This window comes from Carettochelys insculpta, chromosome 15, assembly GCF_033958435.1.
Source record: "Carettochelys insculpta isolate YL-2023 chromosome 15, ASM3395843v1, whole genome shotgun sequence".
NCBI classification, from domain to species: domain Eukaryota; kingdom Metazoa; phylum Chordata; order Testudines; family Carettochelyidae; genus Carettochelys; species Carettochelys insculpta.
Window position 1 is genome coordinate 22,256,648 of NC_134151.1, and position 109,233 is coordinate 22,365,880.

The 109,233-nt window shown below is 42.4% G+C and overlaps 2 protein-coding genes across 4 annotated transcripts; one reads left to right on the forward strand and one right to left on the reverse strand.

Annotated features, from left to right (window-relative positions):
* Positions 1 to 2,710: 2,710 nt before the first annotated feature.
* On the reverse strand, positions 2,711 to 44,699 carry HSPA4 (heat shock protein family A (Hsp70) member 4). The gene is made up of 19 exons (XM_075009773.1): positions 44,427 to 44,699; positions 34,887 to 34,944; positions 32,702 to 32,842; positions 30,870 to 30,992; positions 30,232 to 30,331; positions 29,751 to 29,884; positions 27,498 to 27,742; positions 26,155 to 26,231; positions 25,552 to 25,703; positions 24,268 to 24,374; positions 23,763 to 23,896; positions 23,014 to 23,195; positions 18,897 to 18,986; positions 16,971 to 17,123; positions 7,732 to 7,857; positions 5,627 to 5,734; positions 4,364 to 4,483; positions 3,238 to 3,399; positions 2,711 to 2,968 (listed from the first exon to the last, which is right to left on the reverse strand). The coding sequence occupies exons 1-19, from the start codon at positions 44,531 to 44,533 to the stop codon at positions 2,762 to 2,764; spliced, it is 2,526 nt and encodes an 841-aa protein (XP_074865874.1). The 5' UTR covers positions 44,534 to 44,699; the 3' UTR covers positions 2,711 to 2,761.
* Positions 44,700 to 44,860: 161 nt separating this feature from the next.
* ZCCHC10 (zinc finger CCHC-type containing 10) lies at positions 44,861 to 101,563 on the forward strand. 3 transcript variants are annotated; one of them, XM_075009775.1, is made up of 4 exons: positions 44,861 to 44,904; positions 87,502 to 87,663; positions 94,815 to 94,856; positions 99,674 to 101,563. In XM_075009775.1, the coding sequence occupies exons 1-4, from the start codon at positions 44,891 to 44,893 to the stop codon at positions 99,942 to 99,944; spliced, it is 489 nt and encodes a 162-aa protein (XP_074865876.1). In that variant the 5' UTR covers positions 44,861 to 44,890; the 3' UTR covers positions 99,945 to 101,563. The 3 variants fall into 3 exon arrangements, with proteins under 3 accessions (XP_074865876.1, XP_074865875.1, XP_074865877.1); XM_075009774.1 differs by lacking the exon at positions 44,861 to 44,904 and adding an exon at positions 81,739 to 81,779; XM_075009776.1 differs by lacking the exons at positions 44,861 to 44,904; positions 94,815 to 94,856 and adding an exon at positions 81,739 to 81,779.
* The last annotated feature ends 7,670 nt before the right edge of the window (positions 101,564 to 109,233 follow it).

Genomic DNA, 109,233 nt, shown 5'->3' on the forward strand with positions numbered 1-109,233 from the left:
TTGTCTAGTCTTGTTCTAATCTCACAGCCCCTGTAACAATACTTTCAGGGTCCCGTCTTCTGTACTCGATCTTGCGGATGTGGGAAGTGGGGCATGTAAAAAAAGTAGATAAAATAAGTGATTAGCTGCTTATTAATATTACAAAATAAAGCTGTTACAAAAATGGGGCTGTGTGAATTTACATAGTAAGGTACCAAACTAATTACCCCCATTCAAACATGTGCTGGTGCTGTGAGGTAAACATGCAACAGCAATGAACCAGATACTCCAGGAGTCCCACCCACTCTTGCCTGTTAAGAGTTCTGGAGGCACCTTGTCAGTCCAACAACTTGTATGCAGCTGATGAAGTGAGTTTTGCCCACAAAAACACATGACCCAGTAAATGTTAGCTTAAAGGGCACCAGGACTCCTTGGTTTAGCACAAAACAGCTTAGCTCAGGCACCCTTTAGAAACTTGGCACAGGAGCTTGAAGTACTTACTACACCTCACCCCCTTTGTCAATTATCTTGAAACGCCAAGCTGCTTAAAATTCTTCATAAAGTATAACTGCTTGAACATTAAACTGAAAAAAACCCCCTCAATTACTTTAACCTATTAAAACATACAGCTCCATATTTACTAAGACCATGTTCAGGGCCTGTGGTGTAGAATTTTCAAATGAAGTTGACTTCGCTCTATTGAAATGGGTGTTGTAAATACTGTAAACTCTTAAAAGCCATTGTACTGGAAATATTGCACAAGTGGTGCTATCATTTAACATGTTCATTAACCACAACCATTTAAGATATTAAGATGTATACTATTTCCAATGTCCCATAAAATGCATTTAAGTGAGCATTGTAGAAGTGCACAAAGTTCTATTTTTTTTCTTTTTTTTTATTAAAGGAACACTTAAACTCTTGCATTTGTCTGGAAAGAGCAAATGGAGCAGCCTGTACACACAGCAACTTCTTGTTCCTTCAAACACGTCCCTGTGGCAAATAAAATTGCTGCTGTTACTTACAGCTTCATCCCCAACCCAAGTTGTAACTGTTCCCTTGACCATTATAAAGTAATTTATTACAATCCAGTGCTTTTATTTTTTGTAACGTGTGGATGTTTCAACTTGTTTTAGCACTTGTACAAATTAATGTTTTCATGTTTATAGGACAATTATGAATACAAAAGCATGGGTATAGGAGCTCATGAAAAAAAGGCAATTTTTTCCTCTTCCTGGAAGATTGATTAAACCAAGCATTTCAAATTTAGATATCATGGAAGCAAGTACATCAAAAGACCCTCTATCTGTCATATGGGACAATGAGAGGTGCTGAAAATGCCAGTTAAACAACAGAGGGATTTGGAGTGAGCCATAGGTATGAGTCCTAGAAGTGAGTGCTGGAAGGGGCTGGGGTATGGAGGGATTTGGGGTGTCCACCTCTGGTGGCTGCCACAAGCAGTTCCCCATAGCCGCTGCTCCTGAAAGAGCCACAGTCTAGTGAGTCTGCTGCAAGCAGGCACACTGCCTCTATCAACAGGCAGCAACCCCTGCAGTTCCTGGCCAATGGGCTGGGAGTTGCAGAGCTTATGCTTAGGGAGGACGGATGGAGACAGCATTCCTGTAGAGCAGTGGGACCACTTCCCTGCTTGCACCAGTAAGGATAGGGAGCCACCACAGGTGAGTGCTCCCCAAATCTAATGCTCCAGAACCTCATGTCCCAAACCCCTCCCAGACACTAATTCCCTCTCAAAGCATGCTCTATAAGCCCTCCCCCATACTCCAGTCACCCCTGCACCACCATACAATAAACTGGACTTTCTAGGCAGATCAGAAGTGCCAGTTTGAGCTTGCAGGTTGCTGAAGCATCTAACAAAAGGGCTTTTACTGTATCTTTCAGTGGTTGTCAACTATCAATCATTCATCAGTGCAAGCAGCCAGGAGCATAAATCCTCATTCTCTCTATGAGCAGCTAATCTAACTAGGGAGAAATTTTACACAGTATTTAGATGGCTGGGGACAATTTACCATGAATATATCATACATATTGCATATGCTTGCAAGTTCAGACAGTCTGAAATATAGATGTATACAGTTGCTACTCTGCATGTCAGATTTGATTTTATACTCCGTATTAATACTTTACCTTAATGGAAAACGGACACCAGCTCTGGAAAAATATAATACTACAAAGTATACATATCACCTCCCATCCAGGGCTCCATATACCTTTCATAATTATCAACTGCACAAATGCAAACATGAAATTAGTGGGATCTACACAGACTAGAACATGTTGGACGCTTCTGTTAATGAAAAAGAACTAAATTCAAATCGTATTTCATTTATCTTATAAGTTCCTCTGATCCGAAGAGAGCTGAAAACTTCACTGCCATCTCCACATAATCTTTGAAATATTGATGGACACAAAACATAGTTGCTGAAAACTACAAGAGAAACTTAGCTGTAAAATTAATTTCAATTTCTGTCATCTTACTTCTTTAAAAAGAAGAGTCTGCATGAACATAATTAAACAGGATCTGCTAATGGCTGTTTCAGTAAATCTATTACTAGGGAGTTCTAAATACAATCTTAATGGCAAGAGATACTTAAATGAGTAAGTAACTACCTAAGTATTTTGACTCTCAATACATTGACTAATTCTCACCAAAGATTGCTGTGATAAAGTTGCAGTATTCAGTTGCTCCAATTTATATTCAGAACATACAAAGTTGACAATTTAAAGCTTTATTGTAGTTTGTAATATAAACAAGTGCTGACATTCAGTCAATGTCCATTTCTGGAAGTTTCTTTTCTGTAGCTGTTGGAGCAGTTGTATCAGTGCTCTGTTCAGGAGGCTGGGACCCTATGTTGGCATCTCCTTGGCCTTCTACTGGTCCATTCTGTTCAGCTGGATTTTGCTCCTCTTTAGGGACTTCTGCCTTGGGTTTTGGTTTTGTCACTATAGGATTGCAAATACTGGTCAATTCCTAAAATAAGAGTGGAGAGAATTTATGTTAGAGCATATATGAAGGCTTCTACCTGCTGTCACTGCCTAAAGTAGCTTACAATGACACCGTGAATATTCCCAGTTGAAGGCACTAGAGTTTGGGAGGTTTTGTTGAAAACAATATTCTATTTCCCACGTTCTCTCTATGCTCAGAGAGGCTCTGAGTAAAACACACTGGTAACAAGGATACCACTTATACAAAAGGAAACTGATTTTGAATTTGGAAAGAAATATGAAACAAGATCTTACTTTAGTTTTAGCTTGTATGTCCTTAGTCTTTATAACTGGGTCCAAAGTAAGACTTCTCTTGTTCTGAAGATTAATCTTATTGTTCATCCATTCCATAGCTTCACTTACACTCTTCTCCACTTTTACCATATCTGCTGCATCTAAATGGTCATACTGGTCATCCTGAAGGATGAAGAAAATTACACATTTATACATTGTATTTAATTTGCACAGTGATGCTAGTATTTTAAACCACTGGGCAACATACCTGTTTTGTTTCTTAGCCTCCAATTTCAGTATGGACTGCCAGTTGGAATTTGCCCAAAGGGAAACTATTTTACATTAGCAGGGCAGACCATAGCTGAGTAACCCACTTTACCATTCTGAGTATGGTCAAATGGAAGCAGCAAAACTTCACATGCCTTGATTTCTCTTAGGCTGTGTTTACACTATCTCCCAACTTTGAAGGGGGAATGGTAAGTAGGGTGTCAGCAGATTACTAATCAAGTGCTGGGGTGCATAGGCAGCACTTCATTAAGCTAGTTCTCCGCCGTGGCAACTCTGAAGTGGCGAACTTCCAAGTGCTTGCTTGCATGTAGCTGCAGCTAACCTGCTGGTACTTCAAAGTAACCAGGCTACTTCCAAGTCCTTTACTCTTTGAGGGACCCTTGAGTAAAGGGACTTCGAAGTGCTGGCGGGTTAGCCACGGCTACACACAAGCTGGCATTTGTAAGTTTGCCACTTCCATGTTTCTGCGGGGGGGGGAGAATTAGCATAATGAATTAACTTAATGAAGTGCTGCATATGCACCACAGCACTTCATTAGCAATCTCCCGACGCCCTACTTACCATGCTGCCTTCTAAATTGGGAGCCATGCGAAGTTGGGAGCTAATGTAGACACAGCCTTAGTGGCAGGATCTAGTCTGGGAGAAAGATAGCTTACAAGTATCACTGGCAGTCATTCCAATTATGTGACCATACAAGAATCTTAGTTTTATTCACAGTAAAGTCAGTCAATACTGAGTACTGGGACATTAAGTCCTGCCACTAGTCTCTAAACCAGAAAACTGCATTGTTTGTTGGCCACTGCCAGCATATCTTACACTGAAAAAAAAGATGGAAATATATTTAATAAACTGAAGATACCTTTGCTTTAAATGCATGAATAACTTTCATATACTGTTGTATTTGCTTCCCCAGATCCTCAAATGCTTTTGGTCTTTCCTCAGATTCTTGAAACCGTACCTGAATGGGCTGACCCAGAGCCTGAAATTAAGAACAGGTTACTAACATTTATTGGTCCTACAGTGATTACTTTCAAAATCAGGGAAATAGTGCTGTGCTTTTAAAGCTGAGCCCCCTCCTCACTTTTTAGGAAAAAAAATTAAGTCTCACATCCTCTTCCCACCCTGACACATGCTGTACAAGCTCTTCATAATATGCTTCCCTCCCTTTTTCCCCACAATCTGATGGGAAGTGAAAGTTCACTGTTGACATCAGATTATCACTTACATTCTAGCTAGTACAAACTGAGTGTAGAGGCAGTTCATGTCTCCAAACTACTGTTTCATGATCTCTGTCAGCTAAGGGCTTGTGTGCGTGAAACAGCAAAGAGCACTAAAGGAGTGCAATTTCTAAAGCATACTAATCTGTGGTAGAGTATTTGATCTGCATAGACGCTGCTGGTGTGCACTCAAAGTTCCCAACTCAGAGGGCATGTCCCACATTTGTCAAATACTGGTATTCCGTGGATTTCATCATTATTGCTGAGTGAAAGTATGGAGCTCCACTTATTCACATCTTCAATATTTTATAATCAAACAAAAGCCACTGTGGAAAAGCTTTGTCAAGACCAATTAGAAGGTCCTTATTAAAAAAAACTTAATAGTTCATTATTCCTTCTCAGTTGGAATACATTACAGCATCCTCTCCCTTGCTGTCAATACAAAATATAGCTATCCTTTCACTTCCATTTTACTTTAGCTAAAAGGTTCAAGAGATTCAGAACAACTAACTTCAGGATTAAATCACTGACAAGGTAGTTTTCTTCTTCTAGCTTGTAACTTCAAGATTCATGTTTCTAAAAAGATATTTTCCTGTTCTAGGTCACCTATGCTGCCTTTTCACAAGTAATAGTTCTCTCATCTAGCTTTTCTTCCCCCTCTAAAGAGATTCAGGAGAAAGAAAAGCCCACACAATGCAACACTCACATTACTAACATTTCCTTTCACTTTAGGCTCAATTAAAAGCTTCTTCTGCCTATGCTCTAGTTATTTTCTCCATGCTTGCAAGCTACATCACCTCCCAACTTAAGTAATTTAGGACCTACTAAACCTAATTTACAGCTGAAGTGGAATAAATTCAATTGAGATTTGAAGATGACAGTTACAGTGCTGAAGTGCTACTTACCTTGAGTTCTGTTAGTTTATCAATGTAAACTTGTTTGGGTTGGTCTTCACCGTCTTCATACAGCCAATTTTCAGTGTCTTCCAATTTCAAAGTGAAACTATTTCTATCCTGAGACCAAAAAACCAATATGAATTAAGTACTGAATTCAGAAGTTCTCTCCCATAAGTCAAAAGTGACCAACATTTGGTGTCATTTGTGTATCGTTTCCTAAAAAATGTCAGACAGGTTGTCTGTTCAGTATTTTCTTCTTAAAAAAAAGCATGAAGTGGTGTACAGCAGAAATGTGGTACTGAATTATAAAATGATAAAAATCCCATGGTGATATACTCAAGAGCTCAACTGATTCTGTTTAACACAGAAAAGGTTAAGGGCAGACCAACAGTTAGGGACGTTAACTTTCAGTCTATTCTATTTAATTTCCTGCAAATTTATCCGTGGCCATCAGTACAACAAAAAAAACAGGTTAAAATTGTGCAGCCCTCTACCCCCAAATTTTCTAGGTAAATTCTGTGGTTTATTTTGGTAGGCAGAAGAATGGATGGAAATTCCTCAGGGGATTAATGCTTTGATGAATGGAATTTGATGTGGTTAGCTGCACAACTAAAATGAAACTCAGAACCTAATGCCACCTCTGAGTTTAAGCAAGCAGTATCTCTAATTCTCAAAAAAAACCTATTCATTTGAATAAAAAAGTTACCGTAGCAAACTCAGAACAATTAGCTTTACATTTAGAACAGGGCCACACCACTTGCAGCGTATTCTCTCAATATCATCCTTTTCTTTTGTATTTATTTTAAATCTTTGAATGCCTGTGTTCTAAAACATTCTGATCCATTTCCATTTTCTTCCCTTTTTAACAGAAACGTTGTAAATCATGATCTGCTAACAGCTTGAAATATTTATGTGGTGAGCATGAGATTTAGTATTATGTTCTGATGGGCAGGCACTGCAGGCTTGTATGCCAGCTCTGTTTGTTCCTTATGTGTATCTTCCATACCAGGGGTGGGCAAATACTGTTCTGCAGGCTAGATCAGCGCCACCCGAGTTAGTTGCTAGTGGGCCCACAACTCTATTTGCCTGCACCTCCACACATACTGGACATTTGCAGCTCTTGTTGGCTACAGATTGCCATTCATGGCCAATGGCAGCACCGGAAAGTGATGTCCCGCTCCACACTGCTTCCCTATCACTTCCATTGGCTCTGAACAGTGATCTGTGGCCAGCAAGAGCTGTAACTGCCCCACACCTGCAAAGGCAGAAGTATACTGCCTTTTTTCCGGCCCCCAAATGCTCAGCCCTGTTCTAAACCCATACATAATTTTACTTTGACAGCTTTGCATATACACAGACTAATTATCATCGTAAGGCAATCATCATGATACATAAGCTTCAAGATGTTTTCCTTAAAAAGTTGTAAAATACTTGAATTGCGCAAAAGGATGAAAAATAAGGTTGTTTTATTCAAAAAAAAAAAAAAAAAAAATCCAGGATTTTCCCCAGTAATAACTGGTTTAAAACAAAAATGAAGGGGCATAATCACAGTTAATGTCTACATCAAGAATATTTAACAATATCTTGAATCTATTAGAAAAAATAAGCAGATCCAATGGTTGAAAGCTGAAGATGGGCAAGTTGAGACTGGAAATGAGGTGCAAGTTTTTAATCGTGAATAATTAACCATTAGAACAGTTTACCAAAGGTCACGGTGGAGTCTCCATCACTGAATATTTTCTAAAAGATATTGTCTAGCAATTATTTTGGGAAAATTCTAAGATTACTGCAAGTGTCCTTTCTGGCCTTGGAATCTGAATTCACAGAACGCAGGAGATTTGCATCGAGAACAAGGGGTCTGGTAATTTGCAAATCATCAATTTGTGCTTGTTTCCTCATGTAGAATGTTTATCCTCATAACCATGAGGACTAGAAAGTTACTTTTCTTAAAAAATACAAGCGTCATTTCTGATTATACCAAGCAGGGACACCCCCCACCCCCACATACAACACCAAGGTATTTGACATCCCAGGTTTGGAGACTGGTCATGGAAGAAGAGCTGAAATATCTGACCACTAAAGAACAAAAAGGTATTAGTCAAACTGATACTTACATCTTCACTAACAAATTTCTCATACAAGCTACAAAGTTTGTCTCTCATATCATACACATACTCCTCTACTGCATTCTTGGCATCATTCCGCTCTTTCTCCAGTTTATCCTGCATGATCATTTTACCCTGCAGAAAGAAAATTAGTTCAATCTTACTCAAGAATTAGAGCTCAATTAAAATTTTATTTGGAAATAGCATGAGACAACATACTGAGGAGCAGGTAGAAGCAAATGCATGGATGCATCTTGACACAAGATAAGCCATCAAGACAGAGCAAATTTCAATTGAGTGTCTTTGTGGGGAAATGCATTTTTAAGCTCATCTGCCCATGGTACAATCACTGAGAAGCAGACAGATGGATTATACCCCAAAGGTTGACAAAGCTTAAATTTCATTTGATGAACAAAACATTCTCCTTCCCATTGGTTCCTTGAGATGAAGCCTGCTTTCCATTAGGATTTCTGTATTTCTATTTAGGGATGCCTTTGTAAACGCAACCAAGGGTTTAGGAACCAAATCCAATTCCAAAGCTCCCAATTAGGCTTCTATGCTTTACTCTGGCACTTCCACTCTGCTTCAGTCTCTCCACTGAGAAAGATCTGGTTTGGAAAGGAAATACTTCTTGGTGATCAAAGTATCATCAATCTGCTCTGAGAGGCAGAGTTCCAAGTGTAAGTAGAACCAACTGCATAAATGAAATCAATTTATCTGTGATTGACTTTCACATCTGTCCACATGATGGAAGGTTGCCAGAAGCATTTCTCTCTGTGACTGTCCTTACGCCTCACCTCTCGTGAGGAGTATGGGGTCAATCAATCCCTGGGAGCGTCATTGCGTGCACGCGCAAGATGAAACTCAAGAAGATGGACCCTGATCAGGCTGATCTTCTGCTGTAATACAGCTCTAGCCTCACAGGGAGAAAGGAAACCATTTCAAGGGGCTGAGACTAACCCCTCCAGCAGCCACTGAAGACCAGAAATTCCCATTCTCCAACCATTTGCACAGTCAATACTTCCTGAGCAAATGAAAAAACTAGCAGAGCAACACTTGCATTTACCCTTCTAGCATCCAATGCAATTGGTAACTCATCAGCAAACTGAAGCTCGTAAATCATGAGACGTAACTCTGGCGCACAGAACATTTTTCTGCCAACAAATTGCTTATTTCAGTCACTCAGCCTCAAGATCACAGGCAAGTCAGGCAGAGGCATGAAGAAGCAGCTACATCAGAAACATTGCCAAATGGACTAGTATTTCAAGTTTCACAACTCTGAAAAACGGAAGTGGTTGGTGAACAAACTCCCAAAATGGAGGAGATCTCACCAGAAGATAGTGACACTGATAGGCTAGCCTATATTTATAGCACAGTGGACTGAAGAGTCCAATCAGAAGTGGCGACTCTGTTGGTTGCTGTAGTGACAATCCCTGGATTGAAAAAATGTACAGTCTCAGAGAACTGGTCTCCTACTCACCTACTGAATAGCCAATTAATTCTTTTAAACCAGGCTAAGCAGCATAATGATCAAACTCAAAACATGGTATACCTGAGTTTTCCACTTATAAGAGTGACCACTGACATAATGAAGAATTCCAGGTCTAATGCAATCTGAGTTGTGCAGGTAGCTAAAAGTACAAATGCTCTGGCTGTGGCCCTAGATATGCATGATTTAGGAGCACACACCAGATGGATTGGCTGATCGGAGCAGGTGACAGTGCTTTAGAGCAACTGTTAAGTCTATAAAGCAATGCAGGACTAGTGAAATAAAGAACAATGCAAGTTAGAAAAACGTAGGTGCTATAAACAGTGTGAAAGGGATTTTTTTTGTCAGACTGAATTCTTTACACTATTTTGAAAAAAGTTAGTTTACTTCACAATGTAGCGTTGTCACCATTTAAGGTTTCAAAAAAATCTTGTGCTTTAAGGCAAGCAGCCTCCATTAACTGACATAGTAACAGCTTCCCCCAAATGCCACACGACCCAAGGATCTGCAGTTTCTGGGGGCAAAGAACTACAGCTAGCGTCTCATTTGGAGCTTGTATTTAATTAATTTGTCCCCCTCCTACCTACATTACATGCTTTAATGCCTTTAATAATTTTCACAAGTCACAGAGAGGTTCTGTGGTAGTTTGTATCTTCACAAAACAAAAAAAGCGGTCCTGTAGCACTTTAAAGACTAACAAAATAATTTATTAGCTGATGAACTTCCATGGGACAGACCCACCGCTTCAGATCTGGAAAATCCTCATAAATGGTAACTTGAGATGGAGAATTTACCAGAAAGATGGGGAAAAAAATAAAATAAAAACTGATGAATCAGCTCCCCCACAGAGCAGGAAGGGGTGGTGGAAAAGAAGTCACTCACCTTCATGCAGTAACAAACAGTTCTTTGAGATATGTCCCCCTGCAGGTGCTCCACAGAGGTGTCAGCACATCCCTGCACTGTAGATCAGAAGCTCTGCAGAGCAGTTCCCCCTCAACCCTCCCACCCCCACATGTGTAGGAGCTGTCAGGGGATGTCACCATACTGAGGAGAGAGAGAGCGCACACACATGGCACAGCTCTCCTCTGTTCATTTTCTACCTGAAGTTGAAACTCTCAAACTCCAAGAAGAGGAGAGGAAGGAAGTGGTGTGGAGCACCCGCAGAGAACTACTGTTACCGCACGAAGATGAGTAACAACAACTCCTTCGAATGCTCCCTGAAGGTGCTCCACATAGGTGACTCCATTCAGTATCCAATTTGCTGGAGGGTAGATATTTGAGTCTTTAAGTAGAATAATGTAAAACAGCATCTGCCAAGGCAGTGGCAGGTATCAGTCCTTTCTGTAGCACATAATGCTTTGAAAATGTATGGTGTGAGGACCAGGTGCCTGCTCTACATGTCTACCAGAGTGATATTACTAACTAAAGCAATTGTTGCAGCCATCACTCCTGTCAGAGTGGGCTCTAAGACTGTGGTGGCTGCTTGCATCTAAATTAGTATGCAGCGCAAATGGAATCTGCAATCCACTCAGATAGGCATTGTGTGGAAAGAGCTTTTCCTGCATGTGGCCCCAACCATGGTACAAAAAGTTGGTCAGATTTCATATTTAGTTTGCTTCTATTGAGGTAGAAAGCAAGTGCACATCTAAACACTTCGTATATGCAATACAGCCTCCCTAGGAGTGAAACTTAGAAAAATGAGTATATAGGTTCATTTACATGAAAATCAGATATGACTCTTGGGGAGACACTTTGTATGGAGGCTGTTTGCCTCCGTGTTGGCATGGAGCGTGTATGTAACCTGCAAACCACTTGGGACAGGTGATGTGCTGAAAGAGCTGTTCCTGCATAAGGCCCTGACCATGCCACAAAGAATGGCAAATTTTCTGATTGATCTAATTCTCAAGATGAATGGAACTGCTTTCCTTTCATCAAGGGTGAGTAATAAAACCCTGAGGAGAGGGTTTGGATGGGGCATAAGTATCACTTCATCTCTGGTGAAAGGAGGGTCCACCCTGAGGGCTGCAATTTCTCCTACGCTTCTTGCTGATGTTACTGCCACTGTGAAAGCCACCTCCATAGACTGGTTTTGTAGTGACCTAGTGAATAGCAGTTCAAAGGATGGTGTATCTACGAAAGTTTTACTTTTCTTTGCTACCCCTTTACTTTGCAAACTGTTGCGTGTGTTTTGCAGGGAGTCCTCTTATTAGGCAGTCATTCTGATATGAGGAGATGCAACTTTCTGCTTGCGCAAATGAACTGCCACTACTGCCAGTACCTTGGAGAATAGCCTCAGTGAAACAGAGGGGCCAAACGGAAGTACCAAGTACTGGAAGTGTTGTCAGCCAACCAGATATCTGAGGTTTTTCCTGCATATAGACATCTGGAAGATCAAGAGTCATCAGCCAGTTGTAGTACTGCAGCTGTCAACCCTTTACCTTGCCATGTGGCACGATAGGCAGACATGCTAATGGGGTAAAGCCTGGGGCTTTGTTAGATCCAGTATTTTGCTAGTAGCAAGGCACAGTGTTTGTGACAGCAACATGACTCCGATTTTGAGCCACATTAGTCTTAGGCTTGTCCAGACGTTTGGATATTGAAGCCCGGTCTTGCAACTTCTGAGGCGCATTAGATGATGGCAGCCCCAGCAAGCTCTTGTGTGGAGCCCTCATGAGGAACAGAGCAGGCTTGGCGGGGGAATTCCGCATTAGCATCTACATTTACATTCTTAAATTGTTACAGAGCTCGCAGCTGGACCAGCAGCAGCTGCATTATCTAATGTCACCATATGTATGGTATAAGCAGGATGGGATTCTTATTTTGTTTGATTCACACAGGAACCTGAATACTCAGCGTGCGAAGGGTGGCTGTGGAGTTTTTCAGGGAGTGCAAGGAAATGTCTAAACTCTTGCAAGGTCTTGGATCTTCAAAGGGGAGATCTTCCACTCTTGCCTGATCCACCTTTGGGAAACCAAAAGAAATGGAGCCATGAGACTGTCAGCAGAGGGGCTGGACTCGACCTCCTGAGGTCCCTTCCAGCCCTATGATTCTATGATAATCACTCAGGAATGTGCAGCAGTGTCAGCAGACTCAATGAAGGCTTGTAGATCTGTCCTCACTATGAGGAAGCCCTCACTAGTATTGTCTGTAAATTGCTCTTTTATGATCTGGAATATATTCAAATAAGGGTAGGCATTTGTTCATGTGTGTGCATATATTTTGCCAGCAATGCTGTATAATTTGATATATGTAGCTGGAGGAAAGCAGAGAAGGCCTTTCTACCCACGCATTCAAGTCACTTCCACTCCTCATCAGGAGGAGCACATTTAGTTAAAAACTATTTATCCCTCTGGTTGGCACCAGCAATCATGAGGGAATTAGTAGGAGTGTGTGAAAGAGGAACTCCACAGCCTGCAAGGCAACATATGTTCTGTCACCCTTGTTGCTCTCTGGCAAAATGGTGGCTGGTGTTTGCCACATGTTTAGCTGGATCCAGAAGGACACCACCAGTTTTACTGACAGCATGGCATGGAGTATGCTGATGAGTTTATGTTGGGTATTGGGCTATGACAGTGGAATCTCTAGCATGTTAGCCACCCTTCTAAAGAGATACAGGAACAATTTGAAGTCATCAGCTGTAGAGGGAGGCAGTGGCATCAGCATATCCTCAGAGGAGAGCTGCAATTGTGTGTGTGATAAATCATAGGAGTCATCACCAAGGAACTCGTCTGACTCAGTTTGATCCTCAGACACATCCAAAGAGAGTTTGAAGTATGTCTCAAAGGGCTGAGCAGCATGTTGACATTATTGTTGCTATTGGTATGTTGTTAGAGGCACCTAGAGATCCCAGTAGGGCCAGGTGAGACACATGGACCTAACAGGTAGTTGCCACTGGCCAGGGAGCCACTAAGTCATCATTGATCGTGGCCGATTCGGCCCTTTGAGATGGGAGGGACGCTTAGGTGAGACAACGTTTGACGGACACTGCTTGCTCTTCGCTGTACAGGGAGTAGGGAGGGACTGTCACGTTTGACTGATACAGTCTGGCCAGTGATGGACAGGCATCAGTACCAAAATAAAGCGGAAGGCACTGTGGTTGCCCTCAACTGGTCCCAGAAAGTGAAAGGGTCCAAGTGTGAAACAGGCAGCAAGCAATACTGCAGCTTCAGACACCTACCTGGTCATGCAGCAGGACAAGTGCATATGCTGATGGGGTCAAGCATGAGATTCTGTTTGACTTGCTAGTTTTCCCAGTAGCACAATGCAGTGTTTGTGCCAGCAAAGCCATGGCTTCAAATTTGAGCCACATTTGGCTTGGGCTTGCCTGCTTGTTTGGGTCTTACAACCAGGTCTTGCAACTCTCAGGGTGCAGTAGGAAATGGCAGCCCAGGTAATCTCTTGTCCAGAGCCCCACAAGGGAACAGAGCCAGCTTGGTATCATCCTCACTGGGTGAGGGGAATTCCCGGTTAGCATCTGCATTCACTCTTTGGTGGTTTAGAGGATGTAAAGGGCACAGCTGGAGTAGCAGCAGCTACTTATCTGACATTGCTGTAAGAATAAGGTAAACAGGGTGTTGAGAAGCAGAAGTAGTGAAGTGCTGCAGCAAAATAAATGCTGTGCTGTGTAAACACAAGCAAGATAAGGCTCACTCAAGAACACCCTGTATTCTCAGCAACACCCTCCCCGCCCTTTCAGGCAAATAAGACTTGAGCCTGGTAAAAATAAGACGACAAGAGCAGTAAAATATATGCAAGAAGCCTGAAGTAAACAGGGGGGATAAGGATTGAGGGAACTGGTCTGAGGTTGTCTCCTCAGGTGAAAATAAGAAAACAGAAAACAAAATGAAAATACTTGAAATAAATACCGCACTGCTCAGTGTTGAAGAAGCAGGCAGTGGTTTAACAGCCCTGATGGTCAGCTGTTGTAGATGTGGGCTTTCCAGAATGCTTAGGCATGCTCGCCAGGTCCTAAGACCCTCAGAGAGGTGGCAAAGGTTGCCCCAGTTAGCACTTATCCAGAGTCCCTTCAAGTTAATAAAAAGGCTCTAGCCTGGTAAAGTAGGCAGGCAAAAACTGCAAAATATGTGCAGCAGGAGCTGCTACAAGCCTGAGGTAAACAGAGAGCAGGAGGGGAAGGGTGTGAAGCAGTCTTCCAAGGTAAAAAAGAAAAAAATGGTGCCCGTTCTGCCATAGATGCAGAGCTGCTAGGAGCTGCCGGTGGAAGTATATGCAGCTTTCCCGAAGTTCATGCCTCAGCAGTGCCAACTGACATGGCTCACTTGATCTCTGCCTCAGTTCTTCTGGTAAGTCCACTTCAGCATTTCCTCACAGCACCAGATATTGATGGCACTGGGAAATGCAGCACTGGTGGAGGCATATGTTGCTTCTCAGGAGCAAAAGCCGTAGAGGCACCCATTGGTGTGGATTCCCTGATTTCTCCCTCAGATCTCCTTGCCAAGGAGGACCTGCAGCTCTCTACAGTACCTGACATGGGAGGCACCAGAGAATGCAAGGCAACTCAGATGGAGTGCAAACCAATGAAACTGTCACAGCCTGAAAGTCTCTGCAGGGCAATGTAGCTACCCTATCTCAGATCTTTTGCTGCAACCACGTTTGGTGTGTCCCTGACTGAGAAGGACTTTTGCCAAAGTAATGACTTTAAATGTGCTTCATGTTCCTTACATGCTCTTGGTGGCACACCCTGGCAATGTGGGCACTTAGAAATGCTGTGGGATTTACCCAAACACTCAAGGTATGAAACGTGCCCATCAGACATGGGCATAGCGCCTCCACAGGTATCGCAGTTCTCCACAGAGGCACAGGCTGTCTTTGAGAGAAAACTGTTGAAAGAAAAAAAGCTGCTGCCGTGCCTGCACAGCAGCCACTGCCTTTCTCTACCCCCCCCCCACCCACTGAGATAAATATAGTTTAAAAACAAACAACTATTAGAATTATTATGGAAAGGCATGAGGCAAAGTCAAAATTGAGCACCTCCCCAAAGTCAGGAAAAGAGCTACTCTGCACCCATCCACAGCTGAGGATAGGAGAAAAAAAACTGAGGAGACCTGTGCTGCACACCTCTCCTCAGGGCAGTGATGTCACCTGCTGGCTCTTATGTACATGCAGCACATGCACAGGGGACTAGGGGGAGATGACACTTCTGCAAATCATCTGATCACAGCACAGAGACACAGCAACACCTACATGAAGAACCTGCAGGAGTACTAGAAGGAGAACATTACTTACTGCAAGTTACTGTTAAGTGGGCTGCCTGGGATCACTAAAAATAAAGGTGGGGAAACTGTCCTTGTAACGCACACAGTAAGTGATGTCTTGAGTCTGAGGCGTTATCCAAGGTGAACTCCACTTCAGATGCCTCCCTCTGTCATCTGGTGTTAAAGTCTGTTTTAGAATGCAGGATTTCAAGTCTTGAATGCTATAGCCTGCTCATTTGGAATGCTCAATGACAGGTTTATGTATATTCATATTCCTAATGTCTGATTTGAGTACATTCATTCTTTGGCAAAGTGATTGTCCCCTTTGTCCAATACACAGAGGGGCACTGCTGGCACACGATGGCATATCTCGCATTGGTAGAAGTACAGGAATATGAGCTCCACTGTGCTTTGGTCCAGTGATGGTGTCTCCAGTGTAAATATGTGGACAGTGTTGGCAGTGGAGTTTGTTGCAAGGAAAAGTTCCAGGACTAGTATTGCTGTGGTGTGGCATGTGGCTGCAAGTGAGAATTCTCCTGAGGTTAGGTGGCTGTCTGTAGGAAAGGACAGGTCTGTCACCCAGGGCCTGAGAGAATGTAGCATCATGTTCCAGTATAGGTTGTAGGTTTTCAATGATATGGTGGAGGAGTTTCAGTTGGGAGCTATACGTCATGACAAGTGGTGCTGTGGTTATTAGCCTTCTTGGGCCTGTGTAGAAGTAGCTGGTTTCTAGGTATTCATCTGGCCGTGTCTTTTTTTAAAAAAAAAAAAACTTCTGGTGGGTAATTAAGTTTTACCAACACCTGATACAGATCTTGAAGTTTTTGGTCTCTGTCAGTAGGACTGGAGCAGATGCAGTTGTATTTAAGGGCTTGATTACAAACGCTGGACTCCATGATGCGTCCTGGATGAAGCTGGAGGCATGTAGGTAACAATGCAGTCAGTGAGATCCCAGTCGAGAGTGGTACCGATTTGGCCATCAGTGACTTGTACTGTGGTGCCCAAGAAATGGATCTCTTGTGTAGAATGGTTAAGGCTTAGATTGATAGCGGGATGCCGGGTGTTTACATCTCTATGGAATTCTTCAAGAGTCTCTACCATGGATCTAAGTGATAAAAGATACCTCTTTCCACTGAAAGCACTAACTTGCAAAGGATTAGATAGGGGTGGTCTCAAACTAATGTGATGAATACAGTAATAATCAGTTAAGTTATGGGTTCTGAAATTTTTCAAAGCCTGTTCAAAGCCCTTTACTTGACCCCCGGAAAGTATCTGTAGTCCCTATTTCCAATTACAAAACATCCCTGCAGCAAGCTACAGCAGCTGCTCATCACAAGGTGTTGATTTTTAACAATTACTGTAGTAGTTTTGCCCTTGTTACAGAAAAAAAGTTAGTTATGCAAACTCCTCATTCTCTCTGCTGCGTTTCCCCAGCAAGAGATGAGAAGAGTCAGCACCTTCTGACCAGCAGTGTCTATGCACACCACAATATTTTAGAATATGGCCTAGAAGACAAAGGTAAAAGTACCATTTGGTTAATTTACCTCATTCTCAATGAATAAGTTCAACATATCCTTCCCTATCTGCCACAACAAGTGATTCTCAATGGGAAGATCCACTGTAGTAGTCTTTACTTTAGCCTTCTTGGCTTGAGGAGGTTGATCCATTTTCTTATCTTTTGAGCCAGCCTGAGATGTCTGGATTTAAACAAACAAACAAAAAAAAAAAAAAAAAAAAAAAACACACACACCATGCACTTTCAGGATACAATAGTCACTAAAGGGCCCTCAATTCAATTTGCACTTGTTAAACATCATAACAGAACTGAGACATTTTAATACACTAGAGCTAACTGTCAGTGCTGTCTAACTGCTTGTGATTGGAGTTCTTGGATGCCTTGAAATTCTGTAACAGTCTATAGATTTTGCAGCCCTATTTTGGCATTAAGAAAATTAGGCTGCAGCTTCACTTATATGAAAAGAGAAATTTCAATAAATGAATTTAAATACTGAGCTGCATGTGATCAATAATCATGTGCTACTTATTTTAAAATTAAATTTAGTTTTATGCTGCTCCAAGTTTTGTTTTAACTATGACACATATTTCTGAATTGAAAGCTAAACTACAATGCTCCCATTGTTCAGGGGAAATTCGTAGTTTTGGCAGCTGAGTAGCAGACAGTGGGACCATTTGGTACCAGTAATACTGTTAGAGATTGGGCTAAGCACTTTTTTGTTTAAAGCACTAGTTAGAGAAGGGGTGGGGAACCTTTTTTGGGTCAGGGCCCACTCACCCACAGGAAAAAAACCCAGAAAACCAAAAGCCCTTCATTGATGTGGCACCTAACTGAAAATGTAATATTGTAAGAAAGGTCATAATGGATCAGACCAAAGGTACATCTAGCCCAGTATCCTGTCTTCCAACAGAGGCCAATGCTAGATGGCCCAGTGGGAGTGAACAGAACAGATAATCATGAAAGCAATCCCTCTGTCATCCATTTTCAGCCTCTTGACAAAGGCTAGGGACACCATTCCTACCCACCCAAGATAGCAACCACTGATGGACCTAACCTACATGAATTTATCTAGTTCTTGAACCCTGTTAAACTCCTGGCCTTACCACATCCGCTGGCAAGAAATTCCACAGGCATATGGTGTGCTGCCTGAAAAAAACAGACTTCCTTTTGTTTTAAACCTCCTACCCATTAATTTCACTTGATGGCCCCCTAGTTCTTATGTTACCGGAACAAATAGCTTTCCCTTATTTACTTTTTCCATACCTGTCGTGATTTTCTAGATCTATCATATCCTCCCTTACTTTCCACTCTAAGCTGAAGAGTCCCAGTCTTTTAAATCTTTTTTCATATGGTACCCATTCCAAAAGCATGTTTGTTGTCCTTTTCTGAACTCTTTCCAATGCCAATACATCTTTGAGATGAGGTGACCACATCTGTACACAGCATTCAAGATGAGAGCATACTATAGGCTTATATGGAGGCAATAAGATATTCTGCATTATTCTCTATCTTTTTTAATGATTCACAACACTGCATCCATTTATGCTCTGTTCATAATTTTAAGGTACTAATCACAAACAAGAGAGCTACAAATACAGCAAGGTCCCCACACTTGTGAACTTAAGGTTTGGAAATTCAGTTATTCATTCATGAGCACCAACAGCCACCACTTCCCTGGGGAGGGGAGTGCCTTCTGTATTCACGAAAATTAACATTCACGAGGTTTCTGAACACCAAACCCTCTGTACGTTTGCAACCCCACTGTATGCTTAAGTGAAACCAAACCCTCTGTTGCAACCCTACTGTACGTTTAAGTGAAAGCTCAAGTTTCTACAGCTTGGTTCTGTGGCTAGGAGTGGAGAATAGGTCCTGATTATATTACAGGGCAAACATCCCAGAACACAAAATTCTACAATCAGATAAGCTAAACAAATGAGACAAAGACATTTAGTACCTCCATTTCTTCAGACTCTGCCTTATTGTCAGCTTGTGCTTGCTGCTGCTCTTCATTCTTTTGTTGCTCTTCCTGATCTACTTGCATCTTCTGAAATTAGAGAAAAACACAAGTAGAGCTAAGTCTTAAATATTTAGTTTAATACGACTGTATACCCACCCAATTTAACTTCTGGACTGGTCTCTGTGCTTGTATACAGAGTGTTCTTCAAGTTTACCTGGAGAAGGAGTTGGAGTCATCAAGCTGCTGCCTAAATAACTGCTCTATCAAATGCTGCATCATCCTTTGCCTGTTATGGTATAGTGCAGACGTAAGGAATCTACAGCTCACAGTAAGCCTTGGCACGAACATGCGCACATGTGTCCCCAAGCCCAGGGTGCTGTAGCATGAGGGCTTTTCCCCTTGTCACTGATGTCTGCCCTCCAACCAAGAAAAAAAAGGTTCCCCACCCTTTGCCTAGTAGGATGAGAAAGTATGAACAGATGGCCATGTCACTGCCCTGCAAGTGTCCTGAACTGAGATTTGCAAGAGAAATGCCAAATGATACTTGTGCTCTTGTGGGATCTAGCTGGAGCTGGGACCTCAGTCATGTCATAGCAGGCCCTGATGCAGGATGTGATCTATGAGACGTGTTGAGACAAGATGAGGAGTCCTTTCATTCTTTCCAACTGTTTCAATAAAGAGCTGTGGTCACTTACAAAACGACTTTGTGCATTCAGTATACAAGGCTAGGGTGCAACTGACATCCAGTGACTGGAAAGCCCACTCTTCTGAGATTTGGGGAAGAAAACCAGTAGATGATGTCCTGGTTTACAAGGATGTGGGAAAGCACCTTGGGCAGCAACCCCAGATGCATTTTTGTCACTGTAAACATGAGCGTGTGGTGGCTTGGAGATAAGGGTCCAGAGCCACTTGGAACGCCACCTTCCAGGATGGGGTGCAAAATCACTAGGGTCTTTAAGGGTGGATCCACGAGTCTGTAGGGCAGGGTGTCTGACCTAGATATTTCCAAACTTTTGAAGAATCTCCCCACCATGGGGTGACAAACAGTTCATTCCCCATCACTAGGTGGAAGGCACATGGCTGCTAAGTGGACCTTAATGGACAACAGCACCAGTCACTGATATTTCAGGTATAAAATGTAGTCAGGTGCTAATGGGATATCTAGCAGAAGGGTAGCCATGTTAGGCTGTATCCACAAAACCAAGAAGTCCTATGGCACCTTGTAGACCAAGAAACTTTGGAGCATAAACTTTCGTGGGCAAAGACCCACTTCACCAATGCATCTAATGAAGTGAGTCTTTGCCTATGAGAGCTTATGCTCCAAAAATTTTGTCCATAGGGTGCCACAGGACTTCTTGTGGTTTTTAATAGGATAGCTGTTTCTTGTGAGCTAATGCCCTTCAGATGCCATTTTGGTAGGTATCCCACCTGAATGGAAGGTTTCCTTATGCCCAAAAGGGATCTTTTTCATAGGGATGTTAACATTGAACTGGCATGCCTCACCCTAAACAGGAGGCGGCCTACCAGTTATGGCTAAACAGAGGCGGCTGGAGCAAAGATAAAGGAACAAAAGACTATAAAAAATTAGCCTGCTGTGGGCAGGGGGACACTCTGGGCCTGCCAGAGCATCCTCCTTTTCCCCAGCTGTGCCACAGCCACTCCCTTCCTCCACATTTAATTGATTAGCTTAATTACATGGGATTTTACATCCACCCTTGCTAACAGTCTGAGCACTGCAGTTCTAGTTGGTTCAGCCAGGCAGTTTCCACACCACGAAGTCAAGCGACTCCAAGATTGGGGTGCTGCAACTGTCTGTGGTCCTGAGTGATGAGATCACGATAGGGAGGCTGGGGTATTGGCTTGTCTTCCAAGTGCTTCATCACACGCTGAGCCTATGCTGCTGAAGCCATGCACATTCTATCATGATGAGCTCTGTCTTGTCTTGCTGGCTCTTGAGGACTGTGTACTAAAAGGAAGGGCAGAAATGCCTACTGCGGGTGACTGGACCACATTATCTGAACTCATGTATCATGGAACTACAACTGTGGTTCTGGAAGGAGCCAAACTGGTGGCACTTCCTGTTGCCTCTTGTCCCAAACAGGTCCACATGGGGCTGGGCCCCACCTCTAGAAGATGGAGGGAGCAATATCTGCCCTGAGCAAACACTTGTCTATGTTGAAGGAGCAGCTGAGGTGATTGGCTCTGTTGTTCTGTGCAGCTGGCAGGTAACAGGCCTCCATATGGATGTGGTGAGCTATATAAAAGAGTTCCACAGATGAAGGTTTTCCAGGTAAAGGGGAGAGTAGTGAACACCACGTTCTCCGTTTACATACAACATTCTTAAAGCATTGTCTGTCAGCAACGAGACACTTGCCCTGTAGCTGGGAAAAGAATGATCTGGCAAGCAAGGCCAACTGCCCTGAACTCTGACATGATGTTCAGCAGTCGTTCTGTGACCAGAGTCCCCAGTCCCCAGCAAGTCTCCTATACATCTGTGAGCAGAAAGTGGGTTGGAGACTGGTGAAGAGCACTCCTGAGGTTGAAACCACCAGTTAAGATTCAAGAACTGAGATGGGGACGGCAACTCGACTGTCCAGAGAGTCCCTGTTGGGCTTGTACATGTGGGTAAACCAGGCCTGTAGAACGTGAAGGCACAACCTAACCTGCTGTACCATGTGTCTGAGCCTCATGCTGTTCCTTGCTATGGTAGTGCGGAACTTTTAGAGACTGCCTGCGAGATCTATGATCATGTGAAAGCAGGACTCTGGCAGGTAGCCTCTCATCCTGCAATGAAGTTTATTTTTCGCCCTTATCGGGACCACTGTGGATTTGGGTATATTCAGAATGAGTCCATTTGATTAAGGTGGCTCACATCTGTGCCACATGGTCTAGAACGGTGTCCAGTGTGATGGCGAGATCTAGGTCCTCCTCCAGCAACCCTGAAAAGCAGAGAGTCCGCTGAACCTGGGATGTAATGGCCCTTAAAGACAGCTGGCAGTGCTGGAATGGCTACACTTTCTGTGCTGTCCTGACAAGGGATGCAGCATGCTGAGGGGGTTACTGGCCTTCTTGGCTGGTGAGCTGCCTCAAGTCCACTTTTTTATCCCCTTTGTGCAGCACTGGAGATTGCCAGTGGTGCCACACTGAGCAGCTAGTTCCCTGTGCCAGAGCATGGTGTCCATGCTGCTCCCTATGGTCCTCTTTTCTGTGTGCTGGCACAAGTAGTGCCAAGGCAGGTGTGCGTGTATCAAAGTAGGCACATTAACTCTATAAAGGCAGGAGTTACAAACCCTGGTGTCTCTGCTTATATAGTTTGAAGCCCTAAAGATGCTGAGTTTATCTGGTAAATGTCCCTTGACTAAGCGCTTTAGGCAAACAGCAAGTGGGTCCCCTTTGAGCACAGGCTTGCTGCAGGAGTCACAATGCTTTAACCCCTGAAGTTGCTGCATGTCCCAGGAGAACTTAGGAAAAAAGGGGGGAGGAACCACCCAAAGAAAACTCAATATCTGCACTAACTATATTCTAAGTAACAAAGGTGAACAATATAAGATAGCTAGGGATAACTTGCAAAATAAGGCAACGAATGCTTCAACAACAGCCAGTGGCAGTAAGAAGAAACAGAATGAGTGAGGATTCAACAGAGCCCTGTATACTACACCATGAAGGTGCCTCTCCAGGGGCCTCCACAGCAAACCTGACGACTACCTTTCAGGAAAAGAGCCATGTATTATCATCCCTATATATTTGACAGTGTTCTTAAATGTGCTGTGTCATCAACCCAGTCCTCAAGTCATAAGCCTTCCTTAGACAGAGACCACCCACTTGTGACTTGCCCATAATTTAGTCCATGTTTTAGGAAAAGGCAGGACTAATACATTACATTTGAATACTTACATCATAATTTAAGTGAATTAATCAACATTTGCATGCTGGGTTCAAATCTACCTGACACAATCAGCAATGTGGATGGAAGGTTACAATTGTTACTTAATCTGGTTTAGAGGGTTAGTATGCTAGTCCTGGCTCTTTTCTGAAACTGACGCCAAACTGAATTGTCAGTTTGTTCTCAGTCTCAAGTTCTTTCCTAGAAACGCTCCATAGCAATATGCATTACCTCTTCCTCTTTCGCCTGCTGATCTGTTTCCATGGGCTCTTCATTCTCATCAGATTTATGAACCTCTACTAAAGATGCACTGGAAACACTAAAAATCCCATGGATATTTACTCTGACTTTGACTTTCACCTTTGAACTGGATCCATCTGTTTGTGGTGTGACCTTCTGAACCAAAAATTGAGCTAAACATTTCAAGAGAGAAGAGATATATTTAAGGTAAATAATCAAAAGTGAACATTTAGCAGATTCTGACTATTACTGGTAACAGACTGCAATTAAACCTAGTTGTGGAAGTTGTTTGCCAAGTTTATTTTCTTCAATTAATCACAATGACACACTTTACTTTGTAGTTAGTCCCTTATTTCCTGGGCACACTTCAAGTATAGAAATATGGCATGTGGAAAAGTGGCTGTGGGTATTTTTAGGAAACCTTCAACTTTGGCCAAACACTCAACAACATTATTTTTCCATTTGGAATAAAATGTCTCCTCCAAGTAATGCAGTTTGGGAATTTAGGATTTTTTTCCCCTCCATTAATGCAGCTTTAAAACCCTACCTGAGTCATAGAAAGACTGTCCAAAGATACTTGTGTACTAACACACCCTCAGTATCATAATCATCACAGTGGGATGGCAAAGTACGACCTAAAACATCAGACAAGAAATAACAGTCCTCTACCCACGCACCAAACCCATGTCCTTTTCCAACCATATGGAATTAGTTATTTTTCCCTTTCCCTATTTCTTTACCTATAGTAGGGTCCGGGTAAGGCAACTCCTTGGGAGAAGTATAGTAAGCCTCAAGAGTGAAAGGCTCCTTTCTGAAGAATGAGAGGACCTTGGAGAATGGAGCTGCATGATTCTTGGGGAAAACTTCACAGTTACTGTGGAAGGGAAAGATGTAAGAAAGTAAGGAGGTGTAATAGCTAGAAGGAAATACACATTAACACTTAGCAGAACCACCAAATGCCTGATCAAGATGGATAAAGAGGTGATAAGTTTACTGAACAAAATATGTGTTTACCTTAACCACCATTCTACCAAAGGCTCATTAGCTTTTTCAATAAACCAGTTCTTCATATTCTGCTGGAGTATTTAACATGACAAAAGTTAAAATGAGCACATTTTACTCTTACTATCTCTGGCACGTACATTTTCAAGAATTTTTTCAGTAAGCCAGTTACCTGGAAGTTTCAGCAGCTTTTGTTCTGATATTTCATAGGCATACCCAAGTTTGATAGTGTTAAATTCTTACCTTAACCCTTCCTCTGCTGGAGAATTCCATCTTAAAGAAATAGGGTATGGTACTACATCTGTGATAGAAAATTCTCTCACTTTGAAAGCCGGGGACAATATAGCACACTGTAAGAAACAGCAGAAGGGTTGAGTCCAATTGTTGCAGAATGAAAACAAAGGTCCGGCATTACTGCCTGCCCACCTATAAATTTGTTTAATTACCATTACAAATATATTTTAAACTCCAAGTTAGACATTTACATTTTTCATGTTTTTTTCCTCTTGTAATAGAGTAATGTACTTTTACTACTACTGAGTGCAGAGTTACAAGACACCTTTAGACACCGTCATGCTTTGTTAGTATTCCTTCTAAAAGGACAGAATTTCTCCTCCAGTTGTTCATTCAAGACCATCTTGTAGCAAGTTTTCTAGTTCTGAATACTTTAATAGCTCCAGTAAAATGGTTTTAGTACTAACATATGACACAAATCCCTGCTAAATTAGGGTTTTTTACTATAAGAGACATATTACTATGGCATTCAACCAATAATTAAAGGACAGACCATTTCCTCAAAGGCTAGAACAAGAAACAGATACACTACAATGGCTGAAAAGGCATTAGTTGTCAAAAGTGACAATTATTGCTTAAAGAGCTCACTACATAGTGTTTGCTTTTACTTTAAAACGATACACAAACATTACCAGACCTTTGACCTTGTCACTCTAACACTTGTGTTATTTCAGCACAGCTCCCAAGTTGACATAGCAAGTGTCACAACAATGTAGTTTCCAGTTGTAAGAATTTAAATCAAGTTAGATCTTATTCCTTACTTGAACTATGGTTCATAGGCATAAAAATATATAAAGTACATTTAAACTAAGCAATAATATAACGCAATCTTACTTTACCCAATTTCATGATCACATTTATGGTCCTCCCATTTTTAGTGTTAGCTAAATTCTTCTGTAAAACCATCTGCCAGATAAATTATTTTTCCCCCCACTACAAGATTTTGGCATGCTTATCTAGCATTCACTGTTTTCACTCACAACTGGGTATGTACTTTAGATGACCATGCCAAGTTTTTGGTTGTGCTGGCTACCCAGCCAGACGTTTCAGCTGATCAGCTAAGTCCACACAGTGAGACTATCAAATCACTTCTACAACACATATGCATATCAAGAAGTGAAATAGGTTGCTCAGTCCCTGATAATGAAGCACATCATGCCTTTGGGCTTAAATGCTTATTGACGTCAACAGCAGACTCAAGAAACCCTTAGTACACAGGCAGTTGCTTCTTACCTGCAATGCACAGCCCCGTGCAACAGCCTCATCTGCATTCAAAGTTGTACTGACTTCCTTACCAAAAAATTTACTGATCCTCTCCTTTACAGCAGGGATTCTTGTAGCACCACCAACTATTTCTACTGCATAAATATCCTCCTTCTTTAATTCTGAAAAGAGACATACACATTAGCAACTTTCCAATTCAAAAATTCTTACAGAAAGTTAGCAATTAGATCCTCTTTACAAGAAAAAAATATACTGCAGATCTGAGGAAGTGGGTCTCTCCCACAAAAGCTCATCACCTAATATCGTTAGTCTTTAAGGTGCTACAGGACTGCTTTTTTGTTTTACACTGAACTTGATTATAAATACAATCTCTAGAAATGTTATTTAATGTTATTCTAGCCACCATTACAGTTTTGTATTCTCAGATATGAAAAGTTTTTACACAGGAATTCTTAAGAGAATTTTTGGGCAACCTGCATTTCAACTGCTATATAAAATTGAGTAAAATTTAACTTAAGATCTGGCAAAAGTCCAACAAATCTAAAAAACAGACGTGTTTTAATCCTGGGTATGTACTATGAAGCAATATAAAGAGAATGCATGTACACTTACTAGCCTGTTCCAGAACACTGCGAAGAGGTGGTTCTACTCTAGCTAAGAGACCATCACACATCTCTAAAAACTTGCCCCTGTGGGAAGAAGCCATATGTCAAGTTAGACTCCCATGAACAAGCATTTAAATGGCAAAATGAATATGTATACAGCTGAAATTAGATAATGCAATTTTAAATTTCTTCACCCAGATGCCTATAATAGTTATAAGCTTTATGTTTCACTGAAGCAATTTCTTGTATAAGACAATGAAGCTGAATATTACACAAATGTGTGATATACAACATCTCTGGCTCCACACCAGAAGCAAAATCCAAGACTAAGATATTTTGGTATATATTTTTGGAGACAGATGCCTGTACAAATGATAGTTATTCTGCCATGGTCCCTACAACTCCAGCCACCTCTTATAAATAAGATAGTGACCAAAGACTCCTAATCAGGATTGGTGTCCCATACCTCAAGGTACAGTTTACCATTCTGAAAAGCTTACATAATATCAATTAATGCATGGTCACATGCATTAATTACAAACAAAAAAATAAGAATAAAAGGGTAAACTGATTTCTTTGCACTTGAAGGTCCCTGGGATTTGGGTTCTGACATGCAACCAAGCAGCATGAAGTCTGAAAATAAGTGCCCTGTTAATGGTGATAAAAGGATTCCAAGTTTAGATTCTACCATAAGCGCTACTAAGCTGTTAGCTTCTGCTGCAAATATAGGGCAAGAGACGGCAAAATATTAATGCAAAAGCAGCAACCACCTCTATGAAATAGTGTATACTACTAGTCAATTCACCTCTTCTCCTGATCATTCTCACTATTGCTATTTATGAGCTATTCTGCTATACACCTGCTCATTGTTCCTTAAGAGAAAGCCTGTTTCCTATTACTGTTAAATGCCAACATGAAACCTTCTAACGAACTTCAGTTAGCTAAGAAGTGCCACAGACAGCTTAGTAAGTCAAATCCCCTTGTCATCACATGTACATTTATCCCATTGTGAATTTTGCAGGAGCCATCACTTGTACTAGTTCTAAATTAATACTAGAACACAGGTAAACATGACACCTGTAAGGACAAGATGTTTCAACTGTCATTCCCATTCATACTGTGATCTATGGCCAGACTGACAACTGTCTTTTGATTTGGACACTAAAATTCAGACAGCCTTCTTGATTTGTGTAGGCTCCTAAAGAGTCACTGGTGAGTATTCCACTAACAACTCAAGTTAGAGCCAGAAACCAAAGTGTGCTAAAGATGTTTGTACTTACACAAATTAGGTCCTTATTTTTGCAGTTTTTAAAATCAATGCAGACTTTATGCTAAGCAACCTGAACATACCTGTTCATAGTTCCAGAAACATCAATATCATTCATGAAACATTCTATGTTCATTGGGAGATCAGATGCATTGGCACTCATCAGCTTCTTCAGTTTCTCACACTCCTGAAATAGTCTCAGCAATGCACGGATCTTGGATTTGATGTCCAATTTATATTTTTTCCCAAACTCTTCACAAAAATAGTTGACTAACATTTCATCAAACTTCCTGCCACCAAGCGTAGTGTCAAATGCTGTAGCAAGAACCTAAAAATGAGACAAGGATTGATTATCACTAAAATCAGTTAGTGACCAGTACACATTAAGCAACTTTTCTACCAGAACAGCTTGTTTCAGTAACTTGTATTTGCATTCTGATTCTGTTTAAAAGGAGAACACATGGCTCATCCAACACAGATCTTCCTTTGTGACAGTGTCAGGAGCAAAACCAGAAAGAATCCAATATATTGCTCAGCTTCATTCTCACACTGCTTCCATGAGAAGGTAAATGCTTTGTGCTGGAACAGCCTAACAGCTCGAGTTCCCCACATGTTTACTCTCAAAAGCAGTATTGTTACCTTGGAAAAGTTAGTTCAACTTTTTATTCTCACACTACACCAAAAAGTGACCGAGGAAAGCAAGCTGAACAACAACAGAGGTAACCGTGTCAGTCTGTACTCTAACAAAACAGCAGAAATGTAGCCCTTCAAAGACTAACAAAATGATTCAGTGATCTTTCATGGGACAGACCCACTTCATCAGCTTAATCTCATTTCCAATACAGACTAACATTCAGAAGTAGAGAGGGCCAAGAAGTTAATAAAAACCAACAAATCAAATACATATGAGGGGGATAAGGGATGGGGAGGATGTCAATTGTCCTGCCTGAGATAATTACAAGCATCAAAGGAAGGGAAGCAGTCTTTGTAATGGACTGCTACACTTACCTACATGCCTCCAGCTTCCATCCAGCACACAATGTGTTACTTTATAGTCAAGCCCTTAGATACAATCACATCTGCTCTGATCCTACTGACAGAGACCAAAAGCTACAAGACCTCTACCAAGTATTCATAAAACTTAATTACCCACCTGGAGAACTTAAAAAAAAAATAACATCAAATTGACAGGGCCAGACAAATACCCAGAAACCAGCTACTTCAAAACAGGCCCCAGAAGACCAACAGAACAGCACTCATCACCGATAGTCCCCAACTCAAACCCCTGCAATGCATCACTAAACCTACAACCTATTCTGGATCATGATGCTACACTCCAGAAGGCCCTAGGTGACAAGCCTGTCCTTTCCTATAGGCAACCTCCTAACATAAGAAAAAGATTGTCACCAGCAATCACAGGCTACACCACAGTAATACTAATTCTGCAACTTTTCCTTGCAACAAACCCCGCTGCCAACTTTGTCCACATTTGTTCTGGGGATACCATCATTGGACCTAACCATGTTAGTTACAAGATCAAAAGGTACATTCTCATGCACTTCCAGCAACATTATATTTGCCATTATGCACCAACAACGCCCTGCCACTAGGTACATTGGGCACACTGGGCAAAACCTTTGCCAAAGAATAAATGGATACAGAGCAGACATCAAGAACCTCAAGACACACAAGCTGGTCAGTGAACACTTCCATGGAGTGGGCCATTCTGTTAAAGACCAGGGAATGTGTGTCCTGGAGCAAAAAATTTAAAAACAGATGAGCGCGACAAATTTGTGAGTTGGAATTCATATACATATGTGACACATTAACATGTGGTATGAACAGAGACATCAATTACCTCACACATTACGAGACTGCTTCCCTTCCTTTGATGCTCCTAATTATCTCAGACAGGAGAATTAACATCCCTCCACCCTCATCCCCCTCCTATGTATCTGATTTGTCAGTTTTATTGCAATTTTTTTTGGTCCTCTGTACTTATAAATGTAAGTCTGTATTGGAAATGAGATTGAATTGATGAAGTGGGTCTGTCCCACGGAAACTCATCACTGAATAAATCATGTTGTTAGTCTTTAAAGTGCTATATTTCTGTTTTGTTTTGAAAAAAGCAAGCATATTCAACAAGCATAGCAATAAAAACTTAAGAACATCTTCCCAAATTCTCCAACATACGACAAGCATGAACCTTTAGAAAGTGCAAGTTGCACTGCTTGCATACACTAAGTTAGGAAGTCAACCAAACATATTGTAGTCCATAAATATAATGCGATTGTTTTTACCCATAATTAAAAATGGATATGCATAAGATTGTTTACTTTCAATTTTCCTTTGTTGAATGCGCATACTGCAACTTGATATCCAGAATGTCCCATATCAACAAAAACAACATTTCTTGGCTTCTCTTCTAGGGCAGGCAGGTCTTGTTTATAGATTCCATATGCAAGAGCAACTGAAGAAAAAAAGTCAATATTGAAAACATGACAATCTTTCAATTCCATTTTTAGAGTTGCTTTCCTAAACAGTGATAGCTAAAGAATGACTGTGCTGCCAAGACTTAAAGGTACTTGGTTTCTCCCATGTCTTGTATTTACGTCCTGGATATGTATTTCTAAGTGAACAACAAAATCTGGAGCTGAACTACCACAGAAATAACTCCAAGTCTGGGAACCCTGAAGGGAAACCAATGTCAGTTTGATGTAAAGAACAGGTAATTCTAGATAGAAGGGTGTTGTGAAACACATAGGGAAAAGACTTACAGTTCCAATCCTACATACATTTTAAAGAGAATAAGAATACCTGAAGTAGTTTCATTTATTAGCCGCAAGCAGTTGAGGCCAGCAATTTGTGTAGCATCCATCACAGATCTCCTCTCTGCATCTGTATAGAAACAAGGAACCTGCAAGAAACGCACAGCACTGAAACATTTAGAAGAGCAACCCTCTACACCAAGCCACCAGAAAAATATCCTTCACAGGCTGATACAAAAGCCAAAGAATGGCTCCCCTTTACTTATGAAGTATTTCCTCCAAGTTTAAGATTTTATTTTTAGTGCTGCAAACAAGTGCATAGCTACCTGGGGGGAAAAACTGTTCAATCATTTAAATTGTCTCAGGCCTTTCCACTTAATCTCATCTTTAAAATCATTAATTTTAGTGAACATTACACAAAAACAGATACAAATTGGACTATGCTATGGATTAAAGCTCTAAAATATAATGTTACAGTCAGTGTGACAAGCTCAAGATCAGTTTTCAGGAAGAAGAGTAAAAATATCAAAAGGTTTACTGAAAAACAGGGATACTGGTTTATGAGAGTCTTGTTTATAAAACTGATCTATAAAACTGCAGTACATCACCACCACCACCATAAATCTTAAATTTATGCAGACACTACATAGCCAAGTTAATGTATTCAGTTTACCACTGACTACTTACAGAAACAACACAGTCAACGACAGGCTTTTTAAGTGCATTTTCAGCTGTTTCTTTTAGTTTGGTCAGGAGCATTCCTGTCACTTGTTCAATGGTGAAGTTTCGTTCTTCTTCCATATATGTAACCTTTAGTGAAAAGCTTGTATAAGTAATCAATTACAAGAAAACTGTTCAAGTAATAAGGACTGACAAAAAGAGCCTACAATAATTTAAGTGGTCTTTAACACAAAAAGACAACCTCGGACCTGCCACGTACTTCTATATTTGCCCCTCGCTCACTTCACTGTGTAAGCCATGCAGCAGAGTACCACAGAGTAAGTTGGAAGGTTCTGATTTTATGCATATTTACACTTGAGAATTTAAGAGACTAAGAGGCAAGTTGAAAGGGACATTTATACAAGCTCAAGTTTCTTGGATTCTGAAAGCATGCAGCTGATGCTTCACCAGGCCTTTAACAACCTGTTCTACTAGACAGCACCAGACTTTTTAAGTAAAGAAAAATTCTTCTATTGTTGAGGTTTTGTGATTAATATAAATATATTCATTGAAACTTGGTCTGAAACAGTGTTATTCTCCTCTAGCCAGTGTATCTGTAGCATTTAGTACTGAGCACCAGTGTGCCTTGTAATTTTTCCCTTCACAACTGGATAAATTTGGTATGTGCACCAATGCATGGGTGGACATGCACTATCAGCAGAAACATGCTAGCAGCTGTGGGGGCTCTGCTAATCAGCTGAGCAGCTCCTGAAGTCTTCCTGAGCAGCCACCCACACCCCCAGATTACAAAAAACACCGCTGAGTGCTTTTCTGATACTTCTGCCATCTCCCAAACTCACCATGGAATGCAAAAGACTGTTGAATAGCAAAGAGGCTTTTTAATTTAAAGCTGACCTTGATAAACAATGGAGTTCTAATAACAGAGTTCAAATCCTGAATTAACTAAACCGCCAGTGAAGAGGAATTGTTCTTAATCCTTACTTGTGCACATCCATGGCCACTGTTGGTTGCAATTGTGAATATTTACTCAAGACTCAAAAGGGTACTGCTAGTCAGAATGGAGCAGTATAAAAAGCCTGCCCAGATCCTTTCCACACTGTGCAATTCTAGTCCATTAGGTTACTTTATCATTATGAAATCACTTAGTTTATTTTAAGAAATGGTCGAGGTAGTCTGTTTCACAAAGCAGTTTTAAGTCTGCTTCAGAAAAGTTGATTTTACTAATCCTCTATTCTAGTTTACAACTAAAGGCCTGTTGCAGCTCTGCTTGCAAGTGGAAACTGGGCTGGAACAAAGTTCTAGACAGAAACATTGTAATATGCATACAAAGTGCATGGGCTAGGCCCCACACTGGCTAAGAAAGGGGCTGGCACAGTGCAGGGGAGCTGGGCTGGGCCCTGCATTAGGTGCAGGAGGGGCTGGCACAGTGCAGGGGAGGCTCTGTCAAGAGGTGGGCTGGGCTCCACGCTGGCCAAGGGAAGGGCTCCATTAGGGGCTGTGCCAGGCCCCATGCTGACCAGGGAAGAGGCTGGGATTGGCCCAGCAAGGGTTCTCCATAGAGGAAGTAGGTGGGCCAGGTTCCACACTGGCCAAGGGGAGGGGCTGGCAGAGAAGATATGACATGGCAGAACCTTGCCCAGGCAGACAGATGGATGAACACAGCAAAAGATATATGATAAACATCTGCCTACATTTAGTAATCCAGCAGTAACTATTTTCAAATGCAAAGTGCAATTGCAAAGATTGAGGCCACAGCATAGAACAGTTCAAATCTAAACTGACTGATGAATTGTCATTGAGTTTCTCCTATGGTTCTCTCCCAAGTGTGTCTGACTTACCTTGATGCCAGCTGAGCCTGTTGGCAGCTGGACAAGTTCATATGCTAGATTGACTTTTTCAGCTTCAACAAATGGATCTGAGAATGCACGGCCATGAAATCTTTTAAAACCTTGTACAGTATTCTTTGCATTTGAAATAACCTAGAAAGAAAAACCACAGGGATATGAAATGGCAGGGGACAAAATTCATCATGAACCCATCTAAACGTTGAATGTGGCCCTAAAAGGAAAGAAGTCCACCTGAGGGAATGAAAATAAAATTGTCGATCTACTCTCACTATAATTAACATGGATTAAAAGGAAAATATCTGCTTTTAATTTCTTTATGTTGCATGACCCCACTTTATGCACAACCTTTTTTGTATCTCAGTCTCCATTATATTTACATGATTCTTTCATCAGCAATAGGGGAACAGAAAACAAGGAAAGTCTAAGGGAGGGTGAAGGTAAAATTAAGGTATTCAATCCTGCAACTACAGTCAACTTAACTACATTTCTCAGCGATATGGGTTTTTCACACCTCTGATCAATGTAGTTAAACTGACAATTTTGTGACCTAGACTAGGCCTTCACCAAAAATTGGTAGGGGCATTCAAGGGCATGTGTAGTATCAGACGTTCTTTATTTAAAAAAAAATCCAGTAACATTTTTTGTATTGACTGTTCCTTTAAAAAACATCTTGACCTTAGAACCTCCCAAAATTCAGTTACCATCCAAACCTCATACAACTACACCCCTATGCCAGCGTGTGCGTATCTGCAAGCTGCAAACAGCTAAGAGCAACATAGGATCAAGGACATATAGGGAGTTGTTTTGCAATTTGACACAATGTTTGGACTTAATTTTACCAAAAGAAGAGAACACACCAATTACAATATGCCAGCAAAACTTTGTGCATTTTGAGGGATTACTGAACAATTTCAAGTTGCGCTTAACTCGTGCTAATGTGAGTTAAGCACAACTCAAAAGCCCACTCCCCCGGCCCTGGCTCAACCCCTCTGCCCCTCAAAGCCCCAGTTCAAAACCCTCTCCATGGCCCTGGTACAAACACCACTACCTCCCCCACTCCCATGCCCGGCTCCGGCTCAATTCCACCCTCTGCAGCCCTAACAACTGCCAGGCTTAAACTCTCTGCCCACTTCCCATAGCTCCAACTCAACTCCAGGCTTAACCCTTCCCAACTGTCCCCCCTCAAATGCAGCCCTTTACCTTTCAAAAGAAGATGCAGGTGCTCCTGCTGCTTCCCTGGCTGCAGAACATGCATTCCACTGGGGGGAGGGGGAGAAAAAAAATCGCCCTACCCCACCTAACTTACACAAAATTTCGGTTATGCGAGGGTGCACAGGAACGCAACCCTCACATAACTCAAGGGACCTTGTATATGTAAAAGCATCTCAGAGATTCTGGAAATTACTTCCTGATATCTAGTGATGCTGCCCTTAAGAAAAGTTGACTGTGATCGAAGAGTCACTTTCTGCAAGTGACTAACACTATATCGGACAAATCTTCAAGAAATAATTGATGATAATCTGACTGCTAGATACAGAAGGTCATAAATCTGTTAAATCTCGCCGTAACCACTTACACTATGGAGCGCAAAATACATTAAATTACATATAAAAACTATTAACGGACCACTATTTAGGTTGTAGAGTGAGGCACTCCGACATTAGAACAGACATTTATGGTTCTTTGTGTAACCTTAAATCTGCCCCTTTTGCCTCCAACTTGCGCAATGTCTGGTGGAAAGAACAGTATGCAATGCTGTAATGAGATTATCCTAATGCATATACACAAAGTGGATGAACTAACACTTTGAGAAAATATTTTGAATGCTTGGTTATGTAATCCAAACAACATTAACCAGCTTTTTGGAATGTTATTTTTCAGGTTTCTTGGGAGAGGAAAAAAGGAGGGTGGGAGGAGAATCTACGTACAAGTAGCACACTCTTACATAGCCTGTAAGTCCCAGTCAAGAACAGTGACAAAAATAAGTGTTACAAACTGAACAGTTTAAAAACGCTAGCCTTAAAATGTTTAATACAGAAGCAAGTAACTACTGTTGAATATTTGTGATCTCTTTCTACAATGAGTAATTACTGAACAAAACCACTTATTTTACTATTACTGTGTTAGTAGTTTCAATTTGGCTTACAAATAGTCCTTGAATGTATATAATCCTCACCTGGCTTTTAGCTGCAGCACCAATGGAACGATTCTTCGGTCCAAAGGCTATACATGACCTATGAAAAGAAATATTTCTGATTCAATTCAAATTTAAATATATTTCCAACAAGAAGCCACTGAGTGATTTAAAACACCTATATTTAAAGATTAAGCATATCACTACATAAAACTGTCTGTTGTACAGAACACTACCATAATAATGTTTATTTTACAACTGCTATTTTCCTCCAACCTCTTACCACTGTTCACCACTACCAATGTAGAGCTTACTCTGCCATTATGGCTCTAGAACATGGGTGTCCAACCTTTCGGCTTGCCTGGGCTGCTTTGAGTTAAGAGGAATTGTCTTGGGCCGCATATAAAATATATCAATATAGTTAATGTATATAAATCACATAATAATGTTAAAAAAGTTTACCATTTTGTGGGGCCGCATTACTAGCTGTCCAGGGCTGCATGCAGCCCACGGGCTGGACACGCCTGCTCTAGAATATATGAAGAGCTTAACACTCATTATGGAGATTTTTCTAAAAAATAGTAATTTATAAACAGTGAAACCTGTTAGCATTCAAAGAGATTCTTTAATGTAATTAAAATTCCCCAATAGAGTCTCAATAGAGTTTCCACCAATTTCTATGGTAGAAGAAAAGCAAACTGGAGTTACACACTCCTGTGTTTCCAAAGCAAATGACCATTTGTCTACCTGTAATTTGCAATTTTTAAATTTACACATTCTTCACTTTAGGAGACACTTCATAATTTAAAACAACTTCCACTTCAAGCCACATTTGAAGTTCTGTTGGCAAAGAAATTTATACTGCTGCATAGAAATCTGACAGGAAGATGGTTGTTCACTACAAGATAACAAAATTAGCTCTCCTGATACTAATATTAATTTATCTATTAGTGCAGATAATCATGGATACCCAACTCTAACATTTTTAAAATGAATTTTCACAAGTTACAATTAGTCAATTATTAGTTCCTTTTTTCAAATTTATAGTTAATGCTACAGTCCCAACAAGGAAGGCTAAACAGAATAAGCCCCAGGCAAAAAAAACTCACAGCCACCAAAGTAATCATTAAGGTTTGAATCACTGAAAGCCAAAACAGTCACACTATTGAAAAGAATTACACACACATGCACACTAATGAGCAGCCTCGAAATTGTAAATGGCTGCTCCTTAGCATGGTCCCACAGCTCATTAGCATAATTCCACGAGAGCTCTGTCTCCGTCTCGGCAGACGGGGGGTGCTGGCAGTAAAGAGGTCGTGTGTGTCCCTGCCAGCAAAAAGCCTCTCTATTGCATAAGGAGCTGGCATAAGGGGACGGCACAACAGGACTTTCTGCCGGCATGGGCACATCCACACGGCTTCTTTATTGCTAGCACCGAGGTCTCGCACAGCTATGCTAATGAGCTGCAGGACCATGCTAATGAGTAGCCACTTAAAATGTCAAGGTTAGCATGGACCTGCTGGAAAAGCTATGCCATGTAGACCCAGCCTAAGAAATAGAATAAGTCTTCATGTTTTTAGAGGATTAGAGTTACTACTGCTGGTCAAGCCTCCTTTAGTTAAACACTTATCTTAAAGTGTAGGATTCTTTACAAAATTTGAACACACAAATATAAAAAGTCTCATTACTCATATGGTTCCTCTAAGCCACATTATCTACAATGCTGCTTGCTGATAGTGATTATTTCAATGAGTTCTTTACTACTAATGAGCACATTTTAATAAGCATAATTATTACACTGATCCCAGAGCAGCAGACAAGGGAGTTACATTACAGAACTGGTGATCCCATGGGAAAAAAACAAAATAGGCTTCTGGAATATCCTGCTCTGTTGAATTAGTTTAAAATATTCAAAAGACACCACCAGCATTGAAATTTGCCATAGTATGATTGCGCTGAATGTTTTTATACCTGCCATCATCATTATCAACCATGGACTCAGCACCTGTTGGTCATCTGATGCCTCTGTCACTATTTCCTTCCATCTTTCCCCATCTGGTGCGGAGTGGCTTAGTTTCAGACAAGCTCCATACCAATCTCCTATATCTACCCATTCTCTGTGGGGTCTGCCTCTTCTATTTGAGCTGTCCATTATGCCGAATACCAGGGTCTTCATTTTTCATTTGTTGTTCATTCTGCAAATATGTCTGAATAGCTGTAACATTTTATAACTAGGTCCCAACCAAATTCATGATCCATTTTAGTCAATTTCATGGTCACAGAATTTTAAAAGTCAAAGTTTACGATTTCTCATTCTTTAAAAGTGAATTTTCATAGTATTGTAACTGTAGGGTCCTGAGCCAAAAAAGCTTAGTGGAGGAGATCACAAGATTGTGGGGAAGCAGAGAGCTTTCACCCTTATTTCTGTGCTGCTGGTGGCGACCACACTTCCCTTCAAACTGGGCAGCCACAGAACGGCAGCAGTTAGCCAGGGTCCAGCTCAGAAGGCAGCACCAATGGTGGCGGCAGCAGCTCAGAAGTAAGAATGGCATGGTATGGTATTCTGCCCCCCACCCCACTTCTTTACCACTAAGGCCAAGCGGCTCTGAAAGCAGTGCAGAAGAAATGTTGGCCATACCATGACCCACTACAATAATCTTGCAACCTCCCCATGACTATCTTTTGGGTTAGGATCTCCAGCTTGAGAAATGCTGTGCTCCCCTGTGAATCTCTAATATAGGCCTGTGTCCCTCAAACTGGGGTCAGTGACTCAACCACAAGAAGTCGACAGGCCAGATTTTGGTAAGGAATCAAGGGCCATGCTTTTCTATGGAGTAGGTTCAGGGCCTGGGACAGTGGATGGGTGCAGAAAAGAATGTGGGGTATGATAGAGCATGGGTGAAGGGCACTGTGACATGGGTCATGGTACTGGGGTGCAGGGTCTGGGACTGGGTATGGGTGCTGGAAAGGATTCTGGCCTGTAGAGGGGTGTAGGAAGGCTGGAGGTTGCAGAGGTTTTGGATGGTGACCTGAGGCTAGACAGCTGGGGTGCAGGGTCCAAGAAGGGGTATGGGTGCAAGAGACGTGTGGTCTAGGGAAGGGATACAGAGTCTGGGAAGGAGCTGGGCTGCAGGAGAAGAAGAGGAAAATATGCCAGAAGTAGCTCCTGGCCAACAGCATTCTCAGTCAAGCTTCCAGATTTGCTAGCACCCCTAGATCACTCCATGTGGCTCTCTGAGCTGCTGGGGAGTCTTCTCACATTCCCTCCTCCACAGGAAGATCTCTCAGCTCCTATTTGCTGGAAACCAGCCAACAGGAGCTGAGAGATTTAGCTGCAGATGGGGGGCAGTGCATGAAGACTCTCCATTAGATCACAGGGGCAGCCTGGATAAAAAGGCTCCGTGGGCCAGATCTGTCCTGCAGGCCAGATCTTGCACACTCTTGCCCTAGGCACAGTAACCAAAGAACAGCCAATAGAGTTCAATTTTATAAAAATATACTATCAAAGATTCTTGAAACCCCTTGTCTATATTTTGTTTTAATTAACATGTATGTTCCAAAGAGCTGCCCTGTTTATCATTTGCAGATTTCCAAAAAAGTTCCTCAAATGTTAAGGAAGAAGTTTAGCAAGGATTTTCATCTCTGGTTGGTGGCAGGGGCATGCTGGAAAGCTTTCCAATGCTTTAGTATCATATTTGGAACCAACATGGTGCATACCAGCATTATTGGGCAGATCTTAGTTAATATTTTCTATTTGAGAAACTTGATGCTACAGTAAACCCTTGATGTAGTGGGCTAATGGGGGCAGGAGGCATCTGCTATTCCCTAAAGTCCATTAAAGGTGAGGGTTTGCTGCCTACCTGCCCACCCACCCACCCCCGGCCAGGCTCCCCCAGCCTCTCCCATCACCACAAAAAAAAAACTTCCCACGCACCATAACCTGCATCCCATGTGCCCTGAAGGGACCACCAGCAGAGCCACCATGTGCTCTTCCCACCAGGTCTGGAGCACATACACAAGTGCCAGTCTACCTATATACACGCCCTACCTCTGGTGGGAGGAGCACATGGCAGCTCCAGCAGACACAAGCTCCTCCAGGCCACGGCATCCATAAGTCTCTTAATTTGTTCCCAAAGCCCACTAAATTGGGATCCATAAAAATCAAGGGTTTACTGTATTTCCCTTTCTTTGCAGCTCACTGTACACAGACCCCCAATCACATGTATAAAACATATGTAGCAAAACTTTGAGCTATATATACTTTTATGCATTTCTAAGCAAAAACAGAGCCACTTAAGTCATAACTTCAAAAAAACATTCTAGAACAAGCACACAAAATGGTTAAAATTTAGTTTAACACCACTGATTCATTGTAAATAAAGCAGATACAATCACAGTGAAATACACCAGAAGCCTAGTGAAATCTTGTCAGAAGGTTTCAAAGTTAGAGCTCTGAATGCTCATATTATGAGCTCGAGCTAAGAAAGATGTGGTCACTGCTCATATCACTTGAATCTCCACATTTTTGGATCACATCCTTTGTCTCCATGCACTTCTTTGGCAGATGAATGCATCCCACCCTGGTGTACAAGACAATCCAATCAACACACAGGAATTACACGGAATTTGTTAAATCAATTTCTTAACCTACTTAGTTAAATCAGCACATCTTCCTTGTGTGTAAACTCATATAGGCTTAAAAATCCCTTACCTTAATTATGGTTGTAAAATTAAATGGGGGTGGGGGAGGGCATGTGTAAGGATTTAGCTGGGGAGGCCGCTCCAGAGCAGCCCCACTGCTGTGAGCAGGGACTCCTCTGGCTACGCTGGAGCATGCTTGCCCATGGTGCTGCCACAGGTGAGGAGTGCTCCAACTAGGCTGAAGCAGCCTGGGGCTGTAGCAAGCCCATGCCCCAGAGGGGGCAAGGTGCTACTCTAGCCTATACCAGTTAATCCTAAAACCTTAATTCAGTACTTAATTCATATTGTGATATTTATTACTCAACCATTTTAAGAGTGCCCATACAAAGCAGCTGCATTAATTTAATTCTATTTAGAAAGATTTAGGCCAACCTAGCTACATCACTCAGGGGTGAAAAATCAACACCTCTGAGAAATTTAGCTATGTCAAATTAATCCATAGCCTAAATGCAGTTAGGCTGATGGAAACAATCCTCTATTGACCTAACTACCACCATTCAGGGAGGTGATGTTCTTTCATTACGGGAAAAACCCTTTCAGTCATTGTAGGCTGTATCTCTGTTACGGGGGTATGCCGGCATAGCAATGCCATCAGAAGTACGCTTACATAGTTCTTTGATTGTAAACATGGCCTTTGACCAATTGACATAATTTCTGCATGTAGACCAACGCAACCTTCCATTTGACAGTAACTTTAAATCTTCACATTGAGAATCCACTTTCTCCTGAGGAACTATACAAATTAAGTTCACTTTTGTGTCATCTGAGCAATTCAAGAAATATCCTTTTATTGTTTTTTCCATCTCAGTTACAAATGAAGTTAGCAATCTCAACATAAAAACAGAGATAGTGATTGTGGCTCTCATACGTGTTGACTATACCTATTGTTCAAACTCCAAGGAGGTAGGAGAAGGCAGTTGAAGGACTCCATATATTCAAAGCTGAGCAGTTATGTTTGGGTCAAGTTCTGTCTTGGGATGCACATGTGCAGATCCTACCAAACCTACTAAGAACCTAACAAGCATGCATCCCCTGGTAAAATTCAGTCCCACATCTCATTTTCCTTAGAACAAAAAAAAAACACTCAGCGGTGATCAGTTGCTCAAAGTGATTTCGCCAATACAGGCTGAACCTCTCATGTGGCACACTCAGGACCTGACCTGTGCCGGAGAGCATTTGCCATGGGAAATCAATATTGTCTAACAGCATTACCAGGATTTTTGCTGCTTAAGTGGGCTCTTAGAAGACAGTTAGGGGTAAATTAGCTAAATAGCACAGAACACAGAGCCAGAACTGGTGGCTGTAAAGCTTTGAGACCTCAGGAAAGGTGGCCACACTTAAGATAAGTGGTCATCCAGCATGGATGTTGCTAAATGAGAGTGTTCTGGACTTGAATTTAACCTGTATGTCAGTATATATTGGTGACAGCAAGTCATGGGTTTAATCTCATTATGTAATCCCAATCCAATATTTGGCCCTACCTTTCCATGCCCTCCCCCCGCAATCCCTGAAAGCATTGGGGCTATGGAAACAGTTAGTACAAAATACATTATAGAAGCTCAAGCCTCACTTTGGGCTAATTTTAGACTACACATTGGGCAAAAGCTTCAAGAGTGACTTTTTCCATACATGTCTGGTGGTACCTCTGAAGAACCTAATTATTAGAAAGTGCTAAGAATCCATCCTCTGAGAGCCATGCATGCACATGTATGCGCGCGCTCTCTCTCTCTCTCTCTCTCTCACACACACACACACTAAATAGTTGTATTCTTGTATGTTTGTGTTCCAGCCTTTGGTTAAAAGTGTACTTAAATTGTTCCCAAGATTTATTTTAAATGTATTTAGTGTTATTAAAACAACACAGGAACATGACATGTAGACATTCCATGACAATTACCATTTTCCTCAAAGATGGGTGCTGGAGAACCTTTTTAACTTTTTAAACCTCTGGTACCCTTAGTACAAATCTAGCATGGGTTTACTGGGGCATTACTAGCTGTTGTGGCAAAATTGCTCGAAACTGTATAGCCTGAAATGGAAAGACTCATGTATACCTTAGAAAAGCATTGGTTTTTAACTTTGAAGCACTAAAGACAAAGATTTCTGAAATGATTAGTCTACATATTATAGCTCAATTTTAGACATATGTTTAAAAACCAAGTCTTGACAGTAGTGCTTGGTACAGAACCAGAAATGGCACAAGAAATGAATGTATCAGTCATTCAGCTCTTCTCCATTTGCTCCTTAAAGATAGCCAGAGTTATGGCATTATTTACAAGGTAGCATACAATTGGCCATCCATCACTATCACCAATATAAGAGGAGAGAAAACTAAGAAACAGAATTACTAATGCATAATTTGACCACACCTAGGTAGCTCACTGGAAAACACTATCAGTTCCTACAACACAAGTTTTCAGGTGATTGGACACTTTCCTCGGAAACATTATGAAGAACGGCTGAGTCAGGACCCTACAAGTTTTAAGTATACTACTGATATAAGTCCGTTTACCTCAGTTCCCCTCTTTAGCTATTTTATTTAGGACATTATTTATGACACAAAAGCAAGTCATCTTCCCCTATACTGGTACAGCAAGAAGCTCACTAGTAGCACCATTGGGGAAGCAATTATAGAGGTGGCCCATAACATGCTTATAATAGTTGAGCCCTCAAGGACTTAGAGGACTTAGCTGTACTTCAACTGCCACTTTTGTTTCTAAAACAAAAGCATATTTGGCACTTTACAGTCACGATGAAAAGGTCCCTGCCCCAGTCATCTCAGGGGAAAACTGCACCAAAAAAGTTAAAGAGTGTACATATTTTGTCAAAATAATACCAGTTTCAATTATATTGGTAATTTATTTCAAAATACCTGTTATCAAGTAAGTCAACAACAATACAAAGAGATTCCCTGAGGAGCACAGCATTAAAGAAAGCCCTACAACAACCCAGTTCCAGCTTCCGTTACAATTTTGTCTACCACCTCTTTCCGGCCATGTCACAGGTGGGTACATCTTGAGGGAAAACTCTGCCCCTTCAGTCAATTCTCATTTTCTCCCTCACTTCCCTGTTAGGTTACCATAATTCAAGTCCCAATGAATGGCACTGATTGAGAAGGGGGAATTGGAGCGGGGGTGTGTCCAATGGGAGAGCTATTCTGGGCATTCTAAAAGAGCACTAGGAGAGGGAGACAACACTATACTGCCCCCAGAGACCAACTGAAGGGCACCCCAGGTCATAACCCACGTGCCCCTGCCACCAGAGTCCAGCCACAGGCTTGGCACCATACTGTTTCATTACTTTTCCACCAGGGGTTGAGATGTGACCCCACCCATCTGTTCTCACTATCAGAGAGCTAGCACAGGCAGCTCTCTTAGCCTTACTCATATTTAAGGGGCCTGAAGCACCTAGTCCAGCAGAAAGAACACAAAGGCTGTGGCCACACTTGGCCAAAATTTCAAAATGGCCGTGCCAATGGCCAAATCAGAGAATACTAATGAGGCTCTGAAATGAATATTCAGCACCTCATTAGCACATGACCAGCCATGGCACCTCGGAAGTGTTGTGTTTTGCTTGCACGTGGCTTGTCTACACAGTGGTCCTTTTCGAAAAGACCTCGCAAACGTTGAAATCCCCTTATTCCTATTAACTGATCTTTAATTCAGCTGATAGGAAGAACAGGATTTCAATGTTTGCAGGGTCCTCTCGAAAAGGACCCCCATGTAGATGAGACACACGAGCGAAACGGGGCACAGCCAGCAGCATACTAATGAGGTGCTAACTATTCTCTGATTTGGCCATTGTCATGGCCATTTTGAAATTTTGGCCAAGTGTCGCTACAGCCAAAGAGTCACGTGGACTCCATCCCACAAGGCCAGGCACTCTGCTCAATGTGGGGCCACAGCCATGTAACACCTCTCTTGTTCAGGTAAACTGTCCATGCCTCCGGCACAGGCACACAGCAAGGTGAGGAGCTAGATCCAAAGGCACCTAGTAGCAGCCAACAGCTGTGCATCATCAAGTCTAGAGGAAAAATGAAAATCTACACAATTAGTTCAGTGCAAAATTCCCCAGGAAAACCCTAAAACCAGGCATACAAAATATTTATAACCCAGAAAAGAGGCGCATCAAGGGTAGGTTGAAGTGCACCAAACACAGTGACAAGAGAGGGGTTTTCTTCACCCAGCTTCTGGTTTGTGGGGCTTTTTTTTGTGCTGGTCATACAAATGAACCAAGCTTCTCACTCAAGAACGTGGAGAGCGTGTGGAAAAGTTATGTTTGCAGCTTGTCAACTTGGCCTGATTCTTGGCTGGGTTTCCCTCCTTTTCATGAGCCTGTACAATAATTAGACCTGCCCGTGGAATCTCCAGTACATTGCATCTGACAAGGCAGGTCTTTGTGCACGAAAGTTTACTCTCCAAAAAAAAAAATCTGCTAGTTTATAAGGTGCCCCAGGACTGCTTCTTGTTTCCATCCCCCGCCCCCCTCGCTCACTTGAGAAGAGGTGACCAGGCCTTGCTGCCCCTGCTCCCTTTCCTGGAAGCACATGCTGGGCTGCTGTAGGGATGTCTCTTACGCGCTGCACACCGCCAGATGGGCGCAGCGCGTCCCCCGTGCTGCGGAGCGCCCCGGCCCGCCGCAAGCTCTCAGGGGACACACCTGCGCCGGCGGCGCGTGCGAAGGGCCCCGCTCACCTCCCGCTCGCGCCCGCCCTCAGGATTACAGGCGGCGTTTCCACGCCCTGTAGAGCCCTCCCCTCTAAGCACCCAGAAAGGGAGAGGGCAGCGCCGCATCCCCGCAGGCCCGAGTCAGGCCTCACGAGGGCCGGCCGGGATCCCGAGCGCCGCCTCCCGGCCCGTTCCTCTCGCGCCCCTCACTCACGGAGTGCTGCGGTCGCTGTACTCATTAGCGATGGTCTCGATGCCTCCGGCCCGAGCCACCGCTACATAGCAGCTCTGGAAGCCCAGATCGATGCCCACCACCGACATGCTGAGGGCGGGGGCGGGCTGAGGAGAGCGCCGGGGAAAGACTGAGCGGCCGAGTAGCTCGGGAAGGGCGTCTGGAGCGATCCCGAGCGGCGCCTGCGCCTCAGCCTCACTAGTGCGGACGCAGCCGACTCAGCCCGTTTAAATGAGCAGCGACTCCGGCAGCCTCCTCTTGGGGGAGGGGGAGAGATCTCGAAAGATCCCGTCCTGTCGGGGGGGCGGGTCCTGGAGGCGGAGTGAACGCCTCTCGCGAGATTTCCTCGGGGACCTGGTTCCCGTTCCCGTTCCCCTCCTCCTCCCACTTCACCACCGTCAGGCTACAGGGACCAGCGCGACCGTTGAGATCTCCGAAACGGCTCTATGCCAATCAACTGGTACGCATGCTCAGAGCATATCCTTCCCGACACTCCCTTCGGCAGACGCGTGGGAGAGGGGCAGATGAGTCTCTTCCTATTTCACGGCTCCTCTCTTTCTTTTATGCTCATCCCGCAGCTTTTCTCTCGCTCAGGCTGGCGCGCCCTCTGAGTCACGGGCGCTAGGGTTCTCAGCTGGCTGGCAGTCTCTCCACCCTGCCCGGGGGCAGGTGGCGGGGCTGTGGGTCCTTCACAGAGACCTTGCCTCATTGTGGGCGTTACTAATGGGCCGCTGTCCCACCGCAACCATGAGGGATACGGGTTTGCCAGAGACAGTGTCCTGGTTTCATTCTTCAGTGCGCCAGCCTACGCACGATCTCACACTCCTCCGTGAAATACAGGAGCTAAGCGCGACAGTGACACCCCCCGCCCCACACACACACACAGTTTCTGGTCTGATCGTGGTGCAATGCCATTGCCACTCCCATGGCCTGTACGGCTTTGAGTCTAGCTAATCTGGACTAACCAGAATCAGATGTATGGATTGGATCACGGACAGGTAACATTACAGGTACAGATAGCTATCATAGATGGATAAGGTAATACTTTTAGACCAACTTCTGAACGGCAGAGGAAAAGTCAAGACCCCTGGTATTCAGCATGATGGACCGCTTGAATAGGAGAGGCAGACCCCACAGAGAACGGAGAGATGTTATAGTAGATTGGTGCAGAGCTGCTAGTCTACAGAAACTAAGCCACTCCACACTGGACAGGGAAAGATGGAAGGAAATAAGAGAGGCGTCAGACAACAACGGGCACTGAGCCCATGGTTGTTGATGATGAACTTCTGTTGGTTGGAGAGACAAGCTTTTGAACTACGCTGTTCTTGAGGTTTGGGAAAGGTACTGGAGTGCCATAGCTAATATAAAATTGGACAGGTTGTTCAGATAAGGAAACACATATCCCATTGGCCTCTTGACATGTATGCAGTCATAGGAGGATTACTGGGTTATAAATTCTTGTAATGAACCATAAATCCAAGGTCTTTGCTAAAACCATCAGGGCGGGGGGTCAATTGTCATTGTCATTTGGTGCACTGGAAGAGGCATGCCATTTGTCATAATAGACCTGTAGTACTCCCAGGATCTTTAAAGATGTGTTGATCATCATAGCATTGGAAATATGTTTACAGGTTTGCATGTGTTGTTATGACAGTGCTGGGTACCACTTTGGATTGGTGAGCCCTGACCTGCTTCTGATGACAGTTTTGGTGAAATTGACTGATTGTTTAAAAGCCGGAATAGGGGAACAGTAAAGATTGTTTTTTGGGCTGTTGCATAACTTGTAATTGTTTGATACCTTGTACGGATTCCCATGTGAAGTGATAGCTAACAGCCAGGCATGTGTGGCTGGAGGGACTTTATCATTCTAAGGAGATTTTATTGGGGTATTTGGGAAGCCATTTTGTGATGTGATCTACTTCTTTTGTGGAATATCCTGGTTGGTTTTAAATGTATGAGAATGTATATTCCAGACTTTTACCTCAGCATATTCTGTGGTATCTGAGGGCCTGGCTATAAATAACAGGTTTCTTGATGTGTTTGTTATGGATACCAGATCTGTGAAGGTAAGTGTGGCGATTTATGGGTTTCTTTATGTACACCTGTCTGAGCTGGTGATCATAGTGTCCTGGAAGTAGGTGCTTCCAGAAGAGTATTGTAAAGACAGTGTGATGGATGGATAGAGGTTGCTGAAGTTGTGATGGAAATCTTTGATGGAATTTAGGTCATCTGTCCAGAGGATGAAAATAGCAGCAGCATATCTCAGCTAAATCCTTGGTGTTGTGGTGCCTTTGTCTTGAAATTCTTTGTCGAGGAGTGCCATTAAGCATGTGGGTCTGGAAGACACTGTGGGCCCCAGGGCAAGGTGGAAGAGGGAGCCTGGCTTTTTGCCCTGGAAGAGACAGGGCTAAGGGTGGAAGAAGTGGGGCCTAAGGAAGACAGGCTCCAGTGCCACCCGGACAGCAGCGCTGCCCCTTCTCTCTAGCCCTGCACCATGGCAGAGCAGAACTACTGTGGTGTTTCAAAGGGCCCCAGAGCTCCAGCCACCAGTGCTGGCGAAGTAGTAGTGGCAGTGGCCAGAGTACCGGGCCCCCTGCAAATGCTGGGTCCCTGTGCACCTGCCCACTTTGCCCCTACCCCCATCAGCAGGCCTGCATTAAGATGTTGGCATATTGAAGAATCATCCCTCTATCCTGATTGTTCCCATGGTTTAGACAAAGTGTTTGTTGTTAAGTGTGAAATGTTCTGGGTGAGGATGAAATGGATGAGGTGTGGTGAGCTCCACAAGGCCTTCCCAAGTGTGGAGCTCGGGGTGATTGGACAAACCATGCATAGTATAGGATGGCTCTGCCCACCAGCTGCTGGCTCCTTGCCTCTCCTCCCAAAAGCATTTGGGGAGGGGGGGCATGTGATCTTTCATGGCTCTCACACATTGCCCCTCTTTAATGGGGTGAGTGAAGACCCTGCTAAATCGATCGCAGAGCACTCTCCATTTCTATTCCAGTACTCCACTGGAATGAGAAGATTAAGGTAAGTCTACAGAAGAGCATCTTCCATCAGTGCAGCATGATACAGACACCTCAGTAAGTTGACCTAAGCTGTGTCAACTCCAACCGTGTTATTCACATAGCTGGAATAGCATAACTTAAAGGCATTTTACTGTAGTAGTATAGACAAGGCCTGAATAGTCATACAAAGATTCAAGGCTGTGTCACGCTTTGGGAACACAGTTAAAATGTAGCTTAGTTTCATTTATGCTGCCAAGACAAACTGTCTTAACTGTAAAAGCGAGATAGCCGTGTTAGTCTATATACTATCAAAACAAAAAAGCAGTCCAGTAGCACAGTTTGGAAAGAGAGGCTGCTGAACTCTCTTTTATATTCAAATTTGACACATTAACATGTGGTTTGAACCGGGATGGGAATTTTCTCACTCATTATAGGGGCTCTTCTGCATATGTGGCTTTATCTAATTCTTGACTCCCCTCCCTCCTGCTCTCTGATTTGCTCACCTTGATTATATTTTTCTGATTTGTCAACCTTGATTACTATGTTTGGTTCTCTGTGGCTTAAATATTGAGTCTGTTCTGGTGTGGATATGATCTGAAGAAGTGGGTCCCACAAAAGCTCATCACCTAATAAATTATTTTGTTAGTCTTGAAAGTACTACTGGACTGCTTTTTTGTCTTAATTGTGTTTGGAGAATGACTGTGTTATAACCAAAAGTTTCAGTGTCAGATGGATTCCAATGGGTCAAAGTAAAAGCTTTGTTATCTGGCATGTTGGGAAAATGGGGGTCGGGAGGGTGCCAGTGAGTCAAAATTCTGGTTAATTAAGACAGAGGACTTTGAGTGCAGGATGGGGCTTATGGCTGGGGAATTGAAGCATGGGAGGGGTAAGAGGCTGTGGGCTCTGGGAGGGAGTTTGACAGTGGGAGAATGCTCATGGTAGGGGATTGCGGCATGTTAGAGGTTTTGGGGTTCCTGATTTGGGCAGTGCTTATCCTGCGTGTCTGCCCACAAGTAGCGTCATGTCCCAGCTGTGCCTAGACTGAGGTATATCCAGATGGCTGTGCACAGTGCCCTTGCCTGCAGTCACTGCCCCTACAGCTCCTATTGGCTGTAGTTACCAGGCAATGGGAGCTATGGAACCAGCTCTCAAGACAGTGCACGACAATGCACAGAGCTCCCATGGCCATTCCTCCACCTAGGAGCAACAGGGACATGTCACCACTTCCAGGGAGCCACACAGAGCCAGATAGGGAGCCTGCTGATCTTGCGCCAACTGGATCCTCCTGAAGATCAGAAATGCTGGTTTCTAGAGCTTTCCAGTGGTTAAATGCCAGAAAACACAGCACTTATGTATATACAATTGAGGTCTTGGTAAAATAGGAGAGTGGTAGCCTGTTTCCTAATACCCTCAGGGCAGCCTAGTTGCTTTCTCAGTGGAACAAGTTTGCAGGCAGGTAGCTCTCCCCAGGGCCAGGAGGCTAACTGTACTGTTCTCTGGTGGGACAGTACAGGGAGCACACAAGCTGCCCTTCAGTATTGCACATCCTAGTGGAATAGGATTGCTAATGGAGTGCTTTCTGATGGGAGTGGAGAGTGCATTGGCTGATCCCAAAGGGACAAGTGAGGCGAAAGGCTGCTCCCTGTTGAAATAGAAAAGTAAGAGAAAGACATAGACTGGAGAGACAGCATAGAAAATATGCAGGCTCTCACTTTACCTGTGTGTAACACAGACATAACAATAATACTTACCTAACTCACAAGAGTGTTACATAGCTTAATTAATGTTTGGAAAGTGCTTTTTAATTTTGAAATAAAACATACAACTACAACATATTATGACCATAATATTTCCTTTTCCACAGCCCTGTCTTTACATCACTGCTTTCTGGATCAATGTTATAGGGATAGGTTTAATACATGGCAGAGAAATTCACAATGTTTGAAGCAGGAAGGGCTCCTGCCGCCACGGCTGTTGAGTCGCCTTAGCTTTGCATATTTGTAATTCCTTGTAACTAGTTCAGTTACACCACTTTGGCAGCTGTAGGTGGGCGGCTAATTGCCTCATAGTGGCAATGAATAAAACCCACACTAATGTTTAAGCTTTCATGTCCTTGGATGTACAGTTATCATGGAACAAAGCTGCTCCTGTGACTCTGAGTGGCGTACAGTACCACAGCTCAACAATTACACCTTCAAGTTAAAATATAACACTTCCTTCTTTTTTTTACTTTCATTTTGATAATGAGATCTCCAGCAAGAAGGTGGGTTGGGGTGCATCACCAGATTCGCGTCACAGGCATGTTAATACCAATGTACTTGATGCTATGACATACCCCCAACACCTGTCTGTTGCATGTGACTTGTTTGCTGTCTGCTATGACACTATGTTGGGATTCAGCCAGGAACTGAGTACAGAAACTGCATGTAGAGAGAAATAACTCACAAACACAAAACAAAATGTTCTCAATTATATCTAAAACAAATGAAAAAAACCTCAAACCAACTAATTTATGGGAGTCTGGCCTGTCTGACTCTGGATTTCTTTGGAATAAAGCCCCGACCCAACTGAAGTTAATGGCAAAACTCCCATTGACGTCAGTGGAACCAGGATTTCACCCGTAAAATAAATACTTTAAAGAGCATTGTTAAGGAGCCAGACCAGGCAACAGAATTTGTTCTGTTGAGTGTAATTAGTATTTATTGCAAGAAGAAATTAAGATGAGTACGGATATGGTGTGGCGGTAAGAAAAAGAAAGTATTGTTGTCAACCTCCAGTGTGCAAAAATCAGCAGTCAGGTTACAAAATCCATGAGATTGTCATAAAACCCCTAAATTTTCAAACAATAATATATTTTCCATTTTTATTTGACTTCTGGGCTTAAGCCTGGATCACTTTTCAATATTTCCTCTGTAAAGCTCTGCCAATTCAAGGCCAAAAAGCAAATCCTAGCAAAGTGAAGTAACAGATTGTATCTACTGTGTGCTGACAACTCAGTATTTATTACCCTTTCCAAGAATGATCAGCAGCATTTGCTGAATTCTTTTGCCCATACTATATCCCTTTTGGCTTCGGTATATTCATCTAAAGACAACAGAAATCCTGTACCAACTATTTCCTGGCAGAAACCCATCACTTCCCTCACCACCAGAAATAAAATTGAACATCTGCCATTTAAACAATGTCTGTTTCTGCTTCAGAGGTAGCACTGGTACCGATGACACCAATATTGATAAAGAACTTTCAGCATGGTGAAAGTCAGCTGCCTTAGTTTTCGGTCATCTACACAAAAGGTTAAAGGACAAGACCGGGAGTCAAAGTATCCTCAAAATGCTAAGTTTGCAGAGCTATTGTGCTTCCTTGTCTTTTGTACTCATTAGACACCTGCTCCCTTTATCATCACCATATCAAAAACTTAACTGCCTGCAATGCAACATAATGAGAATCAGCTGGTCTGACAAAATCTCCAGCAGTGCAGTACTATGGGTAGCGGCCATGTTAGCACAGAGGTAAATGATCTGGGTTGTTCATGTTATACATATGGGTACATTCAGCTGCCTATGAGAGTTCTATGCAGCAAGTCTGAAATAGGTTGTTGTAGGAAAGATGGCTGCCCCAAACTCTACTACAAGGGAGTGGTGCACAATGTCAGCTGGGCTGGACTTAATGACATGGGAAGACATAGCCCATGACAGGTGAGCTTGGTAGTCCACTACAAAGTAAACAGAATGAGCAATAGAATATTGTTGTGCCACCTTGGCCAACAGTAGGAGGGAATGTAGACACCAGTGTGCGTGGCACTTCTTTTGAACCGTGTGTGGAAGTTGATTTCCAATTGTAGTCATTTGAAAACAAATGGTAGTTTTAAAAAAGGAGCATTAATAACTTATTGTTTTAAATGATCAGCGTTTCAGGTAATGTCATAACACCAGGATTTCAGACTTTAAGAAAATTATCAGATATCACAGGCTACTAAAAGGGGAATCTTGAAATAACATTTGTTCTCAGGTCTGGGAGTTACAAGAAACCCGTCTTCACTTTTCACTTGTTTTGGTTTTCTTCCTTTTGATTTGTTTTCCCACTCTCTTTTAATAAAAGTGATTAAAGCTTTCTGTGTTGGAAATAGATCTTAATCATCTTTTTGCTTACTACTTTACGGTCCACAACACATTCTCTGGATTCACTAATTTACGTGTGTACATATTTTATAAATATTCTCTTATCTGTTCTTTCTCAATAGCTGTCTTTACAGGATCGTTTTTACATCCTAACTGACAAACACTGTTATTAACTGTCCTTTTTACTGACAGGTTTTAAAAGACCAACTCAGTGTCTCCACCATTTAAGTGCAGTCAATGATATAACTTCCCTTCTTCATTTATTAGTGCACCTACTTTCTTTTTTCTTTCTTTTACCTGGATAAGCTTGATAAAATTCATCCAGTTTTCTCTTTTTCTGTATTTGGTTGTACTAATTCACTCTTTTCCCAGTTCTCCATTCCAGATGAGCTGAGTGTAGTGAAGAAATGGTAGCAGGAAGAAAAATAGCTTTGGCATACATTTCTGGAGCATGCTGGGGATTTGCAGCTGTGGACATAATTTAGAGCAACCTCTAACTTATGATCAATTTGTAACAGATACCTGTGGGCTCCAGATTCTTTTTCTTTACATACAAATAGCCTCCAACTGAAAAGGACCCCATAAGCACTAATTTACTGTTCTAAAATAATATGTGTTTAGAACCCATGTTCTTGTTAACCCACTTTCAGACTACATGTGTCTGTGTCTCATATTGGTGTTGGAAGCTGTTTTTCAAACACCAACCTACAAGAGTTACAAGTTTTCTGTGTCTTAAATATTGAGTCTGTTCTGGTCTGGCTATGGTCTGAAGAAGTGGGTCTGTCCCACAAAAGCTCACCTAATAAACTATTTTGCTAATCTTTAAAGTGCTACTTGACTGCCTTTTGTTTTGATAGTTTATAGAGTAGCACGGCTTACTCTCTGTTACTATTCAACCTGGAAGAAAGTACCTGTAGCATGGCACAACTGAGCCCTTGAAAAACACAGCCAGGAGCTATGACGCTGGCTTCACTTCCTTTTGGAACAATGCTGTTGTGAAACTGAAGAATCTGGTGATAGAAGAGAACAGTCAGAGAAGCACATCTACTAGCTTTATGTTGCGAACGCACCACCATCAGTTCTCCAGTCCCCAAAGAAGCTGAAAATCCAGGCTGCAAATTCCACAGTAGTTTTGAAGGATTATCAGGTAAGGTAGATTTTAGTTGTTTGTGTGGCCATTTTGTGGACTGCAGACCACAAACAATTATGAATCACTGATACATAGCACCATGGGCAGAGGATTTAAACATTTTGACTCATGGCTTAGATCTGGCCTGCTTGATGTACTTAGGTGGCCCACATGGAATATTCAGAATCTGCTTTACCTAATATTGCATTTTTTAAAAAGAGAGATAAGAACAAGGTTTCAGTCTCAGTTATCCCAGTGTTATACTGTTGTAAAAACATTGACTTCATTAAAGCTGCCATGATGCTATGCTACTGTAGGAATTCTGGGAAGGAATTGGAGGATTTGTGCTCATTGATTGTTATGTCCTGGTGCTATTCTGCATTTACAGCAGAGAGCACTTGAGTGAGCAGCATTCAAAGGAAGCTCCCTCGAGGTGTGCCCTGTACGCCCTGACACAGGGCCATCTACCTTGAGTGATGCCACTAGCAACATGTAATTGGGGGGGGGGGGAATTGCATCTGAAGATGGAGTGAGTTCATCGGAACAACTGAGGTATAACTCTAGTCAAATTACTAATGAAGACAATCCCATTGAGATTAGAATGTGACCTGAAATTTTTAGCCTTCATGGTTGCAAAAATAATCTTTAAAATGTCAGCAGAAGATAAACCAATACTGTGATATTTGCCTAAGTCTGTAAACAGCTGGAAAGAATTAACTGGAAAGTGTGAATAACTTCCCTGCTTTCATTTATTCATGAGAGATCTAAAGCACCTGTCTCCCCACCCCAATTAAATGTAAACATTAACTTCTTCCTTGCTTAGCTTCACAGTGAAAAGCAGTTGGGAGTGTAGCTCATGGATGGAGGCTGGGGAAGCAAACTGGAAGTTGCTGCGGGGAAGCAAACACAGAAAGTAGGAGAAGAGACTTGGAGGGTAAGTGTATGCTTCAAGCTTGGGGTGGGGTTCCCAGCTCAAAGAGACATACCTGCACTAGCTCTGATCAAGTATAACTAAAACCAGAATGTAACTAGAGTTGGGAAAGAGGCTAGCCATCCTGATCGCATGCCAGCCAGAGGTGTTACTAATACATATTTGTGGCAGTTTCCATTCCCATCATTTGTGCGGCCACAGCTACATATTATTTTTTGTGTGCTAGCTTGATCAGAGCTAGCCTGGGTACATCTCCTCAAACTGGGAATCTCACTCCCAGCTCAAAGTGCAGGCAGACCTGGAAACAGAAAGAAGTGAGAGAAAGGAAGATGGGAAAGAAACAAAAGTCAGGGATAATGAATGACCCAAAGGAGAGCAGATTCACTTACCATGTGATAATGCAATAATGCTAAGATATTGATTAAATAATAAATAATAAGTAAAAGATTAGCGATTATACAAAGGCCCTGGTCTCTCCTTGATCTTTGTGCAAATCTTCCATTAACCTCTGTGAAAGTTCTGCTATGGATTAAGGGATGTACTGAATTCCATATATCAGAGGGATAGCCATGTTAGTCTGTATCCACTAAAACAAAGAGAAGTCCTGTGGCCTTATAGACTAACAGATTTTTTGGAGCGTAAGCTTTTGTGGACAAAGGCCTGCTTTGTCAGATGCATGTGAATTCCATATTTTTACCGTGATCAACAGACTGTAATAAAATATGTAATTTGGTCCTCTCTGCAGAATGAGTTTAACGCCTCTGACCTAGGGTATTTAGATGTCCAACAGGAGGTTGGCTGGACCTGCTTTTCCAGCAAGACAATCTGCTTTGTGTCTGTCCTGTGGTAGGACAGTCAATGCCCTACTTATTGACATTGACAACCTACTTTTCCAGTTCCTAGCTAGAGAAAGCGAGGCAGTGCTTAGGCCCGTTACAAAGGCAGGAAATCATTAGCATCACAAATTCTGCAGATGTCTAAGATGCATGCTAAGAATGTGCAGATTTTTTCCTTCCATTAAATCTCAAACTTCACATTACTATGTCATGCCCTTTTGTTCTATGTAAACATCACTTATGGGATACACATGATTCAAACGGCTAGTATTAATTTTTTCATAGTGTTCAGCTTTGCACTGAAGTGATGAAGCAATCCGCCAGAGATGAAACTCTTAATTATTAGCTTTTCTTAATAATTTATTACTAGGCCAAGTCCTGGATTATCCTGATTACCTGAAGCTCCCAATGTCTTCAGTGGACCTAGCCTATTAGTTATTAGTAATATTTATTAATTATAGATTCTAGATCACCATAGATGCATATAGATCTGAATTATTCAAGAGCTGTGCAAAACAGGCAATATACTCTTTTACAAAGTGTTTACTGCAAGAGGTAGAAGCTGAAATAGTACTGTACAAGGTAGGACTATGCAGTACAAAAGCCTGGTGGTACACGCACGTTTTTAGGTGGCCTGCCTCAACAGCAAGTGACCTGAATTTTTGCATGTTTTGCATATGGTAAATGAAAGTCTATTTTCAGGTATAGCAGAAGATGGGAATTAAAGATTGAGTGACTTAGCCATTCTGATTTTTTGGCTCTAGAGTTCTGTTCATCCTTGTCTTGAGTCAATAGCCTATCTCTATCCAAGTCCAGCACTTAAACGCATGTTGAAATACTGGCATGTGTTTACAAATAGGATTCTCTCATGTGTTTAAAGTTAAGAATGTATGACTTCTTGTAGAAGCAGTAACACTAAGTTCTCTTGGAAGTCATCTCCCTGAATGAGTTTTCATAAGTTTATATTCATTTTCAAATGGTTGACTATGAAACTAATCCAGCATCAGAGTAGGCAAGGATAACTCCTTTGGATTGTGTGTGTTTTCAGACAGGTATCCTTGGTTGGATGATTTATCATCACAAGTATTTAGCTTCAGAAAACAGGAAAAAAGGAGATTCCTGTGGTTTTAGGAGAAGTTTTGTCTACAGAGTTTTCCTACGGGGAATTTTGCTGTAACAAGGCTAAATAAGAGTTTGGCACAATTCAAGTCCCTTTTCTGGGGAGTATGGGGTCTCTCTGACGGTTTCTAAGATTTGTTTCCACTGTATGTTCAACATTTGTTGGCATTTTAGGCTTGGGTTCAGTACAAATTCCATCCATTTTATCAATCATGGGAACCAATGGTAGGTTCTGTAATAATGAAAAAAAATTAAATTTAGTGAGGGTGATGTAGGCTGCCATTTTGCAAAAGGTTGAGTTTATTTGCATCTGACCGTTAGCCTGTAACACGTAGTCACACAGTGAAACAGGGCTGCTCTGCTTTCAGTGCTTGGAATAAAATGGAAAGCATGTGGTGATTTATTCTCATTTTGATATACATGGCACAACAATAAATTCCTAAGACATGAGATGAGAAGATGACGCAAGTTTCAAATTTTGCTTGGTGCAGCCTGTGCAATCCAACTTTGTTAGAGTAGGATCTTTCACACAAACTGAATCTGTGACTATTTCACTGAAGTAAATATAGCGTTTGATCTGCTCCCACTGAAATCATTGACAAATTTCCCATTAGCTTCAGTGGGATCATGAGCAAGGCAATAAATACAGACTCACCAACTGTAATAAATGAGTGAACCTACAGGCAAGACAAAAAAGGCATATATTGTCAGATGAGACCTGAAAATAGATGGAGAGTAAGGGAGTGAGTAAGGGAGGTTAATGAAAGCTATACTCCAGAAGCCAAGGGCCAAGTACATAAATGTGTCTAAAACCACTTTAATCTCAAAACTGGATGTGTGATTTTTATTACAGTAGCGTCCACCATCTCTAACCAAGAGTGAAGCTCCTTTGTGCTGGGCATTTTACAAACACAAAGGAGTATGTAGTCTAAGATAAAGGGTCTAATTGAAAACCTGTTACCTAAAATATATTACCATTCTCCTGTAGTCAGAGCAAGCTTCATTTTAACACATTAACTACTGGAAATGTATCCCTAGGCATAGAACACGGAAGAAGCTCTCCCAAGATCACACAGATCAGCAGCAGTGTCAAGAGTAGAATGCAGATCTCCTAACTTTTAGAATAGGACCTGCCAGTGCTTTTTTTTTTTTCAAGGAGCTGATACTAAGCCAATTGCCTCTCTCCCCCCATTCCACCCCATTTCCTGCATCTGGGCTGCAGGTAGGGAAGTGTGGGCTTGGATTCCTGGGCTGTGCTGCTATAGGGTGGTGGGGACTCCAGCTCCCAACCCTGCTCTGCTGCAGAGCATGGGAGATTTGGCTCCAGCCCCGAGCTGCTGTGTGGCATGGGGGCTCCGGCAGCCCCGTGACTGGGAGCTGGCTGGGGCACATAGCCTCACCGGCAGCCCCAACCACAGGAGCCCTGGCTGGGGATGGGAAGAACCTCACTGGGGTGATGAGCAGGATCCCCAGCTGGAAGGGCAACATTAATGTGGAGATGCCAGTACTCAGAACCTGCACATACTGCCACATAAAAAAGCCCTGGTACCTACTTACTACACTGTTATTTTTCACAGTGCATTTGATTACATACAAACATAGATTTGCAAAGATACGGTATATTATAAGAGCTTATGCTATAGTATTTTGCTTATGAATACATAAAATATGATGTAGATACCAATATCTGGCACCTTCATACTTGTCTTATGTAGGAACTCATATTGGGCCAAATTCCGAAATCCCCAGTATTTTTACTCAAGTTCTTATTTATGTGGTTGTTTCACTGACATCTAATTTTGCCATTGTGCAGACAGCCTGAAAGCCTAAGGTCTGGGTTGTTTTTCCAATTTCTAATTGCTTATATAACATTGACCTTTTCAATCCATATTTCCATTTGAGAAACATAACTTCATATTTATGGCATTTACTTGAGCTGGAGGAGAAGTGCAATTTTTCTTTCTTCTTCATGCATAAATACACAACAGTTTAGATACATCTGAATGGAGTTAAATCAACGTGACCATGAATTTCAAATATACATAGAATTTTTGTGACAGATGTGGAACAACTCTGTAATCATTTATAAACCTTATATTTTGATCTGAATAGTGGGATAACTACTGTGTGACTATATGGGAGCAGTTCAGCACCAGATTGTAAGAAAAATCAGGCAGAAGGACCCAGTGGTTTAAGACAAGACACTTCCCAAAACACACTTGAGGGTGTGGTCATGGCACAAACAATAAGAGAGCCATTAGCATCAATGGATCTTAGAGTATGTCTTCCCTATGCTGGGGATTGACCCAGCAGGGATCAATCCAACAGGCATCAATTTATCATATCATTAAAGAAACAGTAAATATAACTTCAAAATAGGGATGTTAACGGTTAACCAGTTAATCCCCTGAGGACAGTGACAAAGAAGTAGCTGTGTTAGTCTGTATTCTAACCGAACAAACCAACAGTAATGTAGCACTTTGAAGACTAACAGAATAATTTATTAGGTGATGAGCTTTTGTGGACCCACTTCTTCAGATCAATAGCATTTCCAGTCCAGACTCAGTTATATAGCACAGAGGTCCAAAAAATTGCAATAAAAACGGACAAACCAAATACATGGAACTGAAGGAGGAAGGTGAAGGGTGGGGGATGTTGTGTCTTGCCTGAGATAATTACAAACATCAAAGGAAGGGAGACAGTCCTTGTAATGCATGAGATAACTGCTGTCCCTGTTTACGCCAAGTGTTAATGTGTCAAATTTGAGTATGAACCCCAGTTCACAAATCTCCCTATGTAATCTGTTTTTGAAGGCTCTTGTTGTAGGATGCGTCATAGCTCAGTGGTTAGAGCATTGGCCTGCTAAACCCAGGGTTATGAGCTCAGTCCCTGAGGGGACTATTTAGGGACCTGTGGTAAATAGATTAACAAAAAATGGGAGGGTGCTTGGTCCTGCCAACAGGGTAGGGGACTGGACTTGATGACCTCCTGAGGTCCCTTGCAGCTCTATGAGATGTGTATCTCCATATACTCCGGTCTTTAACATAATGGCCCACTCTATTGAAATGCTTACTGACAGACTTATGTGTATTGAAATTCCTAATGTCCTCTGTGTCCATTCATTCTTTAGTGAAACTAAGGGCGGGGGTTGCTCCAGCCCCATGGGGCCACCACAAGTAGGGGTGCTCAGCATAGCTGGAGTCCCTTGCAGCTGCTGGGGAGGGGGCTACTAGGGAGGCTGCTTCAGCCCATGGCACACTGCAGATGAGGGCTACTTCCCTGCCTTCCAGCAGTCCCAGACCACTGGGCTAGACCCTTTGCAGAGCCTACCAAAGTGTTTTTTGACAGGCATAGTGAAAAACCCAGGAACCAAGTTGATAATCCCTTGATGAAGAGAAAGTTACTGTCTGTCTTTCAGACTGCAACAAAGGTAATTGCTGCTGGGTAGCTGCTCAGACTGTTAAGTCTGTGAAAGATAAACCCTGCTTGTCCCATCATAACAGGATGGTATGGCTCTAGGTAAGATAGAAGTGAATATAGACTAGGGGAGGGCAAGATATGGCCCGTAGGCTGGATCCAGCCTGTAAAGCCTTTTAATCCATCCCAGGGCAATTCCCTATGGCTGCAGATGTGGGGAAGAGTGTCACATGCTGCCCCCACGCCAGCAAATTCTTTCCGCCCCCGCTGGCCTGTTTCACATGTTGCCCCTGGCCCCAGCAAAATGTCTCAGCTCCTACTGGCCAGAAACTGGCCAGTGGGAGCTGAGAAATTTTCCTGGGGTGGGGCAGCATATGAAACTGGCCAGTGGGGACTGATATGTGTTACTGGGGGTGGCCACAATACAGCACAGTTTTTCAGCTCCCATTGACTAGAAGTTGAGAAATTTTGCTTGGGGCAGTAGTTTCCAGTAGATCAGCCAGTGACCTGGAGCTGCTAGAAGGCAGGGAAGCCTTCCTGAGAGTGCTGCTGATCAGTAACTGCTTAGGAAAGCACCTCCTGGCCACAGCCTGTTTCTGGCACCAGACCTCACAGAATCGTAGAATCATAGAACAGTAGAGCTGGAAGAGACCTAAAAAAGCCATCGAGTCCAGTCCCCTGCTCTAAGCAGGACCAAACCCATCAGACCAGCCCCGCCAGGGCTTTGTCGGGGCGAGACTGAAACACCTCCAGGTATGGAGACTCCACTGCTTCCTTGGTTAGACCATTCCAATGCTTCACCACGCTCCTAGTGAAAAAGTTTTTCCTAATGTTCAACCTGGACCTTTCCAACCACAACTTGAGACCATTGTTCCATGTTCTGCCATCCGTGACCATTGTGAACAGCCTCTCTTCAGCCTCCTTGCAGCCTCCCTTCAGTAAGTTGAAGGCTGTTATCAAGTCTCCCCCTCAGTCTTCTCTTCTGCAGACTAAACAGTCCCAATTCCCTCAACCTTTCTTCATAAGTCGTATGCTCCAGCCCCCTAACTATTTTGGTCGCCCTCCGCTGGACCCTCTCCAGTCTATCCACATCCTTCCTATAAATGGGAGCCCAGAACTGGACACAGTACTCCAGATGCAGCCTCACTGAAGCCAAATAAAGAGGAATAATCACTTCTTTGGATCTACTGGCAATGCTCCTCTTGATGCAACCTAATATGCCATTAGCTTTCTTGGCTACAACGGCACACTGTTGACTCATGTCCAGCTTCTCGTCCACTACAACTCCCAGATCCTTTTCTGCAAAACTACTACCGAGCCAGTCGGACTCCAGCCTGTAACAATGCTTGGGATTCTTCCGGCCCAAGTGCAGGACTCTGCACTTGCCCTTACTGAACCTCATCAGATTTCTTGCAGCCTAGTCTTCCAATTTGTCTAAGTCAGTCTGGACCCTGTCCCTACCCTCCAGCATCTCTACCCCTCTCCCTAGCTTAATGTCTGCAATCCAACCCCTCATAAAGGTCATTGATAAATATGTTGAACAGAACAGGACCCAGAACCAAACCTTGGGGCACTCCACTAGAAACTGACCGCCATCCCGACATCGAGCTGTTGATCACTACCCTCTGGGCCCAAACTTCTAGCCAGCTTTCTATCCATCTTACTGTCCATTTATCCAATCCACATTCCTTTAACTTGCTGATGAATATTGTGGGAGACCATATCAAAAGCTTTGCTAACGTCAAGATAAATCACATCCATTCATTTTCCCCTATCCACAGACCCAGTTATCTCATTGTAGAAACTAATCAGTTCCCTCTCACACCCTGCACCTCCTCTTACATGCCTCCCCCAGATCAGAATCCTCTCCTGCACCCCTCCTGGACCCTGCACCCCAATTATAGATAGAGATTTAAAAGAGATAGCAAACAAAACACAAAGGCCTCAAAAGTTGGTACAGTAAACTCTTTCATATCTTGCAGCCCAGGGACTGGGAGGTTGCCAGATATTCAAATATTCTCGATAATAGAGAGGTATACTAGCAAAGCATAATACTAAAGAAAAACAAGATTAAATATTAAGAAACAAACAAAAAAAGTAAGTACTTTACTTACCAATGTCAGTAGTATTGTACACTGTAAACATATACCGTATTTGCTGTATTTATTTGTATTTACTTTCACTGTACTGTACTTATGGAAAACACAACTAAAATTTCCTCATGATTTAAAATGCCAGTTATATGGGAGTTCCGGATGATAGAATGACAGATATGAAAGAGTGTACAGTAACTATATACACAATATATGTTCTAAAGCCATGGTGTCCAACATGTGACTCTTTGGCCAGTTGGCTTGAACAATAAAAATTCAAAAATCATTGCATTAAAAATTTTTTTTTAAATCAAAACATAAAAATTTTCAGAGTTAAAAAAAAAAAAGTCAGAAGATCTTTCTGAATTTTAAAGCCACTTTCAGTTAATTTGACCCATCCTCTGAATGGAGACATCTGTCAGTTTGCAGAATAGTTTAAATATGTCACTTAGGCCTGAAATCATCATGCATCATTGTAAACCACAGCTTACAGTTTGAATTTAAACCTCTTTTTGAAAATTTAAAAGAATCTTTCACAAGTATAACACTTGCAGATACTAAATTTTTAAAAATAGAATACTTTTTTCTCCTCCTCAGCTATATTGCTTATATGTGCTTTGTCCTGAAACTGAACAATATGATGATTTCTGTTGATTAAAACCAATTTTGAAGCCTTCTGTTGTCATTAAAAGACAAGAATTGGTATATCTGGAGAGTCTCACAAAAGTATTTACATTTGGAGAACCATGTAGCTAGTTCACCATAGCAGTAGGTCCTGCTTCAGAACTGGTTGGACACCACAGTTCTAAAGATTCAGTCAGTTCAATTAATGAACCACTGCTTTTACATTCAAGCAAATGTAAGATGGACAATGTATTAAAACATGGTGTGACATTCTTTAGGAAACCCCATAGACTGAAACTCATGGCTATTTCCTGCCAAAGAGACAATTTGACCCTAAATGCCTCTGAGCTGTTTACATGCTGGATATCACCTCATTGCTTTAACTTGCAAGTAATTCATCTAGGTAATAATCCCAGGCATGAAAATCCATTGCTGACAAACAGTAAGTGAAGCAAGAGCAGAGAACCTACTCATCTGACATAGTCTGTACACAGTACTAGAGATAAATATGTATCTCGCAACAAACAACTGTTCTGTCTGCCAATCTCTAGAGAGTTAAGGATGATTTTGTGACTAAAACTGTGGGCTGGAATTCAAAAGATAGAGGTTCTCTCTCTCCAGTTTTCCATTTTAAAATTGGCACTTCCTTTCTTTCACCTTTGTCTGTCTTGTCTATTTACACTCTAAATTATTTGGGGAAGAGACTCTCTTACAACCACCACAATGGAACCTTGATCTCTCTTGGGCCCACTTGGTTGTACTGTAATAAAAGTAGTAAATAATGTTGGTAAGAACTGCATACTCTACTGTGTGACCACTCAGGACATGGTCCTCGGGGTATGCATATATAATCAGAGGATTCATCGCACAATGCTTAGGCTATGTCTACACTAAAGCATAAAGTCAATTTTAAGGGAGTTAGGTCAGTTTTTTTAATGCACCCGTCTTCACTACAAATATCATTAGGTCAGTTTTAAGGGATCTTAAGGATGACTTTTCTACTCCAACTTTTTCATACAGCATACTGCCAAATTTGAATTTACAAGGTTGACTTAATGCTAGTGTTGACACAGTGTTACTTAATTCAATTTTATTGGCGTTCAGAAGTATCCCATAGTGCCTCCAATGTGTCTGTTCTGACCATTGCTTTTACCTCCACTGCACTCCAGGGCTGTTTCTACACACGCCACTTTCGACATGCTAATAAACGACCTGATGTAAATTCCCAGTGCCTCATTAGCATAGGGTCACATGATTTGGAGTGCAGAAGAAGCTCTTCCGGACTCCAAAACAGTGTGTAGAAGCGCGGCCCCTGCAAGATCTTCCGGAAGTCCCTTCTTCCCAAAAATTGCAGGAAGAAGGGGACTCCGGAAGGAGGACTTTCTTCTGGAAGATCCCCCAGGGTCTACACGCTCTTTTGGAGTCCAGAAGAGCTTCTTCTGGACTCTAGATCAAGTGACCCTATGCTAATGAGGCACTGGGAATTTACATCCATGCCTCATTAGTATATTTCAGGCTGTTTATTAGCATGCCACTCGGAGAAAGTGGCATGTGTAGAAATGGCCCAGGTGAGCAGGAAGTAGGAATCCGCCTGGGCTTTCCGGCTCCCCCCTGCACCATGTGGCTGCTGGGCTTTCCAGTTGCCCCCTGTATCATGTGGCTTGTGGGCTCTCTGGCTACCTGCCCCCACTATGCACCTGCACCCACCACCATGCAATTGTTGGTCAAAATTATATGAATCAAAATAATACCGTCAAAGCATTTCAACAGTATCGGAAAAAAACAACTGTTCAATAGCTCCAACTTGAAACTTTTCAGATTTTTTTTCCACATTTTACATTTCTCAGGACTGGCTAACTAGCCTTGTAACAGCATGTGCCGGGGCAGGCTGTAGAAAAGTGGCGCAAATATGCACGCAGCAATTTGTTTTCAATAGGAGCAGGGAGTGGTGGTAATGTACTCTGAGATGATGACATCAGACATCCACAACCACTTGCAGTGCATTATTTTCCTGTAACACACTGGCACAGAAACCCAGAATGCAATGGGAATGGAGGAACTGTGGGATAGGTTCCCCCAATGCACTGCTGATACAGTTGAACTTAGCAAAGGTAATGGGGACACGCTATGTCAACTTTCTAAACCTGTGTGGCCACTCACTATCGACTTTATAAAATCTAGTGGTATAAAGTCAACTAATAAATTCAATTTAAATACATTTCCTAGTGTAGACATAGTCTTAGAAGCTGACAGCATGCCACATAAACTCTTAGAAAGATATAAATATGCGGACTTTTACTGAAATCTATATTTTCTTGTCACTGACTATATCAGTGGGTCCAACAGCCACAAGAGATAATATATACATTTTGTAAAAATAGATCATAGTAGAAAGTTGAACAGCATATTTAATCTTAAATTCATAATTATTTTGTGTTAGATACATATTGCCAATTAAATTATAGAAGCTTCGCTCATGAATATTGTGTGTGCGAGAGAGGTAGAAGAATAGGTATCCAAAGTGCTAGAGGGTATTGGTGGACACAAATAAATTCACATGCCAAAGGGTAAAGGGAATATTTACAACTGACCGAGGGGAGAGGGAGGAAGGCTACTGGAGGAAGGGAGGCGTAGCCCCAGAGCTTGGCCCTCCCTGACAGCCTGTAGGCCATGGGGACACTGGAGGCTGGGACAGCCCCCAGAGCCTGGCTAGCTGGCAGAGTGCCCTGACAAACAAGGGGCCATTGGAAGCCAGGGGTAGTCCCCAAAGCATCACCCCCGCAATCAGCTGCAGGGCAGGGCAACCACTGCCCCCAGGCAAAACCCTCTTGGAGCAGCTGCAGGCTGGAGGTTTCCCCCAGAGTGCTGGCCCTACCCCAGACAAGCTGCAGACTCTGGCGGGGGAGGGGGGCAGCTAGAGCCGGGAGCCAACCTACAGAGTCCCAGCCCCTGCAGCCCTAAGTACACAAACCTGGACCCAGCAACCTGGAGGAGCCGCTGGCTGGGGAGCACTGCCTTGGACCCCTCAGGAGGAGCCACAGCTGGAGCAACACCACCTTTGCTGCCACAGGTAGCCCCAGTGACCCACTACCACCTCACAGCCCCCTGTCCTGCAGCCCCTGCCATCACTTCAGCACCTTCCACCTGCCTCAGCTTCTATAGCCCCAGGACCTGTCTTCAGCTGCTCCACCTGACTTCAGCCACTTCGGACCACTCAACTTTCCTAAGCCAGCCTCTCCCTGCCCCTCCGCACCCCTGAGGCCTCACTCCAGTCTTCATTTTTTCTTCATTTTTGAAAAATACTGTCATTGGAAAAAATCAATGCCAAGTACATCTGCTAGTATTTATACATTGCAAATCTGCCTCTGTCACTTGTTTGCAGTGACATGCCCTGCAATTCACTAATGGAGGCCAAACATGAAAATCAATATGTCCTTAAAATAAGTCATAGCTAATATTGGTCACAGACAATCCTTGTACTGCTATAAATAGACTATAAATAGTCTAAGCGTGTCATCTAAGGTATAGTTCATAGTGTTATTCTGGGACATTGAAACACAAGGGGAGTTTGCAATCTCCTGAACTCTGGGTATCTGATGTATCATGTTTCTTCACACTCTTATATGAATCATAGTGCGTATAACAGTACTCAGAACATCCCCACTGTGATATAAAAAGTTACATGGAAGTTTTTTTTCATTCAGTGCAAGAATCTCAAGTATTTGTAGGTAAAGAAAAGCTCTTTTCTGTTCTGGAAACATATGTTTTCTCTTATCCTCATCTCAGTAAATCTCCTTCATACTTAAAAGATGGTTTATTGAGAGCTTACAAAGGATGTTTTCATATTTCATGAAGTATCAAGATCAGATGACCCAAAAGAGAGAAAGAGGCTTTGTCTAAACTGCAAGCTTCTGTCGGGAGCCCAGAGGTCCCCTGACAGAAGTCTGCCACATCAGGAGTGTTCTGCTGACATCCCTTCTTCCTCGGAGAACAAGGAATACAAGGATGTCTCAGCAGAGGGCTTTTTCCCAACATTTGGCTCTGTGTGGCTGGGACAAATGTCAAGAAATCCTGTCCCTACCGAACTGTCGGCAGGGGATACGCAAATGCATTGCTCAATCTGTGTATCTTTTGCTGACAGTTCTCGGCAATCTAGATGTAGCCAGAGAGGGAGAGACGGAAACTGTAAAATAGTGGGTATTGAAACAATAACTCACAGATGCAACAGGTACTTGAGTACTTCTAAGATGCCTGTTCTGCTTCTTGATATTTGCTTGTTGAATAAATCAATTGTGTGTTGATGGTGTAAGTCCAACTCATCGCCCGGGGCACCAGAATAACTCTCAACACCAACAAAATTTCAGTCCCTTTCTTCCTAGACACATTTATTTTTCAAAACTAAAACAGTCCAACATCCTCCCTACCCCAACTAAAAGTTCTGCTCCAACCTACATAGCAAATGTCTTCCACCTCTGTGGCACTGAGAATCCACTTCCAAATCCTTACCCCCCTAAACCTGGTTTCTTTCAGGTTTCTCCCCTAAATAAGCTGCTTTTTCATGACCCTGGTCTCAGGCCTATCACCAAACAACTAATCAGGCACAAGGAGGGCTAAACCCATTTCCCTAAATCAGGGATTTCAAACTCCATTTATCTTAGGGCCAGTGACAGTCCTTAAATCCTGGTAGCAGGCCAATAATCTCCTTGAAGGTGGTGTTTGGGGGGAAAAAGTGTTTTGTATTTTTTTAATTTTGAACTTCTTAGAAATAAGAAAAACTCTTACCATTTTGTACAATTCCTTGTCTGCCAAACAGTAGTTTGTGTTTGCCAGACTATGACTGAGGAAACCATTCTCTTTTTGGGGTGTGGAATGGCTTTGTGGCTGATAATACACTACATGTACGTTGATCGTGTCTGCCCCTGTGTCCAGGAGCCCAGACAGAGACCAGGATCATATGAAAGCCATGAAACTGAGTCTTCATCCTGACAACCCCATGTCTTCAGACTGAGATGTCCCACCCTCACCCCCATTACCATCCACTCCCTTGCCCTGGGATCCCACCTGTTTCTCCCCACCCCTGCTAATATCCACCGACTTGCATTAGGAACCCTTACCCCACCTGGGGTAACTGAAAGAAAAGTCCTGCCCCACTGGCTAAAGAAGCACATCACCTCAGGGTGCTCTCTAGCCAGCACAGTTCACATCATGGCAGAGGCAACCAGTGCAGCTTCCCAGATCAAGCAGTGCCTTTTTCAGCCAGGACACTGTGGGTCCTGGGAGCCTGGGTTCTGCTGGGAGTCATACAAGCAGGTGAAACCCCATGTCCCTCCTTCCTCCTCCTCTTTCTTCCCACCTCCAACCCAGGCTGGCAGCTGCCCTGGCCTGATTAAATAACTTTTTCAAAGATTTTGTGGCATGGATTGGGGAAGTGTTTAGGCTTTAGGTGGCCTGTGGGCTGGGAATTTGAGACCCCTGCCTTGAATGTCCCGTTCCTCCTCACAACACATGGCTTTGCTGTGACTTACTGATCAGTAAAGAGATTGGAAGGCAGATGAAATGGGCAGTGTTAAGGCAGTTATAGAGACTGCACTGTTATTGTACAGTAGTTAGGCATTTGCTTATATCTTCTTTTTAACTGAATATATATTAAGCAAATGCAAGGGAAACATACACAACTCATCCAGCTGTGGATAATGCTTTCTGTAGATTATTGTCCATCCAGTCAAGTGACAATGTTCTCTATTATTTGTTAACATATTCATTTTAAGGCTTATGAAGACAACTCTGGAGAATCAGTTTCTCTTTCTGGCCTAGGCTGAGTAGTCGGACTGTGTCCTTGGCAGATACCATTCAATGGTTTAAGGTGGGGGAAGAGTCCTTCCTCCTGTGACTTCCCATGAAAATTCATTTCATATTGCCTGTGCGCTGCGATATGCAGTGGTCCAATAAGCCTACATGTGAAGGGACTGTGTGTTGGGACAAGAGGAGAAGTCAGCCCCTTTACCCATCCAGTCCTTGCCTTCTGCTGAGACTGCCAACCAGCTTTCCAAATGTAACAGTGGTTTCTGTGGGGTAGGGATCTGTCCAACTGGGAATGAGAGGAAATCCATCATACTAATTTCACCTGGGCTGTCCAGCAGCCACTGGTAACAGCCAGGGCTGGATCTGAACTAATGGATAACAAATGAAAGGTTTTGCATCCAGCTACCAAGCCCTGGCCTGAAACCTGGAGTAGCCCACTCAGATGCTTTTCATGTATTATGTTGTGCTGGCTTTATTCCAGGATAGAAATGCTTGTAAACTCAGTTTAAACCAATTCGATAAATTCCAGTGATATAGTTAATGATGTAAGCTGCCAGACAAACTGCCTATATTACGTCCTTGCTACACTGACATTCTTCACACTCCAGCGGGAGACATTTATGAACTGTTGATACACAAAGATACTTAGTGTTCACTGAAATGTGAACTCAGGGTCTAAAAATATCACAGAGTTTTTATAGGCTGATGCTTGAAACACTCACCACATAGGCACTTAGAGAGGAAACAGTTAGAATGGCAACAATACGTTGGCATGGGAACATTACACCAGTGATGCCCTCTCTAGAAAATGATACAGTGTCAAGTTCACAGGCCCAGTGCGGGAGAGATTTGAAACCTTTGAAAAGATAGACACAGGCAAGTGTATAAAATTCATTTATTTACCAAATGAAAAATCAGCTTTCCTTTTTAAAGTAGCCTGCCAGGTCTCAGAATTTTCAGCTGTTGGTTTCTGAAGTAATGACAAAAAATCCATATTTGGCCACCTTTGTAAAAGACCCTGATATTCAGAGATGCAGAAACCCATTCAGCAGAAGCTTTAGGTGCTCAAAACCTCTGAAAATCTGTCTACTTTCATTTAAATTGTATACTTTTTGTGGCAGGGACTATAATTTTCAACACATTTGTACAGTGCCTAGTATAATGAAGTACCAACTTAGTTGGAGTGTTACTGAAGTACAACTATTAAATAATTTAGGTAGCTAATTTTAGACATACAAAGTTTAAGTTATTGCAGGTAATTTCTCACCAAGTTTTCTTTCCATGTTTATCTATCAAGAGCGTGTCTGTCTGCCTGTGCTACATTTGTTCAAGAATTCCTCTTAAAATGTAAGAGGTAAAACCACGAAATTTGGTATGCAGCTTCCTCTTACCCTTACTTAAACCAAGGTCAGGGTTTGGTTGTGCCTGGAAAATGGGAAGTGCTGTGAAGGGGCTGTTCCCCCAAACACGGAAAGGGAAGAGACCAAAGGAGGCAAAAAGGAGGGGCACAAACAAGAGGGAAGTTATACTGAGAGTGGCAACTGGGGGCAGTGGGCTGGGAAGTGGGCGTGCAGGAGTCAGGGTTGGGGTATATTAGCTGCTCAGGGTATGGAACTGTAATGTGTAGGGGGTGCAGAAGTTAGGGCAGGGGGCTAGAGACATGGAGGTGCAGGAACCAGGGTCAGGGTGAATGAGAGGCTCAGGACGGGGTTGCTGTGTGTGTGGTGCAGAAATTAGGGTAGGGTGCTGGGGATGTCAGGGGTTCAGGAGTATAGTTGGGGCATGTGAGAGGCCCAGAGAAAAGCATCAGGGTTTATGAGGTACTCAGGGCAAGCTGTTAGGGTTGGGGGGTAAGTAGAGTGTGTGGGGGGAAGGAGGATGTCCCTAGGGTCAGATTATCTCACCTGTTTGCTGGAGCCCAGAACTCTGTGGCTGGGCCAGGGCCCAGTTTGGAGCTATGCTGCCATCGCAGCTGGGACTGCTGGAGCCATGGCCGCTGGAGTCACAGCTGCTGGAGCTGCAGATGTTGGGGCAGGGTCACCCTGGGTCAGCCCTCCACACAACAGTTCCCCCCACTCCATCCCCTACTTGGCCCAAACACCCCATTCCTGGCTTGGCCCAAGTACCCCCCATTCCACCCCCACTCAGCCTGAACACCCCACTGCACCTCTCACTCAGCCCAAGGAGCATTCCCCCCGCCCCAGTTGGCCCAAGGACCTCCATCCCACTCTGCCTGGGAGGGGAAGCATTATCTGGGGCAAGGACCCAGTGTCAGGTCTATGAGGTTTTTGGGCAGGCCTGACTTACTGTGGCTGTCATGATAGCACACCTTGCCATGCCAGGCAACTGGATCGCAATCTGCTGTCATGGTGCCACACAGCATTTTGGCAAAGTTTGCAGGCAGGAGGGAGCTTGGGGAAAGGGACTGGGAATCAGGAGGGGGTGTGGGATCTGGGAGGATGTTTGGGTGAAGGAGGGGGTTGTGACTGGGGGCAGGAATCTGGGGGTGTAGCATCCAGTAGAGAGTATGAGTGCAGAAAGGATCTGACCTGGAGGAGGAAGCTGTAAGAGGGGGTGCAGGGTCTAGGTGGGGGTTGTGACCTGAGGTGGGGTGCAGGAGGGTGTGCAGGGGTTTGGGTTGTGGTCTGTGGCGGAGGATTGGGAGCAGGTTCTGGGGGGCAGTATGGATGCAGGAGAGGAAGAGAGTGCAGGAGGGAGTGCAGGATTTGGGAGGGGATTGTGATCTGGGGCAGAAGAGCAGGAGGGGGTACAGGGATTTGGGTTGTGATCAGGGATAGGGGACTGGGTTGCAAGGTCTGGAAGTGGGTTGTAACCTGCAGGAGTGTACGTGGGGGTGCAGGGTCTCAGAACGGGTATGGGTGCAGGAGCAGGGGTGCAGAGGGTTTTGGTTACATGGGGTAGGGCTATAGGAGGGTGCAGAGGGTTGGTCAGGAGGGAGGGGCTGGGGTGCCAGATGCCGGGTCCAGCCAGGAGGCACTTAACTAGATGGGTCCCAGCTAAAAACCCAGCAGGTTCCTTTTTTGAGCACCGAACAGGGGCGGGGCAGGCAGAGAGGCTCCATTGGGCAAGATCCAGTGTCTTGGCAGGCCAGATCTGGCCCGTGGGCTATATTTTGCTTGGCCCTGGTCTATGGAGGCTTAACCTCGCTGGTAGATTTGGTTCCATTGCACGCTGTGATGGGACACTTGGACTGCTGCTGCCCAGACTGATAAACAGAACACTCCAGTGTCCGTGCCATTAATTTGATATCTTGGTTTTATGAGGAATAAATATGCAGGGAAAACAGGTCAGTTTTTTAGAGGAAAGTATGCTAAATCTTAGAATGGGAAACACAGCTGGAAGATCTGCGTGTTTCTTCTGATGAACTGACATGGAGAAGCTCAATGTTCATGTGATTGGTAGCCAAAGACACTTTCCCTAGTCTTTTTCCCCATGCTATGTTCAGTCTCATCATCCCACATGAAGGGTACAGTATCTTTAAAACCAATTTTGTTGCCAGACCCAAGTCAAAGCAGTATTGTTAGCTGATAGTAACCTAACATGCTTAGCAGGATTGATGTGCACCGCCTGTTCATTGAATAGAAGAACCTCCCTTGAGCCATCCTCTTCATTTTAAATGGCTTTGTAAGGATGCTGCATGTTTAGTCTGGGGTTTGGATGATGCTTGTAATCAGATTATTGTATATTTGAGTGCATTACTGCTGGTTTTATTGTTCAAGAGGCACCTGCAGACCCTGAATCCACGGCTCTTGGTGGAATAAGTAGGTAAAGTAGATCATCCTCCTAGAAGCTGAATAATTGAAGCCTCGACACAAGTAAAACCCCACCACACCATGGTAACAAATAACTTACTATGGAACATCTCAGCCTCTGAGTTTCTTATACAAAGCCCAAACCCAAAATCAGAGGCCCTTTCTACATTCCCAGTTGTAGGGAAATCACCCACTGTTGCATCAGCAGTGATGCATGTCCACTGGTAGTAGTTACAATGGGAACATTAGAAGAACCACAGGACAGGTGCTTTTACCACTCTGTTGTTAAGGCCTCTGAACAGTATTAGATGAAACTGGCGTAAGAAAGGGTAGCAGACAAATTATAAATCATGGACTGTTACAAAGGTATGTTGTTAGCTACCTTGTCTTGAGATTTATTAGTTCCATCCTGGGATAGGAAGTTCTTCTTCCTTACTTTCAGTCTCTGAAGGGGATACCACCAAGGCACAGAAAATGCACCTGTGACTGCAGAAGGGGTGGATGGCTCAGGCAATTTTATTTGGTAAGATCACATAGATCCTTTCACTGCAATTTAGTTTCAGAATAACTTGAAGATTCAAGTCAATTTTCCAGTGTGGCTTTGTGTTCAATTCTTGGATTATGCACACTATAGGGGAATATTTTGATTAAAAACACCTTTTTATGGAAATTGTTTTTAAAAACTTTTCTTTTTCTTGATTTACAAATCTGCTGTTTGACCACAATGTGAGTTGACTGTGTCTTTTAAGAAGTTAAATTCCTTTTTAAAAATAATAATTAAAATGCAATCCAGACAAAGTGGACTCATATTCACATCAATACAGTACATGGGATCTCTTCCCACCTTGAGATTTCAATTGTCACAATAGAGTCAGAGTGAGTGCCCATAATAAAAATAGTTTTTAATAATTGTGTCCTAAACTAAACCTGTGTCAAAATCTGGATTTCTAATATCTATGACACTTGGCAGCTTTTCTTATATACTGCCAGAAGGGAAAACTATAACTTGTAGTGGTGTTCTTCAGAATAATTGCAGTGGGGATGTATTGCTAGTTTTGACTGTGGCAATATGTATTTTTATGTATTGCTATAGATCCATGTTTCTTAAACTTTTGAAGACCACAGAACACCAAACAATAATATTTTTATGGGGAACACCTATGAAAATTTTCTTCAAAAATTGTTGTCAGATACCTTCCCCCAACCCACAAACAAAAAAACCAAAAAGGAAAGCCCAAACAATAACATATACAGCAAAACCAAAATGAAGTAATTTAATCAGGTATCATAGCAGTGAAGACATAACATTGGATGTGGTTTTCATAACAGGTCAAAAAGATGTAAAGAGCAGAGATAAGACAAAGAAGATTAATCTTATACCATAACACGTTTAGCATAATATTACACCAAAACATTATACCCCTGCAGGGCTGCCCCAGCCCTGGGGTCCCCTTGGCTGCAGGGCTGCTGGTGCAGCTGTGAACCCCAACCAGCTTCCCACTGTGGGGCTGATGGGGTTCCCCAGCTGGGGTCCCTCTAGCTGTGGGGCTCTGTGTCCCCACTGGCTCCTCATCATAGTAGTAGTAGTAGTAGTAGGCATCCTTCAGTCTGCGTAGACTATGGATCGCGCCCATTAAAGTTTCAATTGAGGACTTCATTTACAGCATCTGTTGTGACTATGAAGACCCATACGAGAGTGACAGTCCTTGCTGCATCTCTTGCAGATGTAGTGGGTGTCTGGCAAGTCCTTATTGTGCTTTCTGTGCGCTCGCTTCTCCTCAGCTAGCTGTCTGATCTTCATCTCGCCCTTCTGAAGGCCCTTGTGTAACCCCTGCCTCCATCTGCCGCAGTCGTCTGCTCATTCTTCCCAGTTGTCCAGCTCGATGTCTACCTCTCTGAGGTCTCTCTTGCAGACATCTTTGTAGCGCAACTGGGGGCGTCCAGGAGTTCTTTTGCCAGAGGCTAGCTCACCATACAGGATATCTTTTGGAATCCTTCCATCACTCATCCTGTGGATGTGGCCAAGCCAGCGGAGCCGACGCTGCCTGAGGAGGGTGTGCATAGTTGGGATTCCAGCTTGCTCGAGGACGGCGGTATTGGTCACTCTGTCCTTCCATGATATTCCAAGGATGTGCCTGAGGCAGCGCAAGTGGAAGACGTTCAGCCTCTTTTCCTGGCGGGCATACAGGGTCCAAGTCTCGCTGCCATAAAGGAGGGTGCTGAGGATGCAGGCTCTGTAGACTTGCATTTTGGTGTGAGTGTACAGCTTGTTATTCCACACTCTCTTGCTGAGTCTGGACAGAGTTGTGGCCGCTTTTCCGATCCTCCTATTTAGCTCAGTGTCCAATGACAGGGTGTCAGTGATGGTGGACCCGAGGTAAATGAACTCGTGGACGACCTCTAACGTATAGTTGTCACTGTTGATTGATGGGGATTCAGCAACATCCTGATCGAGTACGTTTGTCTTCTTTAGGCTGATGGTAAGCCCAAAGTCCTTGCATGCTTTGGAGAACTGATCCAACAGTTTTTGAAGCTGGTCTTCTGTGTGAGACACTACAGCAGCATCGTCTGCGAACAGCATGTCTCTGATGAGGACTTCTCGCACCTTAGACTTAGCTTTCAGCCTTGCAAGGTTAAACAGTTTCCCATCAGATCTTGTGTGCAGCAAGATGCCCTCTGTTGAAGATCCAAAGGCATGCTTCAGGCGGATGTGAAGAAGATCCCAAAAAGTGTCGGAGCAAGCACGCATCCTTGTTTGACGCCGCTCCTGATTCTGAAAGCATCCGATAATGCGCCGTCATATTGGATGGTTCCTCTCATGTCTTCGTGGAACGACTGGATCATCTTGAGTAACTGTGGAGGACAACCTACCTTGTGGAGCAGTTTGAACAGACCATCCCTGCTGACCAAGTCAAAGGCCTTGGTCAGGTCAATGAAGGCTATGTAGAGTGGCTTTCTCTGCTCCCTGCACTTCTCCTGCAGCTGCCTTAGAGAGAAGACCATGTCAACGGTAGACCTCTCTGCGCGGAATCCGCACTGTGATTCGGGGTACACCCTCTCAGCAATCTTTTGGAGTCTGCCGAGGATGACGTGAGCGAACAGTTTACCAGTGATGCTTAGGAGGGAGATTCCACGGTAGTTGTTGCAGTCGCTTCTGTCTCCTTTGTTCTTATACAACGTTACAATGTTAGCGTCGTGCATATCCTGTGGAACCTCACCCTCTTTCCAGCACAGGCACAGTAGCTCATGTAGGGGTTCGAGGAGTGTGTCCGCGGCACATTTGATTACCTCTGGTGGTATACCATCCTGACCAGGGGCCTTTCCTGCTGCAGTGCTGTCGATGGCTCTCTTCAGTTCATCCACAGTCGGTTCTTGATCCAGTTCGTCCGTTACTGGTAGGAGCTCGACGGCATCGAGGGCTGCGTCAACCACAACATTCTCGCATGAGTACAGCTCGGAGTAGTGCTCAACCCAGCGCTCCATCTGTTTGGCTTTGTCAGCGATGACTTCACCAGATTTGGATTTCAGAGGTGCCATCTTGTTCTGGGTGGGTCCTAATGCCTTCTTCATACCCTCGTACATTCCTCTGAGATTACCAAAGTCGGCACAGGTCTGGATGCTGCTGCATAGCTGGAGCCAGTGGTTGTTGGCACAGTGCCTGGCTGTCTGCTGTACAGTTCTTCTGGCCTCTCTAAGTGCTTGCTGGGTACTCTGGCTCGGTGAGCGTTTGTACTCCAGGAGTGCAGCGTGCTTCTTTTCAATGACTGGAATCATCTCATCGGAGTTAGCTTCGAACCAGTCGTTTGTGTTTCTAGCTCTTCTTCCAAACACTGACAAGGACGTGTTGTAAACTGTATCCCTCAGATGTTGCCATTTGGATGTCACATCGGCGCCCCCAGAGCCGCTGCGCAGATTTTCCTGGAGGGTCTCTCTGAACTTTTCAGCTTTCTGCGAGTTTGCCGTCTTTCTGGCGTCCATGTGGGGCCTTCCAGCAGGTTTAGAGCGGTATAGCTTCTTGGGTCTCAGCTTGAGCTTGGAGCAAACTAGCGAGTGATCTGTATCACAGTCAGCACTATGATAGCTGCGTGTCAGAAGGATGTTTTTGAGGTTATTACGCCTAGTGATGACCACATCTAGTTGATGCCAGTGCTTCCAGTGTGGGTGTCTCCATGACACTCTGTGCTGTGGCTTCATTCGGAAGAATGTGTTTGTGATGCACAGATTGTGGTACGTGCACAGTTCAAGGAGACACTGTCCATTGTCATTCATTTTGCCCACACCGAAGTGTCCTAAGCAGGAAGGCCATGAGGCCCAATCAGCTCCAACTCTTGCATTGAAGTCACCCAAGATGTACAGTTGTTCACGAGCAGGTATTTGTGCTACAGCAGCACTAAGCACGTCATAGAACTTGTCTTTTACTTCTGGTGTGGCGTACAGGGTTGGAGCATAAGCGCTGATCAGGTGGACAGGACCGGCGCAAGTTTGAAGCGTGATCCGAAGAAGTCTTTCTGATCCGCCGCTGCCAAAGTTCAAGTGGTTAGACTTCATGAAATGCTTATGAATTGCTGCATAACACTGCTGGCAGAGCTACGAGTTGTTCACAGAACACCATAGTGGAACACAGTGTACAAAACACTGCTGTAGATTGCCTGTGGTATGAACTGTTTAGGATATAGACATCACAATAAAACGAAAAGATGTGCATGTGATCTTTCCCTACATTAACATCCCCTGGTAAAAGTGCTGTGTGACTATTAGAACCACAAATGAAGGAATTTTACTGGTTCATTGCATTGAATATCAGCTCAAGACAAATAGACAATTATCCCAATACACTTGATTTTGAAGGAAAGTACTGTGTATTCTTAACCTGTTCATCAAATGCCTGTAATTTTATCAGTTTCTTCATGGGTTTTCTGCAGACTAAGTACAATATAAATTACATGTCATGGCTCATACAATTTTTATGGGGGAGGAATAGCTCAGTGGTTAGCGCATTGGCCTTGTAAACCCAGGATGTTGTGAGCCCAGTCCTGTGGGGGAGGCTTTCAAGGCTCTACAGCAGATCAGAATTTAAAAAAAAAAAACTCTCAGGGATGGCAGTAGATCCTGCTGTGAGTGCAGGGGACTGGACTCAATGACTCCACAAAGTCCCTTCCATGTATATCTGTTTCCAATATTTTCATAGATCAATTCTTGCACAATGTTCCAATTAAGACAGAGCTCTGTATGTCAGGATCTGTAAGTCAGAGGACATATTCAATACAGCTGTGCAGGAACTGCAATTTTCACAGAACTTCTGTGATTTTTGAATTTTTTTCATTCAACAGAACAAAATTAAAGAATTTTGAAGTTTCCTGCAAAACTAAATGTTTGAAACTTTTCTAATTTCAGACCAATCAAAACATTTTGATAATTAGTCCATCCTTTCTTATTTTATACTAGACAATTTACCCAGAGGGGTTCTGGTCCTTGTGGGGCATCAGAGCAGGAGGCAGAGGGTGGAAGAGTTAGGGCAGGTGGTTGGAAGATGTGTGCATGAAGAGGTCAGGGCAGCTCCAACCAGCCAGTTCCTCCTCAAGGCCACCCTGGGTTACACTGTCCAGCCCAGCTGGCATCTGCTCCCTAAGGCTGCTTGGGGGCTGCACTGTCTGGCAGCTTGTGGCTGCTCCCCAAGGCCTGGCTGGGCTCCCTTCTGGTGTCCCACACTGGGGCTGAGGGTTTGAGCTTTGACTGTTGGATTTAGGGGCTACTTACCCTTGGATGGGGGCTGTTAACATGCAAAGCCCTGCCCCCAGCCAGCCAATGTCTTGCAGGTGTGCCTACCTCCCTGTGGTCAGGCTGCAGTATAACATTCCTGAATGTTTGCTCCCCCCCGCCCCCCCGTGATCATTCTGGAGCATAATCGTCCCTGCTATCAGATCCCTCCCTTTCGTCTTAATTACACACAGACTCCAGGAACTTCCTATTGTCCTGGCACAATCAAACCCTGACCTTGTTTTAAGTTATTGTAAGAGGAAGCTGCATACCAAATTTGGTGGTCTTAGCTTTTACTGTTTAGGAGAAGTTCTTGAAAAAATGGACTCAGACAGACACACAAAGTTTCTAACAGATGTAGCAGATTACACTTTTTAGCATAATTTTATGAATATTCAAAATAATATGTGATTTCAAAACAACATAGCATGGAATGTTGTATCAGAATGTTGACTACATCAGCATGTTTTGTTTAAGTTTTTTAAATAAAATAAACCATTTTCCATGTTCTGCCTCCTTGAATAATGAAACTGTTAACACAGTCTCTAGCATTTGCTATTTGGGTTCTATATCACCAGTTCTTACAATACTTCACACAGAAGTTCTCCACTGATTGGCATCACAGCATCTGCCATGGGTCATTTACAACAAATGTGGAATCAACATCATCTCAGTACGACAGACACATTCTGAAATTTGGGACATTATGCTGCTCAGACTGGGCAGAGTTGGAGGCTTTACACATAAAAGGCTGACATTGTATATTGGTCATACAGTGGAGTGACCTCATTTGAAATGCCAATGTTTATCGTTACTGCAGTTTACAGGTTACCGGGGCCATTATCCATAGATGGTGTCTTATGTTTTTCAGACATGTCTCCAGAATAACACAAGACATTCCAGCCAACACTGTTCTCCCAGTGGCTTGTAACAGCTGGGATAAAATTCTACAAACTAAGTGGTGGAGGCAAGCCAGATGGTGCATCAAGTCTGCTCAGAGCTTGGACTCTGTCTGTTCAGTCCTTGTGGCTGCACAGGAATGGACTAAATAGCAAACAATTGGTTAAGCATTGAAGAAAAAAAGAGACGTTACCATAGAAAATTTCATTTTTGATTAAATGGCATTTTCACATGTGAAAATGTTTGGCCAGTTCTAATATTGTGCACTTTAGGCCACAGTCCAGTAAAATGATCTGCCTGTATGGATTTTTGTATCCACACACTGCCTCAGGGAGACTGCACAGATCTGTCCACAAAGATCAATTTGCGGGATGGAAGCCCTAATTTGCTGCATGTAGCTTGTGGGCTACATGTTGGCTAATCTCTATGCAGAACCCAGGGACACCTCATACTGTAGTCATCTGCCTTCTGGGGAAAGAGAGTTATGTTATTATCTAAAATTCCACTTACCAAATGCAAACTCCTGGCAGATCTGCTTTGCAAAGAAACAAACACCCATCATGAATAGTAACAAAGAGGAAGCCATGCTAATCTATACACTATCAAAACAAAAAGCAGTCAAGTAGCACTTTAAAGACTAGCAAATTGGTTTATTAGGTGAGCTTTCGTGGGACAGACCCACTTCTTCAGACCATAGCCAGACCAGAACAGACTCAATATTTAAGGCACAGAGAACCAAAAACAGTAAGCAAGGGTCCTTTCCACTAGTATCCAACCAAACCTTCCCTAGTTGCAATTTAAACACAAGCTACTTCCCATTTCTCCAAGTTTATGAAAGCTGTGTGTGTGCTTTCTGGTATTTGTTACATGCTAACAGGGTATCACAATCATTGTACATCTTGCTCCCTAGATAAGTAATATAACTTGCTATTTCTAGTGGGTCCACTCCAACGTTTACTTTTGGAACATTGATAGCATAGCTATATATTTTGTCTTATGGATGGAACACCAGCTTGTTTTGTGGTATCTTCCAAATGCTGTTTCATAAGAACTATCAACAAAAACAAGGTAATTCAATTTTACCGTATTGGTCCATAAAATTCCTTGGTTGCCTTTTTTTGTTACTTTCTTTGTGACATAGTCCGTTGCATGTGTAAGTAATAGTAAGGACATAATTTGCCCTGTCTTTACTTCAATTATCACTGCAAACTCTTGGCTGGTGTAGTCATTCCCTCAGATTGCGCTTTTGGCATTACCATAATACAGATCCTTGTTTAGTCTAATTATTTTTGCTGGTTTTCCATAATATGCCCTAATTCTTCAAAGACTGTCTGTGTGTGCTGTCAAGCAGCTTCTGGAAACTTATGAGGTTTACCAGGAGGTGCTTGCCACTCTACACATTTTGTTCTGCAGTGCGAGAGCAATTTGATCTGTACATGATTCTGTCCTTTAAATCCCAAATGCCCAAAGTCCATTTCTCTCTGAACCTCTGTGCTTTATATACTGAGACTGTTCTGGTAGGGTTATGATCTGAAGAAGTGGGTCTGTCCCATGAAAGCTATCACCTAATACATTATTTTGTTAGTCTTTGAAGTGCTACATGACTGCTTTTTTGTTTTGATAGAATATAGACTAACACAGCTGTCTCTCTGTCACTATTCAACAATCAATGTCAAGGGTAAAAGGTTTTCAGGGCACAACTTTGTTTTTAAACATGATGGATGTTTCAAAACAAAAAGCAGTCAAGTAGCACTTTAAAGACTAGCAAAATGGTTTATTAGGTGAGCTTTCGTGGGACAGACCCACTTCTTCAGACCAAAGTCAGACCAGAAAAGACTCAATATTTAAGGCACAGAGAACCAAAAACAGTAAGCAAGGAGGACAAATCAGAAAAAGATAATCAAGGTGAGCAAATCAGAGAGTGGAGGGGGGAGGTCAAGAATTAGACTGAGCCAAGTATGCAGACGAGCCCCTATAGTGACTCAGAAAGTTCCCATTTCCCTGCAACAAAGCCCGCTGCCAGCTTTGTCCACATATCTTCTCTGGAAATACCATCACTGGACCTAACCAGGTTACTCACAGAATCACGGGCACTTTCTCATGCTCCTCTACTAACATCATATATGCCATCATGTGCCAACACTGCCCAGCTGCTTTGTATATTGGACAGACTTCTAACTCCCTTAGACAAAGGGTCAACAGGCACAAAACAGACATCAAAACGCTCCAGATCCACAAACCAGTTAGTCAACATTTTAATGGAATGGGGCATTCTGTTAATGACCTAAAGGTATGTGTGTTATTGAAGAAGAATTATCGCACCGTTCTGGAAAGGGAAACAACCGAGCTGGCTTTTATATTCAAATTCGGCACATTAACACATGGTTTAAATCGTGATCGGAACTTTCTGAGTCACTATAGGGGCTCATCTGCATACTTGGCTCAGTGTAATTCTTGACCTTCCTCCCCACCCCTCCACTCTCTGCTTTGCTCACCTTGGCCGTGTCTACATGTGCACGCTACTTTGAAGTAGCGGCGCCAACTTTGAAATAGTGCCCGTCACGGCTACACGTGTTGGGCGCTATTTCGAAGTTGAACTCAACGTTAGGTGGCGAGACTTCAAAGTCGCTAACCCCATGAGGGGATGGGAATAGCGCCCTACTTCGAAGTTGAACGTTGAAGTAGGGCACGTGTAGACGATCCGCGTCCCGCAACATCGAAATAGCGGGGGCTGCCATGGTGGCCATCAGCTGAGGGGTTGAGAGACGCTCTCTCTCCAGCCACTGCGGGGCTCTATGGTCACCATGTGTAGCAGCCCTTAGCCCAGGGCTTCTGGCTGCTGCTGCGGCAGCTGGGGATCCATGCTGCATGCACAGGGTCTGCAACCAGTTGTCGGCTCTGTGGATCTTGTGTTGTTTAGTGCAACTGTGTCTCGGAGGGGCCCTTTAAGGGAGCAGCTTGCTGTTGAGTCCGCCCTGTGACCCTGTCTGCAGCTGTTCCTGGCACCCTTATTTCGATGTGTGCTACTTTGGCGTGTAGACGTTCCCTCGCAGTGCCTATTTCGATGTGGTGCTGCGCAACGTCGGAGTTGAACGTCAACGTTGCCAGCCCTGGAGAACGTGTAGACGTTATTCATCGAAATAGACTATTTCGATGTAGCGTGCACGTGTAGACGTAGCCCTTGATTATCTTTTTCTGATTTGTCCTCCTTACTTACTGTTTTTGGTTCTCTGTGTCTTAAATATTGAGTCTGTTCTGGTCTGGCTATGGTCTGAAGTGGGTCTGTCCCACGAAAGCTCACCTAATAGACCATTTTGCTAGTCTTTAAAGTGCTACTTGACTGCTTTTTGTTTTGATAGTGTATAGACTAGCACGGCTTCCTCTCTGTTACTATGCATCATAAGTGTGAGGCTCAGAAGCCTAAAGAGACCAGCTGAAGGGCGACACAAGGGGGCAGGTAGGGCCTAAGCCTCCAGAGACAGAGAGGCCCATAGCCCCAGGGAGGGGGGAGGAGCAGGCAGCAGTAGAGCGCGCCAGAGGCAAAGCAAGGGGACAGGCATTGGACCATCTGCTTCACAGGAAGCTGCCGCGCCCCACCCAGAGAAGTAGAGACCACGCGAAGGAGCAGCCCCGAAAAGCGACTTTTCTAGCCCTCGTCCGCCTCGCTCTCTGTGGCCGCAGCTGCCGGCTTCTCCCCCAATGGGGAAGGCGGAGGAGGGCGGAATTGCCCGGCATGCAGCGCGGCGGACCCGTTTCTACCCTCCTCACTTCCGGGCTAGTGGCTAAGATGGCGACTCCCATGCACCGACTCATCGCTCGGCGGCAGGCGTGAGTGCGCCGGGCCGGGGGCTAAGGGCGGGGCCCTGGAGACAGCCGCTCCCCCAGGGGCTTGTCCTCAGGTGGCAGCCCGAGTGAGGCGGGGGCTGGTAGCAGGGGAGGGCTCTCCGGAGAGGCAAGTCGATAGTGCCTGTGCGCGTGAGGCGGAGAATCGCTGCCTCGGTACATCCCGGAGAGCCTGCAGGTTGGGTGTGGAGCCAGCCCGTGGGGGCGGGGGCAGCGGTGGCCGGCCAGGCTTGCCGCGTATTGTAGGGGTAGACGGCGAGGGGTAGCGAGTGAAGCTCTGCGTGTGTACGAGACTCCCATCCCCACAGCTCCTCAGGTGTCTGAAAGCACCTTGTAGCACTGGAGTGGACCTCCACCGCCCCCGGGATGATCCTGTGTTTAAAGGGTCGCAGCGGGAGAGCACATTTTTCTTTTTTAAAGTGGCAAATCTTTCTTGGGGCTCTTTGTGCTTTCTGCCAGCGCTCTTGTGTTCCCGTGGGCACGCTGCCCTACTAAACACTGCGCTAGCTGCACTTTAACACGCGGAGACAGCCTCTAATTGTTTGAACTCTAATTTTGAGTAGTTAACACAAATGTCTAATTCAGGGGTGAGCAAAGTGTGGGGTGGGCCCCCTCGTGTGCTGCCTGAAATTTCCTGAGGAGGCACACCATGATTGGCAGCTGGGTCTCAGTCTCATCTCTCAAATAAAAATGTTAAAAATATGTTATTGTATTTATGTATACGTATTCCTCTATATGTATAAATTAATAAAGTTTTTACTTTCTGCAAACTTATTTCCTTACATATGATGAACTTTTTTTTTCCATACGAATAAAGTCAAAATTTCCAAAATTGAATTACATTTGACAAGTTGGGGAAGGGGAAGGCTGCTAATTGCAGGGATGAAAACTGGCGTGTGACGCAAAGAGTTTGCTCACCCTAGTCTAATTCATCAGTCAGTCTTTTCACAAAACATTAAAGGTTGTACACCTAGATTTTTCAGTTAAAATGTGAGAGGTCATAATGCACCACTGTGAGAAATTCATGAGGTTCACAAGTAAACCAGGGAGAAAACAGGTATTTTCTTAAGTCCTTTTTTTTTCAAAAAAATAAAAAGACAGAAAAATAATTTCAGATATCTTTTATTAACGCATCTACATAAGTGCACACACAAAAGCACGTTTTTGTGTTGAAGTAAAACAAAGTAATGAAGTAACCTGGCCAAAGTAATTTCAAACTAATTTTTTTCTTGTTGTCGGCTAGATAGGCCAACTTGAGTGAGCAAAAGACAACCTTGAGGCGGCAGTGGATAAAGTTCATCAAACATCTGTTCAGGGTTTCATTGTAGTACTTGAAAATTTATTCTCTGTAGCAGTTTGTCATGTTTTGGCTTTTTCAGATGTGATGGTAGGGGCTGGATAGTGTTCTTTAATTTCTTCTTTTTTCTTAGGATTATATAGTTTTTCCTTGTTTTTCATTGGAAAGTTTAATTTTTAATGCTTTTGGGAATAATTATTTACCTTTTTTTGGAACAGTCTTTCCATTGAAATTTATGCTTTCACATGTTGGTTGTATGTGTTTTGCATTCTGCTATGTATCACTTAGCTTCCCATCCATTTGTCACTGATTTCATGTTTACTATGACTGTGGCCACACTAGCCCCACCCCTTTTCAGAGGGGGCATGGTAATGAGGGATTTCAGCAGATGCTAATGAGCCACTACCGTGAATATGCGGCACCTCATTAGCATAATGTGAGTTGTGATGGATTCAAAAGTGCCGCTTTCAAAATGCATGCTGCCTGTGTAGCTGGGGGCCTTTCAAAAGGATCCCATGATTTTGAAAACCCTTCTTCCCATTTGGTTTTGAGTTTGCCTAAGTTTTGTCCATTCTCTATGGCCATGGCTACACTAGCACCCCCCTACTGAAAGGGAGATGCTAATGAGCCACTTTGGCAGATGCTAATGAGGTGCTGCTGTGGATATGCAGCGCCTCATTAGCAAAATGGAGTCCGTGTGTGTTTTGAAAGTGCCGCTTTCAAAATGCACGCTGGCGGTGTAGATGGGAGCTTTTTGAAAGGACCCCTGGACTTGAAAAGCCCCCTCTTCCCATTTGGTTTTGGGAAGAAGGGGCTTTTGAAATCTGGGGGTCCTTTCGAAAGGCCCCTGTCTACACTGGTGGCATGTGTTAGAAAGTGGCACTTTTGAAACATGCGTGGCTGCCATTATGCTAATGAGGTGCTGCACATACATGGTGGTGCCTCACTAGCATCTGCCAAAGTGGCTCATTAGCATCCCCCTTTCAACAGGGGGGTGCTAGTGTAGCCATGGCCTATGAGAATTACCATTCGGGTTGTGCTTAGAAATCTGTAGTAGTCTAATTTGTTTGATCTGTTTTTTCCTGATGATTAGCTTGCTTTTAGATTTTGATTTTCTTTTCGCTTGGATCAGATTGTTGGTTGGGAGATGAGTAGTGTTGAGGCTTGGCAGTGGTTATCTTTTTGTTTGCTTGTACTGTCTAGTTCTCTGTGCAGGACTGAGTGAGTTACCACCAAAAGCTGAATGTTTGTGTGTTCATTAAGTGGGAAAATTGTGTTTCGTTCTGCTCCCATGTGACATTTGTGGTTGTGCCAGAAGTCTGAGGCCTGGTTTATGCTTAAAAATTAGATGAAACTAGCTATGTTGCTCGGAGCTGTGAAAAGTTTTGCACCGAGTGCCATCGTTAGCACAGCCTAAGCCCCAGTATAGATTTGACTAGGGTGACAAAACAATTCCTTCATCAACCTAGTTACCTTCTTTGGAGATTAACTATATTGACAGAAATGCCCCCTTCCTTCACTGTATTCAAAGTACCAAACTTCCTCTGAGCTTCCGTTGAGACAAGGCTGATTTCTGTAGGAGTTGGCAGAGAGTTAATGCAGCAGAATAATCTTCTCTCTGCTAATCTTGAAAGAATAGACAGGCACCATCAGAATCTTCATCCGTCTCTAAGTATGTCTAAAACATCTGTTGCTACAGTAAGTAGGTGTTGTAGCTCTCTTCTCTGTGGGGACTGGAAGCAGAATCTTTTCAGTTAGTTTGGATACTCTGACACATGGAAGGCTATTATGTCCAAAACTATATGGTAATAGTTTAGGAGCAAGAGCGTTTTTTTAATATCTGTTTCTTAGGTGCCATCCATTGCATACACTGTATCAGTGACTGTTTACTGGGTGTTGGGGGCCCCATTTTGTTTACAGCTCCTGGTATTCTCTAGTCAAAATACACCAAGATAGCTTTTTTTTTTTTTTTTTTTTTTTTTTAATCTTTGTAAAAGTTCAAGATGAGGTTCAAGTAGGCTACTGGGGTTGACCATTGAGTGCAATATACATCACAAGGCAGTTCAGTGTTCACAGTTTTTTTTCTTGGTGCAATCAAGAAATGGAGTTTTAGAAAATATTTTTTTTTAAATCTTCAGTAACCCTAGAATCTTATTCAGCCTACTTAGTAAAAGTAGTGTGTACTGTTTCCTACTGAAATTAACTTCTCAGAGTTAATTGTGAAATTAATTGTGAGTCTTATTTTGTTCCCTATTGAATCAAAATTAGCACCATTTCTCCTTAGAGCTACGAGAAGAAACCAGAGAAGTTAAGATTTGAAAATGTGTTGGATGTTATAGAAAGGATGAGTGACTATTAGAAACTTGATAGACCTGTAAGCCTGAGTAAGTGATGACAAAGGCCAATGAACCATACCCTTCTTCTGTATCCGAGTAGGTGACTTTTATTTCCACACCAAACCGAAACATCCATCAGTGCTAATAGCCTCTCTCTCCTCCTCCTCCTCCTCCTCCTCCCTTCTTTCTCCTTCCTATTCACTGTCTGTAAATGCTAAGTATACAGCTAGGCATTTTCTTCTTTCCAGTAACATATGGCTATAGAGTAACTTTTAGTAGACTGAATTTTCTGAAAGAAGTGTTTTAGTGAGGAGAGAGGGGTAAAAGAGAGGCAGCTTGGCGCAATGAACGTGGCAGAATACAGTGTTGGGAAAGCCTGTCTTTAATCTCTGGCACTGATTTGTGATGTGACGTTGGATAAGTCACTTAATCTCTCTGTTTTAATTTCTTCATTTGTGAAATGAGGCCAACGCCTATCTCGCAACAGTGTAAATATGAATCACAGTAGAAATGCTAAATATTTTATTAGCAAACTTAATGAGGTGTGGGAGGGAAAAAAATAAAATAGAGGAAACAACTCTACCTCACTTCCTGTGTCAGTGAAAAGTTGTTGGTAAGAACTTCCTTCTTCAGGATGACTATGTCATCAGTCTCCTTTAACCTTTGCTTCTCTGTGAATTCTATTGCAGAATATTGCAAAAATTTGTGACTATTAACCAATGTGGGCTCAACATTAATAGCTTACTCTCCCTCAGGAAGCAGCTGAGTAAAATTCTGAATGGATCACTCTAGTGAATTGTGGACCCAAGACAGGTGGAAACAGGTTATACTTGGGATGGACCGATTAAAATATTACCTTTGAACGAGACATGCTTCAGTTGCACCTTTAGTAATAGCACTTGTTAATTGGCTGCTGAAATTGTAGGACTGCTTGGTTTCCTACAAGGAACAACACAGTGTCCTGTTTAGTCTGACACACTATTCTGCATCTAATCACTACACTCATACGATTTAAAAATTAGGCTGCCCAAAATAATGCAAGAAGCTGCCTGTTGGAATGGATTTCAGGTGCTTGTTTGAAGAAAAGAAGAAAAAAAAACTGTGGAGGCAGGTGCAAATTTTGGGGAAATTGTAACATAAGGTTACAATTTACTAACATTTCTCTATATTTATGTAACCATATTTCCAGCAATTGCTGCAGGAATGTAAAATACGCTGTCAAAATATTTCCAGTTATGTTGGGATAAGAACTGTGCTTTTATTAATTGACAAGTAGCAGAGGGGTACCTGTACTAGTCTGTATCTGCAAAAACAACAACATGTCCCGTGGCACCTTCTTGACTAACTGATTTATTGGAGCATAAGCTTTCGTGGATAAAGATTCATCTGACGAAGTGGGTCTTTGCCAACGAAAGCTTATGCTCCAATAAATCTATTCGTCTATAAGATACCACAAGACTTCTTTTTGTTTTCTCATTAGTTGAGTTACCTTTGTTCATTGGTTGAAATGTAGTAATTGCTTTACTTCCATTTTTCTTCAAATTCTTTAATAGTTCCTTGCTTATGAATTTTAAATTCTGAAAGGAATGGGAAATTATGAACTCCCAGAAGAGTGAGGAAAGATTGACAGGCCAGTCACTAAGAGTTGCTAAACTAAAATGCTTTCCACACACCACTTGCCAGTGTCTCAGCCAGGCCCCAAATGTAGTTTAGTCTTTACCACTTCAGCCTGAGAGCTCCAATTCTGGAATAGAAAAATATAATTGTATTCATTCTGTTAAATAACTGATACATGAACATTCCAGTAATCACAAAGAACCCAATTTTGTGTGTACACAAGCATATGCATTTGCTTGTCTGGAGCCCCATCGAAATGCAATGTTGTTCTGACTTGAGACAAAGTTGAAGTACCAAAAACACAGGCAGATGCTCAAGTTAAGCAAGACATCTATTTTGTCTTAAGGCAGGTATGCTAATATGCAACTTGTAATTTTCAACAGATAGTATTAATTGTGCTTAAATAGCCCAACATTAAATCCAGACTTGCTCTCAAGCAAATTCTGTATTTTTGTAGGGAAGCAAACAAGCAGCATGTGAGATGTCAGAAGTGTTTAGAGTTTGGACATTGGACCTATGAATGTACAGGGAAAAGAAAATATCTACACAGACCATCCAGGACAGTGGAATTAGCAAAAGCTCTGAAAGAAAAAGAAAACAGACTATTATTGCAACAAAGGTAAGCTCAGCTGGGCTAACATTTAAAAGCCATTATCAGATGTATATCTAAACTGTGTTTGGGAGATTGTAATGGGGGTGTCAGTTTTCCTTTGTGTGTTTTTTGTGTTCATGCTCTGTAGTCTGTATGTGTAACTCCTATTAACATTAATGATTACTGTATGTACGTCAATGGGTGTGTGTGTGTGTGTGTGTGTATATATATATATATATATATATATCTGTATTCCATACTATACACTGCTTATTTGGTCAGGCTCTCACCGTTATAACTTAGGTCAAACAAGGTTTTTAAATAAAAATGTAGCATTTATGTAACGGTATTTTTTTCTGCTCACTTACCTTATTATATGTTTACATAGGACTTAGAAAACAATTTGGCCGTTTCTACACAGGCCACTTTCTTCGAAAGTGGCATGGTAATACACGGCCCAAAATATGCTAATGAGGCACAGATGCAAATTCCCTGCACCTCATTAGCATATGGTTGTGTGATTTGGAGTCCGGAAGAACTATCCAAAAAAAAAATTTTTTGGGAAGAAGTGGCCTCCGGAAGAAGGACTTCCTTCCGGAAGCTCCCCCATGGCCGTGCTTCTACACAGCGTTTTGGAGTCTGGAAGAACGATCTTCAGGACTCCAAATCACGTGACCGTATGCTAATGAGGCGCAGGGAATTTTCATCCATGCCTCATTAGCATATTTCGGGCCATGTATTACTATACCACTTTCGAAGAAAGTGGCCTCTGTAGAAACGGCCTTTGTGTACAACTTCCCTAGTGTATGGACAATAAGCATAATTAGAAAAATATCTGATGTTATTTTTCAGTCTAAACATGAATGTGTCCACAAACAAAAACATAGTGAGTACATTAACAATATATCAGGAGCATAGATATTTCTTGTATTTAGTTTTGAAGAGTAAAAAGCAAATAGGGGGCAAAACATGGATTCATCTGTATTGCTGATTCTTTATTACTAGAAATATTGGGTATACGTCTCATTGGATTAAAAGGTCTACGTGTTTTGTGCTTTTGATATCTGACGCACCTGGGCAGATGATATCTGAAGCCAAGAAGAAATATCCAAATTGGACTTTGCCTTAACCTGAAGTGTTACTTGACTTAATTCTTGAGGCTCCTAGGTAGAATTTTGTTGTTTCTCCCAGTGAAGAAAAATTCAGCACTCAAACATTTCACCCTGTTAATCAAAATTGTCTTCAAAGAGAGAATGAAGTCATTTAGTGAATTTAGACACTTCACAAAATCATGAACGTAAAGGGATATTTCATACAATTTTTCTGCCAACCATCTCCTTTATACGCTAAAGTAGCAATGGTAGGAACACTAGCAAATGCAAGATCTAATAATGGCCGTTGATGTGTTGAACCTTGTAATGTGTACACTTGTTTTAAGTATGGTTAGACAAGTGCAATTGGCCAAATGGAGACCAGGGATTTAAGGTGTCTTAAGCATTTTCATTTGAACCCTGTCTTTCCCTTGTCAGTTGCTTACAATTTCCTTTGCAGCTGCAATGTTCTATGAACATTCCCCAACTAAGGGTTAAGGGTTAAAAGAAAATCCAGGCAAAATAAGTTTCAGCCATTTTTTAAAATATGGGCAGTATGGGGAAAATACTTTATTATAAGAATAGTTTTCATCTAATTCTAAAAGGTTTAATGTGAAAATAGTGTGGTTTTAGAAAGGTGAAACTTGGTACAAGACTAAATCCTTGATGAGGTTCACTTTTGAGTGGGAATGCAGTGAAAACTGAGTTTCAATGGCAATTGTGAGTCTTAGAAAAGCACGGGCAGTGCATTCACAATTTTTCTTTTTTTAGCTCAAGCACGTCTACAATTATTTCCAGTTTCTGGAGAAAAGGGAGATGTGCTGGGCGTGAGAGGTTTCTTTTTTTTTAAACAAACATGATTAATATATATGTAATTTCACCATAATGAGATATAAAATCTATTCCATGCATGTTATGACCTATACACATGGTGAATATTTTGGACTTCTATTTAAAAACAAAAAAAACAACAAAAACCTAGAACATTCTGTATGTAAAACAATATGGATGTAAAAGCAAAACACATTTACAGAGGTCAAAATTAAAGCCATTGTGTCAGTCCGGAACCAGCTGAGTGGAGATGGCTTCCCAGCCACGGCTGGCTGCTGCAGTGCGGTCCCCTGGGCCGGTGGTGCTGCGCAGCGCGGTGGCTCTACGGCCAGTCCTAGGGCACTGTGTGCCCTCCACCACCAGGGTCAGCTAAGCAGCCCCATGGACCCAGTCAGCTGACTGGCAAATTTGATTATTCAGCAGTCTCTGTTCCCCAGGGTGCCAGATAATCAAGTTTTTACTGTATAGGAGGTGGTATGAAGGAAGGAAGTTAAGTTAATGTCCTCTGTAAAGACAGTGGGAAAAGAATTGTAAAGATGTCTAAAATTTAAGAGAAAAAGTTTTAAGATTCTAATAAAAGTAAATCTGAATAATTCCTTGTTCAAAAATTTTGTACTTCCTCAGCATTCTGAAGGCAAACACCCTGGCTTCTCTGTAGGGAATCATGACATACGTACAGTACAAAATTAAGGTTTGAAAGGTTTCATTCCAATAGCTGCTAGGTTTTGTGCAACTGTGTGTGACATAGGCAAATTACTTAATTTTTCATATGCTAATTTCCATACCAGCGCAGACTCCAACTATGTGATTCTGTTTAGGGAAGGAGTGTGAGATTTAATGTTCATGCTCAGCAGCAGGACAATAATAAAACAACACAAATAATTGCTTAATTTTCAGATTTATGCCATACTCTCTTACCATGTTAGCTACAGGGAAAAGCTCACTGTTAGTTCCTTTATGGAGCAGATTGTGGAGGGAGAGACAGCACACTCTCATACTGGGTTAGACAACTGGTTGTGAATCCAGGGTCTGAGGATTCCTGATGATATTGCTAGCTCTGGGAGCCAAGAATGTAAAAGATTGCATAAATAACTCTATTTGAATCATCTGCAGAGTTTGAACCTGGGAGTTCTGGATTTAAAAGTATGACTTTCTACCATTCAAGCTCTAGTACAATAAACACAAATGTATGAGTCTACTGCTGCGTCCAAACTTCTGTCTTGTTTGGCCATGAGAGTGGGACGGAGAAGCCACCATCTGTTATCCTGGGTTAGGGCTAGCACATAATCTAGGTCTTTTCCTCTGGCATATTAGAGGCAGGAGTTCTGTTCCCAGCTTTGCCTGCTATAAAATGGATGAATGGTAAGTGCGTCCCCTAAGATGGAAACTTAGCACCCTGATTCATAAAGGTTGTGGAGGGCACAGGAGAACAACTGGTAAAAGTTTTGGAGTTAGAAATTGTGAACTCCTGCTTTGTAGTTTAGCAAACCCTATGAGTGGCAACTGGGGAATATGTGAGGAAAGCCCTCCTTTTACTCACAGACCCATGATATTTTACCTGTCGTGTGAGAGCACACAATATGCTCATGCATGTTGCCAGTCTACATTGCTGTAGGCAAGTCTTCTTTCTCCCTGATGTTTCCTACCACAATTTCATTAAAATATTACATTAACCTACCACCCACTTTTTTGGAATCTCTGTGGATTCCGAAATCCTTTGTGGCTGATCTTTTAAGTAAAACGTGAACAACTAAATTGTTTTTTAAAAAAAAAATGTAGGAATAGTTTTTGCTTCTGTTTGTCTGGGTTGGCTCCCAGTGTTAGGCCTTGATTAAGGAAAACAATCTCTTTTTGGGAAAGGACTTAAGTCCAGTGGATGTTAAATGAGATGTAAATTTCAAGCTTAAAGTTAAACATATGCTTACATATTTTCCTGATTAGTCAAGTCAAAGTTCCCTGGAGCTCAGTATGGTTATGGCTCATCTGTTTAATTGGCAACAGTATACGAGGGAGTGATGTGGCCAGCATCACGTCAGAGATGGTTAGTTGGATGACTAGAGGTAACCTTTCAGTGTGAAATCGAGTGAGACTCAAACCCAGGATTGCAGTTTGGGGCCTGTACGACTCACACACCGCACCTCCTGGAATAGGGATGGAATTAATTATGTATTTAAATACTATGCAGAATAGAGACCTTATGTGACTTACTTCTGCTGTTGGCTGAGAAGGCAATATGACCATATGAATTGAAAGGGGAACAGTGAGGGCAAATTTGGCCTCATACTGATCTGTTGTAAAAATGCTTTCACAAAAATCGCTCCATGGGATTTTTTTTTTAATTATGAAGGCAAGTACTTTGTTAAATAGGCATTTCCCTGCAGCGTTTGCAACCCAGACTTTATCTGTGTGTGAATGCATTGAAACCTGAAAGTGGAATAGCTAGATACCATTTATAAAAATTGACTGTTTTCTTTTGTATAGGAGAGAAACTGATCAAGAGCGCAAGTCAGGAAAACTAGCTTAGATTTTGAAAACACAGTTTTAATGATTTCAGATATTAGATAAAGAAAACTTGTGCATGTCTTTTCATACTGATAATGTCACTTTAATGTATAGAACCCTTAGCACAAGGTAACTGAAGCTGCAGGTACACTACCCCTCCGTTTTGGAAGGGGCATGTAAATACGGCTGAACAAAAATGCAAATGAGGCACAACTTTAAATATCTCATCTCATTTGCATACTCCCATGCAATCTTGCTTCCAGAAGGGACGGCTTTCGAAACAGCCATGAGGATGGGGTTCCTTCAATAGCACCGTTCTTCCCAATTTTTTAGATATTTAAATGTGCCCCCATTTGCATTTTTGATTGGCTACATTTAAATTCCCCTTCCAAAAAGGAGGGGTACTGTGGACACAACCTGAGAGTATGGCATGCTTAATACAAAAATTGTAAATATACAAAAGATTTGTTTTTAAGTTATTGGGAATGTCTTCCTCTTGGGTTGAAAAATGGCTGAAAGTGAATAACATCAAACGTCCCATGAAAAATAAGACTATGAGGGAAAAACAGTTGAAGACAGTTGTCAGTTTGCAAAGGGACATTACTAAGAGTGCAAAAACAAGCTAGTCTTCTATGTAGAAAAGATAGGAAGTGTGGCAAGAGACCAGCTTGGCTTAACCAGGAGATTTTGAATGACCTAAAAATCAAAAAGGAATTGTACAAAGAGTGGAAACTAAGTCAAAGTATGAAGGAAGAATATAAACAAATAAGACAGAAATGTAGGGACAAAATTAGAAAGGCAAAAGCACAGAATGACCTCAGTCTAACTTGAGACACAGTGAAACAAGAAAACATTCTACAAGTATCTTAGACGCAAGAGGAAGACCAAGGACAGGGTAGGCCTGTTGCTCTATGAAGAGGGAAAAATAAAAACAGAAAACATGGAAATGGCAGAGGTACTTAGTGATTTCTTTGTTTCAATTTTTTACCAAGCAGCTTGATGGAGACTGGATTCTTAACATAGAGAATGCTAGTGGAAATAGGGTAGGACAAGAAGTTAAAATAAGGCAAGAAAAAGTTAAAAACTACTAGAAAAGTTAGATGTCTTCAAGTCACCAGTGCCTAATGAAATGAGTCCTAGAACACTCAAGGAACTGATTTAGGAATTATCCAAGTCACTAGCTATCATCTTGGAAAAGTCATGGAAGTCAGGAGAGATTCCAGAAGGCTGGAAGAGGGCAAATATACTGCCCATCTATAAAAAGGAAAATAAAGAAATTACTCAGGAAATTACAGACTAGTCAGCTTCAGTGCCAGGAAAGATAATAAAGTATAGAATTAAGGAATCCATCTGCAAACATCTGGAAGATAATTAGGTGATAGGTAATAATTACATGGATTTGTGAGGAACAAATCATGTCAAGCCAAACTGATGGCTTTCTTCGATAGGATAACAAGCCTTGTGGGTAAAGGAGAAGTGGGAGATGTGGTATACCTAGAGTTTAGTAAAACATTTAACAACAGTAGTGCATGACCACCTTATCGGTAAACTAGGGAAATGCAACCTAGATGGGACTACTATCTGGTTGGGTATCTGTTCCCAGAGAGTAGCTATGAATGATTCACAGTCGTGCTGGAAGGGAATAACAAGTGGGGTTACTCAGAGGTCAGTTTTGGGGCCAGTTCTGTTAAATATCTTCTTTAATGATTTAGATAATGGTATAGATAGTATGCTTATCAAGTTTGCAGATGATACCAAGGTGGGAGGAGTTGCAAATTCTTCGGGGGATGGGGTCAGAATTCAAAATGAGTTGGAGAAATAATCTGAGGCAAATAGGATGAAGTTCAGTGAGGACAAATACAAAGTAGTCCGCTTAGGCAAGAACAATCAGTTTCACACATACAAAATGGGAAGTGATTTCCTAGGAAGGAGTTCTGCAGGAAGGGGTCTAGGAGTCAACTGTATGACACTTGTATAAAAATAAAAAAAAAAAAAAAAAAAGCAAACATGATTCTGGAATGCATTGACGGGTGTTGTGAGCAAGACATGAGAAGTAATTCTTTACTCTACTCTGTGCTGATTAGGCCTTAATTGGAGTACTGTGTCCAGTTCTGGGAACCACATTTCAGGAAGGTTGTGGAGAAATTGGAGAGCATCCAGAGAAGAGCAACTAAAATGGTTAAAGATTTAGAAAATATGACCTAATGAGAGAAGATTAAAAGAATGGGGTTCGTTTAGTTTGGAAAACAGAAGGCTGAGAGGTGATGTGATTGTAGCTTTCAAGTACCTAAAAGGGGGTTACAGGATGAAGGAAGAAAAATTATTCTCCTTAAGCCTCTGATGAGTGGGCAAGACACAGTGTGCTTAAATAGTGAGTTAGGTTTAGTTTGGAGATTAGGAAAAATTTCCGAACTGACAGTGCGGTTAAGTACTGGACTAAATTGGCCCAGGTGGTGGTAGACTCTCCATTATTGGAGATTTCTAAGAACAGATTAGATAGATATCAACCAAGATGATATAGATGGTGCTTGGTCCTGCTGTGAAGGTAGGAGACTGGACCTGATGACCTTTCGAGGTCCCTTCCAGTTCCAGAATTCCACTATTCTAATTTTAGTCATTACAACCCATTGTTTACTTTTCGGCCAATGGGATGATGATTATCTATTATAAAATTCAACTCCACTATGCACCTGTTTACTTAATTTTTCCCACTGCATTAATCAAAGCCATTGTTTTTCCCCCCTCCTTAATTAGAACTGGAGAAAGTACTGCAGAAAGGAAGACCAAGAAAAAAAGGTATGTGGGAAAAGATTAAAACTATGGCAGAGGGTAATTTGGAAGAGCACGTGGGATATAGAAAGTAGAGACTGAAAATGAAAGATTTGTTTATTGCCTTTGGCCTCCTTTAAGTAATCATGCTATGAATATTTGAAGTTTCTCCAACCCCTTCACCTTCTGATACTTTGTTTTCACTTCTTCCTCTGATCTTCCGTTCACTACATACTGCTCCCTTTAGTAGTAAAAAAATATTCCTTCTTTTGGCTAGAATGGAATGATTTGTATTTCAAATAACCGCAATAATGGACTATGGTTTTCCCGTTAATAATAGTGCATTCCCCTCATCTTCCTCTTTCCAAACTGCCATCTCCCACTAAAAGCTTTTCTAGTGACTATAAACAAAACATCCAAACTGAACTGTCATTGACACTAATATCTTCGTTGCTGCTGCTGACACTCATACTGGATCTTATGAAACTGTGTTAGGAGAGCTGGGAGACCACAGTTAGACCACATTAATTATTGTGTTAGCATAAAAAACTCTAAAAGCAGTATATTATTATTATAAGACCACTCTTGGTGCTGTGATGTGTTCAGTATCTGCAAGACACATTTTTGTCTGGCAATCTCTAATGGAAATATGGTCCAACTGTCTTGTCCCATTTGTAGCTAATTGCCTTCCTTGTTGCTGCTCTGCTGATTGGAACAGCCACTCACATTACACTTCAGAGAATGCCCTCTTCCTCAGAATCCCTCCTTTAAAGGAGACCAGCAAAGGATTTATAAATATTGGTCTACTGCTCTTTTCTTTGCATCTTTATCATATATAAATAGGCCAGAGAAAGGTAGGGTTTTTTGTTTTGTTTTTGTTTCTGTTTTAAACTATGTTTACCACATGAATCAAGAATGTCAAGACTGGTTTTACTGGTGGACTTCTTGGTGAACTTCTCAGTTCAGCTGAACTGGCAGTGTTTTTATTAAATACACCCTTTTATTTTGGCAAAAAGCATTTAGACTTTATTTTTATATTGAAAGATTCATTTTTTTATCTTACCCATCACATTTAAAACATCACATTTTCTTGGGCTGAATGGTTTTCTCACGTGCTCTAGTCAACCTCCAGTCGAGCCATAATTTTAATATATTTGCATATAAGGCATCAAGTAAACTCACTATGCGCTAATAAGAATTAAATGCAAAAATATTTCACACGGGATATTATATACATGCTGAAGTTAAGAGATGAAGCAGCTCAGGACCCAGTAGAATTGCTACAGGCTTAACCGGAAAATTATTAAACCACATAACTCTTTCTACTATATCCCATAATGTTCAGGTTACACTGGGTTTTCTTGTGCCCACATAAGTCCTTACCTCCCTTCCACTTCCCCATGGTACTCTTTTGGAAGGTAGATTGCAAATTCAAAGACACTTGATCTTGTATTCTGTCTTATTCTGCCTCCTCTGATCATGAGTGTACTGCTTTTTCTCAGGCATGTATCTGTAGTTGTACTGTGTGCATTATCAGAAATCCGATTTGGGTTGTCATATATAAAAACTTCATTTTTCTCATATATTATTGAAAGAAAATTTCAAAGTGAATGAATCTATTCAGATACTGCAGATGGCTTCATATGGCAGTGAGAAAGCTTGTATTACAAAATATGGAAAAAAGTCTAAAGCATAATCTAATAGCTACTTTTCTTACACTGCCTAAACCATGCGTGTATCTCTCTTCCTGTTTCAAGTAAGTGAATTTCTACATCTTTACTAACATTTCATCACCCTTGTGTAACCAAACCAACAGATAATATATAATGGCATTTTCTGAAACCTATTACAGCAGAAGCTCAGAATTATGATCACCTTGGGAATGGGACTTGTACATAACTTTGAAATGTTCATAACAGAACAAAATGTTTTTTTTTCAAAAGTGTACAACTGAACAGTTCAGCTTTGAAACTTTATGATGCAGAAGAAAAATGCTGTTTGCCCTTTATTTTAGTAGTTCATGTTTAACACAGTACTGTACTGAATTTGCTGTTTGTTGGGGTGGGGGTTGGTCTCTGCTGCTGTCAGATTGCATACTTCTGCTTCCAGATGAGTTGTGCAGTTGACTAGTCAGTTTGTAACTCCAGTGTTTTATAACTGAGGTTCTACTATAGATGATTTTCTGCTTTCTATCCCAGGCCCTATCTCCTCCAAAATCCTTTCCATCAAAGGAATAGCTATAGGCATTTTCAAGTACCTGTCCCACTGTCTATAGAGTGATGGGTCTTAAGGATTCCAAACACCACCTTAAGATGGAGCTTCTGTTAGCTTATTTCCTGGAGGGTCCTTCCTGAGCAGCTGTAAATAAACTGACTGTCATAGGAAAAAACAGCAGTTTAGGGAAAAATTCAAATAACAGATGTGTATTAAGGGGTTAATGGCTCAGACCATTTTAATGCATGGATCCATCTATGTCAGTTTGACACTACTACAGGTGCCCAGTGACTCAGCGTTAATGTAGTTGTTATATCTTTAGCTTGTTAATTTCCTAACTTTAGTGATTTTCAGATGAGCACCCTTAATCTTATGATAGTATTTTATTTTCTCTTTTCTGGAGAAAAGCAAACCTGTGCTCATGATGGATTGATTTTAAACCAAGGCGATTTAGACCATTGATTTAAGTCACCAACACCCCTTCCCTAACATTGATTAAAATCAAGTTACCAAAAATGCTAAGACCATTCTTAAAGTGCACTTAATTTTGGAGTAAGCCCTATTAAACTCATTGGCACTTCTGTTTTTGGAAAAAATAAGGTTAGGATAGTGTTCCCTTGGAAAGCTGAGTAGTGCGTAAGTAAAATAGGGAAAATTCTTATGGCATCACCACTACAGTCTGTGGCCATGATTTTCCAAAATAAGGGGGCATGTATTATGTAATATAAAATGAGAAAGACACTCAGTGGCGATTGGCAACTGTAGATTTTTCTTATGTCCACTTTTTGTATTGTATGCTTGAGTGATAAATTCTAAACCTAGTTAACTAATTAAATAAGCCATACAGATTAGCAGAGTAAAACTTTTTTTCTGAGCAGAATCCAGCACAGCAAACAGCTAAAAGGCACAAGGAGAGTCATGAAGAATGATGCATTGCAAAGTGAATTATTGACGTTACTAATGAGTTGATCCAGTCAGCCATAGCCACATTTTCATCCACATCATTTTCTCCCAATAAACAGTTTTCGTTATGATGTTTCTTTCTTGCAACAAGGCCATCATCATCTTGCACTACTTAAATTGGAAACTTTTCCCTCTTTCACCCAGGGAATGAATTTCTTCAAAATATTCCCAGATAGGGTCTCTTTTACACCCAGAAGCCATGGCAGATTTTCTCTGGTGAAAATTTCAAGGAAATAGAGGAGCTGTGTGTGTGTCCACTCCACTGTTCCTTTCTGTGCTTCCTCCTTTCCTATATGTCTCTCTGTCATTAAGATGTCTTAACTGACTCCTCTGCTGTGCTTGGCCAAGGCCCACTACCACATAAGCACAGAACAAAAAGAATCCTTTGCAGCTTGTGTGTGTCATTGTACGTGTTAGTTTTCAGTCTGCTGAGAAACAAATCATAAACCCAGAACTTTCAAGACCCAAGAGCTAGTAGATGTGCTGGACAGACAAGATCCATTAGTTCACTTTTATGAGACTGTAAGTGTATGTGTAGCATGTTTGTGGTGTGATTTAATTGTAACTTATTTTTAAATGGGAAATTTAATATTTTACTGATTTTAAAAAATAAAAAATTCCATTTAAATAACAACTAGTTTTTAATTAAGAAAAATCAATTTTACCCTTCCTGTCTGTACTTAATATGTTTAACATTTTAGATATATTAGGACATTTAGTTAACTGAATGGACTGGGAGAAAGGTGAACTAGCACCTTCAATTTTTGACTGAGGTATATTTGGAAACTATGTGTGGTTCAGTTTTGGCATCTACATAACCTTGTCCATACCAAAATCTCAACTGCTTAGGAGCAGTAACGCATCTGGAATAGCTGTATCTTAATGGGAAAACTACAGATTTTTCAAAATCAAAATGAAAGCTTAGAATTTGCAGAATATTGATTTTTAAAAAAATGGCAGAACATTCAGGGCTTCATGATAGTTTTCCCCCATATTCATGTGTTTTTGTTACCCTTGATAAAGCTATTTTTAAAGGATTGGTTTTCTGAAAATTAAAATCTGCATCCCACAAATTGTCACTGTATTGGTTGGATTCCTTCTCCATCATTAACATAGGAGCAGCATCCTTAGGTAAATTTCTGGTCCAACTGAAGTCAGTGGCAAAACTCCCTTTGACTTCAGGGAGGCCATAATTTCACCCATGGAGCATGTACAGTGAAGTGTAAAAGAAACAGATCTTCCTTAATGTTTTATAAAATCTTAGCTGTCTACAGTAATTTTTTCCTATCATTTAAATCTTTCATTGCCCCTTTCCAACTAACGAAGCAAAGACCCTAGTACTTAGTAAGGACGATACCTGCACCAAGTTTCAAACCTTTACTTTTTCTCCTGTAGTTTTCTTTTGTTTTACAGTGGGGAAGTGTGTATCCCGTCTCCCACTATTTAAATGGCTGAAGGTTATTTGTTCAAAATAGAAGCAAGAAAGTGGGAAAATACCACTTCCCTACAGAGTGACATCTGGAAAGTTTGAGCCTAAATAGAGAATGTTTTAAGCTTGTAAAAGCAAGATTGTAATGAATGTTGTAGTCAGACCTCCAGCAGGTCCATTCAGTCACCACTGTGCTGGGAAGAGAATCTCTCATCTGGCTTTTTTATGTTTCGTACAGGTCTAAGAGTGTGACAAGCTCCAGCAGCAACAGCAGCATCACTTCAGCTAGTGATTCTTCATCTGAGAGTGAAGATTCCTCTACCTCTTCTTCCTCTGATGACAGTGACAGTGATGAGAGCTCCTCTACTTCCTCATCATCCCCATCTTCAAGTAGCTCCTCTTCTTCCTCCTCTGATTTTGAGTCAGATTCTAGTTCCTCCACTAGCAGCAGCACCAGCACAGACAGCAGCTCTGATGAAGAACCACCAAAGAAAAGGAAGAAGAAATAGCGTGGGGCCATGTTGGGTGACAATGTAGGACTGATATTGTTAAATAATAGCGTTATTCTCTAAGGAGGGTTTGAATACATTATTGCCAAATAGTTTAACTGGTTAAAATTTCTACAGTTTAAAACTTTCTAAGTGTTTTACATATTTGCACGTAGGTCGTAAAAGGGTATTACATGGCACGTGAGACAGATTGAAAGAGTATTTTTGTGGTTAATCCTTAATGGGGAATTTTACTTTTTTAGTTTAAAAATCTGTCATCAGATTTGTTTATACGAAAGTCCAGTAACCCTAATGTTTACATGCCAGAGAGCAAAACCTTCTTTTCTGAGATTGTGGTGTATACATCATATACTGACCCTATGTTTACAGCAGCCTCATTTATGTTTTAGAAAATCCTGTAGACTACTTAGGAAGAGGAATAAGATTCTAACACCATTGACTGTGTAGTACAGAGATAGCATTAGTGTTATCTGGCTAATCAGAATGTGCTGTTTTGCTCAGAGCGTGACTTCCATACCTTTGCTGAGAATTATACTACATTGTGCTGCTGAGCTTTTCTCAAATGGCTTTTCTGAGATTTCCAGATCAAAGATGAATTGCAACATAAAACTTTTATCAGTGCTAATTTGTTGGAGATCCATATGCTGTTTGCACTGTACAAAGGCTTTAGCTCATCTTTCAACTTGGCCTGTCTCCTGAGCTCATAGACCTGTAACATTTTTTGAGAAAAAGAATGTCTCTTGCAGCAGGAGTTGGGGGATGAATCATAATAACTGTTACTGCTTCGGAGTTTCATCTTTGTGCCTTTTTTATAAAATTAAATGTATTCCAAAAGAAGAGGAGCAAAAGTAGTTTTTCCCTCTTCCCCCACCCCCGCCCCCAACTCATTTAGACTGACACAGAATATAAGTCAGAGAACATGGAGAAATGGTAGTAATATAAATATAATTGAGGCATTATTTTCAAAGCAAGGACAGAAAAATATTTTCATTGAAAGCTGGGTAAGAAAAAATTAGCCACCTTTAAATACAGTTCCCAAAAGGAACATACTACTTTTGCTATTTTTGCAAAATTATTGTATAGTGTAAGATTGCCAGTGTACGTTTGTTGGGCACGTGATAGCTGGCATTATAGTCTGCAGTATAAAATGATTATTAGGCTCAGGCCATTATTAGCCAAAAACCCCAGCAAGCAAACATCACAACCCCGCAAACTGCAAGATTTCTCTTGCAAGTTGCTAAATAGAGCTAATTTACTGTTATGGTGAATTTAAGCAGATGGCATTAGTCATTTAACTTTGTGATGCAATTTTCTTTTCAATTTCTTATGGATGGAGTTCCCTTTTTTTGGGAGGGGGCATCATATGTGAAAGAAAATTCATAGATATCCTGGTTTAGGTAAAATATAGTATTAAACTATTTTTTATATTTTTATGGAAAAGTAGTGTGTAGAATTACTTTTGAATAAAATGTGCTTCTATTTAAATGTTTGAAAATATGTATGTTGTGTGTTTTAGTCTGTAATCATTACTGAGTTTTACAGAACATGCTGAAGACTGTAAATAAAACTACCAGGAAATTGTCATCTTAGAGAATGTACCATTTAATGGGAAAAGTTAATAAATTATTAAACTCTTTGCTAAGTTGATATTAATTTCAAGTCCACTGTAATGCAAATGTATTGATATTGTAGAGATTGAGGAAAATAACTTTAGAAAAAAGGGGACACTTGTCCGTCTAAGATGTTGTCTGTGGGAGATACGAAAAAAACAATGCAACTGCTAAAGAGATTAAGGAAATGGATGTTTAGCTTTTGATATGTTGCTCCCTGAACTGGAAGGTCTAAAGAGAGTGTATGATTCTGTGCCAGGGTGAGGCCAGGGGAGGAAAGACTAGAGTGAAAACAGGAAAGATTGGGAGCTGGCAATCAGAGTGAGAGCGGTTGAAGAGTAGGCTGCCTAAAATCAGTTAGGGCCAGCTGATCCCACTCAGGGCTACCTTTATAAACCTTCTCCCATGCAGGGCAGGGGGGAGTGTGAGAGGTGATTGAAGAGAGCATAGGAAGTGAGTGGAGAGAAGCAAGAAGAGTTTTCTAGGAACAGCAGAGGAGGGGAGGAGTTCTCAGCAGCAAGGAGCTGAGGCCCCTTCCAGGTGGCCCTGAGATTCTATGTGAGGCTGAAAAGAATTGATTGCCTGGTGGGGGAGCTGATCCAAGAGGGGGGACGTGCTGTGGCTGCCACTACCTGGAGGAGGTACGTGGGGTGGGGGTGGGGAGTGTCATCTGGAGAAGTGGCCCAGGGAGAAGAGCTGCGGTGTCCATGGCGAGGGGAGCCCTTCCCCACTGTTACCAGCCACACAGGGTCCCTGGGCTGGAACCTGGAACAAGTGGGCTGGACCCAGGTTGCTCCCAGACCACCATCCACCCCTGTCCCAAGAAGGGCAACAGTGCCCTTACCATGGGGCCAGTGGACTGAATAGAGGCCTAGAGCCTAGGAAAGAGGTTATCCTTACCACAATACCTTTCATGACTGTTTATATCATCCACTAGTGATTAAGTGATAGGCAGTGAAACTCCTTCCAGTGCTTTTATAGCCAGAAGCTTACTGACTTGTTTTGTAGTTCTTTATTTTAGATCACGTGCTCTGAGATGTGATGATTCTGCTTAATTTTAATTCCATGATCTCTCCATTCTGTTTCATTTATTACCTAGTTGTTTTTTGTCTTACAGCCTGACCAGCATAGTTAGCCATCTAACTCTTACTAGCTCAAATCTTGATTTGCTATTGAAATCATCCTTTATTTCACTTTGATTTTACAGAGAAAGGTATTTCTTTAATCACTGTCTTCCCAAAGCTCTAAATTAGGCATAATTGATCATTAACTTGTAAAGATTACTGACTACAAATTGTACCATTTACTGCAGAATTATTGGAACATGCACTGCTTTAAACAGGCTCAATTTAATGCCTTTCCATTATGAGTAAAACTGCCACTGCTAATTGAACTGAAGCAATTGATGCAGTCTAGTGGAAAAAAGGCCTCAGGAGAAGTGTCATATTTCAAGGAGAAACATTGCTGACTGATGCGGGGGGTGCGGAATACAAGGCACATGCAACTTGATTTTCTAGTTTTGAGTTTTATTAAATCAAATTTAATTTAGATTTGCAGTGCCCCAAGATCATGTAAGAGGGCTGTATATGAGATGGATATTTAAGATGGGGATTTCTCTAATTTAAGGAGTTTACTTTACAAAGAAATTATACTGAGCATCTTGCTCTTATTCAGAAGTCAAACTGAGTTTATCAAAAAATTCTGTCAAATCCTTTTCTCCAGTCACTTGAGATGCCAGTGCTTTTAAATACGTAAAGTAAGCAATCTTCAAAAACATTTTGGTTTTGCAAACACTTAAGTTAGAGGTATCTGAGGGGTTACATTTAACTAAAGATATTACAGAATTTTCAGGCTATTAGGATTTTGTTTCCTCTTTGATATTTAAATTATAATAAAGCCTCAACTTCAATACTGTGTTGAAATGTAGTTTGCATGTCTTAGTTATTGTGCAAGGCTTGCAGTAGGATTGGGCTGATATTCTTGTCTTTTTATCCTCTTCTCGCAGTTTGAGGGGCCTTTGCAACAGTATGGGATAGAAACATAATTTTACATTAAAAGTTAGATTCTGGAACTTAAGGTAACTTATCAAAAACTACTGTTCTGTTGGACTGTTGCCATTGGATCGCTGGAGGGAGAACTGTTATATATTTTAAATGAAGAAATAAATGTCGGATCATGCTAATTGGCAGAGGTCTTAATCTCACTAACATGAAGTCTAAGGCTTGGTAGTCTGCTTCAGGAGTAGTGACTGTTAAAAGACTTTATTCAGTAAGAAAGAGATCTCTGAAAGAGCCTCTTTTTGCACTCTGTGTTAGGAAGATACAATACTAGTAAATCCACACAGCTCAAATGTTGAGGATAAGTACAAAAACGCTTTAAAAAAACCTAAAGCCACATTCTAATCAACCTTACCGTGAGTATGAAAGGAGAAAGGAAAATGAAGGGTCCATACACACAGTCATAATTGTAAGGCTAAGTTTGTGGGAGATTTTGAGATGCAACAGAGACTGAATCCCTGCCATCTGCAAGATATTGAGTAGTACAGGTTGCATCTCTGCTCCAGCACCCTCAGGATCTGACCGGTCCCAAATGAGCGGAGGTCCCCTGCATCTGGCCCCCCCACAGTTTATTGCTGGCTCTACTTCCCCCGCTAATCCCCCAACCTCTAGCCCCACCATTCTTCCCTTAACTTCTGCTGGGCCATGGGCCCTGTTGGGAAGACACTAGCCCCAGCCATCACCATGATGTGGCCTGGCTTTGTGGAGGCTGCCGCTGGCTGGAAACATAAGTTCCACACCCTGCCCAGGGCTGCCAGCTCCCTCCGGCCTGCCCCCAACCTTGGGCTGTCTCATACAGTAACATCCTTGGTCCTGCCAGACAGTGGATGTTGCCAGACCACAGAATCCTGGTCTTGGGAGGTGCAACTAGTATTACAGATGTTTCATAGCCTGAATGTGGCATTAACCACTGTGGTTAACATGCACCTCTTATTATTAAAAGTTTACTGTTATGTTTGTTCTGAACAATTGCAGAATCTTCTGCAGGCCACAGTTACCTTCTGTGCAGGTGGTATAGGCCTAAGCATTTAGTGTCTAAATAAAGACTGCTCTTTAGCGTACCGTAATTGGCTGGTGAATATGTATTTGTACTTTTGTCCTCTATTGGGTGGAATCAGACATGCATTGCTGTATTGCTAATTCCCAACTGATTGTCTGTTAGCCCAAAGTGTCAGGGCCTGTGTTTTTTCAGCAGGACCACTGAATTCTCTCTCTGCTGGTGCTATAAAATTCTTCAAGGCTCTAATATCTAGAGTACAAACAATCATGTGACATTCTAGATGGATTTGCTGTAATATGCATGTAATAAAATGTCATAGAAACAAAACACTTCATTTGCTGAACTGGAAAAATTACAGGAAAAACAGCTTTAAAATAGATTACACAAAAGGATGAGCAGTAGAAGAGCAGATTCATGACAGCAAATACTGAAATCAGCATTGGTAATTAATGCACTGATGATGATTGATGAGCTTTAAATAGTGCCGTTCCTCTGAAGATCTCCATGTGGTTTACAAACGTGTGATTAACAGTTCAGAGGTCAAATGTTTTCTGCATGTTCAGTAATGTAACATTTGAAGTAAATATTTCAACAATAAGATCTCGTCTGTATAAAAGCAGAAGGCAGTTTTAGCAGGTGAGGATTACAAGGACAGCATTGCTAGAAACAGAAAAAAGCTTATATTTAAATCTCATGCTGACAGTCTTTCAAAGGGACAGGGAGGCATGTACCTAGATTATGCTGCTGTCATGAATTTACTCAGTGTCTGAAATGGCATGTATAAGAATAATGCTATAAGCAACTTCCTGTGAACATATGCCAAAAATAAGTTTTACATTTGAGATTTTAAGTGGAAAGAAGCCCAGAGCTGGGATTATCTGAATGACATTCCTCTTGTGCCATATGCCTCCCAGGTGAAATCTACCCGGGGTTGGAAGGCTCGAAGTACCCCTGTGGATATGGACTTTGAATCTGGATGTAAAGGGTTTGGATCTAGGTTTTCACCAATGTTTTAAGTGACTCTGTGTACCCAGTTTTTCACCCATAGAACCTAGCTGATAACTGTCCACATCATTGCTAGAATGTTTCAAGAGAGATGCCAAAACTTGAATGGAACAGAAACCATGACCTACCTTTTCAAGTCTGCAGGTTGTACTTTCAGTGGAACTACAGTTGTGGGCAGGGTGTACTAGAGAGGATGTGCTATCATTGCCTGTGTTGTACATGTTTTGTAGCTAGAGGACTTCACACCTAAGGATGATGAAAACTGCTGATTTATAGCCTGGTGAAACAGTACCAGTTAGGACAGGATGAATATATAGGATGAACACAAATACACATCCGTCTGCTAGCTGACTGTGTATCTCACTGACATGCTGTCATCCTTCTAGTATCTCAGACTGCACTCAATTACAAGCTGTACAAATGTTGGGAACATGTGAAAGGCAACATTTTCTGGGGTTAATATAAAAGGTGACATCTTAGAAAACACTGTCAAAGCCCCCACTTCTCTTGACTCTGTTAACACAAGTAGGTAATGAGGTGGTCCTCTAATGACTTAATTAAAGCATTTTGAGATCTGCTGAAAAAAACTGTGTGATAACTAAGATTAATCTTATTCTGAGGAAGTGGGTTTTGCCCGTAAAATTTGCTGACCTAATTAATTTTTTAGTCTCTAAGATGCCACAAACTGCTTCTTACTTTGAAGTTAAACTTGCACATGTAAGTCTGGAAAAGGAGTTGACAGGCAATCTTTTTAATAACTAATGATGGGGGCGGTAGTCCTTCAATCAAATAATTAACTACATTTTTGATAATTATTGGACAAAGATCAAAGAAAGAAGGAAAGCTAACAGCTGATGTACTTGTCACAAGCTGTCGTTCAGCCATAATTGTATTTCAAGTCAATGTCAGGCATCAGACCAGGAAACACATCTCACAGATGTTCTAGATAAAAAATAGTCCTGCTATGAGCCCAGAGAACTGAACTGGATGACCTCTCGAGGTCCCTTCCAGTCCTATGATTTTATGTTGACAAGCTTCTAATGTCAGTTTAACATTCTCAGCTATTTACTACCCAAAAATGTCATGAATGTACATTCAAGGTTGACTCCTACTCTTGGACAAGGTCATGGCTGTATATAGATATGTCTGCACTAACCCTGCTCTACAAGCTTAACTGTGGCCCCACCAAGTGGTTTTCCCACCTTCCCTGCCTGCTGTAGCACCCTCTGCTTTTGGATGTTATATAGCTTTGACATTGCATTGCATAGGACCAGTAGGAAGAACTGTCTATGTCCTCACTAAAGCAGGAATTGCATTTAGGGTGGTATGTACACATGGCAGCTGTGTACCTTTGTCCTGTCCTTGATCACTTCCTCCACTCTGCATAAATGCTACTAGTTGTTACAGCCCTAGCAATTCCCCTCTGGAACATCACCTGTGCCCCATAACCTTTTTATCCATCAGTGCTGACAGACCTTGTATTGGGAAGGGCAACTGAAGAAAGTACTGAGGACGGTGAGGATGCAATTCTGGGAGACACAATACAACCCATGAAATGACCTGTTTATGAAGGTGAGGAGGAGGACAAGGAGGAGACCAGTACTCCAATATGTGTGCAAGCCAGGAGGTCCCCACTCCTAGCACATCCTCCGTGATCCTGGCCAGGGCACTTCAGATGAGTTAGACATCTTTCCTTACTGCCTAGGGGGCAGGCAGTGGCTGGTTGAGCACACTCCTTGTATGGCCCTGGTGGTGTGGGGGCTGCAGACTTGAAAAGGTAGGTCATGGTCCCTGTTCCCTTCAAGTTTTAGCTTCTCTCTTGAAACATTGTAGTAATAATGTGGACAGTTACCAGCTAGGTTCTGTGGGTGAAAAACTGGGTGCAGGCATTCACTTAAACATTGATGAAAACCTACATCCAAACCCTTCACCAGTTCTGATGTGCACATGGCCCACCAATCTGGAACAACCAGATCCAGGATACTCCCACAAAGGGATCCTGTGGTGCCTCTCACAAGGCTTCTGCAGAGGCCTGCCTTATTCCGACTTCCATAATAGGACACCTTCTTGTGACAGGACATCACCAAGTTGTTTGGCATCAATGACCCACAGAAGTGCTGCTCATGGCCCAGGGTTGGGCCCACACTCAGGCAGCAGTCACTTCAAGTGTAGCACAGTGCTGTGGGGGAAACTGATGTCATACAGAGGAACCTGCTGGGGTGGAGGGGAACCTGGTGCTACTCACACACATTTCCCCCAAATCCTGCCTCCATTGGGCATGGATAGGAATCCTACCTCTGGGGAATGCTGTGAGTGCCGGATGTGGGGCTTGTGGGACTTGGGCAGAAGGTGAATCACCCCGTCCTTCCTCCCGCCTTCAGGCCCATGGCCTGGCTATCACATTCCCATGCATGCTCAGGCTGGGGCCATGGGTGTTGCAATGTTTCCTTAGGACATCTGTGGCCCCACTGGACAGTGCCTGCTGTCTGGGTAACATATGACCACGCTTGAAGCATATCACAGTGTCTGAAGTAAGACTTTTGGTGTTGGTTCATGGATTGGGGCTGAGTATTATGCACAGAGTCTCCTGCGATGGCAGCTCTCATTATTTCTCTTCACACTTGGGCCAGCTGTGAGCATGGCATATCCTCCACCTCCCACACCATCCACACACCTGTGTGGGATCTGTAGGAGAAAGTGCTCCCAGAACAACCTGCGCCAGGAGCAGATGATCTGTCTGCAGACCATCATGGAGGACCTGGAGGAGGTGTGGACAGAGTGCTGAGAGGACCGGGAGCAACACTGGGCTACCTGGCACAACCTGATGTGCCAGCAGGACACCATGGCTATGGTAGTGGAGTGCCTGGTGTCCTGCATGAAGTGGGTCACATCCCTGCCCCCCAAGCCTTCCCCTCCCTGCCTCTACAGGGGCTGCCAGGGCCCAAAAGATTGGGTGGCAGGATCCCCTGGGCAGCAGCAGCCTTCCCACCACCTGGAAGCAGGCAGTGCTTGCAGCCCCATCCTTGGGGCCCTCTCCTTCCTCCTGCATTCTAGGTTCCTGTCCCCTTCTCTCCCCTGTCGTATATCACCCCCCCACCACTAAACACTCCATTTTGTTCCAGAAAGTGTTCTTTATTGTTTCTTCTGAGGGGTGGGGAATGGTGGGAAGGGAGGGCAGAGGAAAGGAAGGGTGGGAGATGACTGGTGCACATGGAACAATAGAAGCCCCTAGGGGAGATGCACATGGGAGCATCTCCTAAGTGGCCCTGCAGAAAATGCTCCTTGAAGGCCTGACTGATGAGCACAGTCGCTTGATGTGCTGTATATATGGTACAGGTGTCTGACTGCTCACAGAGCAGTGTGCATCTTCTGGAAGTGGCATGAGTTCCAGAAGACGTGTGTTTTGTGAGCCTATTCCAGTCATCCCATGTCGATATCTGTGAAGCAGCTCTTGTGGCCCACAAGTGCCTGTAGCACCATGGAAAAGTAGCTGTTGTCGTTGACAGGCTGCAGCCTGATGGGTGGGGACCAAGATGTGGATTTGCATGCTGTCTAGGGATCCCTGCAGTTGAGGAAGCCCATGGTGGCAAAGCCATCCATAATGGTGTCCACATTTC

Coding starts and splice junctions, on each gene's coding strand:
- HSPA4 (XM_075009773.1), bottom strand. CDS start 44,533: ATGTCGGTGGTGGGCATCGATCTGGGCTTCCAGAGCTGCTATGTAGCG. Junction 29,885..30,231: donor AATAAATGAAACTACTTCAG/GTATTCTTATTC, acceptor TTTTTTCTTCAG/TTGCTCTTGCATATGGAATC. Junction 17,124..18,896: donor CAGAGTCTGAAGAAATGGAG/GTACTAAATGTC, acceptor GTTTAAATCCAG/ACATCTCAGGCTGGCTCAAA.
- ZCCHC10 (XM_075009774.1), top strand. CDS start 81,739: ATGGCGACTCCCATGCACCGACTCATCGCTCGGCGGCAGGC. Junction 81,780..87,501: donor CTCATCGCTCGGCGGCAGGC/GTGAGTGCGCCG, acceptor GTATTTTTGTAG/GGAAGCAAACAAGCAGCATG. Junction 87,664..94,814: donor AGACTATTATTGCAACAAAG/GTAAGCTCAGCT, acceptor CTCCTTAATTAG/AACTGGAGAAAGTACTGCAG.